The sequence below is a fragment of the Somniosus microcephalus genome, chromosome 3 (genome assembly GCF_052327205.1).
Source record: "Somniosus microcephalus isolate GS21.2 chromosome 3, FLI_Smic_1.0, whole genome shotgun sequence".
NCBI lineage: Eukaryota > Metazoa > Chordata > Chondrichthyes > Squaliformes > Somniosidae > Somniosus > Somniosus microcephalus.
Genome location: NC_140989.1, coordinates 360248555 through 360379127, shown reverse-complemented (window position 1 = coordinate 360379127; position 130573 = coordinate 360248555). Strand labels below are relative to the sequence as shown.

Sequence of the window (130573 nt, the reverse complement as noted above, 5' to 3'; positions counted from 1 at the left end):
AATGTTCTCACAGTAGGGCTGTAGGACCAGAATGTGCACACAGTAGGGCTGTAGGACCAGAATGTTCTCACAGTAGGGCTGTAGGACCAGAATGTTCTCACAGTAGGGCTGTAGGACCAGAATGTTCTCACAGTAGGACTGTAGGACCAGAATGTGCACACAGTAGGGCTGCAGGACCAGAATGTGCACACAGTAGGGCTGTAGGACCAGAATGTTCTCACAGTAGGACTGTAGGACCAGAATGTGCACACAGCAGGGCAGTAGGACCAGAATGTGCACACAGTAGGGCTGTAGGACCAGAATGTGCACACAGTAGGACTGTAGGACCAGAATGTGCACACAGTAGGGCTGTAGGACCAGAATGTGCACACAGTAGGGCTGTAGGACCAGAATGTGCTCACAGTAGGACTGTAGCACCAGAATGTGCTCACAGTAGGGCTGCAGGACCAGAATGTGCACACAGTAGGGCTGTAGGACCAGAATGTGCACACAGTAGGGCTGCAGGACCAGAATGTGCACACAGTAGGGCTGTAGGACCAGAATGTGCACACAGTAGGGCTGTAGGACCAGAATTTGCACACAGTAGGACTGTAGGACCAGAATGTGCTCACAGTAGGGCTGTAGGACCAGAATGTGCACACAGTAGGGCTGTAGGACCAGAATGTGCACACAGTAGGGCTGTAGGACCAGAATGTGCACACAGTAAGGCTGTAGGACCAGAATGTGCTCACAGTAGGGCTGTAGGACCAGAATGTGCACACAGTAGGGCTGTAGGACCAGAATGTGCTCACAGTAGGGCGGTAGGACCAGAATGTGCACACAGTAGGGCTGTAGGACCAGAATGTACACACAGTAGGGTTGTAGGACCAGAATGTGCTCACAGTAGGACTGTAGGACCAGAATGTGCACACAGTAGGACTGTACGACCAGAATGTACACACAGTTGCGCTGTAGGACCAGAATGTGCACACAGTAGGGCTGTAGGACCAGAATGTGCACACAGTAGGGCTGTAGGACCAGAATGTGCTCACAGTAGGGCTGTAGGACCAGAATGTGCTCACAGTAGGGCGGTAGGACCAGAATGTGCACACAGTAGGGCTGTAGGACCAGAATGTGTACACAGTAGGGCTGTAGGACCAGAATGTGCACACAGTAGGGCTGTAGGACCAGAATGTTCTCACAGTAGGGCTGTAGGACCAGAATGTGCACACAGTAGGGCTGTAGGACCAGAATGTTCTCACAGTAGGGCTGTAGGACCAGAATGTTCTCACAGTAGGGCTGTAGGACCAGAATGTTCTCACAGTAGGACTGTAGGACCAGAATGTGCACACAGTAGGGCTGCAGGACCAGAATGTGCTCACAGTAGGGCTGTAGGACCAGAATGTGCTCACAGTAGGGCTGTAGGTCCAGAATGTGCTCACAGTAGGGCTGTAGGACCAGAATGTGCACACAGTAGGGCTGTCGGACCAGAATGTTCTCACAGTAGGACTGTAGGACCAGAATGTGCACACAGCAGGGCAGTAGGACCAGAATGTGCACACAGTAGGGCTGTAGGACCAGAATGTGCACACAGTAGGACTGTAGGACCAGAATGTGCACACAGCAGGGCTGCAGGACCAGAATGTGCACACAGTAGGGCTGTAGGACCAGAATGTGCACACAGTAGGGCTGTAGGACCAGAATGTGCTCACAGTAGGACTGTAGGACCAGAATGTGCTCACAGTAGGGCTGCAGGACCAGAATGTGCACACAGTAGGGCTGTAGGACCAGAATGTGCACACAGTAGGGCTGTAGGACCAGAATGTGCACACAGTAGGACTGTAGGACCAGAATGTGCACACAGTAGGGCTGCAGGACCAGAATGTGCACACAGTAGGGCTGTAGGACCAGAATGTGCACACAGTAGGGCTGTAGGACCAGAATGTGCACACAGTAGGACTGTAGGACCAGAATGTGCTCACAGTAGGGCTGTAGGACCAGAATGTGCACACAGTAGGGCTGTAGGACCAGAATGTGCACACAGTAGGGCTGTAGGACCAGAATGTGCACACAGTAAGGCTGTAGGACCAGAATGTGCTCACAGTAGGGCTGTAGGACCAGAATGTGCACACAGTAGGGCTGTAGGACCAGAATGTGCTCACAGTAGGGCGGTAGGACCAGAATGTGCACACAGTAGGGCTGTAGGACCAGAATGTGTACACAGTAGGGCTGTAGGACCAGAATGTGCACACAGTAGGGCTGTAGGACCAGAATGTTCTCACAGTAGGGCTGTAGGACCAGAATGTGCACACAGTAGGGCTGTAGGACCAGAATGTGCACACAGTAGGGCTGTAGGACCAGAATGTTCTCACAGTAGGACTGTAGGACCAGAATGTGCACACAGTAGGGCTGCAGGACCAGAATGTGCTCACAGTAGGGCTGTAGGACCAGAATGTTCTCACAGTAGGGCTGTAGGACCAGAATGTGCACACAGTAGGGCTGTAGAACCAGAATGTGCTCACAGTAGGGCTGTAGGACCAGCATGTTCTCACAGTAGGACTGTAGGACCAGAATGTGCACACAGTAGGGCTGTAGGACCAGAATGTGCTCACAGTAGGGCTGTAGGACCAGAATGTGCTCACAATAGGGCTGTAGGACCAGAATGTGCACACAGTAGGGCTGTAGGACCAGCATGTTCTCACAGTAGGGCTGTAGGACCAGAATGTGCACACAGTAGGGCTGTAGGACCAGAATGTGCTCACAGTAGGGCTGTAGGACCAGAATGTGCACACAATAGGACTGTAGGACCAGAATGTGCTCACAGCAGTGCAGTAGGGCCAGAATGTGCTCACAGTAGGGCTGTAGGACCAGAATGTGCTCACAGTAGGGCTGTAGAGCCAGGAGTTTAGTGAAAAGCAACTCACGAACGGACTGCTCTGTGCTGTAAATACTATGTTTTGGTGGCAACCTCCAGCGGCCCCTTTAAACGACTGTTGGTTCGGTCGCATTTAGGCCAAGTACTGCTGAGGGGAGCAGGCCCTGCTCAGCCCTGCCCAATTTCTGGAAGGGCCCTTAAACAGTGGTCAGGCACCTCATTAACATATGAAAGGGAGCCAACACTCAGCTGTATCTCCCCCACCATCTCTTTGGACCCCTCCGCTGTCTCTGATTGGTCACACTGCTTGTCCACCATCCCAATGTAGGATGAGCAGAAATTTTCTCCAACTAAATATTGGGAAAACTGAAGCCATTGTCTTTGGTCCCCGCCACAAACTCCGTTCCCTGACCACCGTTTCCACCCCTGGCAACTGTCTGAAGCTGAGCCAGACCATTCACAACCTTGGTGTTGTTTGACCCCGAGATCAGTTTCAGACCACATATCCGCTCCATCACCAAGACCGCCTACTTCCACCTCCGTAACATCGCCCGTCTCCGACCCTGCCTCAGCTCATTTGCTGCTGAAACCCTCGTCCATGCCTTTGTCACCTCTAGACTTGACTATTCCAAAGCTCTCCTGGCCGACCTCCCATTTTCCACCCTATATAAACTTGTGCTCATCCAAAACTCTGCTGCCCGTATCTTAACTCACTCCGAATCTTGTTTACCCATCACCCCTCTGCTCAATGACCTTCATTAGCTCCCGTTCCGTCAATGCATAAACTTTAAAATCCTCATCCTTGTTTTCAAATCTCCCCATGGCCTCACCCCTCCCTATCTCTGTAACCTCCTACAAGCCTTCGAGATCTCTAGGCTCCTCCGATTCTGGCCTCTTGCGCATCCCTGATTTTAATAGTAGCCTTCAAAAGGGAATTGGATAAATACTTGAAGGAGAAAAAAATTGCAGGGATATGGGGAAAGAGCGGGAGGAGAGGGACTAGCTAGATTGCTCTTCAAAAGAGCCAGCGCAGACTCGATGGGCCGAATGGCCTTCTTCTGTGCTGCATTATTCTATGATTCTATTTCGGAGGGTTGTAAGGCTGGAGGAGATTACAGAGATAGGGAGGGGCGAGGTCATGGGGGAATTTGAAAACAAGGATGAGAATTTTAAAATCGAGGCGTTGACGGACCGCGAGCCAAGGTAGGTCAGCGAGCACAGGGGGTGATGGGTGAACGGGACTTGGTGCGAGTTCGGCAGCAGAGTTTTGGATGATAATAGTATCAATTACTTGGAAACCCTTTCCGAATTAGTGGCTCGGAAGTAGGTATCAGACACAGGCTGCCCTCAGCTCAAGGTCGTGGCAAACCCTGTTCTGCAAACTGCTGACCCTTTTCAGGACAATGTTCTTGGTGAAAGGGTGGTGATTATTCAAAGCATCTGCTCCCTGCACAGTTGGTTAGTCTTGCTTCATACCAGGAGTAGGTTAAACAAAATGGGAATTCCTAACTTTCCTTTAGTGTGCTGACATGGCACAAAACTGGAAGGACACAAGCTCAATTCACCACATCGGGAGTGTCCGATATCCAGGCAGGGCGTTTGGGGGAAAGTCATCAAATGAAGGCCAAGCCCTTCTGCCAGGAGGAGGTAGGAAATAGTCAGCGGGTGCTTATATACTTTCTAGCCATGAGTCACAAATTAGAACTGGTAATACAAGAAAGGGAAAAAAAACAAGGACAAGTAAAGGCTACTTTGCCCACTAAAGCCTGTCCCCCTTGTATTCCAGCTGTGATATAAATGGTCCTACTGTCTGAGTACTTTGTCTGGCGCGTTACTCCAGGCATTTATCATCCTCGGTTAAAGCCGACAAGCCGATCACTGAGCCACTCCTGTCAAGTAAGGAGCCGTTTGTGGTGTGACGGGACCAGATACAACCAGTAAAACTATGCATTGTAAAAAATAAAAATGGAACAAAGTTGTGTCCCATTAATTAAACAAGTGTTAATGTGTATAAAAAAAATAGAATGAAATACCAGAGTGTTGCATCAATCGCGAGCACATTGTGGAAGGCGCCCACTGTATTCAACATCTGGCCTTGGTCACCAGAGCTGTGCATTGTGCAACATCCAATTAACAAACCTGGCTCCTGAGGTAAATGCCGGGAAGTTAATGAGACCTTTGCAGCCCTTCCACTTTTGGTTTAATTCATTCCTTCAGCAAAGTGCTTACAGCGTAAATTGACTTAAGTCAGAACATCTGGGTCAGAACTAGGGTATGGTCCATAATTGTAAAACCAGCGACAACTCCTCACCTCTTGCACATTATTTTCCACGGTGTTATTAGCTCAGTACCGCCAAGCTGCAAGAAGGTCACGGTGGTTAATCACCAGAAATGCATCAAGTCCTATTCGGCCCAATAAGGGAATCAAATTCAAACTGTCTTTAGATCACAATTTCATCTTGTTCTGGTGATATAATTGCAGCAAGGTTTTTATACGTAGAAGTTACATCTCAGAAAAAGATCACTGTTAGCTGTGGCTGTTGCCTCTGAGTCATGAAGGTTGTGGGTTCAAATCCCACTTCAGGGACTTGAACACATAAAGCTAAGCTTGCAGTGCAGTGCTGAGGGAGTGCTGCATTGTCGGAGGTGCCGTCTTTCAGATGAGACGTTAAACCAAGGCCCCATCTGCTCTCTCAGGTGGATGTGAAAGATCTCATGGCACTATTTTGTACAAGAGCAGGGGAGTTATTCCCCAGTGTCCTGGCCAATATTTATCCCTCAACCAACATAACAAAAACAGGTTATCTGGTCATTATCACATTGCTGTTTGTGGGAGCTTGCTGGGCGCAATTGGCTGCCGCGTTTCCCACATTACAACAGTGACTCCACTTCAAAAAGTACTTCATTGGCTGTAAAGCACTTTGGGACGTCCGGTGGTCGTGAAAGGCGCTATATAAATGCAAAGCTTTATTTCTTTCTTTCATTCGGCCCAACCGGTCCGTGTGGGCGTTTACCCTCCAGCCCACACAAGCAAACAGTTCTAATCTCATTTTCCTGCCCTGTTCCAAAATTTGCTTCAGACCCTTTTCCTTCATCCCCCTCTTCAATCTAATCTTGGACGTTGACATAGTTCCTGCCTCAGCCACTACACCCTGGAAGTGAATTCCACAGCCTCGCAACTCTGTGTCAAGAGGTTTCTCCTGCCCTCTGTTCTAAATCGTTTACATTTAATCTTGCATTGAATGGCCCTTCGTTCGTGGCCCACAAGTTACAGGAAACCATCTGCTTCTACCTACCCTGTCCCATCCTATCATAGTTTTAAGCACTTCTATCATATCACCACATAATCTGCACTGTTCTTATGAAAATAAGACCCAATACCTGAGAGTCTTTCTTCAAATTTGTAGTTCCTCAAACCAGATCCTCGTGAATCTGCAATGGCCCTGCCTTCTGTTGCCTAGGCCCTAAGCTCTGGAATTCCCTCCCGAAACCTCTCCGCCTCTCCACCTCTCCCTCCTCCTTTAAGACGCTCCTTAAAACCTACCTCTTTGACCGAGCTTTTGGCCACCTGCCCTAATTTCTCCTTATGTGGCTCGGTGTCAAATTTTTTTTTGTATTTTAACACTCCTGTGAAGCGCCATGGGACGTTTTACTACGTTAAAGGCACTATATAAATTACAAGTTGTTGTTGTTGTTGTAGTTTACACCTTGTGAAAGCTTGATACTAAACTGCAGCCTTTTCTGATTTTCCAGACCTGTAACATAAACCAGACAGATGGACATGTTTTTTTTTAAAGCTGCGGATCGTTGAATGTCTTCATTGTTAATTTGGACGTTGCACTGTTTTGACAACCCGAAGCCTGTACCATACAATGCACAATGGGCCAGAAATTCGGGTCCCCACGGCTGAGTACGCGCCGTGTACTCACCCGTAAGGCCAATGGAAGTGCCGGTTTCGTGCATGCACTGCGCATGCGCTGGAAACCGGAATTTCCGTTCCCTTGAAGGAAGGGATTCACAGGTCAAACGCATGCGCCGGAGAGGCAGCGCGTGTGCCTGGAACTTCTGATTTTTTTTACAGGTTTCTCGGTGCGCATAAGTCCCTAGCAGCTGTGCGTGAAAAAAGCAGGCGCAAGGTAAGAGGTTAATTAAGTAAAATTAAAACATTTTTTCCACAGGTTTATCATTTTAAAATAATTTAAAGAAAGGTAAGTATATTTTTAGCCCCATTAAAAACTTTAATTAATTTTTTCAAAAAATTAAATTTTTGTTTTAAATAGTTAATTTATGTAATTTATAGTTCTTTTAAAAAGGTGATTAAAAAAAAAATTATTTGAAGTTTTACTTATGTTTTGGGGCCGATCTCTGTTCATAGATTTGACAGGTCTTCCTGTCAAATCTATGATTGGAGATTCCCTGCTCCGATTGGCTCGCCATGGCCCACGTGATCCCAGGGGACGCTGCAACCTAACTTTGCCGCTGGGATAAGCGAGCACTGCGCGCCGGCAGCTGGAGGAGGCCCAGGATCGGAATCCCACGCGGGCCCACGGCACAACGGCAGGCGTGCTATGTAAGTGCAGGTCGGGGGCTTGCGCCCGCGGGAAGCCTCCAACCCGAATTTCTGGCCCAATGTATTTGGCAACTGCTAAAGTGGCACTGTGTTTAAAATTGTCTTGTTGCTTTCAGATCAGTTTACTTGTAAATAAAGAGTAAAAGCTTGAGAACACTTGGAGTTTGAATTTCTGTTATCCATGTGTAGTGCTGAGAGAGAAACCACAACACAGGAATGGCCGAGAGAGGGCGAAAGTAATGGTCGGAAATCCTGGATCATAGAAACATAGAAGATAGGAGCAGGAGTAGGCCATTCGGCCCTTCGAGCCTGCTCCGCCATTCAATGAGATCATGGCTGATCATCCAAATTCAGTACCCTGTCCCTGCCTTCTCCCCATATCCCTTGATCCCTTTAGCCTTAAGAAATATATCCAACTCTTTCTTGAATACACTTAATGAACTGGCCTCCACCGCCATCTGTGGCAGAGAATTCCACAGGTTCACCACTCTCTGGGTGAAGAAATTCCTCCTCATTTCAGTCCTAAATGGCTTACCCCTTATCCTTAGACTATGACCCCTGGTTCTGGACTCCCCGGCCATCAGAAACATCCTTCCTGCATCTAGTCTGTCCAGGCCTGACAGAATTTTATAGGTTTCGATGAGATCCCCTCTCAATCTTCTAAACTCCAGTGAGTATAAGCCCAATCGACACAATCTCTCCTCATACGTCATTCCTGCCATCCCAGGTATCAGCCTGGTGAATCTTCGCTGCACTCCTTCCATGGCAAGAACGTCCTTCTTCAGGTAAGGCGACCAAAACTGCACACAATACTCAAGGTGCGGTCTCACCAAGGCCCTGTACAACTGCAGCAAGACATCCTTGTTCTTGTACTCGAACCCTCTTGCTACGAAGGCCAACATACCATTTACCTTCTTAACTGCCTGCTGCACCTGCATGCTTACCTTCAGCGACTGGTGCACAAGAACACCCTGGTCTCTTTGCACTTCCCCTTCTCCCAATCTATTGCCATTCAAATAATAATCTGCCTTCCTGTTTTTGCCACCAAAGTGGATAACCTCACATTTATCCACATTATAGTGCATTTGCCATGTTTCTGCCCAATCACCCAACCTGTCCAAATCGTGCTGGATTTTCACGACATCCTCCTCACAGCTTACCCTCCCACCCAGCTTTGTGTCGTCTGCAAATTTGGAGGTATTACATCCAATTCCCTCGTCCAGATCATTAATATATATTGTGAACAGCTGGGGTCCTAGGACCGATCCTTGCGGTACACCACTAGTCACTGCCTGCCACTCGGAAAACGACCCGTTTATTCCAACTCTTTGCTTTCTGTCCGCCAACCAGTTCTCTATCCAAGTCAATACCTTGCCCCCAATCCCATGTGCCTTAATTTTGCATGCTAATCTCTTATGCGGGACCTTACCGAAAGCCTTCTGAAAGTCCAAATTGATCATCATTCAAGTATGGAGGGGAAGTTTGCCTCAGATGCGACATGGTGCAGAAACAGAAGCTCTTTAGCACCAGTAAGTCATGTCCTAGAAATGTTCGTGAAGAAGGAAAGGTGACAGTTATTTTAATATTTTCTTGAGTTTTAAGTTATTGATTTTCAGTATAACCTACCCTCCAGCCCAGTGTTTTATGGGTATGACCTAAATTTACTCATTCTCTCTGGAAGATATTATGCAATTTGCATTAACTTTGTTTGGAGCATTATATTTTGTAGCGTTAAACATGTAGGCAGCATGGAAATAATTTTAAGTTAGCTTATTTAATATCTGTGATTGATGGTTTGCTGAGAAAATGCCCATTTCCGCAGAGTCTGTTGGTTCAATTTTTTAAGTGGGATTTACTCGATGAAATCACGTTAATGAACATTTTTTGCACCTGCACACAACTGAATTCTGTGCTAATGGAGGGAGAAAGGGAGAGAAAAAAAGAGAAAGAGAAAAATGAGTGAAGAAAAAGAGAGACAGAGAAAGAAAACAAGAGAAAAATAGAGAATAGGCGAGAAGAAAAAAGAGAGTGTGGAGAAAGAGAAAGGAAGAGAGAGAAAAAAAAATAGAGCAGATAAAGAGGAAGAGAGACATTTAAAGAGAAAGAGTAAAATAGAGAGTGGGAGAAAGAGAGAAAGTGAGAGATTGAAAGAGAGAGAAAGATAAAAATAGAGAGAGCAAGGATGAGAGAGAAAGAGAGAAGTGTGAAAAAAGAGAGGAAAGAAGAGAAAGAGAAAAATGGAAAAAGAGAGATTGAAAGAGAGAGAGATTGAAGGAGTGAAAGAGAGAGAGAGAAAGGAGAGAAAGAGAGAAAATGAGATTGATAGAGAGAAAAAAAAGAGATGAAAGAAAGAAAAAGAGAAAAAGAGAGAAAGAAATAGCATGTGCGCACACGCATGGATGAACAACAGATGCACATTTGAGGGAGGAAGGTAATAAATGCGGAAACACAATAAGGTAGCTTTTTGAAGAACACGGCCCAAGGCCCCGAATACGTCAAATCATTCTGGGAGGTGGTTAAATAAAAATCTCTCAGTCGCCTGTAAATGTCGTCACCTACACTCTCTCCAGTGCGTGAGGGTCCACGGGCAGCATCTTCAGCCACCCCTCCACTGGTGAGCCTGACGTGTAACATAGAAGATAGGAGCAGGAGTAGGCCATTCGGCCCCTTGAGCCTGCTCCGCCATTCAATGAGATCATGGCTGATCATCCAAATTCAGTACCCTGTCCCTGCTTTCTCCACATATCCTTTGATCCCTTTAGCCTTAAGAAATATATCTAACTCCTTCTTGAATATATTTAATGAATTGGCCTCAACTGCCTTCTGTGGTAGAGAATTCCACAGGTTCACCACTCTCTGGGTGAAGAAATTCCTCGTCTCTGTCCTAAATGGCTTACCCCTTATCCTTAGACTGTGACCCCTGGTTCTGGACTCCCCCGCCATCAGGAACATCCTTCCTGCATCTAGTCTGTCCAGTCCTGTTAGAATTTTATAAGTTTCAATGAGATCCCCTCTCATTCTACTAAACTCCAGTGAGTATAAGCCCAATCGACCCAATCTCTCCTCATACGTCATTCCTGCCATCCCAGGTATCAGTCTGGTGAATCTTCGCTGTACTCCCTCCATGGCAAGAACATCCTTCCTCAGTATAGAGTGAGAGAGAGAGGGGGAAATTAGGTGGGAGCCTGTGAATACACCTTGCATTACTTAAAGGAGGCAAATGTTTACCACAGCCACAGGTACAATGATGTCAACTGTGGAATCCCCAGGACTTCCAGAAAGCTGACGTCGAGTCTCTCCACCCCTTCTTCCTTTTCTGTGTGGAATGCCGGATCCCCGGGCGCAGGGATGAGGAAAATGCATTAGAAGCCCCAGCTCGGTACTGGAACGTCAATCTCCAACCCACTCTTTGCTGTGACACTCAAGTTAGCAGAGGACATCTTCGCTCCACAATATTTATTAACGTGATAATTGGTTCTCCTCACAGTTTTTGATGGGCCGTCATCAAAAAAAAAGCTTCTGTTAACAAAAGTAACTACTGCACCATGCATAAGAGGCATGTTCTTCAAACTGCTGTCTGTCGGAGATGTAAGTAATATGCAAACACTTCATTCCTATCAACTTGTGCGCGTCTGACCATATCACTCTATTGCAATGTGGATTTCTTTAAAAAAAATATCTGGTTACATATTACTTACAACGTGGACCACTTTCCATACATCAGGAGCCTACTGTCAACAAGGGCAGACGTCGACGATGAAGTCCAACACCGCCTTCAGTGTGCCAGTGCAGCCTTCGGTCGCCTGAGGAAGAGAGTGTTTGAAGATCAGGTCCTCAAACCCGGCACTAAGCTCATGGTCTACAGAGCAGCAGTGATATCTGCCCTGCTGTATGCTTCAGAGACATGGACAATGTACAGCAGGCACCTCAAAGCACCGGAGAGGTACCACCAATGCTGCCTCTGCAAGATCCTGCAAATCCATTGGCAGGATAGGCGCACCAACATCAGTGTTCTTGCTCAGGCCAACATCCCCAGCATCGAAGCTTTGACCACGCTCAATCAGCTCCGATGGACGGGTCACATTGTCCACATGCCCGATACGAGACTCCCAAAACAAGCGCTCTACTCGGAGCTCCGGCACGGCAAGAGAGCCCCAGGTGGGCAGAGGAAATGCTTCAAGGACACCTTCAAAGCCTCCTTGAAAAAGTGTAACATCCCCATCGACACCTGGGAATCCCTGGCCCAAGACCGCACAAAGTGGGGGAGAAGCATCCGGGAAGGCGCCAAACACCTCGAGTTTCTTCGCCGGGAGCAAGCGGAAGCCATGCGCAGGCAGCGCAAGGAGCGCACGTCAACCCAAGCACCCCACCCACCCGTCCCTTCAACCACCGTCTGCCCCACCTGTGACAGAGACTATAGGTCCCACATTGGACTCATCAGTCACCTGCGAACTCATTTTTAATGTGGAAGCAAGTCATCCTCGGCTCCGAGGGACTGCCGAAGAAGAAGAAGAAGAAGACTGCAATCAATGTGCAAATCCAGCAAGTTCTTAAAATTAACAGTGAGGCTAAGGGCGAGATGCCCTTAGTGTGAAACAAAGAGCGGAGTGGCGTAAATCGACCAGCAAGCTCTGGCGATTCGCAATTCACGCCGTATCTCCTCATCCCCCTCACTCGCTGGCCAATTTGCGCATTAATAACAGCGTGCATCGTTAACGCGCCGTTATTTTTCCAGCAAGATTCGGCCCATTGTTTGAATCATGCGATACACACGAAGCCTGAAAGGAAATGAAAATAGTAAATTCTGGAAATACAGAGCTGGCTAGCCAGCAGTTGAAAATGAAATTAATTGTTAATGTTTTGGGTGGAGTCAGTTGAGATGAAGAATCCCATCAGAAACATCAAACCGCCTTTCTCTTTTTCAGATGTATAAAATGGGTTCAGACGAAGGTGGCCCTTTGCCCAATTTAATCTCATAATTCCAGAATACTTGGCTGCTGTTTCCTCATTGCATATCAAGCTCTTTCTTAAACGAGCCTGTTGTCTTAGCCTCAACTACCTGTCCGTGTATTCTGTTCTAGCTGTTTCCACTCTGTTTCCTGGTCTCGGTCCTAAATGTGCCCCTCACATGTCCGAAGCTGTCCCTTCTTGTCCTGTTACCTCGGTGGACAAGGTTCATCACTATGTCCTTGCCTTGTTGACTGGCTGGCCCTGCAGGCCCTTCATTATCTGCTGTTATTTTCCATTTCCAAAATTAGCAATTTTCTCCCAATCTCAATAAAATATAACCCCCCAAAATTATAATATACCAAGGACTTGGTTGGGCCTATACTCATTGGAGTTTAGAAGAATGAGAGGTGATCTTATCGAAACATATAAGATACTGAGGGGGCTCAACAAGGTAGATGCAGAGAGGATGTTTCCCCTCATGGGGGAATCTAGAACTCGGGGCATAATTTCAGAATAAAAGGTCGCCCTTTTAGAACTGAGATGAGGAGGAATTTCTTCTCTCAGAGGGTCGTAAATCTGTGGAATGCTCTGCCCCAGAGAGCCGTGGAGGCTGGGTCATTGAATATATTTAAGGTGGAGATAGATTTTTGCAAGGTAAGGGAGTGAAAGGTTATGGGGAGCGGGCAAAGAAGTGGCTTTGAGCCCAAGATCAGCCATGATCTTATTGAATGACGGAGCAGGCTCGAGGGGCCAAGTGGCCTATTCCTGCTCCTGTTTCTTATGTTCTTATGATCTTATTAGCCAATAATGTGTTGCCAAAAATTCTTCCTTGTACTATTACTCCAATCACGTAATGCAATTTGCTTCCAAGTCAAATATCATTACTGGCTTGAAACTTGATCACCTCTGTGCACCGTCTTTACCACATAAAGTAGACATAGACCATTCAGGCCAATTGATCCACCATGACTCATCCATCCAGAAAGAATCTACGGCCAACGTCACAGCATCCAACTGTTTCCTAAATGATTTTAGGGTAGTCGTCTCCACTCCTGTACCCCCCAAAATGTCATTCCACACGTTGATCACCATAGAACTACAATCATCTGATTGCTCGTTCAAGTGGTCAAGTGTGAGCTCAGAAAGTAAGTGTTGGGGACAATTATTCAGCCATAGGTATTTTTTGCAGCTGCAGCAACTCACCAAGGCTTCTTCGGCAGCACCTCCCAAACCTGCGACTTCTACCACCTAGAAGGACAAGGGCAGCAGGTGCATAGGAACACCATCATCTTCACGTTTCCCTTCAAGTCACACACTATCCTGACTTGGAAATATATCGCCGTTCCTTCATCGTCGCTGGGTCAAAATCCTGGTACTCCCTCCCTAACAACACGGACTGCAGCGGTTTAAGAAGGTGGCTCACCAACACCTTCGCAAGGGCCATTAGGGATGGTCAATAAATGCTGGCCTTGCCAGCAATGCTCATATCCCATGAACGAATATTTAAAAAAAAGCCAGAGCCTGCCCTCACCTGATGTTCAGTAGGGGTCCCTGAGAGTGAACTCTCATTGATGTCCCGCCCCCAACCTCAATAGCCCAGAGGCATCCACACAGCCAACTTTGGCAACGATCATGAACTCAGGAGAAACTGAATAATGAATTTCAATATGGCAAGTTAATTTCAACATAAATAACTGTGTGGTGGTGCACTTTCATAGGAAGATTAAGGAGGCAACATACTGCTTTGATAATAAGAGTCTGAATGAGGTAGAGGAGCAAAGGGATCTAGGAGTGCAGATACACAAATCACTAAAAGTAGCGACACAGGTGAATAAAACCATATAAAAAGCAAACAAAGCACTAGGTTTCATTTCTAGAGGGATAGAATTGAAAAGCACAGAAGTCATGTTAAACTTGTATCGAACCTTGGTAAGACCACACTTGAAGTACAGGAAACTTTGTGCTATCCGGCACCGACAGGACCGAGCTGTTGCCGTCCCATCAAAACTGCCGGACAAACCAGCGCTAATGTTGAAACATACGGAGATTTTGAGCTCCATATCTGGCAACAAACCCTGTTGCAACAGCTTCTAAACAGTCGGCCGTACCTTGCAAGCATCTCTGTAGCGTCTCTGTAGCTTAGCAACAGCTTCAGCGAGACCTTGCAGAGCTTGACTGTTGAGAAAAAAGCAACGAAAAGAAAAAAAAACTAACGAAATGGCTCCTGATTTTTGCCGGTGGCTCGAGCTTGCCGGACATTTAGCCTCTAGATAACACAAAGGCCTAGAAACATAGAAGATAGGAGCAGGAGTAGGCCATTCGGCCCTTCGAGCCTGCTCCGCCATTCAATGTGATCATGGCTAATCATCCAAATTCAGTACCCCGTCCCTGCCTTTTCCCCATATCCCTTGATCCCTTTAGCCTCAAGAAATATATCCAACTCTTTCTTGAATATATTTAATGAACGAGCCTCCACCGCCCTCTGTGGCAGAGAATTCCACAGGTTCACCACTCTCTGGGTGAAGAAATTCCTCCTCATTTCAGTCCTAAATGGCTTACCCCTTATCCTTAGACTATGACCCCTGGTTCTGGACTCCCCGGCCATCAGAAACATCCTTCCTGCATCTAGTCTGTCCAGACCTGACAGAATGTTATAGGTTTCGATGAGATCCCCTCTCAATCTTCTAAACTCCAGCGAGTATAAGCCCAATCGACACAATCTCTCCTCATACGTCATTCCTGCCATCCCAGGTATCAGCCTGGTGAATCTTCGCTGCACTCCCTCCATGGCAAGAACGTCCTTCCTCAGGTAAGGTGACCAAAACTGCACACAATACTCAAGGTGCAGTCTCACCAAGGCCCTGTACAACTGTAGCAAGACATCCTTGTTCCTGTACTCGAACCCTCTTGCTACGAAGGCCAACATACCATTTGCCTTCTTAACCGCCTGCTGCACCTGCATGCTTACCTTCAGCGACTGGTGCACAAGGACACCCAGGTCTCTTTGCACTTCCCCTTCTCCCAATCTAGAAATTGGGTTGAGGCGCCAAACTGGCGCCAAGTTCGCCTGAGCGCAGGATTTAGCGCAGCGTTCGAGTCTTCAGCGATCGTCCGATATTCAGTTTCAGCGCCCCTAGAGTGAGACGGGGCAAGGCTTGAGGCACTCCGCGTCCCTCTTCGGGCGCTGAAACTGAATATCGTAGCGCAACGTGCCACAGCGCCACACGCTGCGGCACGGCACGCTGCGGTACTGCAGGCCTTCCTCCCATTGTTAAGGGGGAGGGGCCTGCAACAGCGCGATCCCCGATTGCGAATGCCGGCAAAAGAGCCCGGCACCGAGGAGAAGTGCCGGGCTCTCGGGAAACAGCCGGCAATGCCGTGGGGGGGGTTGTCAGGAGGCCGGGGACGGAGGTGCTGGCAGGCGGCCGCCGAAAAAGGCGGCCGCCCCGCACCTCCACCTTAACTTGCGCCGCTGCCGGCACAGTAAGGCCCCATGAACCGGGCGCGGGTAGCGAACGGCGCAACTGTAGCGTTCGCAACCAAATATCGTGAACGGGGCGCAAATGGGGCACTGTGCACACCGATGATGTCATCGGTGGCAGCGCAGCACAAAAGGCTAACACCACCATTCTCGCCCCAACTCAATATCGTGGGAGGCGCAGCCAGTGGTGCTACAACCACTGCCTGCCTCTTTAGGCGCTAACAAGTGGCGCTACTCACCCAATTTCTCCCTCAAAGTTTCCTGTAATGTGCAGAATTCTGGTCTCCATATTATAAAAAGAATATAGAGGCATCGATGAAGGTGCAAAAAAGATTCACAAGAATGATACCAGAATTGAGAGGATATACTTATCAGGAAAGGCTGAACAGACTGGGGCTATGTTCTCTTGGAAAGAGAAGGTTGAGGGGTGACCTGATCGAGGTCTTTAAGATTATGAAGGGGTTTGATAGGGTAGATGTAGAAAAAAAAATTTCACTTGTGGGGGAGACCAAAACTAAAAGTCATAAATCTAAGATAGTCATTAATAAATCCAATAGGGAATTCAGGAGAAACTTCTTTACTAAGAGAGTGGTGAGAATGTGGAACTCGCTACCACAGAGAGTGGTTGAGGCGAATAGTATAGATGCATTTAAGGGGCAGCTAGATAAGCTCATGCGGGAGAAAGGAATAGAAGGTTATGTTGATCGGGTTAGATGAAGAGAGGTGGGAGGAGGCTCTTGTGGAGTATAATCACCGGCACGGACCAGTTGGGCCGAATGGCCTGTTTCTGTGCTGTAGTAAGAAGTCACACAACACCAGGTTATAGTCCAACAGTTTTATTTGAAATCACAAGCTTTCAGAGCGCTGCTCCTTAGTCAGGTGAAGTGGAGAGATGCATAAAGACACAACTTATATAGTCAGAGAATAATGCCAGATGATTACAGGTAATCTTTCTGACTGCCATTTATCACACCTCGGCAGAGAGATAATCACAGCAATCAAAGGTGTGAATGGTGTCCAAACAGGTCAGTCAGGAAAACATTACATCAAAGAACAATGAGGTGGGGTCACAAGCGGTCAAATGTTGCAGATGCTGGGGCCTGTATGAAAAGCAAAAAACAGACTAAAAAACTTTTTTTTGCTGGAAATCACAGCAGGTCCGGCCACATCTGTGTAGAGAGAACAAGCCAACGACGACTCGAGTCTGGATGACCCTACGTCAGGTGGGGTTACATGTAGCGTGACATGAACCCATGATCCTGGTTGAGGCCGTCCTCATGAGTGCGGAACTTGGCTATCAGTTTCTGCTCTATTTGTCTGTCTCTTTTTTGTTTTTCATACAGACCCCAGCATCTGCAACATTTGACCCCTTGTGACCCCACCTCATTGTTCTTTGATGTAATGTTTTCCTGACTGACCTGTTTGGACACCATTCACACCTTTGATTGCTGTGATTATCTCTCTGCCGAGGTGTGATAAATGGCAGTTAGAAAGATTACCTGTAATCATCTGGCATTATTCTCTGATTATTCTCTGACTATATAAGTTGTGTCTTTATGCATCTCTCCACTTCACCTGACTAAGGAGCAGTGCTCCGAAAGCTTGTGATTTCAAATAAAACTGTTGGACTATAACCTGGTGTTGTGTGACTTCTTACATTTGTCCACCCCAGTCCAACACCGGCATCTCCACACCATCTGTGCTGTAGAATCGATGTAACTCAATGCAAGAAACCAGGGGAGAAGCCAGGGGTCTTCTTGTATGAGGCAGTACCACAACAGATAGCACATTTATTCACTACGTCATTCGGGGAGCTAAAATAACATTAGGTGTAAAGTATTATGGATAATAAAACAGCTGTGGCAAACCTAAGGCAGGAATCCAGTTCTGCTGACATTTATAAAGGAGTCAAATTTCACTGCCATGGCTTTGACTATCAGAGCCCTCAATTGGATTGTAGTCTTGTAACTCATTGGCAGCTACTCTCCCTCATTCATTAGATGAATCTGAATTCCAATTTCACTGGCCACAGGACCAATATTGCACACTCATAGCCAAAACACACAAGTGTGATATAGAAAAAAAACATAATACCGCAGCAGGTTCCTCCACAATTCCCCAACACAGGGACTGGGATCACAAAATGGATGCACATCTGGTGAGCACAAGGACTGAATCATATGGTAACATAGTGGTTATGCTACTGGACTAGCAAACCAGAGGCCTTGGACGAATAATTGTAGATGCGAGCTGGGGAATTTAAATTCAGGGGGCGATTTTGCCAGCCCTGAGGAGGCAGGACTGCTGGGAAAATGGCCCGCCTCCATGCCATCTTCCCGCGCCGGGTCCCGCCTCCAAGGAGATGGGAAGGGATTAAAGCCTGTTAACAGGTAGGTAACAGGCAGAAAATAGGATTACCTCATTTTTACCCTCACATGTGCGGGCTTCCCAAAGGCTCCAAAACCTGCCAGGGTCACCGAGGTGAGTACTGGGTCTGCGGAGTGCAAAAGTGTGGTGTGAAGGTAAGTGATGGGTGCAAGAGTGTAGAGGTGAGTACCTGAGGTAAGTCCTAAGGGGGAAAAATTCGGTTGATTAGCACCTCCCGTTAGCGCCCTAAGAGGGCGCTAATGGGGCGCAAAGCAACTAGTGCCCGGGCGCGGCAATGTTTGCGTTGCTCGTGAAATTGACCAGACATTTTGCGGCGGCGCTAAACACTACCACCACGATCTCCTGCGCCTGCAGATTGTGACATCAGTCGCGCGTGCAACACCCCGGTAGTGTCCCAGACCGGATATTGAGTGGCGCCCCCTGCCTTTCCACCTGTCGCTAGCAATGACAGGTAGAGGGGAACGTTTTGCAGTCGGGAAGGGACTGGGGGAGCGCTATTTAAAGGCGGCCGCTTCCTGCCTTTTTCTGCCGGCGACATTTTTGCACCACGCATTCTGAGAGAGAGAGAGAAAGAGACTTCTCGAGAGATTCAATGCTGTGTGAAGGAGTTTTGGGTACTGAGCAGCACTTTGCAGGTTCATTTTGATTTGACCTGCCTTGCATCGATTTAGAAGAGACCATGGGGGCTGCACTCTGAGCTCTTTCCCTGGGTCTCTCCATTGTTCTTTCCAGCAGATTTGATGTACAGGTCTCTCCAGGCCGAGATTCAAGGCTGCAATGAGCAGGGTGTGGATGGAGAGCAAGATCGACCCTCCCCTTTAAGAACTGGCCGGCGCCAGTGTGTCTGTGTTCCATTGCTGACTGACATCACCTGAGCTTCGTCAGCGCTCTGAGGTAACGCCTCACTCCTCGGCGTTAGCGCCTTGAGAGGTGTGTAGCGCCTGATTTAGCACTCAAATCACCTCTATGGGCAATAGAGGCCAAGTTTGCAGTCGGAGGTGATAATTAGCGCCAGGCGCTAAACTTTGCGCCCGGCCGATAATTGCACCCCAAATGGGACAATACCGAATTTCTCCCCCGAAGTGTTTTTAAAAGTGTACTTACCTTTGTTTCTTCCTGCAGGCTTCAGTCGGTTTCTATACGGAGAGACTCGTGCCTCCGTGTTGCAGATGAGAGATGTCCGTTGCATTCTCATATGCAACAAACATCTCATTTCTGTAAAAGAAAGAAGGTTGATGAGATCTTGTATGCAAGACCTCATCAAACTACACAGAATGTCAGCGTTTGACAGCTTCACGGAGCTGTCAAACGATGACATGCCTTCTTTCAAAAATTCTTGACAGATGACACGTCATACGTTGATGTGCTCTGCAACTGGCTTTGCCCTAATTGGCCTGCTAAGCCCGTCGGGCGGGCTTAATAAGGCCAATCAGGGGAAAATCCCGCTGGTTGGCCAGAAGCTGATGGAGGCGGGACTGAAACCCGACAAGTGGGAGTCCCGCCTCCAAAAGCTTCCCATTGAGAAAATCTTTGTTTTTTAAATAAATGTGGAATAAAAAGCTAGTATCAGTAATGGTGACCATGAAACTACTGGATAGTCATAAAAGCCTATCTGGTTCACTAATGTCCTTCAGGGAAGGAAATCTGCTGTCCTTACTTGGTCTGGCCAATAACTCCAGACCCACAGCAATGTTGACTCTTAACTACCCTCTTCAATGGCCTAGCAGGCCACTCAGTTGTACCAAACTGCTATAAAAACATGAATAAGAATAGAACCAGACAGACCACCCGGCATCGACCTAGGCACCAGCTTCGGCACCACACGGACTGCAGCACTTCAAGAAGGTGGCTCACCACCAGCTTCTCAAGGGCAATTAGGGATGGCCAATAAATGTTGGCCTTGCCAGCGATGCCCACATCCTGGGATCAATTAAAAAACTTTTTTTTTGGGGGGGGGGGGGCGGAGGGCGGGTGCGTGGTCAGTGAATGAAGGTTTGAAAAATCCCCTCTGGTTGTATTAGATTTGTAATATTGTAAACACTGCGAATTAGAGCCAGGCCTTTCAGGAGTGAAGTTAGGAAACACGTTGATGTAAGAAAAAGGAGTCTTACCATCAAGTAACTTTAAAGTAAGCTTTAAGTAACTTATAAACACACTATATACAAGAGAGGTCTTTACCATGCCTCTGGTAGAAGCCTCTTACAATACTGAACAGACCAGTATTTATACCAGTCCAACAGGAAGTGACATATGACAGGAAGTGAGGTATGTACACAGTTCATAGTTCATAGTTCACAGTTCACAGGAAGTGATGACATAACTTCCCGGAAGTTATTATTATTATCACACACGTCTGCACATAAAAGGTGGTAGAAGTTTGGAACTCTCATCCGCAAATGCAGTTGATGTTGTGTCAATTGTAAATTTTAAATCTGAGATTGATAGATTTTTGTTAACCAAAGTATTCAGGGATATGGGGCAAAGGCGGGTATGTGGAGTTTGGCCACAGATCAGCCATGACCTCACTGAATGGTGGAACAGGCTCGAAGGGCTCAATGGCCTCCTCCTGTTCCTATGTTCCTATGAAGATTAGTTATGATCTGGCAAGATGGAGGGATATTGAGGGCAGGGGGTTTCAAAGATTTCCTACTGTGTGTTAGTGACATTCTAAACATTGTGGGGCAAGTCCTTTTGTTTGCTATTATAAGCAAAATTGTGTAGAACTGCTAAAGGAACTACCGTACACTGGCGCACAGAATAGATTGGCAGATGGACACAGCCTTGGGCAGCAACACAACTTGAGCGGCCTGGGCTGTTGGTTTCCTGCAGTCGGTTGCTAAATAAATAAAACAAAAAGAATTACAGCAATTGCTTATTCTCATAGTGAATTGTTCTGTTTATCCAACAGAAAATGTATTGTAGGAGAACGAAAGAAAGAAGAAAGAACTTGTATTTACATAATCCCTTTCTTGACTGCAGGATGTCCCAGAGTGCTTTACAGCCAATTAAGTACTTTCAAATAACAACAGAAGACGCTGGAAAAACTCAGCAGGCCAGGCAACATCCGTGGAGGGAGAAAGAGAGTCAACGTTTCGGGTCGAAACCCTTCGTCAGAACTGAGAGAAAAGGCAGGAAATGAAACAAAAGGCAGTTTGGGGGCTGGGAAATGGGAGAGTGGATGAAAGAAGAGACATTGAGAGATATTCAAGGCGAGACGAGATGGTAATAGGACAGGTAAAGAAACAAACAATGGCTCTAGATGAAGTGTGAAATGCGCTGGCAGAGTGAGAGACAGCTGCCGTGTGGGAGAGAGAGAGAAACAAGGAAAAGTCACAAACCAAAAGTGTGGATAAAAAATATAAAAATATAATAGGGGCCGAGGTTATGATCTGAAGTTGTTGAACTCGATATTGAGTCCGGAAGGCTGTAAAGTGCCTAATCGGAAGATGAGGTGCTGTTCCTCGAGTTTACGGTGAGCTTCCAAATGGTAGTCACTGTTGTAATGTAGGAAACACAGCAGATAATTTGTGCACAGCAAGGTCTCGCAAATAGCAATGAAATAATTGATCAAACAATCTGCTTTGGCAATGATGGTTGAGTGATAAATATTGGCAAGGACTCCAGGAAGAACTCCCTTGCTCTTCTTTGAATAGTGCCGTGGACTCTTTTAGCTCCACCTGATGGCACATCGGTTTAATGCCTCATCTGGCACTTCCGACAGTGCAGCACTTCGTTCCTGGGAGGTGGATGTCGCTGGCAAGGCGAGCGTTTATTACCCATCCCTGCAGTGGTGTACCAGTCTAGATTTTGTGCTCAAGTCTCTGGAGTCGGGGCTTGAATCCTCCAACCTTCTGACTCAGAGGCAAGAATGCTACCCACTGAGCCAAGGTCTAACACTGGTTTCAATATAAAATGTTTGATAATGGGGTCCGTTTTCTGCAATTAGTGACAGTCTCATGCAAGTCAGAAGGTTGAGTCCACTCCAGGACTTCAGCATTTTACCTCGGCTGGCACTCGAGTATGGAGGTTTCATTTTGCATTGTTGGAGGTGCTGTCCTTTCAGAAGAGGTATTAAACTGAGGCCTTATCGCCTGTTCAGGTTAAATATTAAAAATCCCATGGCACTATTTGAAGACGAGCAGAGACACCTCCCATTGGTCGGGCCAAGATTCCTCTCTCAACCCATACCAGATGAACTGGCCATTCAGCTACTGTTTGTGGATAACGCTGTGTGCAAAATGGCACCAGAATTTACCTACAAAAGAACAGTAACTGCACTTCATAGTAATTCATTGTATGTGACAGGTGCAATATAAATGCAAGTTTTTTTTTATTACTCAGGTTACTATAAACTTCTATAAAATGCATGCTGTATTCTACAGCATGGGAGATAATTGTACAGAGATATATAGGCGAACAGGCCAAGAATCTATATCTTATTGAGTTACCATCTCAAATGTAACAAATAAACCTACACCTTTCTAGCAATAAAGTGATGTGGTACATTATAGTAGCATTCATTTCTTCAGGTTGCAAAAGCTTGTAATACGCACTCACTGACATCAATCACTGTTTCAGAGCACAAAGGACTCAGCCATCTCTGAAAGCAGTAATACTAGGTTCAGTGTCTCTGACTGAGCATTTAAAGTGAGCTGGAAAATGTACGAGCCCAATTGTGTTCTAGGTGGTTGCGTTCACAGATTGCTTTTTGCAGCAAGCCAATCCTCCCTGGAGTTTGTTTTATTCGTTCATGGGATGTGGGCGTCGCCGGCAAGGCCGGCATTTACTGCCCATCCCTAACCGCCCTCGAGAAGGTGGTGGTGAGCCGCCTTCTTGAACCGCAGCAGTCCGTTTGGTGAAGGTGCTCCCACAGTGCTGTTAGGGAGGAAGTTCCAGGATTTTGACCCGGCGACGAAGAAGGAACAAAAGGAGTCAGGATGGTGTGTGTGACTTGGAGGGGAACTTCAAGGTGATGGTGTTCCCATGTGCCTGCTGCCCTTGTCCTTCTAGGTAGTAGAGGTCACGGGTTTGGGAAGTGCTGCCGAAGAAGCCTCGGCCAGTTGCATCTTGTAGATGGTACACACTGCAGCCACGGTACGCCGGTGGTGGAGGGAGTGAATGTTTAAGGTGGTGGATGGGGTGCCAATCAAGCGGGCTGCTTTGTCCTGGGTGGAGTCGAGCTTGTGGAGGGTTGTTGGAGATGCACTCATCCAGGCAAGTGGACAGAATGCCAAAACACTCCTGACTTGTGCCTTGTAGATGGTGGAGCTGGTGGTAGATTGTGCTGGAAAAGGAACATGGACATGAAGGTCACCTGGACTGAGAAAAGGCCAGTTGACCAACCAAGTTGATTTTACCCAATGTACTATTGGCAACCACCCCCGCACTCCCCATCCCCTCCCCCCAATCCATTGCTAACCTCCTTTTCTCTCATCTCTCAAAATATCAACCTATCTATATACACTCTTGCACCACGGGTCTGTCCAGTACCTCTTTGAAAGGATCAATTAACTCAGCCTTACCTAGAATACAGATGGTTTCATAAGTCGACCCCATTGGTGAGAAATTCTTTCCAACTATTCATTTAGTTAGTTCTCACAATTTGACAACACTTCAATTAATTTACTAGCCTTACTTCATCTGCTGATCACTTTAAAGCACCTTCCAACTCAAATGTTTTTCAGTAGTAACGGCCATGATTTAAAAAAAAATACATGGCGTTACAAATTTGGGTCCACCCTAGATACCTTCTCAATGTTCCGTGGCATCGCTTGTTCCCACGAATGGTCTGAGCATCTTACTTTTATGGGAGTTGACTCACACGGCTCCATAGCTACCTATACATTAGCACGACCTGAGGATATAACAATAGCCTTGTGATCTGCATTGGGTATTCATGCCCGTCGTGTATCTCTTCCATGTCTCCATAAGTGGGCTGAGTTCACTTGATGAGGCGAAGTTTGCTTTGAATCGTACACTACTTTTCTTCACAGTAAGGACAAACACAGAGTGCCGTAGTCATGAACAGAGTCATAAATTTATTGGTACAATTTATATTCACAAAATGATACAAAAGAAAGGACACACAAGGCTGCCCCACTTCGTCTTACTTAAACAGAATAATTTCTTTGCATCGTGTTCATCAGCCCAAGGCAGAATCACTCTCTCCACAGTCTCCTCTCTCCGCAGTCTCCTGTCTTTCACAGCTCTTTTCCCTAACTGCTTGTCAAGCACCCTGCTTCCAAAAACCTGACTGCCTTTCTTGGCATCTATTTTCTGTTCTTAAAAGCATCTCACTGTGTCAAGGAGCCTGTGCCTCTCGCAGGCCTGAGATCAAAGGGTTTTCCAACACAATGGTGCGGCGTATCTTGCAGAATACATAAACGAACAAACCACTTATTGTTCAGTCTCTGGGAGAAGCAAATTCTGATTAATCTTTCATCTGGTGCCTCCTAAAACAAAAATACATCCTCCTTTCCAGTTATTTTTCCGAATCCCTTTTTGTGTGGAAAAAAATGGTCAAAACATCCAGAAATGTGGCACTTGGTTCAGTAGAAACTCATTAAATTGAACGCTTGGGGACGCGAACAATTTTCTATCATCGCCAATTGTTTTCCATTACAAGTGGCCATTTCTTTATTGCACAGCCAGGTTGAAGAGTTGAAATGCCACAGGCAATAGCTCAAGACATCAGCTAGATTGTAGATAGTGGACACAGTTGATGGTTACAGTCATTGCAGTGATGAGTTTAGAAGGAAACGAAGACTGAGGGAGGCAAGGAGTCTCACAGATTTGAAGTAACAGGCAAAGATACTGCTAAAATAAGAGATGACGACCCTTACATTTATGGCCCGTAATTTCCGATAGGAGGCTTCCTGCGAGCAGATGCCTCCGATCGGGAAAAAAAATCTACGCCCTTACCTGAGGTGCTCCCGAGGTCCGGACACTTCCGCTCCTGGGCCTCTCCACAGTTGAAATGCGCAGGGCCCATGTGTTCCAGGGGCGCAGGCGGTTCGTAAGCGTCCCTGGGATCACGTGGGCCAGGCGAGTCAATGAAAGAAGGGAATCTCCCTTCATACTTTTGACAGAAATACCTGTCAAATATATGAATGGAGATCGCTCCAAAAAGATACTAAAGCATTAAATAATTTTTTTTGAATCACCTTTTTAAAATGAGTTAAGATTACATTAAATTTAATGTTTTAAACAAAAATTTAATTTTTTGAAAAAAATATTTAAAGTTTTTTACGGGGCTAAAAATAAACTTACCTTTTTTAAAAGTATTTTAAAATTATAAATGAGTGAAAAAAATTTTTTTTTTACTTTTTTAAACTCTTGTGCTGGTAAAAGGAGTAAGGCCTGCTTTTACCAGGCGTACGATTTTTAAAGGTTTTCAGTGAGCGGAGGTTCTGCAGAAAGCGGAACTCTCCCCCCCCCCCGCAGAGGCCCTTCTCTAGAATCCTCTTGACAGATCGGAAATGCCAGTTTTCAGCGCATGCTCCTACGGGTGTGTACGCAGCCCGTACACATCGGAAAATATGGGCCTATATTTTTTTTATTCATTCACTTGATGTGGATTTTTATTGCTTGTCACTAATTGCCCTTGAGAAGGTGGTGGTGAGCTGTCTTCTTGACAACTGAATGACGTGCTCAGCCAGATAAGAGTCAACCACATTGCTGTAGGTCTGGAGTCAAATATAGGCCAGACCAGGTAAGGACAGCAGATTTCCTTCCTTAAAGGACATTAGTGAAACAGATGGGTTTTTACAACGATCCGGTAGTTTCATGGTCATCATTACAGACACTAGCTTTTTATTCCAGATTAATAATTTAATTAATTGAACTTAAACTCCCCAGCTGCCATGGTGGGATTTGAACTCATAACTCTAAATCAGTCCAGGACCTTCCAGGATTATTAAAAGAAAAAGGGTGGCTAAAGTGAACGTTGGTCCCTTAGAGGATAAGACCGGGAAACTAGTGGTGGGGAACATGGAGATGGCAAAGACGCTGAACAAATATTTTGTATCAGTCTTTACAGTAGAGGACACTAAAAATATCCCAACACTGGACAAACAGGGGGCAATGGGGGGGGGTGGGAGGAGCTAAACACGATTAAAATCACTAAGGAGATGGTACTCGGTAAAATAATGGGACTTAAGGCGGATAAATCCCCCGGACCTGATGGCCTACATCCTAGGGTCTTGAGAGAAGTGGCAGTAGGGATTGTGGATGCATTGGTGATTATTTTCCAAAACTCCCTGGACGCAGGAAAGGGAAGTAGACAAAAAGCTGGAAACTATAGACCAGTTAGCCTAACATCTGTGGTTGGCAAAATGTTGGAGTCCATTATTAAGGAAACAGTAACAGAGCATTTGGATAAACATAATTTAATAGGACAGAGTCAGCATGGTTTTATGAAGGGGAAGTCATGTTTGACAAATTTGCTCGAATTCTTTGAGGACGTAACATACAGGGTGGATAAAGGGGAACCAGTGGATGTAGTGTATCTGGACTTCCAAAAGGCATTTGACAAGGTTCCACACAAAAGATTACTGATCAAGATAAAAAAAATCACGGGATTTGGGGTCATATACTGGCATGGGTGGAAGATTGGCTATCTAACAGAAAACAAAGAGTTGTGATAAATGGTTCATTCTCAGGATGGCAATCAATAACTAGTGGTGTTCTGCAGGGGTCAGTGCTGGGACCCCAACTCTTTACAATCTATATTAACGATTTGGAGGAAGGGACCGAGTGCAACGTATCCAAGTTTGCCGACGATACAAAGATGGGAGGGAAAGCAGTGAGTGAGGAGGACATAAAAAACCTGCAAAAGGACATAGACAGGCTAAGTGAGTGGGCAGAGATTTGGCAGATGGAATATAATATTGGAAAGTGTGAGGTTATGCACTTTGGCAGAAAAAATCAAAGAGCAAGTTATTATCTAAATGGAGAGAAACTGCAAAGTGCTACATTACAAAGGGATCTGGGGGTCCTGGTGCATGAAACACAAAAAGTTAGTATGCAGGTGCAGCAGGTGATCAGGAAGGCCAATGGAATCTTGGCTTTTATTGCAAGGGGGATGGAGTATAAAAACAGGGAGGTCTTGCTGCAGTTATACAGGGTATTGGTGAGGCCATACCTGGACTACTGCGTGCAGTTTTGGTTTCCATATTTATGAAAAGATATACTTGCTCTCGAGGCGGTTCAGAGAAGGTTCACTTGGTTGATTCCAGAGATGAGGGGGTTGACGTATGAGGAAAGGTTCAGTAGGCTGGGCCTCTACTCATTGGAGTTCAGAAGAATGAGAGGCGATCTTATCGAAACATATAAGATTGTGAGGGATCTTGATCGGGTGGATGCGGTGAGGATGTTTCTGTTATGTATTGTATGTTCTATTGTGTGTTCTCCTCCCACCTGTGGTGGCGCTGTCACAGGAGATAAATGGTTGGGTGTTCTCTGTTAAGTTTAGCTCTCTTTGTTCGGAACTTTCCAGAACTTCCTTTCCTTCCAATAAAGCACTTCATGTTTCAATCTCTGAGTTCTGAGTCCTAAATTGTGTCTAGGTAGAAAGGTACCGACACAACAAGTGATAACGAGGAGCGGATGAATCTGCGTACGTTACGGGTGCAGTGAGTAAACAGAAAATGTAATTTAAAACGTGAGATGGCTACTATATTAGGAAACATCGGTGATTTTGATGAAAATGTGGAGCAATGGAATGCATATACGGAACGTTTTGACTATTTTGTATTGGTGAATGCAGTGGCAAATGAAAATGTCGTGCCTACCTTTTTGAGTGTAATCGGGCTGAAGACATTCAATTTACTTCGCAGCCTCGTGCAGCCAGATAAGCCAGGAACTAAAACATATAAGCAACTAGTGGAAATTCTTGTAGCACATTTTTCACCAAAACCTCTGGTTATTGCTGAGAGATTTAGATTTCACAAACGGAATCAAGAGGAGGGGGAATCAGTGACGATGTTTATTGCTGTTTTAAAAAGGTTGTCGGAACACTGCCAGTTCAAGGAGGTGCTGAATGACACCATTAGAGACAGACTTGTGTGTGGTCTGCAAAATGCAGCCACACAGAAGCGCCTTCTTACTGAGGACAACCTTACTCTTGAAAAGGCCATTGAAGTTAGTGTCTCCATGGAGATGGCGGAAAAGGAGGCTCACCAGTTGAGTTCAACAGGGAGAGTTCACAAGGTGTCGTCTGAGCCTAAAGGTGCGCAGAACGGCACATGTTACCGTTGTGGGAAAACGGGCCATCACGCTAATGACTGCTGGTGTACGGAGCTGGAATGCAGAAATTGTGGCAAAAAGGGTCACATTGAACACGCCTGTAGAGGTAAAAAAAGAACAGACAGAGCTGGGAAGCATGGAAGCAAAATGTCTGTATTTGGACAAGAGAGGAAAAAGAGTGTTCATTCAGTGCAGTATGATGGAACAAGCAAAACAGAGGGGAGCGACACCTCTGAGGAGGAAGAGGTGCACATACTGACAGTTGCAGGTGATTCAAATGGCTACTGGGTGTCACCACTGGTGGAGGGACAATCAGTGCGGATGGAGGTGGACACAGGCGCGGCTGTGTCCCTTGTTTCAGACACTGTCTACAACAAAATGCTAAAGCATCTTACCCTTCAGCCAACAAACATTGTGCTAAAGACGTATACCGGCGAACCTGTGGCCATGAGAGGCGCCATTGAGGTGACAGTTAAATTGAACGGACAGACTGCAAAACTGCCACTATATGTGGTAAAGGGAAATTACCCATCACTACTGGGACGCGCGTGGCTAGAGAAAATCACGCTGGACTGACCTGCAGTCCGCATGATGTCAAAAGGGGAGTCAGGTCTAACTGCAGTGTTAAACAAACATGCAGAACTCTTCAATGGGGAACTTGGGAGCATGAAAAAGATTAGCGTGAGACTGGACATTAAACCTGACAGCAAGCCGAAGTTTCACAAAGCCCGACCTGTACCCTATGCAATTAGGCCAAAAGTTGAGGCTAACTTGGAGGCCTTAGTCGAGAATGGAGTCCTGGAGCCTGTGAGCGTGAGCAAATGGGCCACACCCATTGTTCCTGTCCTGAAAAAGGATGGATCTGTTCGAATCTGCGGGGATTTTAAAGTGACTATTAACCCGGTGCTGTCTGCGGAACAGTACCCTCTTCCCCTCATTGAGGATCTTTTTACGGGCCTGGCCGGAGGGCAAAAGTTCAGCAAAATAGACTTATGCCAGGCTTATCTACAAATGCATGTCGATGACAAATCAAAGGAGCTGCTGACAATTGTGACACACAAGGGGCTATACAGGTACTGCCGCCTTCCGTTTGGAATTACGTCGGCCCCTGCTCTATTCCAAAGGGCAATGGATCAGATTTTGAGTGGACTGCCAGGAGTCCAGTGCTACCTGGACGACATCCTTGTCACTGGGAGAAATGAGGAGGATCATCTTCTGAACTTGGATGCGACACTACAACGACTGGAAGAGTACGGACTCAGAGTTCATAAAGACAAATGTGAATTCTTTCAGTCTTCAGTTGAGTACCTGGGGCATGTGATTGATGCTACTGGCCTGCATAAGGCGCCATCAAAGGTCAAGGTGATCGTGGAGGCCCCAGCACCCCAGAATGTGAGCCAGTTACGTTCATTTCTGGGACTACCTAACTACTATGGGAAGTTTATTCCAGACTTAGCAACATTGCTGAAGCCGTTATATCAGTTGCTATGTCAAGGCAAAACATGGAAATGGACTGAACTGTGCAATGAAGCTTTCGCCCAAGCAAAGAAAGCATTGCTGAAATCGGAGGTCCTGACACACTTCGACCCAAAGCTACCCGTGCAGCTAGCATGTGATGCATCACCATATGGTGTGGGAGCAGTCATATCCCACATCATGTCTTCGGGTGAAGAGAAACCTATCGCCTTCGCATCACGCACCTTGAACAAGGCCGAGAGTAACTATTCGCAGACCGAGCACGAGGCCTTGGGAATCGTTTTTGGAATTCGAAAATTTCATCAGCACCTGTTTGGGAGAAGGTTCACACTCTTGATGAACCACCATCCATTGACTTCAATCTTCGGGCCCCACACCGGAATTCCGTCTCTCGCTGCAAGCAGGATGCAAAGGTGGGCTTTACTGTTGTCAGGACACACATACGACATCAAATATCGCAAATCAGACTTGCACGGCAACGCAGACGGTCTCTCGAGGCTACCCTTGCCTGTTACTCCCCCAGAGCCTCGTCAGATAGACATCTTCTACTTTAGACAAGTGGAGGGAGCACCTGTCACTGCAGTTCAGGTGCGAAGGTACACCCGCAACGATCCAGTCCTGTCTGAGGTGATGGACGATGTCATTCGAGGGAGAGCTATAGGAGATTCTCCTAGTTTGAAACCTTACGTTTCAAAAAGAAATGAGCTCTCCGTCCAGGCAGGTTGTCTTCTTTGGGGACGCCGTGTCATCATTCCGCCACCTCTGAGGGAACCTATACTGCAACAACTTCATACAGGCCACAGTTGGATGGTTCGGATGAAGGAAATGGCAAGAAGCTACTTCTGGTGGCCAGGTCTCGATGGGAATATTGAGGAGAAAGCCAAAACATGTTCCCCATGTCAAAGGGTCCGGAATGTTCCACAGCTGGCAACCCTACACACCTGGGATTGGCCTGCAGAAGTGTGGCAGCGAGTACATGTGGACTTCGCCAGTTCTTTCAAAGAGAAGATGTTTATGGTGGTTGTGGACGCTCGTAGCAAGTGGCCGGAGGTCGCTGTGATGAGGTCTACCACGGCAGAGAAAACAATTCAGAAACTTGGTGAGATGTTCAGCCATTATGGCTCACCGGAACAACTCGTAAGTGACAACGATCCACAATTTTTATCACAGGAGTTTGCAACCTTCCTGCATGTGAATGGTGCCCAACACATCAGGTCTGCGCCCTATCATCCCTCTACTAACGGCCAGGCAGAAAGGTTTGTGCAAACTTTGAAGCACACCTTGAAGGCATCGCAAGGTCAGGGCTCAATCCACCAACGTCTGAACAGCTTCCTGTTGTCCTACAGGAACGAGCCGCATGCCACAACCAAAATTTCCCCCGCTTCGCTCATGATGAAGAGGTTGTTGCGGACAAGTTTTGGCTTCCTCAAACCTCCAAGGGCAGAACAGGTTGTCCATTGTCAACAACAAGCTCAAGTTGAAAAGAGAGAGGAAAGAGCCAAGGAGAGGCGGTTTCACCCTGGAGAGCACGTCCTAGCTCGAAACTACAACACTGGACCGAAATGGGTTCCTGCTACGGTGATCGCGCAGACGGGCCCTGTGTCTTACACAGTTGAGACTGCTGAGGACGTCGTCTGGAGAAGACACACAGATCAACTGTTGCTAGGAGCAGAGACAGCCACAGAGGCTCCAACGGCTGGTTGGCCTGAACTGTTTCCGGATGATACCGCAAACCAGCATCCTTTGCCACAGTGCTCTTCTCCAACACAGGAAGTCAAAGAGACTGTTCCACCTGTGCAAACTCCTGACTTTCGACTGACACAGGCACCTTCTCCATCCAGGCCTGTGTCAATGCCTGCTGCTGTGGAAGCCAGCGATGACCGCCGGTATCCTGTCAGAGAGTGGCGGCCTCCAAGACACTTGGATCTGTAGGCTTAGTGACTTACCCACAAGACTGGGGCAGAATAAACCCCAGGGTAAAGTCAGGGGTTGAGGCAGTCTACCTCTACCCTAGGTTCGTTGAGTGCATTGAAAGTAACTTACCTGTTGAGGAATACTGTGGACCTTCCATTTAAGAGGGGAGGAAATGTTATGTATTTTGTGTTCTATTGTGTGTTCTCCTCCCACCTGTGGTGGCGCTGTCACAGGAGATAAATGGTTGGGTGTTCTCTGTTAAGTTTAGCTCTCTTTGTTCGGAACTTTCCAGAACTTCCTTTCCTTCCAATAAAGCACTTCATGTTTGAATCTCTGAGTTCTGAGTCCTAAATTGTGTCTAGGTAGAAAAGTACCGACACAACAGTTTCCACTGATGGGTGAGACTAGAACTAGGGGGCATAATCTTAGAATAAGGGGCTGCCCTTTCAAAACTGAGATGAGGAGAAACTTCTTTACTCAGGAGGGTAGTAAATCTATGGAATTTGCTACCCCAGGGAGCTGTGGAAGCTGCAACATTAAATAAATTTAAAACAGAGATAGACAGTTTCCTAGCAGACAAGGGAATTAGGGGTTACGGGGAGAGGGCAGGGAAGTGGACGTGAGTCTAGGTTCGGATCAGCCATGATCCTATTGAATGGTGGAGCAGGCCCGAGGGGCCGTATGGCCTACTCCTGCTCCTACTTCTTATGTTCTTATGTGAATAGCGCCAGTAACATAACCACTACGCTACCGTTATATAGTATTTTTAACAGCGAAAAATGTCTTCAGGTGCTTCTCAGAGATGTAAGGATTTTGAGGAAAAGAAGATTTTAAGAGGAGGGAACAAAAACGTGGTCAAATAGTTGGGTTTTACCAACCATCTTAAAAAGGACAAAAGGTGGAGAGACGGAAGGGTTTAGGGAGGGAATTCCAGAGCATGGGGCCTAGACAGCTGTAGGCATGGCTGCCAATGCCGGGGCAAAGGGAGAAATGTCAAAAGAAGGGAGGAGGGGAAATACACAAGAGGTCAGAGTCAGAGGAACAGATGGATTGGGTGGGGAGGGATGTGAGATGGGAAGAGCCTGCAGAGAGAGGGAGGAGTCAGGCCATGAATGGATGTAAAACAGAAGGATTAGAATTTGAAATTTGAAACTTTTGGGACTGGGAGCTAATGTAGGGCAGGTCAGTGATGAACAAGCAGGATTTGGTGTGGAATAGGATATGGGCTGCAGAATTTAGGATGAGCTGAAATTTACAGAGGGTAGAGGATGGGAAGCCGATGAAGAGAGCATTTTTTTTTTGCTCGTTCATGGGGTGTGGGTGTCGCTGGGCCAGCATTTATTGCCCATCCCTAGTTACCCTTGAGAAGGTGGTGGTGAGCCGTCTTCTTGAACCGCTGCAGTCTGTGTGGTGAAGGTACTCCCACAGTGCTGTTCGGGAGGGAGTTCCAGGACTTTGACCCAGTGACGATGAAGGATTGGCGATATACTTCTAAGTCAGGATAGTGTGTGACTTGGAGGGGAACTTGGAGGTGGTGGTGTTCCCATGTGCCTGCTGCCCTTGTCCTTCTAGGTGGAAGAGGTCGTGGGTTTGGGAGGTGCTGCCGAAGAAGCCTTGGCAAGTTGCTGCAGTGCATCTTGTAGATGGTACACACTGCAGCCACGGTACGCCGTGGTGGAGGGAGTGAATGTTTAAGGTGGTAGATGGGGTGCCAATCAAGCGGGCTGCTTTGTCCTGGATGGTTTCGAGTTTCTTGAGTGTTGCTGAAGCTGCACTCATCCAGGCAAGTGGAGAGTATTCCATCACACTCCTGACTTGTGCCTTGTAGATGGTGGAAAGGCTTTGGGCAGTCAGGAGGTGAGACTCGCCGCAGAATACCTAACCTCTGACCTGCTCTTTTTGCCACAGTATTTTTGTGGCTGGTCCAGTTAAGTTTCTGGTCAATGGTGACTCCCAGAATGTTGATGGTGGGGGATTTGGCGATGTAATGCCGTTGAATATCAAGGGGTATTGGAGTAGTTGAGTCTGGAGGTGATCAAGGCATGGATGAGTATTTTAGCATTAGATGGACTGAGATGGGGTGGAGACGGATGATGTGACAGAGGTGGTCAATCTAATGGAGATGATGTGGAGTCGGAAGTTCAGCGCAGGGTCAAACAAGCGCTCAGATTGCAATAAAAACAGAAAATGCTGGAAATACTTAGCAGGTCAGGCAACATTTGTGGAGAGAGAAACAGTCAGAACTGGAAAAAGTTAGAGATGTAACAGATTTTAAGCAAGTGCAGTGGCAGGGAAAGGGGGCGGGGAGGAAAGAACAAAAGGGAAGGTCTGTGATAGATTTTTGAATATTAAGGGAATCAAGGGATATGGGGATAGTGCAGGAAAGTGGAGATGAGGTAGAAGGTCAGCCATGGTCTTATTGAATGGCGGAGCAGGCTCGAAGGGCCAACTGGCCGACTCCTGCTCCTATTTCTTATGTTCTTATGATAGGGTGGAAGGCAGGAGTGATCAAATGACAAAAGGTATGATTGTACAAAGCAAAAGGAGATGGTAATGGGACAGGTACCTGATCAAGGGAACCAGTAAGCAATGAAGGTGAACAAGGTAAAAGAGACAAATGGAAATCCCGTCGGAGAGAAGAGCTGGACTTCGTCAAGGTGGGCGTCCCTAGAAGAGAAGTGGCCATGGCTGAGATTGCAAAGTCTGGTTCGGCTAGAGACAGAGGACAGAAACCTGATTGGAGGGATTTGTGGGACAGATGAACAGGGATCTAGGAGGCGACTACACGTTCAAGAACTTTGGCGGGAAAAGGAAGTTTGGAAAACGGGCTTTAATTTTTAAGAAGAGGGGTTCAGGTTAGAAGATCTGAAAACATTCTCTGCTCTGATAATTTTAGTCTACTGTACATCCTTAACTTCCTTCAGTCTATCATCAGTGGCAGGATATTCAGCTACAGTACGTCTGAAACACTCACCCTACAGCACTTTGTCTTGCTATCTCTCTCTCCTCCTACGAAAGCCTCTTTGAAGCTCACCTCTTTTTACTTCAAGGCCATCTGCTCTACCTTCGCTCCTACTTCCGTCTCAGTGTCCGCCACTCCTCCTTAAGTGCCTTGAACGATTGGTCATCAGAAAATGCATTATAAACACTAATTAGATCTCCTCTCGCTCTTTTTGCTGGATTGAATAATTTTTCCCACTTAGCCTGCTTCCATTGTGTAGTGATCAAAGCTGGCCATTTCCTTTCGTTACGCTGGCTCTTGCTGGCTCTTGAATGTTGCTATTACTGTATATCATTTTGGAAATGGGATGACTAAATTTTAAATGCAAGGCTTGACGTGTGAGCTCACCAATGTTTTATGTAGAATTACTAATCCCTCAACTTGAATTCTGAGCTGTTGTTAAATAATACTTGATCAAGTGCTACAGTTGTTACATAGAAGTAGATATTATTTTTTTCCAGTCCCCAATGGTTGACATGAGTATAAAAAAAGGGACTGCCTTGTGTCAGCAACTAGAGAAACATGAACTCCGCCGTGTTGTATTGAGTTTGAAGTGATGCCTCAGAGGGAATTTTATTTAATGGGATGGCTCTCCTTGCTATCACCTTGTAGCTTCCAAAGACTTGAGCTCATTCAAAACTCGGCTGCCCGTGCCCTAACACACACTGAGGCCCGTTCACCCATCACCCCTGTGCTCGCTGACATGCATTGGCTCCCGGTTAAGCAACGCCTCGATTTTAAAATTATCATCCTTTGTTTTCAAAGCCCACTGTGGCCTCGCCCCCACCCCCCCCCCCCATCTCTGTAACCTCCTCCAGCCCTACAACCCGCTCCGCGCTCCTCCAATTCTGGCCTCTTTGCGCATCCCCAATTTTCTTTGCTCCACCATTGGTGGCCGTGCCTTCAGCTGCCGAGGCCCTAAGCTCTGGAATTCCTTCCCTAAACCTCTCCGCCTCTCCGCCTCTCTCTCCTCCATTCGGACGCTCCTTAAAACCTACCTCTTTGACCAAGCTGGGGACGTTTTAGTACGTTAAAGGCGCTATATAAATGCAAATTGCTGTTGTAGTGCAAGTAAACCAGGAAAATATATACTAGGGCAGTGAAAGAAGAGAGCATGGGTCCAGGATTAGGAGGAGCAAATTTAGGGCAGACTGCAAGAAATATTTCTTTATTTTGGAAGATAGCCAACAGCTGGAACTAGTTGCCATGAGGGGCAGTTGGCGCCAGGACAACATCTCATTTAAGAAGCAGCTATGTCCATCCTGTGGCTCTCCTGGGCCACATGTCGCCTCGCTGCCCTGGCATTCTGTTCCTCGAGGCCCAGGCAATCCAAGTCTAACTTGCATTTACGTTTCTCATTTGGTAACATGCCCTGTTTGAATGTTGTGGGCCCGCAGGTTTGGAAAGGGCTGTTGCCTCAATGATGGATAAATCCCAAATCAGGACACCATGATTGGTTAGTATCGACCACTTCAGATATATGCACGTTAATGGGATCGTGAGTTAAGCTATATAACGACTGATTTTTCCTCTTCCCTGCTCTCGATTAGCACCTGAGAAATGGGTGAAAAAAAGAAAGAGAAAGAAATTGCATTTATATAGCACCTTTCACGACCTCAGGACATCCCAAAGCGCTTTACAGCCAATGAAGTAATTTTGAAGAGTTGTAATGTAGGAACCGTGGCAGCTAATTTGGGCACAGCAAGATCCCACAAACAGCAACGTGACAATGACCAGATCATCTGCTTTTTAATGATGTTGCTTGAGGGGTAAATATTGGCCAGGACATGAAGGTACAATGCAAAGGAATAATAGGAGCGAACCAATGTTCCCTCTAAGCATTGCGGTCACACAGTAAGGGTAACAAGGAGGGTCGATGAGGGTAGTGCGTCTGATGTAGTCTATATGGATTTTAACAAGGCTTTTGATAAGGTCCCGCATGGCAGACTGGTCATGAAAATAAAAGCCCATGGGATCCAAGGCAAAGTGGCAAGTTGGATCCAAAATTGTCTCAGAGGCAGGAAACAAAGGGTAATGGTCGAAGGGTGTTTTTGTGACTGGAAGGTTGTTTCCAGTGGGGGTCCGCAGGGCTCAGTACTGGGTTCTTTGCTTTCTGTGGTATATATCAATGGTTTGGACTTGAATGTAGGAAGTATGATTAAGAAGTTTGCAGATGATACAAAAAATGGCCGTGTGGTTGATACTGAAGAAGAAAGCTGCAGACTGCAGGAAGATATCACTGGACTGGTCAGGTGGGCAGAACAGTGGCAAATGGAATTCAATCCGGAGAAGTGTGAGGTAATGCATTTGGGGAGGGCTAACAAAACAAGGGAATACACAATAAATGGTAGGATGCTGAGAAGTGCAGAGGATCAGAGGGACCTTGGAGTGCATGTCCACAGATCCCTGAAGGTAGCAGGACAGGTAGATAAGGTGGTTAAGAAGACATACGGAATGCTTCCCTTCATTAGCCGAGGCATAGAATATAAGAACAGGAAGGTTATGCTTGAACTGTATAAAACACTAGTTAGGCCACAGCTAGAATACTGCGGCAGTTCTGGTCACCATATTACAGGAAGGATGTGATTGCACTAGAGGGGGTGCAGAGGAGATTTACTAGGTTGTTGCCTGGACTGGGGAATTTTAGCTATGAGGAAAGATTGGATAGGCTGGGGTTGTTTTCTTTGGAACAGAGGAGGCTCAGGGGAGACATAATTGAGATGCATAAAATTATGAGGGACCTAGATAGAGTGGATAGGAAGGACCTATTTCCCTTAGCAGAAGGTTCAAAAACCAGGGGGCACAGATTTAAAGTAACTGGTCAGAGGTTTAGAGGGGATTTGAGGAGAAATGTTTTCACCCAGAGGGTGGTGGGGTGTCTGGAACTCCCTGCCTGAAAGGGTGGTAGAGGCAGAGACCCTCATCACATTTAAAAAGTACTTGGATATGTACTTGAAGTGCTGTAGCCTACAGGGCTACGGACCAAGAGTGGAAAGTGGGATTAGGGTGGATAGCTCTTTGTCGGCTGGCACGGACGCGATGGGCCGAATGGCCTCCTTCTGTGCTGTAAATTTCTGTGATTCTATGATACTCTGAAAGGTCCCGCGCAGGCCGCTCACCAGCTTCTCCGTTGCAAATACCGCGCAAGCACAGAAATGTAAAGGGATCGTGAGCTAAAAGAAACAGACCGCGCAGAACAAAGCTCAACTTACAGGGAACATTGGCACTAACCGTTGCTCCCGTTCCACTCCTGAATACCACTGCACTCACAATGTTTCTCTGATGTTTACACATGCAGAAATCACATGGAAACAATGCCAGAGGGCTTTGCGCCATGATTTTCTGGATTAGCACTGGGAGCAGTCCAGGGGACAACTGACCCAGAAAAACTGATTCTTCAGCTGGTTACGTGCTACTGGTCTTAAGGAACTGGCTGCTATCATCAAGCTCGGCCTCTATAGAATCATAAACCTCAGAAGGAGGCCATAGAAACATAGAAACATAGAAGATAGGAGCAGGAATAGGCCATTCGGCTCTTCGAGCCTGCTCCGCCATTCAATGAGATCATGGCTGATCATCCAAGTTCAGTACCCTGTCCCTGCCTTCTCCCCATATCCCTTGATCCCTTTAGCCTTAAGAAATATATCCAACTCTTTCTTGAATATATTTAATGAACTGGCCTCCACCGCCCTCTGTGGCAGAGAATTCCACAGGTTCACCACTCTCTGGGTAAAGAAATTCCTCCTCATTTCAGTCCTAAATGGCTTACCCCTTATCCTTAGACTATGTCCCCTGGTTCTGGACTCCCCGGCCATCAGAAACATCCTTCCTGCATCTAGTCTGTCCAGGCCTGACAAAATTTTATAGGTTTCGATGAGATCCCCTCTCAATCTTCTAAACTCCAGTGAGTATAAGCCCAATCGACACAATCTCTCCTCATACGTCATTCCTGCCATCCCAGGTATCAACCTGGTGAATCTTCGCTGCACTCCTTCCATGGCAAGAACGTCCTTCCTCAGGTAAGGCGACCAAAACTACACATAGTACTCAAGGTGCGGTCTCACCAAGGCCCTGTACAACTGTAGCAAGACATCCTTGTTCCTGTACTCGAACCCTCTTGCTACGAAGGCCCATCATGCCTATGCCAGCTCTTTGAAAGAGCTATCCATTTAGTCCTGCCCCTGTAAGGCTCGCAAAATTACACAACTTCCCCCAAACTGAAGACCCAACGCAGGTGCAGTCTTCCACCACGTCCGGGATATGGAAGGCCCCAACCGCCACAACTAAGGAGAACCCCGAAATCGCGAAAATCTACAATCTGTCAAGAAAGTCGTTTGGTTAGCATTTCCTGGCCCTCTGGATTTCAACCTAGTTAGGATAGTGGGGTTGGGAGGGTAAGGGATTTTTGTCTATTGTAATTCTCCTTCACATATTCCGAGTGTTCCCCACCTTTGTAGAGTATAAGTTTTATTGTATTGTATATTTTCCTGTCTCAAAATAAAAAGACCTCAGTTCTTTTGACCAACCCAGGTGTCTGTTGCACTTTCATTACAACCCCGAAATAAGTCCAAAGTCTGGAACAAAAGGGAGTGGGAGCGATTCGAACCGCTCAAGGGAGTCAGAGGTGAAGCTGACCAACCCACACACACCACCCCTTACACTCCTCATACTCAGTTCTCCTTTTCAAGTATTTATTCAATTGCCGTTTGGAAAGTTACTATTGAATCTGCTTCCACCACCCTTTCAGGCAGCGCATTCCAGATCACAACAGCTCGCTGTGTAACAAAATGTCTCCTCATCTCTCCCACTGCTTTTTTTGCCAATTATCTTCAAATCTGTGCCCTCTGGTTACCGTCCCTTCTGCCAGTGGAAACAGTTTCTCCCTACCCGCTCTATTAAAACCTCTCATAAATTTAAACACCTCTACTAAACCTCCCCTTAACCTTTTCTGCTGAAAGGAGAACACTAGCATTTGACACTTACTTCAGCACTGTGCCCCCCTAACTCTTTTGCGATATGGTTTATTTGAAGGCAGATGAGGGGCTTTGATAAAGTAGATCGGGAGGAAACTGTTTCCACTGGCTGGCGGGTCGGCAACCAGAGGAAACAGGTTGAAGATAATTGGCAAAGATTTCAAGGGGGGGAGGAGATGAGAATTTGTTTTACTCAGCGAATTGTTATGATCTGGAATCTCTACAGATTTTATACCTAAAATTTTAACCCGTCCTTTTTTTCTTCATATGCTGATGGACCTGCTGTATAGTTCAGAAATTCATCGACTCATAGAAGCCGTTCGGCTATCCAATTAGTCCCACTGCCCTGCTTTTTCCCCACAGCCCTGCAATCTTTCCCCCCTTTCGAAAGTTACTATTGAATCTGCTTCCACCATCCTTTCAGGCAGCGCGTTCCAGATCACAACAACTCGCTGTGTGAAAAAAAAAATTCTCCTCATCTCCCCCTCTGGTTCTTTTGCCAATTTTTGCCAATCTGTGTCCTCTGATTACATAGAAACATAGAAGATAGGAGCAGGAGTAGGCCATTCGGCCCCTTGAGCCTGCTCCGCCATTCAATGAGATCATGGCTGATCATCCAAACTCAGTACCCTGTCCCTGCCTTCTCCCCATATCCCTTGATCCCTTTAGCCTTAAGAAGTATATCTAACTCCTTCTTGAATATATTTAATGAATTGGCCTCTACTGCCTTCTGTGGTAGAGAATTCCACAGGTTCACCACTCTCTGGGTGAAGAAATTCCTCCTCATCTCTGTCCTAAATGTCTTACCCCGTATCCTTAGACTGTGACCCCTGGTTCTGGACGCCCCCGCCATCGGGAACATCCTTCCTGCATCTAGTCTGTCTAGTCCTGTTAGAATTTCATAAGTTTCAATGAGATCCCCTCTCATTCCTCTAAACTCCAGCGAGTATAAGCTCAACCGACCCTCCTGCCAGTGGAAACAGTTTCTCCCGATCTACTCTAATTTTGAACACCTCTATTAAATTCCTCCCCCCTTAACCTTCTTTGCTCTAAGGAGAACAATTCCAGCTTCTCCAGTCTCTCCACATAACTGAAGTCCCTCATCCCTGATACCATTCTCGTAAATCTCCTCTGCACCCTCTCCAAGGCCCTGACATCCTTTCTAAAGTCTGGTGCCCAGATTTGGACACAGTACCCCTGCTGGGGCCTAACCAGTGATTTATAAAGGTTCATCCTTTATTTTCTCTCACTAGATTTCGCTGTGTTTGGTGATTATCATATTTTGTTCAGCACACAGTAATTCAATAGGCATTTAACAGATCAAGCGATTTTAAGCGTACATATTTTGTGTGAGAAACAAACAAATTGCTTCAGAATAAATCGTCCCACAAAGGAATGCAAATTACTATAATTAATTACCGTGTAACTGCCGTATAAGTACAGTAGTGGTATTTAATTCTCAGCCCACGCTGAATCCACTTGCTGCAGCCAACGCACTCTAACCTTTATATAAAAAAAAAATCAGCCTTCTCGTTAGAGATGCTTCCTGTCTTCCAGGTCTGAACCTGAGATGAGAAGAGTTAATAACAACAGAAAACGTTGGAAACACTCAGCAGGCCAGGGCAGCATCCGTGGAGAGAGAAACAGAGTTAACGTTTCAGGTCGATGACCCTTCGTCCGAACTGGAAAAAAAGCAGGAAAAGGGGATAGATTTTAAAGCAAGTGGGGGCTGGGAAAAGGGGGAGGGAATGAAAGAACAAAAGGGAAGGTCAGAGATAGGATAGAAAGCAGGAGAGATTAAGAGACGTTGAGAGATATTCAAGGAACAAAGGATGGCTCTGGATGAAGTGTGAAAGCCCTGGCAGAATGAGGGACAGCTGCCATGTGGGAGGGAAGAAAAAAGCTCAGACGAAAGTGTGGATTAAAAATAAGAAAGGGAATATATATATATATATAAATATATATATATATGTGATAGGGGCCGAGGTTATGATCTGAAATTGTTGAACTCTATGTTGAGTCCAGAGGGCTGTAGAGTGCCTAATCGAAAGATGAGGTGCTGTTCCTCGAGTTTACGCTGAGAGTTAGGTCACTTACCCATCAATGTTCCCTGTAACTTTTTTTGGTGCCGTGTGGCCCCTTCAAAATATTGCGCACGTGCGTTTTTTGCATTGAAAAGCCGGCAAGCCAGCTGCGCGGGATCCTTGGAGCACTGTGCAGCCGCACAGCTTAAAGGGATCACTGGTCCCCATTATACTCCAGGGTTACCTCAGCCAGATAGGTTTTCACTCCTCTATACTGTATTGTCAGCTGTGGCTCAGTTGGTAGCACTCCAGAGGTTCGTGGGATCTTGCTGTGCGCAAATTGGCTGTCACGTTTCCCACATTACAACAGTGACTCCATTTCCAAAGTACTTCATTGGCTGTAAAGCGCTTTGGGAGCATCGTGAGTTCATGAAAGGCGCTGTAGAAATGTAAGCCTTTCTTTACAGAGTTGCCTCTGAAGAACGTGTTTTCATTCCCCGACTCCAAGGGAAAGTGTCGGTGCAACATCACCAGTCGGTGGCACTTTAAAATCGGGTCCTCGAGCAAGACTTTGGCATTGGCAAGAACAGTGGGCGCACAACTACATATTCTGAGTAGCTGTAGGGTCAGCGGAGAGGGGGGGAAAATCAGTGCCAATGCGAACCGACGCACTCACTGAATGAAACATGACAGTAGATAGGGGAGTAGCTCATTCGCAATAGAATAACTGTTTCTGTTAGTGGTTAGCACACTAGACTGGCAACCCAGAGGTTTGGAGTTTAAATCCCACCGTGGCCAGTTGTGAAATTTAATTTGCAGTAATTTGCAGACTGGCAGCAGTGGAATCAGAAATGAATATGAAAGCTGCTGGCTTGTTGTAAAATCCCAAACTGGTTTGTTGATATCTTTCAGTTTAGAGAACCTGATCCATTCTGGCCTACTTGTGACTCAAAGAGTTGTACCAACAAACACAATTAGAAGGCCCTCTACCACCCTCTGAGGAAGACTAAAGAATAATGGGCAATAAATGTGGCCTTGCTACATCCTGACAGCAAATCCTTGGTTATTTTAAACCCATAGAATTAAAAAAAAAGTACTAACTTATTAGTAACGAGCTTTTGGAGTAATATTACGCAAGCTGGCCCCAGCCACCACATTCAAAGCAATGGTGGCGGTGTGGCTCTCATCACCAAATCACACCCGGGTCTGTCCCCCTACTCCTCTGACACTTTCTCCTCCTTTGAGCATCTCACCTTTTTCCATTCCTCTCACCTCTCATTTAAAATTGTCTTTCTCTATCGCCCACCCAACTACGATAAAAATGCTGTCACCGAGATATCTTCACTGCTTTCCTCCCTCAGCCTCTGCACCGAGCGACTTCTCGCCCTCAGTGATTTCAACCACCATCTCAATTCATCATGCTCTGAGTTCACTAGCCTCCTATCCTCCCTTAATCTCTCCCTCCATGTGAACTCCCCAACCCGTATTCATGGCCACCCCCTCGACCTTGCCATCTCTCGTGGCCTCGCTACTCCCACCGTGTCAATCGAAGATAAGATCATCTCTGACAACTTCCTTGTATCATTTTCCACCCACATCCCCCCTTTCCCCACCCAACTCTACTTCCTTCTGTGTCTGCCCCTGGAAAAAACTCTCTACCATCTCCCTTACAACTGCACTTACGAAATCCCAACTGCCCAGCCTTTGGCTCTCCATTCACCATGACATTTCTACAGCTACTGATCTCCTCAACCACACCCTCACCACCACCTTTGATGCCCTAGTCTCTATTAAAACAATTAGGCCTAGAAATTGAGTTTGCCTCCGCCAGGGCTGTAGCGCCCGAAATTTAGCGCCAGCGTTAATTGCCGCTGCGCCCGCCAAAAATTCAGCTGCGCCGCGCCCAGACGGCTGCGGGCGCTAATGGAGGGTGTCAGCGCCTCGCAATGGGCGCTGAATGCAGGATTGCGGCGCTAATCCCCCGCTGCGGCACCCGATGCGGTGCGGCAGGCTGGGGTACTGCAGGCCTCCTCCTTCTGTTAAGGAGGAGCTGCCTGCAGCCGACCGCTGGCCGGTGGAATCGCACGAAAAATGAGCCCGGCACCTCGGAGAAGTGCCGGGCTCGAGGCCCACACACATCTGTGCCGCGGGGGGGTGGTGGAGGAGTCCGGGGAGGGAGGTGCGGGCAGGCGGCCGCCGGGAAAGCGGCTGGCCGCCGCGCCACCTTAATGCGCCGGCGCTAAGTCCAGCAAGAAACTTTTGAAAAATCGTTGGTTGCGGCTGCCACGGGCGAGGCGGCCGCAACTGAATTTCGGCGTCCGGCCGCGTTACCACGGCAACCGGGACGCTGCGCACACCGATGACGTCATCGGTGCCGGCACAGCGCTACCGGCTAACGCCGATGGTAGGGCCCAAATCAATTTCCGAAGCGGCTATAATTCCGGCGCAAGGCCCTCTAGCGCCTCTAATTGGGCGCTAACCCCACTCAATTTCTAGGCCTTACTCTCTCTCACCCTGGCCGCTCCCCCGGTACAGCCCTGATCTTCGCTCCCTCAAGTCCTAGGGACGCAGACTTGAACAGATATGGCGGACAACTGGTTTAGCCATTCACCGCCAGATCTGGCTGGACCACATAAAGCATTATCGGGTCCTACTCTTGTCTGCCAAAACTGCTCACTATTCCAGGATCATTCTGGAATGCAAAGATAACCCCCGGCTACTATTTTCTACTGCTTACTGTCTTCTTAAACCCCTCTCCCCTGTCTCCTCCACAATCACCTCTGACAACCAGTGCGAGGAGCTCATGGACTTCTTTGTCTCTAAGATTGAGACCATCTGATCAGCTGCCTCTGCCACTTCCCTTCCTTCCCCTAGCCCACCAGGCCAAACTTCCTCTAAGATTTACCCCTGCCCTAGCCCTGAACTCGCATCTTTCACCAGTTTCTCTCCAATCTCCCCTCTTGACCTCTCCGCACTCATCCTGTCCATGGGACCCACTTCCTGCTCCCTCGACCCTATTCCAACTAAATTGCTGACCATCCAACTTCCTTTTCTGGCTCCCATGTTAGCTGACATTGTTAACGGTTCTCTCTCCTTAGGTACTGTCCCTCTCTCCTTCAAATCTGCCGTCATCACCCCTCTCCTCAAATAAACAACCCTTGACCCCTCTGTCCTTGCAAACTACCACCCCATCTCCAACCTCCCTTTCCTCTGCAAAGTCATTGAACGCGTTGTCGCCTCCCAAATCCGTGCCCATCTTTCCCGCAACTCCATGTTTGAATCCCTCCAATCCAGTTTCTGCCCTGCCACAGTACCGAAACGGCTCTTATCAAAGTCACAAATGACATCCTTTGTGACTGTGACAAAAGTAAACTATCCCTCCTCGTCCTTCTTGACTTGTCTGCAGCTTTTGACATGGTTGACCACTCCATCCTTCTCCAACACCTCTCCACCGTCATCCAGCTGGGTGGGACTCCACTCACCTGGTTCCATTCTTATCTATCTAATCATAGCCAGAAAATCACCTGCAACAGCTTTTCCTCCCGCTCCCACATCGTTACCTCTGGTGTCCCCCAAGGATCTATCCTTGGCCCCCTCTTATTTCTCATCTATGTGCTGCCTCTTGGTGACATCATCCGAAAACACAGCGCCAGTTTCCACATGTACGCTGACGACACCCAGCTCTACCTCACTACCTCTTCTCTCGACCCCTCCACGGTCTCTAAATTGTCAGACTGCTCATCCGACATCCAGTTCTGGATGAGTAGAAAGTTTCTCCAATTAAATACAGGAAACTCTCTTTTTACTGGCACCTAACCGGAAATCTCTCTTAACCGGCAAAATTCAGGAGTAGGTTCAGGTAAGTTTTACTTCATATTAGTGGCCGTGTAACTGGGTTTCCTGGATCTGTGGCCATGTAACCGGGGTTCCTGCACCTGTTGCCATGCAACAGGGATGCCTGGATCTGTGGCCGTGTAACTGGGGTTCCTGCACCTGTTGCCATGCAACAGGGAGGCCTGGATCTGTGGCCATGTAACCGGGGTTCCTGCACCTGTTGCCATGCAACAGGGAGGCCTGGATCTGTGGTCATGTAACTGGGGTTCCTGCACCTGTTGCCATGCAACAGGGACACCTGGATTTGTGGCCGTGTACGGGGCTCTCGTACCTTAGTAAGTATACCTCTCTGTAATCCGGACTTTTTGATCAACCGGCAGCACGCCGGTCCCGTCGGTGCCGGATAAAAAAGAGTTTCCTGTATTGGGAAGACCGAAGCCATTGTTTTCGGTCCCCACCACAAACTCCGTTCCCTAGCCACAGACTCCATCCCTCTCCCTAACATCTGTCTGAGGCTGAACCACATTGTTTGCAACCTTGGTGTCATATTTGACCCTGAAATGAGCTTCCGACCACATATCTGTGGCATAGCTAAGACCGCCTATTTCCACCTCCATAACATTGCCCATCTCTGCCCTTGCCTCAGCTCATCTGCTGCTGAAACACTCATCATTGCCTTCATTACCTCTAGACTTGACTATTCCAATGCACTCCCTGTCCTCCCACATTCTACCCTAAGTAAATTTGAGGTCATCCAAAAATCGTCTGCCCATGTCCTAACTCGCACCAAGTCCCGCTCACCCATTACCCCTTTGCTCACAGACCTACATTGGCTCCCGGTTAATCAACTCCTTTATTTCAAAATTCTCATCCTTGTTTTCAAATCCCTCCATGACCTCGCCCCTCCCTATCTCTGTAATAGAAACATAATAAAATAGGAGCAGGAGTAGGCCATTCAGCCCTTCGAGCCTGCTCCACCATTCAACATGATCATGGCTGATCCTCTATCTCAATACCATATTCCCGCTCTCTCCCCATACCCCTTCAGCCCTACAACCTCCCGAGATATCTGTGCTTCTCAAATTCTGCCCTCTTGACTAGAGAGTGTGATGAAATACTCTCTACTTGCCTGGATGAGTGCAGCTCCAACAACACTGAAGAAACTCGACACCATCCAGGACAAAGCAGCCCGCTTGATGGGCACCCCATCCACCAGCTTAAAAATTCACTCCCCCCACCATCGGCGCACCGTGGCTGCAGTGTGTACCATCCACAAGATGCACTGCAGCAACTCGCCAAGGCTTCTTCGGCAGTACCTCCCAAATCCGCGACCTCTTCCACCTAGAGGGATAAGGGCAGCAGGCGCATTGGAACACCACCACCTCCAATTTCCCCTCCAAGTCACACACCATCCTGACTTGGAAGTATATCACCGATACTTCATCGTCGCTGGGTCAAAATCCTGGAACTCCCTCCCTAATAGCACTGTGGGAGTACCTTCACCATACGGACTGCAGCAGTTCAAGAAGGTGGCTCACCACCACCTTCTCAAGGGCAATTAGGGCCTTGCCAGAGACACCCACATCCCATGAAGGAATAAAAAAAAAGATTAAAATCTTTAGCTTCAGTAACAGTGACTACACTTGAAAAGTACTTCTTTGGCTGCCAAGTGCTTTGGGACATCCTGAAAGGTGCTATAGAAATGCAAGTCTTTCTTTTCTTTTTTTTAACTTATGTCTCTTCTAAAGATAGTAGAGACCCAAGATGGAGCTAAAGCTGGGGCAGGAAACATTAACTAATGACTCATAGGGCCTTCTCCTGTATTTCCATCTCACTTTTATCATTTATATATTTGTTCTCAGGATTGTCAAGGATGGATTCTTTGCCCATCCCTTCTTGCCTTGAGAAGGCAGTGGTAAAGTATCATTAGTTTTACACTTCAGAGAGTATAAAGAATCAATCGCACAGTGCAGGACTGGAATCAAGTGTAGGCCAAGCCACGTAGGGACGGTAGGTTCCCTTCCCGGAAGGGCATTCAGGAACCTGTGGATTCTTTCAACAATCTGGCAGTCGTATGGTCATTCTCACTGGTACTAGCCCACAATTTACCAAATTTATTATACTCGGATATGAACTCATGACCTCTGGGGTGCTGGTCCAGTACCATAACCATTACACTACTGCACTCTTCTTTGAAGCAGTCATGTCGCATTGGATCTCAACTCCATCCCAATGTTCTTCCTTATACTGGGGTACAGTTCCACAGGCAATAGCATCCTTCCAGTACCTCACCCAATTTTTCACATGAGCTAAGACAGTGGAGTACTGGCAGGCTATGTAACTCTACTGGGCATCACAGGCCTTGCCAGACAACTACACAAGCACAGGTATTGTTCAATAGCACTCTCTGGAGGGCAGATAAAGGGCAGGAGAAAGAAAAAGAACGTTGGAACTCAACATAATCCCTCAGTGATACCTATTAACAACAACAACTTGCATTTATATCGTGCCTGTGACATACAAGTAAAACATAATCAGACAAATTTTGACACCGAGCTACATAAGGAGATATTAGGACAAGTGACCAAAAGCTTGGTAAAAGAGGTCGGTTTTAAGAAGCATCTTAAAGGAGAAGAGAGAGAGGAGAGAGAGGTGGAGAGGTTTATGGAGGAAAGTCCAGAGCTTAGGGCCAAGGCAGCTGAAGGCACGGCCACCAATGTTGGAGCGATTAAAATCAGGGATGCATTAGAGGCCAGAATTAGAGGAGTGCAGAGATGTTGGAGTATTGTAGGGCTGGAGGAGGTTACAGAGATAGGGAGGAGCAAGGCCATGGAGTTATTTCAAAACAAGGTGTTGCCGGATCGGGAGCCAATGTAGGTCAGCGAGCACAGGGGTGATGGGTGAATGGGGACTTGGTGCGAGTTGGGATACAGGCAGCCGAGTTTTGGATGAGCTCCGGTTTACGGAAGGTGCAAGTTGGGAAGTGGGAGGTGGGAGGAGAGCATTGGAATAGTCGAGGCTAGAGGTAACAAAAGCATGGATGAGGGTTTCCGCAGCAGATGAACTGAGGCAAGGGCGGAGACGGGCGATGTTACAGAGATGGAAGCAAGCAGTCTTGGTGATGGGGAGAATACGGGGTCGGAAACTCAGCTCAGGGTCAAAAAAGACGCCAAGGTTGCGAATGGTCTGGTTCAGCTTCAGACAGTGGCCTGGGAGAGGGACGGAGTCAGTGTCTGGAGAACAGAGTGGGGTCCGATCAATCATTTGCACTTGAATGCTACAGCTTATATCAATAGCAACCCCTAAAGCGATGCTAAATCAAAACTAGTGCCAAAACAATAACCAATATTGAAAATTGCCAAAATTCATAAAGCACTCTTCTGTAGTGTCTGATGATTGCCACCACATAAACTAATAAAGAGTGAACCTACATGACATTTCATACGTCTCATTCAATACTCTGTCACTTTGCTACTGATATTTCAGTTCTAAAATGCAACTACCTGCCCTTCAGATGAGATGTTACATGATATCCCATTTTTCTTTTCTAAAGTTTCAGTTGAATGTTATACTTCCCATGACCTTATTTAAAGAAGACCAGGTCGTTTTTCCAGTGACCTGGCCAATGTTGTTCCCTCAAACCACCAAAAGCAGAAGTCATTTACCTTCGGACTATGTGACATTGCTGCTGCATCAATCTATATGACAGTCACTGCACCATTATATAGTGCAAAACAACTCTGTGAAGTGCTTTGAGGTCACAACGAGCGGTGATATAGATGCAAGATCAAGATCTCCTACCCTGCTGCATGTTTCTGACATTGGACATGAGCAATGTGTCTATAGTGTCATCCTGGCACATCAAGCACCATGCTCTAAGAGGATACGATAGCAAAATACTGCGGATGCTGGAAATCCGAAATAACAACAGGAAAATGCTGGAAAAACTCAGCAGGCCAGGCAACATCCGTGGAGAGAGAAATAGAGTCGACGTTTCGGGTCGAAACCCTTCGTCAGGACTGAAGAAACACAGGAAATGAAACAGATTAAAAGGCCAGTTTGGGGGCTGGGGAATGGGGATGAGAGAACAAAAGAGAAGTGAAGAGACATTAAGAGGTATTCAAAACCAGACGAGATGGTGATAGGACTAGTGGAGACAAAAGACGGCTCAGATGAGGTGTGAAATGCGCTGGCAGAATGAGAGACAGCTGCCATGTGGGAGAGAGAAAAAGGTGGGGAAGGGCACAAAACAAAGGTGTGGATAAAAAATATATATAAAAATGTAATAGGGGCCGAGGTTATGATCTGAAATTGTTGAACTCGATATTGAGTCCGGAAGGCTGTAAAGTGCCTAATCGGAAGATGAGGTGCTGTTCCTCGAGTTTACGCTGGGTTTCTGTGGAACAATGCAAGAGGCCGAGGACGGTGAGGTCTGAGTGGGAATGTGGCGGTGAATTAAAATGACAGGCGACCTGAAGCTCGGGGTCATCCTTACGGACTGAACGGAGGTGTTCCGCAAAGTGGTCACCCAATCTGCGTTTGGTCTCCCCAATGTAGAGGAGACCACATTGTGAGTAGCGAATACAGTATACTAGATTGCAAGAAGTACAAGTAAATCGCTGTTTCACCTGGAAGGGGTGTTTGGGGCCCTGGACAGTGGGAAGGGGGGAGGTATAAGGGCAGGTGTTGCATTTCCTGCGCTTGCATGGGAAGGTGCCGGGTGAAGGGGAAGGGGTGCTGGGGGTGATAGAGGAGTGGACTAGGGTGTCTCGGAGGCAGCGGTCCCTACGGCATGCTGAAAGGGGAGGGGAAGATGCGTTTGGTGGTGGGATCACGTTGGAGGTGGCAGAAATGGCGGAGGATGATCCGTTGAATGTGGAGGCTGGTGTGGTGAAAGGTGAGGACAAGGGGAACCAAGCTCTAAAAGGTTGATCTCACCCAATAAAGAGAGTCCAAACGCAGATTGAGTGATCGCTTTGTGGAACACCTTCACTCAGTCCGCAAGCGGGACCCTGAGCTTCCGGTCGCTTGCCATTTTAATTCTCCATCCCACTCCCACTCTGACCTCTCTGTCCTTGGCTTCCTACACTATACTAATGAAGCTCAATGGAAGCTCAAAAAACAGCACCTCATCTTTCAATTAGGCACTTTACAACTTTCCGGACTTAACATTGCGTTCAAGAATTTCAGATCATAATCACCACTCTCATTTTTTCGGGCAGCAGGTGCTGGTAATGGTTCTGCTGTTTCCATTTACAGCTCCTCTAGACCCATCTTTTGTTTCTTTACTGGTCCTATTACCGCCCTCTTTTACCTCGCACCATCATCTCTTTTGTCATTTAATCACGCCTGCCTTCCATCCTATCACAGACTGGAATTTACTTAATTTTCGTGTCGAAAGCCCATTCAGCGAACAATCTTTGGAGGTCCTACTGAAAGAGCTTCTGCAGCGAAGGACAGCTCTATTGTTAGGTGGACCTTGCCACCAAATAAACCGTGCAGCTTGATCAGCATGGATGGAGGTGACAGGAATCTGAGTGGCCGAACTTGGGAGCAGGTGGGAAGTAATCTTTTGGCTTACGCAAGGTAACTATACAGATGTTTGACAACATTCCAGTTGGATATCTTACTGATCTTTATTGCTCTTCACTGTAAACTTGGCACACCATCACAGAGGGAAATATAGGGCATTTTGCCAACTTTTGGTTCTTTGTAAATGCACAGACATGCTCATGTTCTTCTATTTCTCTGTGCCATGTTGGCATTCACAGTAGAATCATAGAATCATAGAATGGTGACAGCACAGAAAAGGAGGCCATTTGGCCCGTCGAGCCCGTGCCAGCTCTCTGCAAGAGCACCTCAGCTAGTCCCACTCCCCCGCCCTTTCCCCGTAGCCCTGCAAATCTTTTTCTTTCAGGTACTTATCCAACTCCCTTTTGAAAGCTGTGATTGAGTCTGCCTCCACCACCCTTTCGGGCAGTGCATTCCAGATCCTAACCACTCGCTGCGTAAAAAGGTTTTCCTCATGTCACCTTTGTTTCTTTTGCCAATCACCTTAAATCTGTGTCCTCTGGTTCTCGACCCTTCCGCCAATGGGAACAGGTTCTCTCTATCTACTCTGTCCAGACCCCTCATGATTTTGAACACCTCCATCAAATCTCCTCTCAACCTTCTCTGCTCCAAGGAGAACAACCCCAGCTTCTCCAGTCTATCCAAGTAACTGAAGTACCTCATCCCTGGAAATATTCTCGTAAATCTTTTCTGCACACTCTTCACATCCTTCCTAAAGTGCAGTGGCCAGAATTGGACACAATACTCCAGTTGAGGCCGAACCAGTGTTTTATACAGGTTCATCATAATTTCCACGCTTTTGTACTCTATACCTCTAGTCATGAAGCCCAGGATCCCGTATGCTTTTTAACTGCTTTCTCAACCTGCCTTGCCACCTTCAATGAATTGGGCACACATAACCCCAGATGTCAGAGTCAGGGGAATTTATAATGGGGAACAAAGAAACGGCACACCAATTAAATACATACTTTGGTTCTGTCTTCACAAAGGAGGACACAAATAACCAAATAATGTTGGGGAACATAGGGTCTAATGAGAGGGAGGAATTGAATGAAATCAGTATTTGTAGGGAAATGGTGTTAGGGAAATTGATGGGATTGAAGGCCGATACATCCCCAGGGTACTTAAGGAAGTGGCCCTAGAAATAGTAGATGCATTGCTGGCATCTTCCAAAATTCTATAGACTCTGGAACAGTTCCCATGGATTGGAGGTTAGCTAATGTAACCCCACTATTTAAAAAAGGTAGTGGGGAAAATGCTAGAGTCCATTATAAAAGACGTAATAGCAGAGCATTTGGGAAACAGTGACAGGATCGGACAAAGTTAACATGGATTTACATCAGGTAAATCATGCTTGACTAATCTACTGGAATTTTTTGAGGATGTAACTGGTAGAATAGATAAGGGAGAACCAGTGGATGTGGTGTATTTGGACTTTCAGAAGGCTTTCGACAAGGTTCCGCATAAGAGATTAGCATGCAAAGTTAAAGCACATGGGATTGGGGGTAAGGTACTGTCTTGGATAGAGAACTGGTTGGCAGACAGGAAGCAAAGAGTTGGAATAAACGGGTCCTTTTCCGAGTGGCAGGCAGTGAATAGTGGGGTACCGCAGGGATCGGTGCTAGGACCCCAGCTACTCACAATATATATAAAAGATCTAGACGAGGGAACTAGATGTAATATCTCCAAGTTTGCAGATGACACAAAGCTGGGTGGGCGTGTGTGCTGTGAGGAGGATGCAGAGAAACTCCAGTATGATTTGGACAGGTTGGGTGATTGGGCAGATGCATGGCAAATGCAGTATAATGTGGATAAATGCGAGGTTATCCACTTCGGTGGCAAAAAACAGGAAGACAGATTATTATCTGAACAGCAATAGATTGGGAAAAGGGGAAGTGCAACGAGAACTGGGTGTCCTTGTGCACCAGTCACTGAATGTAAGCATGCAGGTGCAGCAGGCGGTTAAGAAGGCAAATGGTATGTTGGCCTTCATAGCGAGAGGATTCGAGTACAGGAGCAAGGATGTCTTGCTGCAGTTGCACAGGGCCTTGGTGAGACCATACACCTTGGGTATTGTGTGCAGTTTTGGTCGCCTTATCTGAGGAAGGATGTTCTTGCCATGGAGAGAGTGCAGCGAAGATTCACCAGACTGATACCTGGAATGGCAGGAATGACGTATGAGGAGAGATTGGATCGATTAGGCTTATATTCGCAATAGTTTAGAAGAATGAAAGGGGATCTGTTGAAACTTATAAAATTCTGACAGGACTAGACAGACTAGATGCAGGAAGGATGTTCCCGATGGCGGGGGAGTCCAGAACCAGGGGTCACAGTCTAAGGATAAGGGGTAAGCCATTTAGGACTGAGATGAGGAGGAATTTCTTCATCCAGAGAATGGTGAACCTGTGGAATTCTCTACCACAGAAGGCAGTTGAGGCCAATTCATTAAATATATTCAAGAAGGAGTTAGATATATTTCTTAAGGCTAAAGGGATCAAGAGATATGGGGAGAAAGCAGGGACAGGGTACTGAATTTGGATGATCAGCCATGATCTCATTAAATGACGTAACAGGCTTGAGGGGCAGAATAGCCTACTCCTGCTCCTATCTTCTATGTGTCTCTGTTCATGCACCTCGGAAGCCTACTGTCAACAAGGGCAGACGCGACGACGAAGTCCAACACCGCCTTTAGTGTGCCAGTGCAGCCTTTGGTCGCCTGAGGAAGAGAGTGTTTGAAGACCAGGACCTCAAACCCAGCACTAAGCTCATGGTCTACAGAGCAGCAGTGATACCAGCCCTGCTGTATGCCTCAGAGACATGGACCATGTACAGCAGGCACCTCAAAGCACTGGAGAGGTACCACCAACGCTGCCTCGGCAAGATCCTGCAAGTCCATTGGCAGGATAGGTGCACCAACGTCAGTGTTCTCGCTCACACCAACATCCCCAGCATCGAAGCTTTGACCACGCTCAATCAGCTCCGATGGACGGGTCACATTGTCCGTATGCCCGATACGAGGCTCCCAAAACAAGCGCTCTACTTGGAGCTCCAGCATGGCAAGACAGCCCCAGGTGGGCAGAGGAAATGCTTCAAGGACACCCTCAAAGCCTCCTTGAAAAAGTGCAACATCCCCACTGACACCTGGGAATCCCTGGCCAAAGACCGCACAAAGTGAAGGAGAAGCATCCGGGAAGGCGCCGAACACCTCGAGTCTCTTCGCCGGGAGCAAGCGGAAGCCAAGTGCAGGCAGCGCAAGGAGTGCACGTCAACCCAAGCACTCCACCCAGCCGCCCCTTCAACCACCGTCTGCCCCACCTGTGACAGAGAGTGTAGGTCCCGTATTGGACTCATCAGTCACCTGCAAACTCATTTTTAATGTGGAAGCAAGTCATCCTCGGTTCGGAGGGACTGCCTAAGAAGAAGAAGAAGAAGACCCCCTTTAGGATTGTACCCTTTAGTTTATATGTCCTCTCTTCATTCTTTCTACCAAAATGTATCACTTCACATTTTTCTGCGTTAATTTCATCTACCCCGTGTCCGCCCATTCCATCAGCCTGTCTATGTCTTCTTGAAGTCTATCACTATTCTCCTCACTGTTCACTATACTTCCAAGTTTTGTGTCACCTACACATTTTGAAATTGTGCCCTGTACAACCAAGTCCAAGTCATTAATATATATTAAGAAAAGCAGTGGTCCTAGTACCGACCCCTGGGGAACACCATTGTATACCTTCCTCCAGTCCGATAAACGACTGTTGACCACTACCCTCTGTTTCCTGTCACTTAGCCAATGCTGCCCGGGTTGGCCAGTAAATGGGTCATGTATCAAGGATCGTGCTATACCTCTATAAAACACTGGTTAGGCCCCAGCTGGAGTATTGTGGCCAATTCTTGGCACCGCACTTTAGGAAGGATTTCAAGGTCGTGGAGAGGATGCAGAGGAGGTTTACTAGAATAGTGCAATGGATGAAAGACTTCAGTTACGTGGAGAGGCTAGCGAAACTGGGGTTGTTCTCCTTAGAGCAGAGAAGGTTAAGGGAGACTTGGTAGAGGTGTTCAAGACTTTGAAGGTTTTTGATATAATAAATAAGGAGAAACTGTTTCCAGAGGCAGAAGGACCGGTAACTAGAGGACACAGATTTAAGGTAATTGGTAAAAGAACCAGAGGTGACAGGAGGAAAAAAAATTTACACAGTGAGTTGTTATGATCTAGAATGCACTGCCTGAAAGGGCGGTGGAAGCAGATTCAATAATAACTTTCAAAAGGGAATTGGATAAATACTTGAAAAGCAAAAATATACTGGGCTACCAGGAAAGAGCAGGGGAGTGCGTCTCATTGGATGGCTCTTTCAAAGACCCGACACAGGCACGTTGGGCCGAATGGCCTCCTTCTGTGCAGCATGATTCTATGATCATGTGCTGTGTCTGTTATATGTTCACATACAGACCCACATCTTGTGCAATTTGGTAGAATGCATCATCTCTCATAACCCTCTTTCGTACAGGTGTGCCTTAACATAAATGTGGACAGGAGGGATGGGAACCACCAAAAGTGTCGGCCTTGGCTCAATGGTACCAGCCTCACCTCTCGAGTCAGAAGGTCACGGGTTCAAGCTCTCACTCCAGACACTTGAGCACATAATCTAGGCTGACACTTCAGTGCAGTACTGAGGGAGCGCTGCACTGTTGGAGTTGCCGTCTTTCGGATGCGACGTTAAGGTCCCGTCTGCACTCTCAGGTGGATGTAAAAGATACCATGGCTCCATTCAAAAAGCAGGTTAGCTCGCCCGGTGTCCTGACCAACACATCTCTCACAGCCAACATCATTAAAGCAGATTATCTGGTCATTTATCTCATTGCTGTTTGTGGGACCTTGCTGTGTACAAACTGGCTGCCACATTACAACGGTAACTACATTTAGAAACTACTTTATTGGCTGCGAAGCACTTTGGGATGTCCTGAGGATGAGAAAGGTGCTATATAAATGCACGCTCTTTCTTTTTTTCAAGCTCCTACTTGTGGCTTCTTATAAGCAGAGAGCCATCAAGCTTGTGGGCATAAGGGCAATAGACAGAGTGGTGGAAGGTGAATTCGGAGGCTGAGAGAGTGCCAGCAGCAGGGCAGTGCCAGGAGTTGGCATCAACAATGGAGATGTCTCTCAGGGCAATGCCACATCTTAACCTCCTTACCACTCGCCCTCAAATGACAGTAGCTGATTGGCTAATTGTACAGGCCAAAGCAGCCACTTCCTTACTTGCAATAGCATTTTGACTTGCAGGTCCATCGTTGGACCCAGCAGGAGTGAGCAGGGGTAAATATGCCCAGGAGAGAGCACCAACAGGCAGCATCCATCCACCTTGTATCCTCCTCCCACTGGGGGAACATTTAGAAGGAGCACAATGTTGAAAAGTAGAAGTTGGCCTTCGTAGCGAGAGGGTTTGAGTACAGGAACAAGGATGTCTTGCTGCAGTTGTACAGGGCCTTGGTGAGACCACATCTTGAGTATTGTGTGCAGTTTTGGTCGCCTTATCTGAGGAAGGATGTTCTTGCCATGGAAGGAGTGCAGCGAAGATTCACCAGGCTGATACCTGGGATGGCAGGAATGACGTATGAAGAGAGATTGGGTGATTGGGCTTGTACTCGCTGGAGTTTAGAAGAATGAGAGGGGATCTCATTGAAACTTATAAAATTCTGACAGGACTGGACAGACTAGATGCAGGGAGGATGTTCCCGATGGTCAGGGAGTCCAGAACCAGGGGTCACAGTCTAAGGATAAGGGATAGGCCATTTAGGACAGAAATGAGGAGGAATTTCTTCACCCAGAGAGTGGTGAGCCTGTGGAATTCTCTACCACTGAAGGCAGTAGAGGCCAATTCATTAAATATATTCAAGAAGGAGTTGGATATATTTCTTAAGGCTAAAGGGATCAAGGGGTATGGGGAGAAAGCAGGGACCGGGTACTGAAATTTGGATGATCAGCCATGATCGCATTGAATGGCGGAGCAGGCTCGAGGGGCCGAATGGCCTACTCCTGCTCCTATCTTCTATGTTATGTTTCATACACCATACACTGAGACTAAAGGGAAGTACCAGGATGAAAGACACCAAACGCAGCAACACCATATATTGCAAGGGTTAATAAAAGCATCATTGCCTGAGATTAGAAAGTGCTTTTGACAGGTCTTTGGTTGTAAGGCTGATTTAAATTGATGGGTAGAAGTGACATTACATTCGAGCCTGTGTTAATGCACAGCTGGCTCCAATGGAGGGAAAAGCTTTATTTGGCTTGGGTACTGGGGACATGTAATGTGCACTGCTGTGCATTGGTAGGAAGAGGCTATTAACGAGAGGTTTAGACTATTAGATCCTTTCTGCAGACTGGAGCAGCTCATTAAGCAGGCAATTCTTCCTCCTAGTGACTGACCTCCTTTGCTTGCTGCCGCACTTCTCCTGGCTTTGTCGTTAGGGCCCTTTATGGGTCAAAATTGCGAAGGACGCAGCAGGTAACAGTACAGCCACAGGCCTTGATTGGGCTATGGTGTAGAACAGCCTAAGCAACAGAATTGCTGTTTGAGGATGAAGGAGGTGTATTCACTAGGCCTCTGGTGGATGTGTGAGCCTCATTGTACCTCTCCCGAACTCATGTCCTCAGGTAGCGTACTGGTATCCGAGATCGTTAGGTTTTTGCTAGCCAAGGGTGTTAAGGGATATGGAGCCAAGGCAGGTGGATGGAGTTAGGATACAGATCCGCTGTGATCTCATTGAATAGCGGAACAGGCTCGAGGGGCTGAATGGCCTACTCCTGTTCCTATGTGTCATGAGCCATGGCTACAGGGCTTACCCTTGCTCCCCTAAATACCATCTCTGAAGTCTTCTTGGCCTTCAAATTGGCCTCTGGCTCCATTGACTGCTACAGGATGAAGCAGCCAGGGAACATAGGAACAGGAGCAGGCCATTCAACCTCTTGAGCCTGTCCCACCATTCAATTAGATCATAGCTGATCTGTACCTCAAATCCATTTTCCCGTCTTTTCTCCATATCCCTTGATACCCTTAGCTAACATAAATGTATCGATCTCAGTCTTGAAAGTTCCAATTGTCCCCCAGCACCCACAGCCCTTTGGGGGAAAGAGTTCCAGAATTCTACGACCCTTTGTGTGAAGAAGTGCTTCCTGATTTCCCCCCTAAATGACCCAGCTCTAATTTTAATATTACGCTTCCTTGCGCTGGATTCCCCACCAGAGTTTCTCTGTGTCAAACTAATTGAATCCTTTTATTATTTGAAACACAATTCATGCGCAAGATTCTGCTCCTGTGACCACAGACCAGCTGCATATTGATGGACCTAAACGGTGAAAGATTGAGGAATGCAGATGCTCAAAGGGACCTGGGTGTCCTTGTACATGAGTCACTGAAAGTGAATGTGCAGGTGCAGCAAGCCATTAGGAAGGCAAATGGTACGCTGGCCTTCATTACAAGAGGATTTGAGTACAGGAGTAAAGGGGGGGAAAATTGGGTGAGTAGCGCCACCTCTTAGCGCCTAAAGAGGCAGTCAGTGGCTGTAGCGCCACTGGCTGCGCCTCCCGCGATATTCAGCAGGGGCGCTAATGGTGGCGTTAGCCATTTGCGCTGCGCCGCCACCGATGACGTCATCGGTGTGCGCAGTGCCCCATTTGCGCCCCGTTCGCGATATTTGGTAGCGAACGGCGCAGTTGCGCCGTTCGCTACCCGCGCCCGGTTCACGTGGCCTTACTGTGCCGGCAGCGGCGCAAGTTAAGGTGGAGGTACGGGTCGGCCGCCTCCCAGCACCTCCGTCCCCGGCCTCCTAACCCCCCCCCCCTCCGCGGCATTGCCGGCTGTTTCCCGAGAGCCCGGCACTTCTCCTTGGTGCCGGGCTCGTTTGCCGGCACTCGCGAGCGGGGATCGCGCTGTTGCAGGCCCCTCCCCCTTAACAGTGGGAGGAAGGCATGCAGTACCGCAGCGTGCCGTGCCGCAGCGTGTGGCGCTGCGGCATGTTGCACTGCGATATTCAGTTTCAGCGGCCTAAGAGGGACGCGGAGCGCCTCGAGCCTCGCCCCGTCTCCCTCTAGGGGCACTGAAACTGAATTTGCAGCGATCGCTAATGTGGCGATCGCGGCGTAAATTCCAGCGCGCAAGCGAACTTTGCGCCGCTTGGGCGCCTCAGGCCAATTTCTAGGCCAAGAAGTCTTACTCCAATTATGTTGGGCCTTGGTGAGACCACACCTGGAGTACTGTGTACAATTTTGGTCTCCTTACCTAAGGAACGATATACTTGCCATAGAGGGAGTGCAACGAAGGTTCAGGTGATTGATTCCTGGGATGGCGGGACTGTTGTATGAGAAGAGATTGAGTAAACTAGGCCTGTATTCTCTTGAATTCAGAAGAATGAGAGGGGATCTCATTGAAGCATACAAAATTATTACAGGGCTTGATTGGGTGGATGCTGGGAGAATGTTTCCCTTGGCTGGGGCGTCTAGAACCAGGGGCCACAGCCTCAGGATAAAGGGTAGGCCATTCAGGACTGAGATGAGGAGAAATTTCTTCACACAGAGGGTGGTGAATCTTTGGAATTCTCTACCCCAGAGGGCTGTGGACGCTCAGTCATTGGGTATATTCAAAACAGAAGTCGATAGATTTCTGACTAGTAAGGGCATCAAGGGATATGGCGATAGGGCCGGTGAATGGAGTTGAGGCAGAAGATCAGCCATGATCTCATTGAATGGCGGAGCAGGCTCGAGGGGCCAAATGGCCGACTCCTGCTCCTATTTTTTATGCTCTTATGATTGCTCGCTCTTTGTGTATTTATCAATAGTGTTATTTTCAGGTAGCAGCACATGAGTGCAGTGAATTGGGCTCTGCATTTGTGGGAATGCTGTCACATTGTGGAAGTATAAGGATAGTTCTTATTCACAGAATCACAGAATCACAGAAACCCCACAGTGCAGATAGAGGCCATTTCGGCCCATCGAGCCTGCACCGACACATATCCCACCCGATTGCTGGCTGCTTTCCACAGGAACGGTAATGAAATCCAGCTCCAGGCCAAGGCTGAGTCTCACAGTCCGTTGTTCCGACTGCCACCCCCACCCCAATCACTTTTTTCCGTGAGTTCGAAAGCAGAAGGATGGTGCCTCCGATACCTTCCCACGCAGAGATTTGACAGCAAACCTGGGCTGAATCCCTCCGAGACCTCGCCCCTGTGTGTAACCTCCTCCATCCCTAAAGCCCCTCGCCCACCCTGCCAAACCGTCCGTTCCTATGTCTTTCAGCCACCAAAGCCTCACAGTCTGAAATCCCCTCTCTATCACCTCCACCTCGCCACCTCCCTCTCCTTTAAGACCATCCTGAAAATCGACTGGTGAAGAAGCTTTCGGCCTTCCCTACTAATCTCTCCTTCTGCTCGGCATCTGGTTTCCTCACACCTTTGTGAAGTGCCTTGGGTTGTTTTTTCTGCATTAAAGGCTCTACCAGAGACTCAGACACCACAGAAGGAGGCCATCGTGCCTGTGCCGGCTCTTTGAAAGAGCTGTCCAATTAGTCCCGCTCCCCCTGCTCTTTCCCCACAGCTCTGCAATTTTTTTCCCTTCAAGTATTTATCCGATTCCCTTTTGAAAGTTACTATTGCATTTTCTTCCACCGCCCTTTCAGGCAGTGCATTCCAGATCACAACAACTCGCTGTGGAAAAAAAACTCCCCTCTGGTTCCGTGGCCAATTATCTTAAATCTGTGTCCTCTGGTTCTCAATCCACCTGCCAGTTGAAACAGTTTCTCCTTATTTACTCTATCAACACCCCTCATAAGTTTGAACAGCTCTGTCAAATCTCCCCTTAACCTTCTCTGCTCGAAGGAGAACAATCCCAAACTTATATATCTATACAAGTGTGAGTTGCTGTTCCTCCCATTGAACTAAAGGGTTGGACATTTCTCCAGATTGCCAACTGGCTTGGCTTCTCTCTTTGAAGGGTGAAGAGGTTATCTCACAGTCAGAACAACCAGCAGAAAATTACTGGCTCTCTTTATCTTTTCACACATACTTTTTTTTTAAAAAAAAGAAGGCGGTATAAAACACCAACAAGTGAAAACTGAATGAAGTATGACATCTGGAGCATGACAGATGCACCAAGTGAAAGATGTTTTATGTATTTAGGTTTCCTTCTCAAAAATTCTCCGTCAACCCAAGCACAGTTCATTCTACAATTCATGAAAAGTGGGTCTGGAAGAAAGCAGCTTACTTGAGAGCTGGCACCATTGAATGACAAAGACTTTTAACATCTATGAATACTCAAGAAAAATAAATCCATAGCAGTACTTCAATCTGAAGTAGTTTCTAGCTGAACAGCGCTCACAAAACGGGGAGTCCCCTGTGACTTCACCTATGCAACATTACAGTACGCAGGCTTGGGAAATTGAAGTTGAAACCCATCAAACGAAAATTGTGGAAATAAATCTATGCTATTAGTGTTATTTAAGTCTCCGATTTTATACAGAAATGCAGTCTTATTGCCTGTTGTAAATCATATGACTATTGACTGCTATTTTATTTCGAGCTCCACTTATGGTCTACTTTAATCATATTCAGATTGCCACTCATATTCTTCTCATTAAGTTTACATTAAGTCCAAATTCCTGCGCTCGTTTCACTCTCTTTCCACCCCTACTTTGTGTCTCAATTACTGGGGGCTCTCCTGTAACATTAGGAATTAGTCTGATGGTTTTATAATGGTGCCTCCTTTCTTTGGAAAGGCTTCTCGGCTGCTGCAGCAAGCAACTCGCCTCGTCTCCCCACCAGCCCTGTGTTTACTGATTCAGCAGAGACCTAATGGCACTGGAGCATCGAGAGGACAAGCGTCCTCATCTGTAGTGTAACTCATCGACCGGTTAAAAATCCCCCTCCCCCCGCCACCCACCGCCCCTCCTGCCTTCTGAGTGCATTCTCCTCATGCAATGACCCTGGCAGTGAACTGAAAGGTGCTGTGGGAAGAAAATGCGAGTTGTTTGATTCAGACTGGGCGACTGCGTGACCCAAAGAGTCTATTTTTCTTTTGAGGAAGCTCTTTGGGTGATTGCGATCCAGGATGCCATATGCAAACAAGCTTCATGTAGCCTTAGCAAAAAAATAAAAAGGAAGAGGAATAATCACACAGCAAGGCCTCGGTATGTGCTGCACCCACTTGTGAACAAGTCGGACCTGCACACAGATCCGGACCAAAGCCTCCTCGAGTCAAGAATACTTTGACTTCCCTGAAAACGATTCTGACACACTACTTTTTTTACCGTCTTTCGGTGCATTGCAAGGGGCAAAAAGGAGAATGCGGAACCCTCTGCCACCCTTTCCCATCCATTCTTCTTCTTCTTATGCAGTCCCTCGGAACCGAGGATGACTTGCTTCCACATTAAAAATGAGTTCGCAGGTGACTGATGAGTCCAATGCGGGACCTACAGTCTCTGTCACAGGTGGGGCAGACGGTGGTTGAAGGGGCGGGTGGGTGGGGTGTTTGGGTTGACGTGCGCTCCTTGCGCTGCCTGCGCTTGGCTTCCGCTTGCTCCCGGCGAAGAGACTCGAGGTGTTTGGCGCCTTCCCGGATGCTTCTCCTCCACTTTGTGCGGTCTTGGGCCAGGGATTCCCAGGTGTCGGTGGGGATGTTGCAGTTTTTCATTGCCTGTTGGAGCACAGCGGTTACAGGAAGGCAGGCCTTGGTTTTAACCCCTTGCCCCGCGAGAATGGTGTGGTGGGGAAGGGGTTAAGATCAGGCCGAGTCCACTCACACCGGCCTGGGGCTGCACCGATCCCGCCCGGTGGTATCTTATCTTCACTCATGTTGAAGCCGGTCGAGGCTCCCGCTGCAGGCAGGTGGCAGGCTGAATTTAAATGATGACCAAAGGGGGAAGGCCCGCCCGGTGTCAAACCCACCACAGAAGGCTGGAGGATGGTACCGAATGGCCAGAAGAGCCCAAGGAAAGTTAAAAAAAATTACATTGCTGCAAAACTCTTGTAGGCCAAAAGGAGCAGGAGTGCTCCGCCCCTTCTCCCCCACTCCCCCACAAACCGCCAACAACCCCCCGACTCCAGGCCCCACAACGAATCCTTGGGCCTCCCCAGATCCTTCTAGCCTCTCCCACTCGGCGCTGGCATTGGTCGTGAGGTCATGCCGAGGACCGTTCCTTTGCGTGCCCATTGGCCTGAGGCTCCCGACCCGATTTCCCCGGTGGTGGAGGGAGTGAATGTTTAAGGTGGTGGATGGGGTGCCAATCAAGCGGGCTGCTTTGTCCTGAATGGCGTCGAGCTTCTTGAGAGTTGTTGGAGCTGCACTCATCCAGGCAAGTGGAGAGTATTCCACCGCACTCCCGACGGCCGCCAGCTCCAATGTCAGTTTTGGGAGGGAGACAGTCCTTTGGATTATTTAAAGTCAGGCCCGGGAATTAAAACAACCCGAGACTCTTGTTGAGATCCCCGGGGGTGGGAGGGATTTCCCTCCCTGGCCAGCACCCACCCCATGCGTCCCCACCCCCATTAAAACCGAGGCCACAGAAGAAGGAGGCCATTCAGCCCATCGTGTCTATGCCGGCTCTTTGAAAGAGCTGTCCAATTAGTCCCACTCTCCCCGCTCTTTCCCCCATAGCCCTGCAGATGTTTCTGTTTTAAGTATTTATCCAAATCCCTTTTGAAAGTTACTATTGAATTTGCTTCCTCCACCCTTTCAGGCAGCGCATTCCAGATCATAACAACTCACTGAGTAAAAAAATGTCTCCTCATCTCCCCCCTGGCTTTTTTGCCAATTATCTTAAATCTGTGTCCTCTGGTTACTGACCCCCCTAAGCAAAAAAAAAGCCAACTCTCCTGGATTTGGAAATATTTGTAAATCTGACGTGACTAATTAATCTCCTGTAGTGGTGCCCAAGGACAAAAAAAAATGAAAACTACTGTCTGTCGCCCAGTCTTTAATTCTTTTTCTTTGTCTCCGACTTTCACTGTCGCCTTCTCCCTCAGTACGGCTTTCATATGCACAATGGTGGGGGAGGAGGGAAGGTGGACATGCGCATCCCCCAATTTTTTTATACTTGGTTTATGTCCTTTGTTTCCCTGCCCTCTCTAAATTCCATAATGATCTTTGGCACCACCTCCAATACTCTATATGTGGTTGTGCCACTGATGGTTCTCATACTATCTGTTAACTCTGCATCGCTGACTGCATTTCCTGCACTCTTTTTGAGAGAGAGAGAGACAGACAGACAGACAGAAATAGAGAGACACACACACAAACAGACAGAAACACAGAGAGATATAGAGACACACACACACACAAACAGAGAAAGAGAGAGCGACAGAAACAGTGACAGAGACACAGAGTGAGAGAGAGAGACAGACAGAGAGAGACAGACACTGAGATAAACAGAGAGGGGCAGACACGGAGACTGTTTCATCGACTTCAAGAAAGCCTTTGACTCTATATGGCACGAAGGGCTCTATTATAAACTTCTTCAGTGTGGAATAGGGGGCAAAGTCTATGACCTTATTAAATCAATGTATCTGAAAAACAAATGCGGGGTCAAAATTGGAGACAAACGCACCGATTTCTTCACCCAGAGAAGAGGCGTCCGGCAGGGCTGCAATTTGAGCCCGACCCTGTTCAACATATACATAAATGAATTAGCAGACATGCTGGAGCAAAGCGAGTCACCAGGTCTCCGTCTCCTGGATGGAGAAGTGAAGTCCCTGTTCTATGCGGACGACCTGGTTCTGCTGTCTCCCACAGAACAGGGATTACAGCAACAACTAGACCTACTCGACAAATACTGCCAAAATTGGGCTCTAACAGTAAATCTAAAGAAAACCAACATCATGATTTTTCAGAAAAGACCCAGATGTCAGGAAAACAAATACCAGTTTACCCTCAGTGATACCACTATAGGACACACTATGAGCTACACCTACCTTGGTCTAACTATTACAGCATCAGGGAGCTTCAGCATAGCAGTGAATGCACTAAAAGAAAAAGCCCGAAGAGCCCTATATGCAATAAAAAGAAAATTCTACAACATCCAAATCCCAATCAAAATCTGGCTCAAAATTTTTGACAGCATAATCCTGCCCATTGCACTGTACGGTAGTGAAGTATGGGGCCCGCTAAATCACCAAAGCTACACTAAATGGGAAAAACACACAATAGAAGCCCTACATGCAGAATTCTGCCGAAGCATCCTTCGCACCCAAAGAAAAACGCCAACAAATGCATGCAGAGCCGAACTAGGCAGATACCCACTGATAATAAACATCCAAAAACGAGCACTAAACTTCCTAAATCACCTCAAATCTAGCTCCCCAGACACCCTTCATTTCAAAGCCTTTCAGACCCAAGAGCTAAACCCAGAAAAGAGTCCCCTGAGTCAGCTGCTACTGAAACTAAGTACTCAGCCGGACCCTGACCAGCCCCAGACCAACACAGCCGTCCAAACACCAATCCGAGTGAACCAAATCATTAAAAAATGCAAAGAAACCTACCTGGAACATTGGAACAAAATAACCGAAAGCCAAAGCAGATTAGAATGTTACCGGGCCCTAAAAAGAGAATATAAACTGGCAGACTACCTCACGACCATCAGAGACACAAAACAGAGACAGACCCTCACCAGGTACAGACTAAGCGACCACCAACTGGAAATTGAAAAAGGCAGATACAAGAAATCCTGGCAGCCTAGAGAGAATAGAATATGCGATCAATGTCTGGCTGGCGAGGTTGAAACAGAAATGCATTTCCTCCTAAAATGCGAAAAATTCAACACATCAAGAAACATATTATTCAACAAGCTAAGCCAAACAACCCCAGATTTCAAGGAATTGGATGATCTGTCAAAATTGAGATTAGTCCTAGGAGAAGGAGACAGACCATACCTTGGGGCTAAATATGTAACAACATGTCACAACCTGAGGACTGTTTAAAAGTAAGACTGTTTAAAATTAATATTGAACGTACCAAATGAAGTAGAAAGACTGTTTAAAATTAATATTGTTTAAAAGTAATATTGTATATACCCAACAAATGTCAAATCGATTGACACCTACAGAATGTTGGAAAACTGTACCTTTTTGCAATGTAAGCTTTGGCAATATGGTTCTCTGTAAACTTTCATGCCAATAAAGCATTTGAACTGAACTGAACTGAACTGAAAGACAGAGAAACATGGAGAGACAGACACTGAGATAAACAGAGAGGGGCAAATACAGTGACAGACAGAGAAAGACACAGAAACATGGAGAGACAGACAGAGAGAGACAAAGAAGGAAGGAGAGAGACAGACAGAGGCAGAGAAAAAACACAGAACTATATGAAAGCAAAGTCTAGGCATATTTGTCTGTTGAAAAATACATAACAAAGCAGATTGATACAAAATCTGTATAAGAATGAGTAGACCATCCCATCCCACCAACTAATGTCGCTCTAGTTTCAGATTCGAAGAGCCTCAAATGGTGAAATGACTAGACCGTATCATCAGAAAACCGGCATCACATAAACTTCAACAAATAAATTGAAGCATCTGTCTACAAATACTGCCGGTGTGGCGACCCCCAGACTATGTAGTCAGCCTGCCCTGCCGGAGTTTTTATTGCGAAAATGATGCATTGATCGAAGGCCCTGAATGCAGGGGACACCCAAGGTCGAGAAGAGTGAAAGAGAAGACAAGCTGAATCTAATAACAGGGAATCAGGTGGCCCCAAGCTTCTGTTTGAAAAGTTGAAGGTTGGAGGAGGGAAGGAATGGTTGAGGGGGGTTAAGAGTTTCAGTACTGGAAAGAATGAATTAGAGCAGGAGACAGGGTGATGAATCGTGCCTCATTGTTATCTCTAGATTCGACTATTCCAACCCTCTCCTGGCCGGCCTCCCATCTTCTACTCTCCATGAACGTGAGCTCATCCAAAACTCTGCTGCTCCTATCCTAACTCGCAGCAAGTCCCGTTCACCCGACACTCCTGTGCTCGCTGACCTACACTGGTTCCTGGTCTGGTCCGGCAACTCCTCGATTTTAAAATTCTCATCCTTGTTTTCAAATCCCTCCATGGCCTCTGCCCTCCCTATCTCTGTAACATCCTCCAGCTCTACAACCCCCCCGGAGATTTCTGCGCTCCTCCAATTCTGGCATCATGCTCATCCCCGATTTTAATCGCTCCACATTTGGCGGCCGTGCCTTCAGTCTGTCGAGGCCCCAAGTTCTGGAAATCCCTCCCTAAACCTCTCCGCCTCTCTGCCTCTCTTTTCTCCTTTAAGACGCTCCTTAAAACCTACCTCTTTGACCAAGCTGCCCCAATACCACCTTATGTGGCTCGGTGTCACGTTTTGTCTGATTTACGCTCCTGTGAAGCGCCTTGGGACGTTTTACTATGTTAAAGGTGCGATATAAATGCAATTTGTTGTTGTTGTTGTTGATTCCAACACAGTGAGGAGATAGGGAAGGAATAATAAAGGGTGAAGAATGCCTTATTTGGAGCTTAGAAGCAATGAGAGGGGAAAGTTCACAGGAGAACTGACCATAGTAGTGACAAGAGAGTGGAGAGAGTCACAAAGCAATGGTGCGTTGAAGAGAGGTTGGAGGCTAAAGGCAGGAACGCTGCCTCAACAGACAACAAGCTTGACTGTACCCAGTCATGTGACATTTGTTCATTAATGCGAAGACGGCTGTATTGATGAACGGCGAGATCTCACACACCCGATTCCCCGTTCACTCCTCTGCTGTTAAAAAGTCGGTGGCATAGTGGCATAGTGGCAGCACGGTGGCATAGTGGTTAGCACTGTTGCCTCACAGCGCCAGAGACCCAGGTTCGAATCCGGCCTCGGGCGACTGTCTGTGTGGAGTTTGCACATTCTCCCCGTGTTTGCGTGGGTTTTCTCCGGGTGCTCCGGTTTCCTCCCACAGTCCAAAGATGTGCGGGTTAGGTTGATTGGCTATGATAAATTGACCCTTAGTGTTAGGGGGATTAAATACGTGGGGTTACAGGGATAGGGTGTGATATGTGTTGGTGTAGGGGTTACAGGGATCGGGTGGGATATGTGTCGGTGTAGGCTCGATGGGCCGAAATGGCCTCTATCTGCACTGTGGGGTTTCTGTGATTCTGTGAAAATGGAATCCAACAGCAAGGATAACTAAAAGTTACCAAGAACAGTTGCCCCACACTGGTACACAGAGAAATCCAAACTGTTTATTCAGCGCAACAAAAGAAGGGTCTTGATCACTGTTTTCCGCTTTGATGGTGCTGGTTTGCATGTTCTGTGCACAGCGTTATAAATCATTCTGATGAGACAAACGCAATGAAACCACGTCCAAAATAAACTTCCCATTGAACTAATCTCGCTCCAAATGAAACATCTCGTTCCAATAGTACATATTAAACGTTCATGTTACTTTTGGTCATGGGTAAGGGAATGCCACCTTTTGCCAAGCCCCAAACTAGATATGGGCCAGGACTGAGCCAGAGCAAGATGTGGGAGCAGGACTTCATATCCATTTCATTTGTAACCGATTAAAATTTATTAAAAATACTTAATCAGCTCTCCTGTTGCCTCAGTTGGTAATAGAGCCCGTGTAACCGAGCCATGTTGACTCGAACGTCTTGGGTTTAGTTCCCAGTCTGTGCTGAGGCAGCCAGGATGGCATTAGGGGGCTTAAACTAGACCTCAATAATGAAGGAGTGAGAAAGAGAGAAAGCGAGAGAGAGAGAGGGAGAGAGAGAGAGACAGAAAGAAAGAGAAAGCAAGAGAAAGAGAGAAAGCATGAGAGAGAGAGAAAGAGAAAGCAAGAGAAAGAGACAGAAAAAAGGAGAAAGAGAGAAAGCAAGAGAGAGACAGAAAAAGAGAGAGAGACAGAAAAAGAGAGAGACAGAAAAAAGAGAGACAGAAAAAAGAGAGAGAGAAAGAACGAGAGAGAGACAGAACAAAGAGAGAAAGAGAGACAGAAAAAAGAGAGAGAAAGCAAGAGAAAAAGTGAGAGAGAAAGAAAAAGCGAGAGAGAGAGAGATTTTTTTTACTTCAAATGATTGTTCGCCAAGTGCTGGAAATGTATTTATTGATGGGTGGTGTGCAAGAACAGCACCAAGTTTGGATATCAAGAATGGCAACTGGTGCCCATGGACATAATGCAAACGCAGCAACTTCAGGAGAGGAAAGGGAGAATAATCATCAAAAGGAAAAGGGGAACGGCTTCTGTGACTGGAGGCCATATCGCAGGTCACACAATGGACTTTGGCTTTTCAATTTTTAAGAAAGTCCCACACAGCTCACTGCAAAGGCAAACTGTCTGGTTCAGAATAGGGCAGTCGGCAACCTGCGGATAAGCTGCATCGGTTCCACTGCCCTCAATCAGCTCCCTGGTGGCTCAGCGGAATGAGTCAAAAGTTGCTCAGCCACTCTGACTAGGACGGTCCCAGGTTTTAGCCGCTGGTCTGTGCTGACTTAGCCAATGTCAGGTGGGACAGCAGCACGGGTACTAGTCAGTCTCAGTGCCTTGACTAAGGTGGGGCGGGGCGGGGGGGGGGGATTAGAAAATCAGCCAAGATTCGCACGCTTGACTGTTACCTGGAAGTTTTTACCTAGTGTTTTTAAAGAGTGTTGACTGGAAGTGCACAGGTGTGGACGTCAGGTGAGCACAAGACTAATTGAGGTGTTTAAGATGATTAAAATATTGGCCAGGACACCGGGGAGAACTCCTCTGCGCTTTTTCAAAATAGTGCCATGGGATCTTTTACATGCACCCGAGAGGGCAGCCGTGGCCTTTGATGTAATAAAACTCACGACGCACTTGGTTTGAGTATAAAGCAAGGCTTTAATCAACTTGTTTCAGAACATGGAAGTCTAGTTGTATTTCACTAGTTCCTTGTCTTTACAAAATGTCCCTGGAAGGCTGGGGCCAACGCCCGAGTATTTATACTCCTTGGACGGCGCCACCAGCTGGCCGTCCAGTGTTATTTCATAGGTAGTTTCTCGATGATGAGATTTATGACAGCCTTGCTTTAACATCTCATCCGAAAGACGCCACCTCCGATAGTGCTTTACTCCCACAGCACTGCACTGGCGAGCCAGCCTAGATTTTGTGCTCAAGTCTCTGGCGCGGGTCCTGAACCCCACAACCTTCTGACTCTGAGACGAGGGTTCTACCCACTGGTAACCACGGTGAGCGGCTGGCCCTGTTCTCCAGCCCGTTCTCATGGCTGGTGAGGCCCTGTGCTGGGAGTGCAGCCTCACACAATCCCTGTTATATATTATCTCAGTAAAATCACACCTGAAGCGTTCCAAGGCTGTTAAAACCAGATTGGATTCCGATGTCGTTCATTAAGCGTTTGATCTCACGCTTACGACATGTAACCAGCTGAACCCAAAAGTGTGACACAGCCTTGTAAGGCAGCACTCTTAAAATATCTGGACCACAACTTTATTACCATGTTGCAGCGGCTAAATAGCATTCGCGCGGTGACGTGCAACACCAACACAATTTAAGCAGCCAACAAGGCTTCATATTTAATCCCCCTTATTTGTGGAGCGACAGAGTTTCTGTGATGTTATCAGTGGGATCAGAGACCAATAAATCACCATTAATGGGCACAGCGATTGGCACCAATGTTACTTTTAAGCTGATGGTACCAATAAAACCATCTTCCAGGCAATACCACGGATTATAGGCGATTGTGTTTTTAAAGCGTGCTGCCTGATTTGGGGCTGCTCGCCTCAGTTTCAGCACATGCCGGGAGAGGACATTTAAAAAATCAAATCAGGATTTAAATACTTCTCTGGCAGCAATGTTCCCTGCAATTTTCTTGGCGCCGCGCGGATCCTTTCAGGGGCTGCGCAGCCCGTTCGAAATACCGCACGTGTGCGGTTTTTGCTTTGAAAAGCCGGCAAGCTGGCTGTGTGGAGCATTGTGCAGCAATGCAGTTTAAGGGGAACATTGTCTGGCAGTGTTAAAATCCACATCTCACCCCTAAATAAAATACCCTTTTAGCACCACAGAGCTGAATAATACTGGGCCACGCACTCATATCAAAACACAACGGGGGTGAAATTCGACTTGGTTGGGGACGCAAAACGGGCCGTATCACCCGTTACACGATCCTGTCCAATAAGAACATAAGAACATAAGAAATAGGAGCAGGAGTAGGCCAATCGGCCCCTCGAGCCTGCTCCGCCATTCAATAAGATCATGGCTGATCTGATCCTAACCGCCAATCTACTATCACAGAACTATCTCCTGAATCTAACAGAATTAGACACACGAAATAGGAGCAGGATCAAGCTACACGGCCCCTGGGCCCGCTCCGCTACCCACAGGGCCATGACCGATCCGAACCTAGACTCATGTCCAAATTCCTGCCCGCTCCCCATAACCCTTTATTCCCTTTACTTCAATATTTAGTTCCATTGACCTGCATAAAACTGACTATCAGGTGGGGCGGTATAACGGGCGACAGATGCGATACTGCCCCTTTTGCATCCACAGCCAAATCGAATTTATACCCCAGAGCTCCTTGCCCCTGTAAAAAGAAAGGGGGTAAAATTCGGTTTAGATCAGTTTGGGCCGCTAACATCACATGGACGCTAATTTTAGGGCCCGGTGCTAATTAGCGCCGCTGACCACGACGGTCGTAGCACCCAAAGTGGGAAGTGGAGCGCTAAATCAAGTGCTACACACTCCTCCGAGGGCGCTAACGTCGGAGTGCGGGGCGCAACCGCAGAACATTAATCAATGATTTGGACTTGAATGTAGGAAGTATGATTAAGAAGTTTGCAGATGATACTAAAATTGGCCGTGTGGTTGGTAATGGAGAAGAAAGCTGTAGACTGCAGGAAGATATTGTGGCGTTGTCACATTGGTGAAGCACTGTGTGTATGTAGATAAGCCTGTATAATCCCCTTTTAACTGCTGTATTCCCCTCCCCCCGCAAGACAGTTGCAAGCTGAGAGGAATAAGGCATGTTCAGACTTGCCTGCTGCTGAGAGAAGGAAAACCAATCAGGTTCCAGCAGGTGACCAATCCGTGAGTCATCACAGGTTCGCGGGCTTTACGAATTCAGTACTGTATTGTGAGAGTTGGAGTAAAGACCTATTTCTTGTAGCTCGCTGTGTTGCCTATTTCTTTACGCGGGAGACCGTAGTCCCCCACATTGGTGACCCCGAATGTCGGCGGCCGAAGCTCCCGACTCACGCAGCCCTACAGAGGCCAGCAACGACCCGACGGCAACCAGCAGCAGTCCGATGTCGGCCGGCGCCGCGTCCTTGAAGCTCCCCACCTTCTGGGAACACCAAGCACCAGCTTGGTTCGCGCACTCGGAGGCCCAATTCACCCTTCGCAGGGTTCAAGACGATGAAGAAAGGTACCTCCACGTAGTCTCAGCACTAGCAAGCTCCACCGCCGCCGAAATTCTCGACCTGCTGGGGAACCCACCACAGACCGGTAAGTACTCAACCATTAAGGGCCGCTTGCTGCAGGCTTACGGCCTGTCCGGGGAGGAGAGGGCCCGCAGGCTTCTCTCACTACCAGGCCTCGGCGACTCTACCCCGACCCAGTTGATGAGCCGGATGCTTGCGCTCCTGGGCTCTGAACTGCAGTGCTTCTTGTTTTGGGCCCTTTTCCTCAGCCTGCTTCCTCAGCAGGTACAGACTGCCCTCGCAGGGTCCCCGATCACGGACTGCGTACAACTGGCAGCCACCGCAGACAAAGTCTTCGCCGTCGCCCAACTCGGCTGTGCAGCCGCGAGGCTCCCCGACACCACCGAGCGCGCGCCGCCACGCCAGGCCGCAGAACTATGCTACTACCACGTGCGTTTCGGCCACAAGGCCCAACGCTGCAGAGCACCCTGCTCTTTCGATCAAACTAAGATGGCTGCCCGGCCCAATGCACCAGCCCCGCGCCGCCGCCTAGGCCTGCTCGACCGCACCCCCGCCGCCACGATGGCCATCGGCACCGCAGGTAAACTGCTGTACATAACCGACTCCCTTTCAGGGCGCAGATTCCTTTGCGACACCGGAGCCCAATGCAGCATAATTCCTGCCTCCCAGCTCGACATCCAGGCAGGCCGCAGCGGCCCACCCGTCGTGGCGACAAATGGCGCAGCCATCGCTACTTTCGGAAAGCGACGGGCCGAGGTTTGTTTCAACGGCCAGCGATTTACGTGGGATTTCATGACGGCCTCGGTGGCGCATCCCTTGCTGGGCGCCGATTTTCTTTGCGCCCACGGACTCCTGGTCGACGCCCGCGACAGGCGCCTGATCGACGCAGCAACTTTCGCGTCACTGGCCTGCCAGCAGTGCAACAGCCCGGCCCTCGTCGGGTCCTGCTCCGCCCCGGCGCATGATGACTACGCCCGCCTACTCGCAGATTTCCCGAGGCTCACACAACCGACCTTCTCAGCCGCGGCAGCCAAGCATGGTGTCGAGCACCACATCGCCACTACAGGACCACCAGTGTTCGCCCGAGCCAGACGCCTGGACCCAGCCAAGATGGCGGTGGCCAAGGAAGAATTCGCCACGATGGAGAAACTGGGCATCATCCGCCGCTCGAACAGCCCCTGGTCGTCCCCCCTCCACACTGTGCCCAAGCCGGGCGGTGGCTGGCGCCCCTGCGGCGACTACAGATGGCTCAACAATGCCACCATGCCCGATAGATACCCCATTCCGCACATCCAAGACTTCTCGGTACACCTAGCAGGAAAGTCCGTCTTTTCCAAGGTCGACCTGATTCGCGGCTACCATCAGGTCCCCGTCCACCACGCAGACGTCCAGAAGATGGCGGTCATCACCCCCTTCGGACTGTTCGAGTTCCTGCGCATGCCCTTCGGGCTCAAAAACGCCGCACAGGCCTTCCAACGGCTCATGGACTCCATCCTACGGGACCTGAACTTCCTGTTCGTCTATCTGGATGATATCCTCGTGGCCAGCACCAGCAAGGCCGAGCACATCGTGCATTTGCGCTCTCTTTTCCAGCGCCTCAGCCAACACGGGCTAATCGTCAACCCGGCCAAATGCCAGTTCGGAGCAGCCCAAATTGACTTTCTCGGCCACAGAATCTCGCCAAGGGGAGCCATTCCCCTACCTTCCAAGGTGCAGGCGGTGGCGGACTTTCCCCAGCCCACCTCGGTCAAGGCGTGCAGGAATTTTTGGGGATGGTCAATTTCTATCACCGTTTCATGCCCAAGGCCGCCTCACTCATGCGCCCCCTCCACGAAGCCACCAGGGGCAAAACGGGCAAAGAGCAACTCACCTGGTCCAGCGAGATGGCGACAGCCTTCCACCAGACCAAAAGCGCCTTGGCCAACGCCACACTACTGGCCCACCCCATCCCGGGCGCCAAGACCACCCTCACCACGGATGCCTCGGATTATGCCGTCGGCGCCGTCCAGCAACAATGGGTCGAAGGCGCGTGGCAGCCACTGGCATTTTTCAGCCGACAGCTGCGCAAGAACGAGCAGGCCTAGAGCACGTTCGACAGAGAGCTCCTGGCCCTGTTCCTGGCAATCCGGCACTTCCGTTTCCTCCTGGAAGGCCGGCCGTTCACCGCATTCGTGGACCACAAGCCGCTCACTTTCACCATGGCCAAAGTAACCGAACCCTGGGCCGCGCGCCAACTGCGCCAACTCAACTTCATCTCGGAGTTCACCACGGACATCCGCCACATCGCCGGCAAGGACAATTTGGTGGCCGACTGCCTCTCAAGACCCTCGCTCCACGCAGTGCACCTGGGCGTCGACTACGCCAGCATGGCGAGAGACCAGGCCGCCGACGCGGAGATCCAGGCCCTCAGGACGTCAACCACCAGCCTCACCCTGGCCGACATCCACTTCCACGCAGCCGGCACAACCCTCCTGTGCGACGTCTCAGTCCCCTCGCCTAGGCTGGTCGTCCCATCCGCCTGGCGCAAGCGAGTTTTTGACATCATCCACGGCCTCTCACATCCAGGGATGCGTGCGTCTCAGAAACTCATGTCCGCCAAGTTCGTCTGGCCTGGACTCCACAAGGATGTGAGAGACTGGACCAACACATGCGTGGCGTGTCAGCGCGCTAAGGTCCAGCAGCATACCAAGGTGCCATTGGAGTGTTTCCCGGTGCCCGAGAGGCGTTTCGACCACATCCACGTCGATCTGGTAGGCCCCTTGCCGCCGTCGCACGGTTTCACACACCTGCTCACGATCGTCGACCGCACCACCAGATGGCCCGAGGCGGTTCCCCTCGCCTCCACCACCACGACCGACGTCGCGCGAGCATTCGTCTCAACATGGGTGGCCCGGTTCGGCGTGCCGACCGACATATCCTCGGACAGAGGCCCCCAGTTCACCTCCCACTTGTGGAATGCCATCACCGCTGGCCTCGGCACCAAGTTGCACAGGACAACAGCCTACCACCCGCAGGCCAACGGGCTCTGCGAGCGCTTTCATCGTTCCTTGAAAGCCTCCCTCCGCGCCAGCCTGGCCGACACCAGCTGGATCGACAAACTACCCTGGGTCCTCCTGGGATTGCGCACCGCGCCCAAAGAGGAGCTCCGCGTCTCCGCGGCCGAGATGGTCTACGGCCAACCGCTCAGAGTACCAGGCGACTTCCTCCCCCTGACAACGGAGCCGTGGTCGGCCGCCAGACAGCTTTCCCTGCACCAGGACGCGGCCCAGAAATTCCGTCCAGTGCCCACTTCGCAACACGGCCCACAGCCGTCCTATGTGCCTCGAGACTTACGACATGCGGAGTTCGTCTTCGTGCGCCGGGACGCACACAGAGGCCCGCTGCAGGCACCATACACCGGCCCTTTCTCAGTATTGGAGACGGGGGACAAAGCTTTTCTTATCGACGTCGGCGGGAAGCCGGACCTTATTTCAGTAGACCGCCTCAAACCGGCGCACCTGGACCTCAGCTTCCTGTTTCGGCCGGCTCTTCCCCCACGGCGGGGCAGACCTCCCGCGTTGGCGCCGGCCCCACAAGAGGACCAAGACACGCCAGAACCTTACTTCCCGGCCGCCGCCCCACCTTCGCCGGCAGCCTGTCCAGCCAGCCCACCGGCAGACCAGCCGCCAGACCAGCCGACGAACCAACCGGCCGACCTCCCAGATAGCCCTCCTCACATGCCAGATGGCTACTACAGCCGCTATGGCCGCTTGGTCAAACCTCCGCAGAGACTGACTTTTACAGTTAACGAGGATTCTGGGGGGGCGTATGTGGCGTTGCCACATTGGGGAAACACTGTGTGTATGTAGATAAACCTGTATAATCCCCTTTTAACTGCTGTATTCCCCTCCCCCCGCAAGACAGTTGCAAGCTGAGAGGAATAAGGCATGTTCAGACTTGCCTGCTGCTGAGAGAAGGAAAACCAATCAGGTTCCAGCAGGTGACCAATCCGTGAGTCATCACAGGCTCGCGGGCTTTACGAATTCAGTACTGTATTGTGAGAGTTGGAGTAAAGACCTATTTCTTGTAGCTCGCTGTGTTGCCTATTTCTTTACGCGGGAGACCGTAGTCCCCCACAATATCAATCGACTGGTCAGGTGGGCAGAACAGTGGCAAATGGAATTCAATCCGGAGACGTGTGAGATAATGCATTTGGGGTGGGCTAACAAGGCAAGGGGATACACAATAAATGGTAGGACACTGAGAAGTGCAGAGGAACAAAGGGACCTTGGAGTGCATGTCCACAGATTCCTGAAGGTAGCAGGACAGGTAGATAAGGTGGTTAAGAAGGCATACGGGATACTTGTCTTTATTAGCTGAGGCATAGAATATAAGAGCAGGGAGGTTATGCTTAAACTGTATAAAACACTAGTTAATCCACAGCTAGAGTACTGCGTGCAGTTCTGGTCACCACATTACAGGAAGGATATGATTGCACTAGAGAGGGTGCAGAGGAGATTTACGAGGATGTGGATAGGAAGGACCTATTTCCCTTAGCAGAAGGGTCAATAACCAGGGAGCTTAGATTTAAAGTAATTGGTCGGAGGTTTAGAGGGGATTTGAGGTGAACTTTTTTCACCCAGAGGGTGGTGGGGGTCTGGAACTCACTGCCTGAAAGGGCGGTAGAGGCAGAAACCCTCATCACATTTAAAAAGTACTTGGATATGCACCTGAAGTGCCGTAACCTACAAGGCTACGGACCAAGTGCTGGAAAGTTGGATTAGGGTGGTTCCTCTTTGTTGGCCGGCATGGACAAGATGGGCCGAATGGCTTCTGTCTGTGCTGTAAATTTCTATGATTCTATGATTGTATGAAGTTCCAGCGCTGTCAATTACCCAGTACTCAGACAGACTGGTGCCTTCCAGTTCCTAAAGGGAAAGTTCAATGATGCTGCGCAGCCTCACCCTGACCATTGCTGCTTGTGACCCGGACCTGCAAGCAGCTGCAAACCATCGTTCACAAATCCCATGGCTGATCAGAGGCCCAGGGAGAGAGCTCGCCAGTTCAGCGACCAGGCTTTGGAGGCTCTGGTTGTGGCCGCAGAACGCCGACTGGCAGGAGGCCATTGCCACATGACTTCAGGAGGATGTGGAGGGAGGTCACCCCATATGTCTCAGCCAGAGGTGTGGTCCACAGGACTCCCACCCAGTGCCACAAGAAGTTCAACGACCTCACTCGGGTGGTCAGGGTGAGTTGGTGCTTCAAAAACCTCTACATGTCATCATCTCAACCTCACTCTGTGCACACACTGTATAAACCGCCACATCCCCAACACTCACCCACCAAATATGCCCACCTACTAAAAGTGACATGCACATCTCACACCTTGCATACATTAACAGCCATTCAACTATGGTAGGTACACCTGCCAAACACATGGCTGCACACTCACTCACACTCCTTTTTCTTGCAGGCCAAGCATGCTAACAACAGGAGGGAGCAGCAACACACGGGAGGAGGTGAGGTGGACCTGCACCCCCTTACAGATCTGGAGAAGTGAGTGGGCCGCATCATTGGGGCCCAGGTTGTGGGCGCTGTGGCAGTCGGAGGCATCGACTCCCTCGGGGACAACAATGGTATGTTAATCACCGCTCCCTCTTCTCTCATACCACCTCCCCCTCACAATACAAGCCCTTCCCACTTTCCATCTAAGTATACTGTCTCCATTCCTTGCTCCCTTCCTGCCCCCCTCCCCTGAACTTAACCCCACTCTTGTGCCTTTATGCTTTCAGATAATCAGCCACCATCTGACCAGCCTGTCCCTCAGCCTCCCAGTGGCAGCGACACGGGAGAGGAGGAGGACGAACAAGCCAGAGCCTCACTGCCTGTGTCTCCCGAAGGCACTGGGTCCAATAATGGGGTGATGCGGTCGCTGGAGGGGAGCCTAGTACATGGGTCTGATGTGGGTGAAGCCCCGGGACCCAGCGGGCTGCAGCAACGGCACGGGGAAAGGGAAGCTCGGGGGCCATCTCCCCGGAGGGTGAGTGCGCGCACGAGTTCTGCTGCACAAGACTCAGATGAGGACCTCGATGTGGAGGCGTTGACCACACAGGCGATGGGCATGCACACTGAGCTCATGGATGCAATAGCAAGGGTGCCCAAGAGCATGGATACACTGGTTAGGAGCTTGGAGGAGTCCGCCTCCAGCATTGCACTCATCTCTGTGCACACCATCGAACCCATCCTTGGCAGTTTTCAAAGGATGGTCGACTCGCAGAGAGACCGTGCGGACCCAGACCTCATGCCACGTGTCATGGGTGAGGTGGCAGCATCTATTGCAGCCCAGGCCGAAGCAACGCAATGGCTTAGTGCTGGAATGGAGTCAGTGGTTGCTGGCATGCAATCTCAGACTGCTCTCATGCAGTCTCAGACTGATGCCACGCAAGCGCTGACTGCTGCCATCCTCGCTGGGTCGCCCACAGTCCACCGGGGACCTCACGGTGCCGCAGCAGGCCAACAATCTGTGCTTGAGCAGATTGCTCCGGATGCTGAGATTCTGCCCCGGGGAAGTGGCAGTGTGTCAGTCGAGCAGGAAGGTGCTGTCCTCTCTCAGGATGACAGCATTCCTGCTCCCACCACTGCCACTCCACCATTGCACTTGTCGCAGCCTGCAACCCAGCCATCCCAGACTGCTGCCGCCCATGCTGAACCGGTGCAGTCTGTAGCCAGACCCTCCAGGCCCAGAGCTGGTCGAGGGCGTCCTGCAAGGCCATCTGCAGTCTCTGGCTCCCAGACTCAGCAGCCTTCCACATGCCTTGCTGCAGCCACTGGGGCCACATTACGGAGGAGCGGTAGGGTTGGGAGGGGGGAAGTGCGAAGGGGAGGGAGATCATTGAGGAAGGGGGAGTAAATAATATGTTATTAGCAAATCGGGGGAGTGTGTGTAAATAATTTGGTGTGTTTGGAAATATAGTGTTGAGTTTGGTAACAAATAGATCAGTTTGCTAAGAGTTGTGTTTGTTTATAAATTGTTGTGTTTGTTTATTATTGGTTGTGTTTCATAAGAGAGTTGTGCACGATAATAAATGTTTAATTCAATGTAGCACATTTTAGGATGTTTCTCATTTGGCCTTTGCCTGGTGATAGGGCTGCGAGCTGGCTGTAATGATGTGGTTGTTCTGCGCAAAGGCCATGTGCTAACGCATTTATTGGAAGCGCTGTTTAATGAGGCGATCACGAACGGCACTTGCAGAAGCAAGATTGAGTGGCTCCCTCCTCCGTTGCTGCTGCTCGTCCTCCTCTTCATCCTCCTCCTCCTGAGGTGGACCTGCAATCCCTGGTGGCAATGGCTGGGCCCTCGGAATGGCCAGATTGTGCAGCATGCAGCACACAATGACGAAAAGGGAGACTCGATCAGGGGAGTACTGCAGGGCTCCTCCAGAGTGATCAAGGCAGCGGAACCATTGCTTTAGCACCCCGATAGCCTGTTCGATCGGGTTCCTGGTGGCGCTATGGCTGTCATTGTATGAGTGCTGAGCAGGAGTGTTGGGGTTGCGGAGGGGTGTCATCAGCCAGGTGGTAAGTGGATAATCCTTGTCTCCGAGCAGCCAGCCGCGAGCTTCATGTGGTGGGTGGAACAGTGCTGGGACTCCGGTCTCACGCAGGATGAATGCATCGTGGCCGCTGCCAGGATAGCGGGCATTGACGGCGAGGATGAGCTGTCTGTGGTCGCACACCAACTGAATGTTCAGAGAGCGGTAGCCTCTGTGGTTGCGGAACATCTCTGCATTGTGATGAGGTGCCCGCAATGCCATGTGGGTGTAGTCAATGGCGCCCTGAACCATGGGGCAGCCCGCTATCCTTGCAAAGCCACATGAGCGTTCATCCTGTTTCTCTCTGGTGATGTGAAATGAGATGTACTCCCTTCTCCTTCTGTTGAGAGCATCTGTTACCTCCCGGATGCAGCAATCGACGGCGAACTACGAAATGTTTGCAATATCCCTTGTTGAAGCCTGGAAGGAGCCGCTGGCGTAGAAATTGAGAAAAACTGTGACCTTGACTGTCACTGAGAGAGGCGTCCGGAGCTGAGGCTGGAGGTCTGGCTGCAGGAGGTGGCAGAGCTCTGTGACCACCTCCTTGCTGAAGCGGAGCCTACTAAGGCACTGCTCCTCGGACAGATGAATGTAGGAGAACTGCTCCCGGAATACCCTGGGAGAGTAAGGTCTCCTGTTGAGAGCCCGGTTGGCCCTCCTCCCTCTGGTCACGTTTTCCAATCTTTCTCTCTGCCTCCGACAGTGACACTGCAGGGCGAGCTCCAGTGCCAGTACAGCCCCCATTAAGTGTTGGAAATGTTGCACTATCAAACGTAACCCAAATTAAAGTGATTTTTCTCAGGAGCAAAACTCCTTCAAGTAGAAAAAGCTCAAACGGGTCAAATCGCCTGTCCGCTTCTGTCAAGCTGACAAGGCAGCGTTGTTTGCCGACTATAAATAAAAATCGGAAGTTTACGCCTTTAAATATCGCTCCTCCAGCTCTCAACCAACTGCAAACCGCCTCCTCTACCTGTTGTTCCTAACGGCAGGTGCTGAGGCAGGGGGTGAGAATTAATTTCCGGTCCGGGGCGTTACGAGGGCGATGCGTGGCTGGATGACGTCACGATCTCTGGCCGCAAGCGGGCGTGGCGATAGTGGCTAGCGCCACCACAAACTGCCAGGTGAATTTCGCCGGCAGCGCTAACATCGCTGCGCCCCGGCGGTAAGTCATTAGCGTCCCGTTAGTGCCCCCCCAGAGGTGCTAACGGGAGGCGCGAAGGTACCCATTTTCTAGCCCAAAGACTTGCATTTATAAAGCATCTTTCATGATCTCAGGACATTCAAAGAAGCTGATGAGACAGTGTCGAGACTTTGTACAATCACATCGCTGACAATTTCCATCTTATAATTTGTGGGTCAGTCAGCTCTTATTGTAAACTTTGAAATTCAACCTCTAAGAATTTCCAACTCTTATTTAAATAGTGCTCTTCGCATGCAGACAGTAACTTACATTTATATAGTGCTTTCCACGTCTCCAGGATGTCCCAAGGCATTTCACTGTCAATGAATTAAAGTGCAGTCACCGTTATGTAGACAAACACAGTGCCCTGGATCACCCCTAGCAAGATCCCACAAACAGCAATGAGATAAATGACCAGTTAATCTGCTTTGGTGCTGTTGGATAAGAGATAAATTTTGACCAGGAAACCAAGAGAACTCCCCACTCTTCCTCGAGTAAAGCCACGGAAGCTTTTTATGTCCACCTGAACAGGCAAACAGACAGGGGCCTTGGTTTAACAGCTCATCCCAAAGATGGCACCTGCAACAAGGCAGCGCTCCCTCAGGACGGCACCGAAGAGCCAGCCTCGATTGTGTGCTCAAGTCCTGGAGTGGGACTTGAACTCCCAACCTTCTGATTCAGAAGCGAGAGTGCTCCTACTGAGCTGAGGAAAACACAGAAGACTTTACAATAAAAAGGAAAGGGATATGGTCCAAATTCAAAAAGAACATTGTTTGGTGGCAGAGGGAGAAGAGTGGAAGCAAACTATAGATTGGTGTCTTCCAATTTGTTTTACCCTTCCTGCTCTCCTGAGGTCATTGACCTATTGGGTTATAGTTCTATACATCCCAATTGGCCTGTGACACCCAAGTGGGTGTTATTCGTGTTTGTAAGGCTAAACGGGGTATCTCCCACAGGCTGTTTGACTGCGGAAGGCATCACAGCCAAGCCCAAGCAGAAGTAGTCCCAGGAAATGTTACGGGTGCGCTCAGGTACGGGAACGATGGATGATCCCTCCCCTCCCTCTCCTCACCTCCCTCTATTCCATAGACACGGGGAGCAGTTGCGTCCCCCAATTGCTGCTTCCCCCCTCTCCAACCGACCACTCCCCTCCGCCCCGAGATCGGCTACTTGAGCATCGTCTGAGCAGTAGTCCTCTGTGGCTCAGTGCTACGATGAGATGACCATTGGTCACCAAAGCACTTGGATACTAATCAAAAAAAAACTATCCAATTGAATACTTCGCCCCCTGCATTTTATTTCAGTGGTTCATCAAAAGAAAACAAATCAGTTTATTTTATGTCTGTTCTGTAATGGTTTGGATTTATCTGCTTTTGTCAGCAAAAACATTCAATTATTCCTAACTGGCAATTATCTGGATTAATTAAAACAGGTAGACATAACAATTGATGAACTATTTGAACACATTCAGGGTCAGGGTGGGCACATGGGAATGGAGGAACTCCACACTGGACATGGGTGCACAAGAGTGGTTGCCACCATTGTTCGTCTGGCCTCAACCCGCCTGTTCAGCTCCATTGGTATGTTGTGGGGTTTGAGAGAGAGGGCACTTGTTGCATGGGTCTCCAGGAAGAGGGTGCAGAAGAGTGCTTGGTAGTTGCGCAGTTTTAGGCCATACATCACAGAAACATAGAAACATAGAAGATAGGAGCAGGAGTGGGCCATTCGGCCCTTCGAGCCTGCTCCGCCAAGCTTGTGGTTGGAAGGGGAGTGTGTCTCCATAATTTAGAAACTTAGAAACTGAGAAGATAGGAACAGGAGTAGGCCATTCGGCCCTTCGAGCCTGCTCCGCCATTCAACGAGATCATGGCTGATCATCCAAAGCCTAGCACCCGGTCCCTACACCGACAGCCATCCCACACAAGCCCTATCCCCGTAACCCCGTAACCCCACGTATTTAATCCCCCCTAACACTAAAGGCCAATTTTTATCATGGCCAATCAACCTAACCCGCACACATTTGGACTGTGGGAGGAAACCGGAGCACCCGGAGAAAACCCACGCAAACACGGGGAGAATGTGCAAACTCCACACAGACAGTCACCCGAGGCCGGATTTGAACCCGGGTCCCTGGCGCTGTGAGGCAACAGTGCTAACCACTATGCCACCGTGCTGCGGATGCATCTTCTAGCCACTAACAGTGGGAGTCGTGTTACTCTTGTGCACCTCAAATGGACCTCACACTCTCAGGGACAGGTGTAGAAGTCAAGGAGTGGTTCCATATCTAGGCTGGTCCTAGTCTGTGTGGTATCCTGGATTCCTTCCCAAAATGTTTGAATTCAGGGGTGTATACAAGTGTCTCTATTACATATTGGAGTTTTTACACTTGATATTTAGGAAAGCCCAAGCTCTCTACGATCTGGAGTGTGTCTTTACTCGGGAAATGTAGCGAGCCCAGGGGTTGACCTGGTCACTGTATCCCAGCTGTACAGTGTGTTGCCATTTGACCTTCTTTACTTCGGAAAGGCAGAAGAAGAATAAACACTATCAGACATTGCCTAATCATGTAAACTGCTTATTTAACAGTAAATAGTTCCATAAACAGTATTAAAAGCAAACAGTAGATTTACAGCCATTATAAAGTTGACTACACTGCTTAGGATTTTGGCAACAACAAAGATGCTTCTGCTAGGATAACATTTCATCCACATAAGACCAACACTTGAAACATGGCCCCTTACATCTTAGATGAAAGACGACTACACAGAGTCTCTGGCTCGGCTTCAGAAACACTGCTGAATTGGAGGGAGTCGGCTTCTGACCTAGCAGTCAAAATCCACCAGACCAAGGGGCATTGAAAGAGAGGTCCATCTCACAGCTACACTGTGGTTAACAATGCAAATGTTCACCCACACAAGTACAGTTGCATTTTACAGTAGGATTCCAAAGACCTCTCGACCCGCCTGGACCCAACTGAGGAGTTAAGCTTGCCAACATTTAACGAATGGCACCGGAGCAGATAGCTGCCAGGAAATGTTTCTTCGGGAATGTAGGGAGGACGTTTCTGCAGGGGGTTCGTCTAACACTTGGCCGTAACTTGAGAGGAATAGCGTCGGATGCCTCTGAAAATGGCGTTTTAAACATAGAAACATAGAAGATAGGAGCAGGAGTAGGCCATTCGGCCCCTCGAGCCTGTTCCGCCATTCAATGAGATCATGGCTGATCATCCAAATTCAATACCCTGTCCCTGCTTTCTCCCCATATCCCTTGATCCCTTTAGTCTTAATAAATATATCCAACTCCTTCTTGAATATATTTAATGAATTGGCCTCCACTGCCTTCTGTGGTAGAGAATTCCACAGATTCACCACTCTCTGGGTGAAGAAATTCCTCCTCATCTCTGTCCTAAATGGCTTACCCCTTATCCTTAGACTGTGACCCCGGTTCTGGACTCCCCGACCATTGGGAACATCCTTCCTGCATCTAGTCTGTCCAGTCCTGTCAGAATTTTATAAGTTTCAATGAGATCCCCTCTCATTCTTCTAAACTCCAGCGAGTATAAGCCCAATCGACCCAATCTCTCCTCATACATCATTCCTGCCATCCCAGGCATCAGCCTGGTGAATCTTCGCTGCACTCCCTCCATGGCAAGAACATCCTTCCTCAGATAAGGCGACCAAAACTTCACACAGTACTCAAGATGTAGTCTCACCAAGGCCCTGTACAACTGCAGCAAGACATCCTTGTTCCTGTACTCAAACCCTCTCGCTACGAAGGCCAACATACCATTTGCCTTCTTAACCGCCTGCTGCACCTGCATGCTTACCTTCAGCGACTAGTGCACAAGGATCACCTCTTCTATTCACTCGCGCGTGCCTCATCCACCATGGTGTACACTTGGACACCACACACTCAATGATTGTAGAAGGGGCAACGTCAGTGAATTGCCAGACACTTCTTTGCATACCACAATACTGACCAAAAAACCCCCCACCTGGTTTACATTAAATACCACCCACCCTACAAAATAAAAACTTAAATTGATTCATGATGCAAACAAACCTCATGTTGGTGAATGACTCAATCAAGGCCACTGCTCTATGGTGACTGAATAAGTCAAATTCCATCTGTGGGATTCTAGTGCTCTGGGGAAACTGCATTCGCATATCCAGTTTGTTATTTTTGGTGGGTGGATGAAAGGATCACCATCAGCCTGGATTTGAGGCGATAGCTTAGCTTAGGCTCAAATAATGGCACCATTGGAGAAGCAGAGACTTCTAACACTGCCAAAAACAGATTAATTGGCCATTTATCTCATTGCTGTTTGCAAAGTCCTTGCTGTGGGCAAAATAACTGCTGCACTTAACTACAAAATAATAGTCACTATACTTCAAGTGATTCATTGATTCTGAAGGACGTTGGGATGTCCCGAGGATGTGAAAGGTGAATTATAATGCAATTTCTTTTTTTGTCTATGATTATCTGAATTCAACAGCAATGCGCACTCAATTTCAGAGCAAACCTCCTGCTCTTGCCACGTATTCAAGCAAAATGCTAACAATCTGAAATAAAAACAGAAAATGCTGGAGACACTCAGCAGGTCAGGCACCGCCTGTGGCAAGAGAGACAGGGTTAATGTTTCAGGCCAAGGAGCTTGCATCAGAAGTGGAAGATGTTAGAGATGAACAGCTTTTAAACAAGTGTGGAGCCAGGGGTGGGGGGGTCCCCGGGTGGGGGGGTCCCCTATTGGTGCATACGTCCCGGATCATGGGACACTTCTTCTCCTTGTCAGATTTTACATAGAAACATAGAAGATAGGAGCAGGAGTAGGCCATTCGGCCCCTCGAGCCTGCTCCGCCATTCGATGAGATCATGGCTGATCATCCAAATTCAGTACCCCGTCCCTGCCTTCTCCCCATATCCCTTGATCTCTTTAGCCTTAAGAAATATATCCACTTCTTTCTTGAATATATTTAATGAACTGGCCTCCACCGCCCTCTGTGGCAGAGAATTCCACAGGTTCACCACTCTCTGGGTGAAGAAATTCCTCCTCATTTCAGTCCTAAATGGCTTACCCCTTATCCTTAGACTATGACCCCTGGTTCTGGACTCCCCGGCCATCAGAAACATCCTTCCTGCATCTAGTCTGTCCAGGCCTGACAGAATTTTATAGGTTTCGATGAGATCCCCTCTCAATCTTCTAAACTCCAGTGAGTATAATCCCAATCGACCCAATCTCTCCTCATACGTCATTCCTGCCATCCCAGGTATCAGCCTGGTGAATCTTTGCTTCCCTCCCCCTCGCACGATTCTGCTGTAACCATTTGCTTCTGGACCTCCTCTAGGCCCATCTTTTGCTTCTTTATTTGCCCCATTACCACCTCCTGTTCCCTCGCACCATCGTCCCTTTGGTCATTTAATCACTCCCGTCTTCCACCCGATCACAGGCCTTCCCTTTTGCTCATCCCGCCCTCCCCTCCCTTTTCCCTGGCTCTCTAGTCACTTAAAAAACTGTTCGACCAAGAAATCAGTCTTGGGCAGTGGCGCAAAATGGACGGTATCTCTTAACGTAGAATCATGGAAGTAATCAGCAGAGAAAGAGTCCATTTGGCCCATCGTGCCTCTTTGAAAGAGCTCTCCAATTAGTCCCACTCCCCCCGCTCTCTCCCCCGTAGCCGTATATGTTTTTTTCCTTCAAGTACATGTCGAATTCCCTTTTGAAAGTTACTATCGAATCTGCTTCCATCCCTCCTTTCGGACATTGCGTTCCAGATCACAACAACTCGCTACGTCAAAAAAAAATGCCCTCATGGCTGCTTCTAGTTCTTTTGCCCATCACACCTTCCAGTTCTGATGAAAGGTCGTCGACCTGAATAGTTGATGACTCTCTCTCTCTCTCCACAGATGCGGCCTGACCTGCTGAGTGTTTTTCAGCACTTTCGGTTTTTAAATTCTATAAAGAAAATCAGCCAATTTGGGCCGGTGGATTTTCCAACAACAGAAATAAAAGGTCGCCTGAACAAATCTCTCGATTCCAGGGGAGAGATTTCCCTTGGGTGCGGAGGGCTGCATGCGTGCAGGCGAGGCTGCTTGATTTTCCCTCCATTTGAATTAACGGGGAGAAGTTTGGGTGGTTTCTGTTTTGGTCGGGGGGGGGGGCGGGGGTGAGGGGGGGGGGAGTTTTAATCTCCCTCCCTCCTCCCAATTTTTCTTCATGTCAGATCATTTACACCCAAGCACGATCTGCCCTGTGAGTCCTCCCCACAGGTAGCTGGTCCATGCCTTTGTATATCGGGGGATGGGGGGAAAGAGGGAGAATGATCTTCGGATGTGCACGGTACAATCTTATTTCTTTTCCAACAAAGAATATTTTATTAGCGCGCTGACAGACACATTAGCTAGATCAGATCCATAACTGTATATGTTATTTAAGCGAGATGGCTGATCAACGCAATTTCAGCTTTAATGAATTGGCCATAAATACATTCAGAGGCATTTGTTACGTGATTACGGGTCATTAATGTTTGATTAATGGGGCAGAGTTACAGGACGGGAGAGCAGAATGCCACCATAGATCACCAGGGTTGCAGTGCAGCTGGAAAATAAACTTTCCTTACAAAAAGTCTGCCTTTCATATGGAATGAACTGCCATGGGAGACTATGGTCCTATCTGGCCTGAACTTTGCAAGTCACACTGGCTCCCTGGGTCCAGCAAATTTACTTCTAAGCTTCTCATCTTCAAAGCCCTCCATGGCCTCATTCCACTGTGTTTGAATAATCTTCTCATAAGAACATAAGAACATAAGAAATAGGAGCAGGAGTAGGCCAATCGGCCCCTCGAGCCTGCTCCGCCATTCAATAAGATCATGGCTGATCTGATCCTAACCGCCAATCCACTATCACAGAACTATCTCCTGAATCTAACAGAATTAGACACACAAAATAGGAGCAGGATCAGGCTACACGGCCCCTGGGCCCGCTCCGCTACCCACAGGGCCATGACCGATCCGAACCTAAACTCATGTCCAAATTCCTGCTCGCTCCCCGTAACCCTTAATTCCCTTTACTTCTAGGAAACTGTCTATTTCTGTTTTAAATTTATGGAATGATGTAGCTTCTACAGCTTTTTGGGGCAGCATATTCCATGGACCTACCACCCTCTGAGTGAAGTAGTTCCTCCTCATCTCAGTTTTGAAAGAGCAGCCCCTTATTCTAAGACTATGCCCCCTAGTTCTAGTTTCACCCATCATCGGGAACATCCTCCCCGCATCCACCCGATCCAACCCCTTCTCCAGCCGTGTGTCCCCAGACTGTAGGCCCTGCCTCCCGATTGTTACACATTCTCTAGTCCCTCCATTCACCTGACGAAGGAGCAGCGCTCCGAAAGCTTGTGATTTCAAATAAAGCTGTTGGACCCTCCATTCCACCATTGAAGGCCGTTTACTCCACTTACTATGCATCTGTCCACTGCTATTCTCACCCAAATCTGCTTTGCCCCAGCCAGCTCCTCAAAAAGCACCTTTCTTGGGGCATGTTTTTTTCCCTTTCTTTCTTCGTTCTAACTCTATGTCCACCTTTCTTCTCCTCGTCGAGCACAGAGCATTGTTGTTACTTTACTCAGGAAAAATGTAACAGACCAATGAAAAAAAGTTGTCTTGCAAGCTGGAAAGTTGCACTGCATCAGTTGGGAGGGACTAACATCTTCATAATTCAGCTTCACATCACAATTTCTTTTAAACGCACAGGAACCTTTCCCTTCCCTCTCCTGAAGGCGAAGACTCCTTGCTGGGGAATGGATACACAGGAGCTGAACACCCTCCGATAACTCGAGGAACAGCACCTCATCTTCCGATTAGGTACTTTACAGCCTTCCGGACTCAATATCGAGTTCAACAATTTCAGATCATAACCTCGGCCTCTATTATATTTTTATATTTTTTATCCACACTTTTGGTTTGTGACTTTTCCTTTTTTTCCTCTCTCTCCCACATGGCAGCTGTCTCTCACTCTGCCAGCGCATTTCACACTTCATCCACAGCCATTGTTTGTTTCTTTACCTGTCCTATTACCATCTCGTCTCACCTTGAATATCTCTTAATGTCTCTTCTTTCATCCCCTCCCCCATTTCCCAGCCCCCAAACTGCCTTTTAATCTTTTCATTTCCTGCCTTTTCTCTCAGTCCTGACGAAGGGGTTCGACCCGAAACGTTGACTCTGTTTCTCTCTCCACGGATGTTGCCGGGCCTGCTGAGTTTTTCCAGCGTTTTCTGTTGTTATCTCCGATAGCTTGTCCAACTGGCTATTCATCATGTGATAGACTGTAGAGAGAGAGTGCTGGCTGCCTCATCCCTGTCTCCACATGTGCATTTTCCAGTAGAGATTGAGTAGATGCTAAGTCAGGATCACAAGCAAGAACCCTGGCTAATTTCTTCCCCTCCAGCTCCCGTGGAGACCAATTGCAGCATTCCTACTGTTAACCTCGATCCAAAAGAAAAAAGAAGACAACAAAAAAAAAAAGAACTTGCATTTATATAGCACTTGATCATGCCCTTAGGACACCCTATGCATTACATTTGCAATGTAGCCAATATAGCAGTCAACTTGTGCACCGCAAGATCCGAAAGATCAATGGCTGCTAATCTATCTTTGGTGGTGTTGGCCGAGGAACTCCCTGATCTTGGACAAATTGTCACGTGATCTTTTACAACCATCTGAACAGGCGTACACGGCCGAGGTTTAGCATCTCTTCTGAAAAATGGCACCTACAACAATGCAATACTCCTATACTCCTTCAGTACAGCATTGAAGTGTCAGCCCAGATGAGGTATTCAAGTCCTGGCTGGGAAGCTTGGACCCACCACCTCCTAACTCAAAAGGCAAAGGGTGCTACTGAGCCAAACTGTCGAAGAATAGAGCATGAGGCCTCCCAGACTGTATGGCTGAGCTTCACAATTCCTTTACCAAGTGAGCCGCATCAATTATATATTTATTGATAGAAAAACTGGGATCCTGCCTTCCAGTGATGTGTGGAATTCTTGCAGGATATTCCAATCCAATGCCTTAAGTCTTTCTCAGTTTATTACTGGGTATCAATAAGAGTAACCAGGGGCTTGAACTGGATTTTACTGAAGCCCCTCAATCTCTACAAGACTTGAAGGCGGTGAGTTAAACCACACTGGAAGAATTTCCATACAGCGCGCAAGGCAGGAACTAGAAACACAATTCAGCATTTGGCTTCCCCTCCGTGAACAAACTCTTTTTCTGCACATATCAGTCTGTATAAGCGAGCCCTCCAAGGATCTGGGCAATAGCTCCAAATAATGTTCATGGTCAGTAAATTATTTTCCTCTTAAAAGCGATTGGTGTAAAATGTAGCAGCAGTCACATTTCAGTATCGATTCTGATGGCTCACAGTCATTTTTAACCTCGCTACTAAACATATGGTGAGCACTAGCAGCATCTGGACTTTCAGTGTGTGAATGACTGGTTCCTCTGATGAGCGGATTGTCCTATGAGGAGAGTTTGAGTCGACTAGGCCGATATTCCCTCGAGTTTAGAAGAATGAGAGGTGATCTTACAGGGCTTGACAAAATTCTTACAGGGCTCGACAGGGTAGAAGCTGGGAGGATGTTTCCCCTGGCTGGGGAGTCCAGAACCAGGGGTCACAGTCTCAGAATAAAGGGTCGGCTATTTAGGACCGAGATGAGGAGAAATTTCTTCACTCAGAGGGTTGTGATCCTTTGGAATTCTCTACCCCAGAGGGCTGTGGGGGCTCAGTCGTTGAGTATATTCAAGACAGAGATCGATAGATTGTTGGCTACTAAGGAAGCCAAGTGATAGGGCGATAAAGTAGATTTGAGGTCGAAGATCAGCCATGATCTTATTGAATGGCGGAGCAGGCTCGAGGGGCCATATGGCCGACTCCTGCTCCTATTTCTTATGTTCTTATGACCACAAGTGTGAGATATATAGGACAGAACCGAGAGACAACAGCAACATTACGGGTGCAAGAAATGCAAAGCCGTACACAGATAAAATGGAGAGAGAGAGAATGAAAGTTAAGCAATTAATGAAGAGAAATGCTGGAAATACTCAGCAGGTCAGGCAACAGCTGTGAAGAGAGAAACTGAGTAAACATGGCAGGTCAATGATCCTTCATCAGGACTGGCAAAAGGCAGAGTTGTAACAGGTTTTAAGCAAATACAGGGGTAGGGAAAGGGGAGAGGGGAGGAAAGAATGAAAGGAAAGGTCCGTGATAGGGTGGAAGGCAGGAGAGATTAAATGACAAAAGGGATGATGGTGCGAGGCAAAATGGAGTGGTAATGGGACAAGTAAAGAAACAAATGATCGGTCTAGAGGAGGTGTAAATGGCAATGGCAGAATCATTCCCAGCACCTGCTGTCTGAAAAAAGGAGAGCACTGAAATTGTTGCATACTCCATTGAGTGCTAAAGGTTGTAAAGTGGACAATCTAAAGAAAACTTAAAGAAAATGAAGTTGTTGGTTCGGTTGTTAAAGGCTGCATGCAGTTCTGCCATAAAAGCGGGTAGGACCCAGCCTCTGCACCGAGTTAGCAATCTCAGCCAGAGTGGCAGAAGAGGGCTCTACAATTGCCCGCAGTCCCCTGGGTTAAGTAGGGAGGGAAAAAAAAATTAGTCAAGGTTCACACTCTTGATGATCCCTGTTGGAAAGTGCATTTGTGCGGACGAAAGTGTGGTGTCCTCGATGGTGGAGGTTGCCTGCCAGCACTCACCACCTTGGCTGGCACAAAGAACGAGCTCTTGGGCAATGTACCAGAAGCCACCTGGTGTGTGTAGACTGGTACCCCAGTTGAAGTCAATGGGGGGGAATTTTAACCCCCGAAAAACAGACGGGTTGGGTTGTGTGGGAGAAATCCGAATCCTGACCCCCAACCCGCCCGCTTTCGGTTTCAACGCAAGCTGAGCGGGGGCGGGGGGGGGCGGGGCAACCTGCTCGCAGGAGGTGGGCTGGCAATTCAAATATTATAATGAGGCTGCGTGCCTCATTTTGAGTCTCCATTTTAAATTTATATCTGGGCGGCTGGGTTTCCTGGGTCTCGGGGAACCTGGCAGCTAAAGGAAAGCAAGGACTGCTGGATCCAGGAGCTAAGTGCCTTTATACTTACCTGCTGGATCCAGCGTCCCTGCCTCGCCACCACCCCCCACCCCTACCCGGCAATCGGACACCCCCCCGTCCCTCCGATCTCCCCACAACCTACCCCACGAGGCTTCTGATCTCCCTCATGAGGCCACCGATGGCCCCCCCCTCCCCCACCAACCCCCTCAATCTGCTTGGCTGCAGGCTGGAAACAGCAAAAAAAATGTGAATTCGGCAGGACCTGAGGGAAACCTGTACTCCCAGGTTTCCCGACCGCAATGCAGCACCCCCACCCCGACTTCCTACCTGCCTCCAAGTTAAAATCCTGCCCAATATCTCCAGGAAGGGGAAGAACATGGGCAGGATCCAGTTGCCGGAGGTAAGCAGCACCTGTGGAGTGCCAAGAAATAGAAGAGCAATTCAAAGAAAGAAGGGGAGAGTCGATTGACCAGATGCCAGACTGAAGGTTTTGGCTTTGACCTCTGAACTGTCGTCAATTAGCTGATCTCATACAGCATGGCTGTGAGCCGCTACTGTTAACCTTAATCTCGCTGGGTGGAAAGTGTAGAATTGGCTGGGTGAAGAAGAGAAAATTGGCTAGGTTCTCTACTGTGGCGTGCTGTCCAGTATAGCCGGCTGGAAACGCACACATAGACATCAGCCAAAGACAAACATTGGACTGTTCTGTCATTCCCTCTGTAGTCGAATAACCTGCCAACACTTTATGTTCAAGCTCGCCCCTGAAGGACATTGCATAATGCTTAATAAAATGGTCTCAGATTTATAAAATCTGGCTGTACATTAGATGGTCCAATGAACAGGTGATGTTCTAATCAGGCACTATGGAAAGGATCCAAGATGTTGAACTTCCTCTCACTATAATTACACACAGATTTGGGCAGGATTGAGGTTCTGCCAAGAAATTTCATCAGCACACGCAGTAAAACAACACAAGGGAGTTGGCGTTCTGTGGGGGTTCCCCTGATCGTCCAACGTAACTTCAGTAGGAGATCCATGGCAACCCTGGAAAAAAGTGGCGTTCGCCACTTCTCTGGAGATTTTGTGGAATTTCTGCCAAAGTTATGAACCCCCACACAAATTCGACCGCAAGGTGTCCAAAGCAAAGGCATCAGTGCTCCCCGCTTCCCAACTGTTGGCTCAGAATGGCCTTACCTATAGACCAGAACAGGCTCAGGTAGGGTCCCTGGGTGATCCCTGCTGGAATTGGAACGTATGGATGTTTGGTGAGGTTAGGATTGGGCTTGGTAGATGCGCGGGGGAGAGCAGCGGTGTAAGAACAGGCCATTGTATTTTTGCGAGGCCTCCTCCTCTAGGAGCCACATAAATTTGCCCACCCCAAAAAAATATTTCCCAGGCTGTTTTTTGGAGTGCCTCCAGCAGTCCTTCGAAGGACTGTTAATTAGTCTGGAAAAACTGGGCCTAGCGTGCATGGTGAACACTCCGCCCATTTGTAGATAAAAATGGTCATCGGAGGTCCTACATCCATTAACCCAAGCTGGGTGGGCGTGTGTGCTGTGAGGAGGATGCCGAGAAACTCCAGGATGATTTGGACAGGTTGGGTGATTGGGCAGAAACATGGCAGATGCAATATAACGTGGATAAATGTGAGGTTATCCACTTTGGTAGCAAAAACTGGAAGGCAGATTATTATCTGAATGGCAATAGATTGGGAGAAGGGGAAGTGCAACGAGACCTGGGTGTCCTTGTGCACCAGTCGCTGAAGGTAAGCATGCAGGTGCAGCAGGCGGTTAAGAAGGCAAATGGTATGTTGGCCCTCGTAGCGAGAGGGTTTGAGTACAGGAACAAGGATGTCTTGCTGCAGTTGTACAGGGCCTTGGTGAGACCACATCTTGAGTATTGTGTGCAGTTTTGGTCGCCTTATCTGAGGAAGGATGTTCTTGCCATGGAAGGAGTTCAGCGAAGATTCACCAGGCTGATACCTGGGATGGCAGGAATGACGTATGAGGAGAGATTGGGGCGATTGGGCTTGTACTCGCTGGAGTTTAGGAGAATGAGAGGGGATCTCATTGAAACTTATAAAATTCTGACAGGACTGGACAGACTAGGTGCAGGAAGGATGTTCCCGATGGTCCGGGAGACCAGAACCAGGGGTCACAGTCTAAAGATAAGGGGTAGGCAATTTAGGACAGAAATGAGGAGGAATTTCTTCACCCAGAGAGTGGTGAACCTGTGGAATTCTCTACCACAGAAGGCAGTAGAGGCCAATTCATTAAATATATTCAAGAAGGAGTTGGATATATTTCTTAAGGCTAAAGGGATGAAGGGATATGGAGAGAAGGCAGGGACAGGGTACTGAATTTGGATGATCAGCCATGATCGCATTGAATGGTGGAGCAGGCTTGAGGGGCCGAATGGCCTACTCCTGCTCCTATCTTCTATGTTTCTATGTCTATGTTTCTAACCGCCTCCTTTCTGTTACGGGGAGGTGTGCGGGACGTCCATTTAATTTTCATGTCTGAAAATTGAATCAAATGGGCCTTGGTTGCCAAAGAGTTGTCTGAGGTGTCCACTCAATTTCCCTCTGCTGGCCGCCCATCTTTTCAGGCAAGAAACAGTGGAGCGGGAGTTGAAAAATCACCCCCATAGTTTAAGGAGAAGCACTAGATACATAAAGCAGGGGAGATTAGAAAAAAACTTTTTTACATGTAAAATTATTGGAATGTGGGATTCTCTGTCACACACCATTGTTGCAGCAAAGTCCACCAATTTTTTAAAAAGGGAATTGGATAGTTGCATGAGAAACTGAGATTAGACTGGGCAGCTCATGTGGAGGACAGCAGGACAGGCTTGATGGGCGAAATGGCCTGCTTCGGTACTGTGATGTTCTGTAAGTGGCGATTGATGCCAAGTTAATTCGAGCATTCAAAACACTGTACTGGATCACTTAAAAAAGAATATGAAAGGGTACGGGGCGAAAGCAGGGAAAGGTGATTAGTTTGGACAGAAAGCATAAAATGGGACTGAAAGTCAGTACAGGAAAGAAAGCTCCAAATGGCCTCTGCCAGTGCTAACATTTCTATGCTAATCCTGCGCTGTACCAGACCAGCGAGTGGGCCTCAGCTTCGACATCTGGGATGGCAGGAATGACGTATGAGTAGAGATTGGGTCGATTGGGCTTATACTCGCTGGAGTTTAGAAGAATGAGAGGGGATCTCATCGAAACTTATAAAATTCTGACAGGTCTGGACAGACTAGATGCAGGAAGGATGTTCCTGATGGTCGGGGAGTCCAGAACCAGGGGTCACAGTCTAAGGATAAGGGGTAAGCCATTTAGGACAGAGATGAGGAGGAATTTCTTCACCCAGAGAGTGGTGAACCTGTGGAATTCTCTACCACAGAAGGCAGTGGAGGCCAATTCATTAAATATATTCAAGAAGGAGTTGGGTATATTTCTTAAGGCTAAAGGGGTCAAGGGATATGGGGAGAAAGCAGGAACAGGGTACTGAATTTGGATGATCAGCTATGATCTCGTTGAATGGCGGAGCAGGCTCGAGAGGCCGAATGGCCTACTCCTGCTCCTATCTTCTATGTTTCTATGATGCAAGTATTGCTCCAGCAGTAAAATGCAGGACGTGCAGACCTGTAAGCTCTTGGGGCATGCAAAGTGGCCGGTGTGGTGAGGCTGCCAGAGGGCAACCTGCGTTTGTGAATCTGTATGCCAAGTCGAGAATCTGACATGTTCGGAACATGAGAGAGAAGGGGGGGGGAGGAAACCATACGCTGAGAGTCAGGGATTTAAACAGGGTTGCAGCTCTCAATGGCCATGGGCAATAATCAAGGGATTAAAAAACATTCTCATCTTATTCCAAATGTAAAAAGGAAGGTTGGCGAGATAAGACATGGAAATCATTTGGGTCACCTCACTCACTTGGGTGATATAATTTGAAGTAATAGTTGACAAATTCTTGATTAATTAATCTGTTCATTTAATCATGTAGAACGGTCTTGTAAAATAATTGCAACTACAGTTTAGCTCTTCAGGGTGTACTTCAGTAATTTACTGAGCTCAGCTGCATGATCAGAATATTTAGCTCAGAATGCACGATAAGATCCTACATCAGAAGACAGAGGTGGATTAAGGCCAGCCTTTCTTCTCAGTGGAGCTAATTTGATTGTTGGACTTCAACCGTTTGTTCTCGGCCTCTTATTTTTTGCAATTCATTCACTGTTTTAAAAATAAAACAACGACGAAAGACAGAGAATGTGGCCGTTTGGCGCGTATCACAGCAAAACTGGGCGAGTTCGAGTGCCTGCACTCTGTCAGAAATAATTAACAGTTGCATGAAAGGTAAACATCGCTGGTTCCCTCCGATGGTGATGTATGAGACACCAGGTCAAGGTCACGGGGCTAGGCTAGCCCGGGGTTGAACCAGAGTATGCCAGGCTCGGGGTCACACAGGATCAGGAGACATGCATTGCAAAGAAGAGGTGATAATGTAGGAGATGAAAAGAAATTCACTACATGAGCACAAATTGTGATGCAAGGATTAGAATAAAATGTGCACTTGGGCCCTCTTGAATGCATCAGTCATCTCCTAACCTTTACATCAATCCCAGAAAAACACTAGCCACAGTTTGGTCCCCACCTATTGCAATTTATATGCAATTCCTTTTTCCCAGAATAATGGTTTCATTACGTGTGAGACAACTTGCAGCATTTTTTTTTTAAATCGGGGGATGTGAGCATCGCTGGCAAAGGCCGGCATTTATTGCCCATCCCTAGTTGGCCTCGAGAAGGTGCAGGTGGGCTAATTTCTCCAAATCGCTGATCTATCTATCTCTGACCAATCTTACTCGCTATCGGGATGATGGGCGCAAGTGCCTGTTCGTCGGGTTTGGCGAGATTTTCGGAATGTCTCCAGGAGTAGATTCTTCCAGCAAGCTTTTAAAGATAATCACCACCTTAAAGCCCTTTTCTACTGGGGGTTAGAGTCAGGAGAGCACAACGCACGTTGAAGCCCTTGACTTAAGCGTGCAATTTTCCTGGGTTTTCTTTACCAAGGTGACATGAATCAGTCATTCATGAAAGAAAGACTTATGAAATAATACTGAGCAGCCTGCAGGTGGCGCTGTCCAGGGAGAGTATAAATACTCGGGCACGGGCCCAGCTTGTGCAGGACATTCTTAACCGGAACTAGTGAAGGACACAACTAGACCTCTATGTTGTAAAACAGTTGATTAAAGCTTTGTTTAACGCTTAGACCAAGGGCCTAGTAGTTTTCTTACGTCACAAGGTGTCGCATGTGCCAATTAAACAAAAAAAAGAGACAGGCTTGCATTTACATAAGCGATTTATTGCATTCCAGAAACATCTCAAAGTGCTCTCATGCAATGAATGACTTGCATTTATATAGCGCCTTTCACGACCTTAGGATGTCCCAAAGTGCTTTACAGCCAATGGAGTATTTTTGAAGTGTAATCACTTCTTGTGATGTAGGAAACGTGGCAGCCAATCTGCGCACAACAAGGTACCAAAGATAGTAATGTGACAATGACGGATAATCTGTTTTTAGCGATGTTGGTAGAGGGATAAATGTTGACCAGGACACCAGGGAGAACTCCCTTGCTCTCCTTCGAACAGTGCCATGGGATCTTTTATATCTACCCGAGAGGGCAGACAGAGTCTCGGTTTAACCTCTGATCCAAAAACATGGCAATGCAGTACCCCCTCAGTACTGCATTGAAGAGCCAGCCTAGACTATGTGCTCAAGTCTCTGGAGTGGGACTTGAACCCACAATTTTCTGACCCAGCAAGTTAAAGTGCTACCACTGCGCTATAGCTGGCACTATTGTTGTGTAGACAAGCGTGGCAGCAATTTTGCACCCTGCAAGAGCCTCCACATGGCAAGATGAATGAATGACCTGTTGATTTGTTTTGGTGGGATTGGTTGAGGGAGGAAAGTTGGCCAAGACACTTGGAGAACTTGGTGTTCCTCTTTGTGTAATGCCATGGGATTCTTAATATCCATCTGAACAGGCAGGCAGGGCCTCAGTTTAACATCTCAATCACAAGCTAGAAGCTCTCAATGCAGTGCTTCCTCAGCACTGTACTGGAATTTGAACTAGATTATGGCTTCAACTCCCAGAGTGGGGCTCATACCCCCCCACAACTCGCTGAATGAGGAGGCAAGAGTGCAGCCAACCGAGACAAGCTGACAATTATTCGACCCATTGGAGGGCTACCGGAAGGACCTCGTATTTTGTATTGCCATTGATTATGCTTTTGGGATACAGCAAGAGTTGGGTCCCAGCTGCTGTCTAAGGGGCAGAGTTCACCTCCATCACATTGATAACCTGATGTGATAGCAGAAGCCCCACGCACCTGCTGCCGACGACAGGTTATCAATACAAGAACATCTGCAGAGGTGTGGAAAGATCATAGCCCTTATTCTCTGACATATTTGAATGGTAGCTTGCATATTAATGATCTAGACAAGGGAGCTAGATGTAATATCTCCAAATTTGCAGAGGACTCAAAAGCTGGGTGGGAGTGTGTGTTGTGAGGAGGATGCCGAGAAACTCCAGGATGATTTGGATAGGTTGGGTGATTGGGCAAAAACATGGTACTGTAGATGCAATATAACGTGGATAAATGTGAGGTTATCCACTTTGGTGGCAAAAACAGGAAGACAGATTATTATCTGAATGGCAATAGATTGGGAGAAGGGGAAGTGCAACGAGACCTGGGTGTTCTTGTGCACCAGTCGCTGAAGGTAAGCATGCAGGTGCAGCAGGCGGTTAAGAAGGCAAATGGTATGTTGGCCTTTGTAGCGAGAGGGTTTGAGTACAGGAACAAGGATGTCTTGTTGCAGTTGTACAGGGCCTTGGTGAGACCACATCTTGAGTATTGTGTGCAGTTTTGGTCGCCTTATCTGAGGAAGGATGTTCTTGCCATGGAAGGAGTTCAACGAAGATTCACCAGGCTGATATCTGGGATGGCAGGAATGACGTATGAGGAGAGATTGGGATGATTGGGCTTATACTCACTGGAGTTTAGAAGAATGAGAGGGGATCTTATTGAAACTTATAAAATTCTGACAGGACTGGACAGACTAGATGCATGAAGGATGTTCCCGATGGTCGGGGAGTCCAGAACCAGGGGTCACAGTCTAAAGATAAGGGGTAGGCCATTTAAGACAGAAATGAGGAGGAATTTCTTCACCCAGAGAGTGGTGAACCTGTGGAATTCTCTACCACAGAAGGCAGTAGAGGCCAATTCATTAAATATATTCAAGAAGGAGTTAGATATATTTCTTAAGGCTAAAGGGATTAAGGGATATGGGGAGAAGGCAGGAACAGGGTACTGAGTTTGGATGATCAGCCATGATCTCATTGAATGGCGGAACAGGCTCGAGGGGCCGAATGGCCTACTCCTGCTCCTATCTTCGATGTTTCTATGTTTCTATGTTGTGTTTCCCAAGGGACGGGCTGATTGGTATATACTTTTACAAGACTGTTGAGTAACTTTACATTCAAGCATATCATACTAACAGAATGAAGCAAATTAATCCAATCTACAAAAGTTAATGAATTGAACAACTTAGCCCTTTTCTCAATGCTTGTGTGTTAACTTTACCCATTGGGAGGTCCACTGACTGATGAATGCAGACTTTTCCAATATTGCGTTGATAGGAATCAGGGATGGCAAGGGTGGAGGCTTCTACTGCTCAATAATTCTAGAGAATCTCATGATTTCACGATAATGAGCAGCAAACTTTCTCTTATTTTTGGTGAGGTTGGAGGTGCGGTGGGGTGGGGGGGGTGGTGGGGGGATTGCCAAAATATACCCTTATGGGGGCATTAGCTTGAAGTTTTAATTTTGACAAGACACCTTCATGCATCAGAACAAATGGTGCCCAACACAATCACTATCATTTTCGAGATACTTTGGTTTTGAACAACATATGGAATACAATCGGTTAAAAAAATTTGGCAAAATTAAAGCAGGCTCTTAAAGACAAACAGCACGGAAGGGGAAATGGTGTTTTCAACCCATCAAGCTAAATTCTTCCGATAATTAGTACCATGATGGAGATTGTTCTATTTGATTAAAATCTTTGTTCTTGCGTTGTCTAAAAGGGCAATATTGTCAAGCAAGAGTGTTTCGCAAGACAAACAGTTCAATTGGATTTCTCCAACTCCTGTCTGTACTCTGTGGAAATCCACAGCCCATCTGTGACAATATCATTAGCAACTCTCGAGTCAGCCCAGTATTTGCTAGCAGTGTGAATAAGTGGAGGGATAAGGGACAGATGTCCCCTCAGTGCTGTGTTACCCAACCACCTGATAGTAGCCAAACATCATTCAGAAACAGAGACACATAGAAGATAGGAGCAGGAGTCGGCCATTCGGCCCCTCGAGCCTGCTCCGCCATTTAATGAGATCATGGTTGATCATCCAAATTCAGTATCCTGTCCCTGCTTTCTCCCCATATTTGAGTGATATCGGGAAGGATATTAGGTTGTACTTTTAATGGTGGTCCCCAAATAAACTCTCATTAACCTGTATTGGGTAGAAACGTCCTTCTAATATAGATACACTATGAAGGAATATGTGCTTACCAACTAACACCGCCCACCTCTAGCATATAGCCAGTGTCTTCCTTACAAATAATTTTGCATTGCATTGTTAGTGACATGACTAAGGTGGTTCTCCTTAGAGCAGAGAAGGCTAAGAGAAGGCTAAGGAAGTGTTTAAAATCAGGAAGGGTTTAGATAGAGTAAACAAAGGTAAACTATTTCCAATGGCTGAAGGGTCAATAAACAGAGGCCACAGATTTCGGGTGACTGATAAAAGAACCAGAGGCGACATGCGGAAAAAAACATATTTACGCACCGAGTGGTTAGGATTTGGAATGCGCTGCCTGACAGGGCGGTGGAAACAGATTCAACAGTAGCTTCCAAAAGGGAACTGGATAAATACTTGAAGGAGAAAAGTTGCAGGGATATGGGGAAAGAGCGGGGGAGTGGGACTGACTGGATTGCTCTTCGAAAGAGCCGGCGCAGACTCGATGGGCCGAATGGCCTCCTTCTGTGCTGTACTATTCTATGATTCTATGACTATCCGAGTACACTTGTCTAATCCCATTCTCCTGCTCACTCCCCATACAGGTTAATATTCCATTTTTTCAAGCAACTCCTTTTGAAAATAAGTTATGGCCTCTATTTCAACAATGGTTTGCGGCCTTTATATGAAGTAATGCTTCCCATCAATTTTTTTTAATGATATCTTATAGTTATGCCTTCTTGTTACCATCTTGCCAACCAGTGGAAAGGACCACTTACTATTTACCTCATCATAAGCCTCCATTACCTTAAAGACCTCCAAAAGCTCTAAGTCACTCTTCACAATGGCAACCGTGGTAATCTCCTCGTGAATTTACACTGCACCTTTTCCATTGCTTTTATATTCTTCCTATAATGGGGTGCCCAAACTCCACACATTTCAACTGTGGCCCAAGTAATGTCTGGTACACGTGTCAGCCATGGCTCAGTTGGTAGTCTGTGAGTAGGAAGTTTGTGGGTTGAAGTCCCATTCAAGGGACTTGAGCACAAAAATTTAGGCTGACACTCCACTGCAGTACCAAGGGAGTGCTGCATTGTCTGAGGTACCGACTTTTGGATAAGATGCTAAACCGAGATGCTGTTTGCTCTCTCAGGTGGACGTAAAAGATTTTATGGCGCTACTTTGAAGAAGAGCAGGGGATTTAGCCCCAGTGTCCTGGCAATTTTTATCCCTCAATCAACATCACTAAAACAGATTATCTAGTCATTATCACACTGCTGTTTGTGGGAGCTTGCTGTGCGCAAATTGGCTGTCGTGTTTCCTACATTACAACAGTACTTCAAAAGTGCTTCATTGGCAGTAAAGCGCTTTGGGACATTCTGAGGATGTGAAAGGCGCTAAATAAATGCAAGTCTTTCTTTTTTTCAAAATTACTTCCTTGTTTTTGTATTCTTAGCCTCTAGATATAAAACCAAGGACTTCCTACGCATTAAAAAAAATTCTGTTGATTAACTTGTGCTGTTACCTCTAATGATGCATGAATCTGCGTGACAAAATCTCTCCAGCTAAAATCTTACCTTTTAGTGTCTATTTTGCTTCCCTATTCTCACTCCCCCCATGTTTGACAAGCCAGCCTGGCTCATTAATGGGACTTGGAAAGAATGAACTAGTCACTGGGAGTCTTCTCACTGAGCTCCAGATAGCCCAGCAATTCAATACCAAAACAGGATGGGTGACCCTGGTCAGACAAGCAGCTCAAAGCTTAGTAGCACTCTGTGCTGGTGGACTGCACTCGGTGCTGACGGACTGCACTCTGTGCTGACGGACTGCACTCTGTGCTGGTGGACTAGCACTCTGTGCTGGCGGACTGCGTTCTCTGCTGGCGGACTGCGCTCTCTGCTGGCGGACTGCGCTCTGTATTAGTGGACTGCGCTCTGTGCTGGCGGACTGCACTCTGTGCTGGTGGATTGCACTCTGTGCTGGCGGACTAGCACTCTGTGCTGACGGACTGCACTCTGCGCTGACGGACTGCACTCTGCGCTGGCGGACTGCACTCTGCGCTGGCGGACTGCACTCTGCGCTGACGGACTGCACTCTGCGCTGACGGACTGCACTCTGTGCTGACGAACTGCACTCTGTGCTGGCGGGCTGCACTCTGTGCTGGTGGACTAGCACTCTGTGCTGGCGGACTGCGCTCTCTGCTGGCGGACTGCGCTCTCTGCTGGCGGACTGCGCTCTGTATTAGTGGACTGCGCTCTGTGCTGGCGGACTGCACTCTGCGCTGGCAGACTGCAATCTGTGCTGGCGGACTAGCACTCTGTGCTGGCGGACTGCACTCTGTACTGGTGGACTGCACTCTGTGCTGGTGGACAGCACTCTGTGCTGATGGACTGCACTCTTTGCTGGTGGACTGCACTCTGTGCTGGTGGACTGCACTCTGTGCTGGCGGACTGCACTCTGTACTGGTGGACTGCACTCTGTGCTGGTGGACAGCACTCTGTGCTGATGGACTGCACTCTTTGCTGGTGGACTGCACTCTGTGCTGGTGGACTGCACTCTGTGCTGGTGGACTGCACTCTGTGCTGGCGGACTGCACTCTGTGCTGGCGGACTGCACCGTTTCCTGCTGGTGGACTGCACTCTGTGCTGGTGGACTGCACTCTGTGCTGGCGGACTAGCACTCTGTGCTGGCGGACTGCGCTCTGTGCTGGCGGACTAGCACTCTGTGCTGGCGGACTGCACTCTGTGCTGGCGGACTGCACTCTGTGCTGGCGGACTGCACTCTGTGCTGGCGGACTGCACTCTTTGCTGGCGGACTGCATTCTTTGCTGGCGGACTGCACTCTGTGCTGGCGGACTGCACTCTGTGCTGGCGGACTGCACTCTGTGCTGGTGGACTAGCACTCTGTGCTGACGGACTGCACTCTGTGCTGACGGACTGCACTCTGTGCTGGTGGACTGCACTCTGTGCTGGCGGACTGCACTCTGTGCTGGCGGACTGCACCGTTTCCTGCTGGTGGACTGCACTCTGTGCTGGTGGACTGCACTCTGTCCTGGCGGACTAGCACTCTGTGCTGGTGGACTGCACTCTGTGCTGGTGGACTGCACCGTTTCCTGCTGTTGGACTGCACTCTGTGCTGGTGGACTGCACTCTGTGCTGGCGGACTAGCACTCTGTGCTGGCGGACTGCGCTCTGTGCTGGCGGACTAGCACTCTGTGCTGGCGGACTGCACTCTGTGCTGGCGGACTGCACTCTGTGCTGGCGGACTGCACTCTTTGCTGGCGGACTGCACTCTTTGCTGGCGGACTGCACTCTGTGCTGGCGGACTGCACTCTGTGCTGGCGGACTGCACTCTGTGCTGACGGACTGCACTCTGTGCTGGCGGACTGCACTCTGTGCTGGTGGACTAGCACTCTGTGCTGACGGACTGCGCTCTCTGCTGGCGGACTGCGCTCTCTGCTGGCGGACTGCGCTCTGTATTAGTGGACTGCGCTCTGTGCTGGCGGACTGCACTCTGCGCTGGCAGACTGCACTCTGTGCTGGTGGACTGCACTCTGTGCTGGTGGACTAGCACTCTGTGCTGACGGACTGCACTCTGTGCTGACGGACTGCACTCTGTGCTGGCGGACTGCACTCTGCGCTGGCGGACTGCACTCTGCGCTGGTGGACTAGCACTCTGTGCTGACGGACTGCACTCTGTGCTGACGGACTGCACTCTGTGCTGACGGACTGCACTCTGTGCTGGCGGACTGCACTCTGCGCTGGCGGACTGCACTCTGTGCTGGCGGACTAGCACTCTGTGCTGGCGGAATGCACTCTGCGCTGGCAGACTGCACTCTGTGCTGGCGGACTAGCACTCTGTGCTGGCGGACTGCGCTCTGTGCTGGCGGACTGCACTCTGTACTGGTGGACTGCACTCTGTGCTGGTGGACAGCACTCTGTGCTGACGGACTGCACTCTTTGCTGGCGGACTGCACTCTGTGCTGGTGGACTGCACTCTGTGCTGGCGGACTGCACTCTGTGCTGGCGGACTGCACCGTTTCCTGCTGGTGGACTGCACTCTGTGCTGGTGGACTGCACTCTGTCCTGGCGGACTAGCACTCTGTGCTGGTGGACTGCACTGTGTGCTGGTGGACTGCACCGTTTCCTGCTGTTGGACTGCACTCTGCGCTGGTGGACTGCACTCTGTGCTGGCGGACTAGCTCTCTGTGCTGGCGGACTGCGCTCTGTGCTGGCGGACTAGCACTCTGTGCTGGCGGACTGCACTCTGTGCTGGCGGACTGCACTCTGTGCTGGCGGACTGCACTCTTTGCTGGCGGACTGCACTCTGTGCTGGTGGACTAGCACTCTGTGCTGACGGACTGCACTCTGTGCTGACGGACTGCACTCTGCGCTGGTGGACTGCACTCTGCGCTGGTGGACTAGCACTCTGTGCTGACGGACTGCACTCTGTGCTGACGGACTGCACTCTGTGCTGACGGACTGCACTCTGTGCTGGTGGACTGCACTCTGTGCTGGTGGACTAGCACTCTGTGCTGACGGACTGCGCTCTCTGCTGGCGGACTGCGCTCTGTATTAGTGGACTGCGCTCTGTGCTGGCGGACTGCACTCTGCGCTGGCAGACTGCACTCTGTGCTGGTGGACTGCACTCTGTGCTGGTGGACTAGCACTCTGTGCTGACGGACTGCACTCTGTGCTGACGGACTGCACTCTGCGCTGGTGGACTGCACTCTGCGCTGGTGGACTAGCACTCTGTGCTCACGGACTGCACTCTGTGCTGACGGACTGCACTCTGTGCTGACGGACTGCACTCTGTGCTGGCGGACTGCACTCTGTGCTGGTGGACTAGCATTCTGTGCTGACGGACTGCACTCTCTGCTGGTGGACTGCGATCTCTGCTGGCGGACTGCGCTCTGTATTAGTGGTCTGCACTCTGTGCTGGCGGACTGCACTCTGCGCTGGCGGACTGCACTCTGTGCTGGTGGACTAGCACTCTGTGCTGGCGGACTGCGCTCTGTGCTGGCGGACTGCACTCTGTGCTGGTGGACTGCACTCTGTGCTGGTGGACAGCACTCTGTGCTGGCGGACTGCACTCTTTGCTGGCGGACTGCACTCTGTGCTGGTGGACTGCACTCTGTGCTGGTGGACTGCACTCTGTGCTGGCGGACTGTACTCTGTGCTGGTGGACTGCACTCTGTGCTGGTGGACTGCACCGTTTCCTGCTGGTGGACTGCACTCTGTGCTGGTGGACTGCACTCTGTGCTGGCGGACTAGCACTCTGTGCTGGTGGACTGCACTCTGTGCTGGCGGACTGCACCGTTTCCTGCTGTTGGACTGCACTCTGTGCTGGCGGACTGCACTCTGTGCTGGTGGACTGCACTCTGTGCTGGCGGACTGCACCGTTTCCTGCTGGTGGACTGCACTCTGTGCTGGTGGACTGCACTCTGTGCTGGTGGACTGCACCGTTTCCTGCTGTTGGACTGCACTCTGTGCTGGTGGACTGCACTCTGTGCTGGCGGACTAGCACTCTGTGCTGGCGGACTGCACTCTGTGCTGGCGGACTAGCACTCTGTGCTGGCGGACTGCACTCTGTGCTGGCGGACTGCACTCTGTGCTGGCGGACTGCACTCTGTGCTGGCGGACTGCACTCTTTGCTGGCGGACTGCACTCTGTGCTGGTGGACTGCACTCTGTGCTGGTGGACTGCACTCTGTGCTGGCGGGCTGCACTCTGTGCTGGCGGACTGCATTCTGTGCTGGCGGACTGCACTCTGCGCTGGCGGACTGCACTCTGCGCTGGCGGACTGCACACTGTGCTGGTGGACTGCACTCTGAGCTGGTGGACTGTGCTCTGAGCTGGTGGACTGCGCTCTGTGCTGGTGGACTGCACTCTGTGCTGGCGGACTGTGCTCTGTGCTGGCGGACTGCGCTCTGTGCTGGCGGACTGCACTCTGAGCTGGTGGACTGCACACTGTGCTGGTGGACTAGCACTCTGTGCTGGTGGACTGCACCGTTTCCTGCTGGTAAAACTCCAGCAAGCACCTCTAAATGCACTGGGCAGTTCCAAACCTTTGCTCATGCCAAGCTGTGCTTAAAGTTCTCCGGGGTTTGGCAAGTGGGGTAAGCATCGCTCCAGTGAGAGAACGTGTACTCCATAATCATAAACTCTCAAGTGGACTTCTCAACACTTTGGCACGGAAACTCTAAATCAAGGTGCCAGTCTAGAACTAGGGGTCATAGTCGCAGATTAAGGGGTTGGCCATTTAGGACAGAGGGCTGTGGAGGCTCAGTCATCGACTATATTCAAGACTGAGATCGATAGATTTTCGGGCACTAAGGGAATCGAGGGATATGGGGATAGGGTGGGAAAGTGGAGCCGAGGTCGAAGATCAGCCGTGATCATTATTGAATGGCGGAGCAGGCTCGAGGGGCCTCCTGTATGGCCTACTCCTGCTCCTATTTCTTATGTTCTTATGCCAGCTTTCCACTTACTTTAGCACCCGACTGACCAAATAAAAACCCATTAACCTCCAAAGGATGTGCCCTTCAGTGGCGGTTTATAATCACTACTCGCAGACGACATAATTCTGTGACTTGACGCGAGCCAAGATCATTAAGATTTATTTTTGATAAATCATTGCTCCTCATTTTCTATATGATCTCTATTCAAAGAGGAATGAATGACTTTCAATACATTACCTCTATTTCCAGTTAATTAATGCATTACTTTCTCGGTGGAATTGTCTGGCTGGACCATTTTACAATTACTTATTTGGACCTGGTTTGTCAATACCATTTTTTTATTATTAATACCAAGTAGATTAAGTATCAAATGAATTATGGAAATCTATTTTTCAGGAAGTTCAATTAGTGCTAACCTTAATTCCTAACCCTGTATGGTAATAGCCAAAAATTTTAATGTTATATTATAATAATCTGATGTACACTGGAGCGCAAAGGCGGACTGCCATTTAACAATAGAAGGGCTTAAAGTTCGCAGGAGAATGAAAATGATGAGGTGGGGCTAGAAGGAATTTTTTGATGCAAAGGTTAATTGGGACACGAAATGCTTTAAAGCCAAGTCATTTACAAAAATTAAGAGGAATGAGATAAGCACTTCAATAAGAAAAATATTGAAGAGTGGGTAGAACTAGAGGGAGTGGGTAGATCAGAATCGGGACCTGTTGTGAGGATAGTCACCATGTAAGCTCACACGGAAATAGTGACCACTTGTGAGACATATCAGAAGGTGCATGTTACCCTGGCCCCAGCAGGGGTCAGTGCTTTCATGAGGAGGAAGGGATGGAGGTGAGGAGAGGGGGGAAGGGAGAATTTAAACGGGGGCCCCAAGTCTCCATTTTCTCCCCTTAACTGCCCTGTATTCGTTGTCAGGCAATGAGAGAGAGAGAGTATGGAATGGAGCCTGGCGAACAGCAGTCGCACAACCTCCACGGTCAAATAGCCTGCAACCACTCACCATCAAGCCATCCACGGCAACGACGGAAATTCGGACAAGATAATGGAAGGCGACCCTTGCCCATGAAATCATGAAAGCAACAAAGCACCACCAGGAGAAGAGGAGGGGGAAGACAACAGAGGCCATCGACAATGCGTGGGAAACCCAATAACGGGACCAAACTGTGTCTCGGAGGGCTAACGAGGCACAAGCTGGACTTGAAACTTGAGTTTCATCCAAAACCCAGCTGCCCGCATCCTAACTCGCACCAAGTCCTGTTCACCCATCACCCCTGTGCTCGCTGACCTACATTGTCTCCCGGTCACACCCTGCCCCCCCGCCCCCCGCCCCCGCGACTCACCCTTAGAGTTACGAGCATTGTTGAAGCAGGAAGCATTTGCAGCAACATTCCTAGCTTATGGGGAAATCAGGTCAGAGTAAACAATGACCCAAGTGCAAGAAGAGTGCCTCATTCACATTATACGCACCGTGACGGGATCAGCACCTTAGCTATAGAGCGAACTGGAAGAATTGTGAGCATGAAGTTATGCACCCAGCTTGGGCTAGTGAGTGCATCAGCAGCATCTGTTACAATGTGGACAACAATGAATTGGTGCATTCTACATCCCCCTCCCCGCCACCCCACGCAGCATCCTTAAGAGCGACAGCGAGTTATCAAAACAGAATTGTTGCAAGTCTGATTATTCCAGGAGCAATCAAATGATTGAAAATACAAAAAGGTTCCTCCTGGTGTCTGCTCCCCAACTGTGAAGTGTTGGCAGACCCCTAGCAATCCTTTACTGCAGCCCCAGGGTAAAGCAAAGCTCAGCGAGACCAATTTGACAGCTACTGCATTCCACAAGCTACGGCAGCTTTGAAAATTAGGTCTAATGTCCCAAAGGTACAATAACATTTGTCTCCTTTTTCTTTTCAAATGCTCCTTCACTTCATGGCTCCCAGTGCTTCCTCCTGTCACTAAACCTCGAACGTCAGCTGGGAGGCCTAGTTGATTATGGGTTGCAGATGTCTCCATGATGTCACCATTCTGAACTTCCCCATCCCCCTAATTTTCTCCCCATGTCTCCCGAAGGCGCTTACTCTTGCCGGGATACAGTTTCACGTTGCAATACATTGTCTGGTTGTCCAGCGGAGAGTGCTGGCAGGTTTCGGATACTGTGATGTTGTGTGACTGCTGCTCTCTATGCTCAGACTGTTTGATAACTGGCAGAGAGGATGGTGTGGAGATGCCGGAGTTGGACTGGGGTGGACAAATGTAAGAAGTCACACAACACCAGGTTATAGTCCAGCAGCTTTATTTGAAATCACAAGCCTTCGGAGCGCTGCTCCTTCGTCAGGTGAAGTGGAGAAATGCATAAAGACACAGTTTATATAGTCAGAGAATAATGTCAGATGTTTACAGGTAATCTTGCCAACTGCCATTTATCACACCTCGGCAGCTCTCTTTATGCATTTCTCCACTTCACCTGACGAAGGAGCAGCGCTCTGAAAGCTTGTGATTTCAAATAAAGCTGTTGGACTATAACCTGGTGTTGTGTGACTTCTTACATTGGTAGAGAGGAGTTAGTGGTTGGAGGGGAGTTGAGGGGTGGTGGGGGATCCAAATGGAGCTCTTTGTCTCCCCTCCACCCCCATCCAGCCCCATCGAATGATGATGCTGGGATCTGGTACCTCGCACAAGTGGCTATTATTTTTGCGCATTCTGTATCTTGCCCATGCGCTGAGCCTAGACAGTGAGTGATTGCAATCTACTCAATCCTATCTCTTTAACTCAACCATCTCCCTTGACATTCATTGGCATTACCATTGCCGAATCCCCCAGCATCAACATCCCGGGGGTCACCATTGACCAGAAACTTAACTGGACCAGCCACATAAATACTGTGGCAACAAGAGCAGGTCAGAGGCTCGGTATTCTGCAGCGAGTGTCTCACCTCCTGAGTCCCCAAAGCCTTTCCACCATCTACAAGGCACAAGTCATGAGTGTGATGGAATACTCTCCACTTGCCTGGATGAGTGCAGCTCCAACAACACTCAAGAAGCTTGACACAATCCAGGATAAAGCAGTCCGTTTGACTGGCACCCCATCTACCACCATAAACATTCATTCCCTCCACCACCGGTGCACAGCAGCTGCAGTGTGTACCATCTACAAGATGCATGGCAGCAACTCGCCAAGGCTTCTACGACAGCACCTCCCAATCCCATGACCTCTTCCACCTAGAAGGACAAGGACAGCAGATGCATGGGAACACCACCACCTCCAGGTTCCGCTCCAAGTCACACACCATCCTGACTTGGAAATATGGGATACCTTCATCATTGCTGGGTCAAAATCCTGGAACTCCCTCCCTAACAGCACTGTGGGAGTACCTTCACCACACGGACCGCAGCGGTTCAAGGAGGCGGCTCACCACCACCTTCTCAAGAGCAATTAGGGATGGGCAATAAATGCTGGCCTTGCCAGCGACGTCCACATCCCATGAACGAATAAAAAAAAGACCCAAACTAACGTGAAGCAGGCAAAAATAAACTAAACACATGCTAGTTACTCTACACAGAGCACAGAAACAAATTGGATGGCATTCATATAATTTTCTTCTCTTCTTAGGCAGTCCCTTGGAACTGAGGATGATTTGCTTCCACACTAAAAATCAGTTCTCAGGTGACTGATGAGTCCAATGCGGGACCTACAGCCTCTGTCACAGGTGGGGCAGACGGTGGTTGAAGGGGCGGGTGGGTGGGGTGCTTGGGTTGACGTGCGCTCCTTGCGCTGCCTGCGCTTGGCTTCTGCTTGCGCCCGGCGAAGAGACTTGAGGTGTTCGGCGCCTTCCCGGATGCTTCTCCTCCACTTTATGCGGCCTTGGGCCAGGGATTCCCAGGTGTCGATGGGGATGTTGCATTTTTTCAAGGAGGCTTTGAGGGTGTCCTTGAAGCCCGCCAGGGGCTCTCTTGCCGTGCCGGAGCTCCGAGTAGAGCGCTTGTTTTGGGAATCTTGTATCGGGCATGCGGACGATGTGGCCCGTCCATCGGAGCTGATCGAGCGTGGTCAAAGCTTCGATGCTGGAGAGGCACCACCAACGCTGCCTCCGCAAGATCCTGCAAATCAATTGGCAGGATAGGTGCACCAACGTCAGTGTTCTCGCTCAGGCCAACCTCCCCAGCATCGAAGCTTTGACCACATTCGCTCATATAATTTTACATTACAGAAGGAGGCCATTTGGCCTGTTGCTCCTGTGCCAGCTCTCTGAAAGAGCTATCTATTTGGTCCCATTTCCCTGCCTTTTCCCCAATCCCTTTGTAAATTTTCTTTTTTTTCCAAATACTTATCCACTTCCCCTTTAAAAGCTACAATGGATTTTGCTTCCACTGCTGCTTCTGGTAGGGCATGCCACATCCTGGCAACCCTCGTGTAAAAAAAATTCTCCTCACCTTTCAACTTGGCGATGATCTTAAATTTTTGCCTTCTAGTTACTGACTCACTGAACCAGTGGAAATAGTTTCTCCATTTACCTCATTAAAATCACATCGATTTTGAATACCTCATCAGCTATCTTCATCAGAACACAGAGATCAAGAGGACAGTCTCAGTTTCTCTGCTCTCCCCTGGGTAGTGCAGTTGGTTGGCACACTGCTCACCCTCGAGAGCCTGGGTTGCAAACCTAGTGCCGACTGACGGGACAGACTAATGCACCAGTTCACAGGCTCACTTATAGCTTAAGGATATCTGGCGTGGGAAGTGGAAAAATCCTTGTGGTGAAGTCTTGGCTGAGTTTGGGCTTAAGGCATATCGTTCGGAGTTGCGTAGAGGGAGGTTTACTTCGCATCTAGCCACACCTGATCATAGAAATTTCAGCACAAAAGTAGCATATGCTAATTCTTACTTCACATTGGAGCCATTTACTGCAAATCCATTCTCCTGCTCTTTCCCCGCATTCTTCAATATTTTTCTTTTATAACCACTCATCAAATTCCCTCTTAAGTGCTGTGATTAACTTGGCTTCAATAGCCACTTGTGGTAACGCATTCCATATTTTAAACACTTTACATGAAAACATTTATTTCAACCACCTCCTTTAAGCTTTTTCTAAAGGTTACATCCTTTTGTTAGCAATTCGCCAATGAAAATAATGATTCATTATTTACCCTCTCAAAATTTTTGAAGACTGCCATTAAAATCGCCCCTTAACCTTCTCTCCTCCAGCCCTCGCTTTTAAGTCTCTCATCACAACTACGGCCCGGGATTTCATGAATCGCGCTCACACCGAAACTCATGCCGGTTTCTGCACCGATCGGAACTTGCGTCCAGGTTTCCTGCGGAACTCATTTGCCTACGCCGGAACGTAAAAAAGACAATGTTATGCAAGCGCAGACGCAGCACCGCCACTGGGGGTAACAGCGAGCAAACCTCTGCCATGTCTCCTCACACTCGGACCCTCTTGTCTCTGCTGCTCCTCTTCCATTATTGGGTATGTCCATTTCGAAAGTCGTTCCAGCTCCTTTGGAATTCTCTGCCCCAGAGGGCTTTGTGGAGGCTGAGTCTTTGAGTATATTCAAGGCTGCGATCGATAGATTATTGGACTCGAGGGGAATCAAGGGATATGGAGATCGGGCGGGAAAGTGGAGTTGAGGTCGATGATCAGCCATGATCTTATTGAATGGCGGAGCAGGCTCGAAGGGCCGTATGGCCTACTCCTGCTCCTATGTTCTTTGTCCTTCTGAATGTGTGGGGTGGGTGGGGGGGGAGGAGGATGGGGGTGCGGCGGGGGGTCAGGGGTCCGAAATATTATGGGTGCATGGAGACTGACAGCACTTTGGTTAGCAGTTCCGAAGCTGGGCACTAGCTACATCTTGCCAAAAGAGACATCTATTTATTCCTACTCTCTCTGCTTCCTATCCTTCAGTTATCTGTATCCATGCTCTCACTGCATCTTAACACTATGGGCCTTAATCTCCACAAGTCTCTTATGCGACTTTATCAAGACTTTTTCAAAGACGACATCCTTTGCATTCCCTTTGTCCATATGCTTGTCAATTTGCTCAAAGAATTCAATTAAATTAAACAAAGCATGACCTACTCTTTACAGATCCATGTTGATTGTCCGCGATTAGCTTGTACCCATCTAAGTGCTATCTCTTACTTTGGTCTCTAGTAGTTTGCCTACTAACATGAGGCTAACTGGCCTGTGATTATCTGGCTGGACTCTTCCCCTGCAACAATCTAATGTGTGTTGGCTGTATGTGCGGACTCATGGGTGCTGCTTGGCCTTGCAAAATTTATCCGATAGTACCATAAATGGGGAAAAAAGTGCAATCAAAAAAGTCAAATCTGGCACAGCTGACTTTTGTAAGGCCAATAAAAGGGTTAGGTTTAAGTCAGCGTTTATTTTCCAGCACTGAATCGTCGATAGTGGCAAATGGGAGCTAAATAATCCAGTGCTTATGCTTCCAAGGAAGCATAAAATTCCCTCTACCACGTCCCAACAATATGCCTCAACTTCAGAAGAACCGTCTCCTGCCATTCCAACTGGAACACTGAGGGCTGGACTTTAAACCCCCAATGGCCTTCCCGCTTGGGAGCCATCGTGGGAGTCCTGGGCCGATTTTAATGGCCGGGCCTCATCCCACCATCCAACTACCCGCCTGAAACTGGCAGGAAGAAAGAGAGTCAACTGGGCGGCTTCGGGTAAGTCAATATCACAGCTGGCACCAGGGAGGAGGGGGAGGGGGGGTTAAGAGCATGGGCAGCAGAGGCCCCAGCTTTCCTTCTGGCACCCGCGGTGGGTGCCCCACTCGCCATCGGGGTCCTCTGGATGTCATGGGACCCTGATTAGCATATATTTCGGAGTCAGGTGGGCGCATCAGCCGCCTAAAGAGAAGGGCCCTGTTAAGATGGCGGCAGACAGGAACTGAGCGGGAAAGGGACGGTATGGGCGGGTTAAAATGGCCCCTTCCCCAGTTTTGTTTTAATGTCCTACACCAGCAACTCCAATGAGCCCTGAAGGAGATTGCCAGATTTATGCTCTGGCCCCCATATCTATTAAGATCTTTGAAATAAAGAGTAGATTGCCTTTCAAAAGCTAGTCTTTATTAACCTTAAAAAACCAGCAAGTACATGTTGAGCACCCAGTCTCAACCAAACTGTAGAAAACTGAATTTAAGATGGCCACCACAGGTCACATGGAATCAACTAACCAATAAGTTTACAGCATATATCTCAAGGCAGGAAAACAGGCAACCAATTACAATGCTTCTTATAAAACAAGAATAATCACCACATTCACCCCTCCTTTTAAAATATACTTCAACCTAGGTAGCCTTTACAGTTTACAATTAGTTATTTATGACTAGAGCAATACATGTATAATGCCTTCAACCACAATAATCACCACAATCTTACACCATACAGCACACTTGCAATTGGAAAAGAGAGAGGGGGGGGTGGCGGGGTGGGGAGCGGGGTGGGAAAGAGAATGAGTAGATGACTTTCATCCGTATGCAGGTCCCAAAGGTGAAAGGACATCATACTAACACACTGTGGAACACATGGCGACTCCGGGATTACCGTCAACTGAAGTGCTATCATGCGTGTCCAAGATTACAGGTACACAGGCCCACTTGGAAGTATTAGAAATGGTAAGAGTCAAAGATTCAATTCATTTTGACAATTTAACAATTTCATAAATAAGATTTTGATCAAAACATTGGCGCTGAGTGTGGTAAACCACTGTTTGTATTCCACTGTGTACATGCCTGTACATGCCTCGGCTGACTCCTCCCACAAATCCAGGTATAAAGGTGACTGCTCCACAGCCCCTTTGTATTCTGGACCAGTCGACCACTCGAGGCACACCTTCATTCTCTTGTTAATAAAAGCCTGTTAATTACTCGCTTAATCTCAGTCTTTTGAGTTATTGATAGCGCATCAATTTTATTAACAAGATTTTTATAATGGAGAAGATCCTCACACCAGCATGCCTGGACTTAGATCATCGGGAGGCGGACTCATCCACCAAGTTTACTCACTGGCTTAGGTGTTTCAAAAAATTCCTGACCGCCTCCGCTGCAATCAAATCGGACGAGGACAAACTGGATGTCCTGACCTCCAAAGTGAACCACCGAGTGTACTCGGTCATCCAAGATGCGACCTCGTACGCGGATGCTATCAAGCTCCTCAAGGACCAGTACACGCGCCCAGTGAATGAAGTGTACGCCAGGCACCTTCTGGGGAGTCGTAAACAACAACCTGGGGAATCGACCGAGGAATACCTTCAGGCACTGTCGGTGCTTGGCCGGGCCTGTGGTTGTAAGGATGTAAAGGCCGCCGTGTACACAGAGGAACTTATCCGGGACGCTTTTGTAGCGGGCCACAGGTCCAATTATACCCGACAGCGACTGTTGGAGCAGAGTGACCTCGACCTCAACAAGGCCTCTGAACTCGCACTATCATTGGACGCAGCCTACCGGGGCATGGATGCCTACTCCTCTGCACCGTGGACACCGCGGGGAACGACAGCCTGGGACACGGTAGGACCGTCTCATAGCGCCGTGCCACCCCAGCCACATCCCAGCAACGGCCCAACTACTGCAGCAGTGTCCCAAGGCCAGACAGCAGTGCCCCAAGGCCAGAAATGCTACTTCTGTGGCCAGGCCAAACACCCCAGAGCGCGCTGCCCGGCGAAAAATGCGATCTGCTCGGGCTGCGGGAAGAAGGGACACTACGCCAGCATCTGCAGGGCCAAAGCCACCCCGAACCCCAGCAGCGCCGCATGTGGGCCGTGCGGGCCGCCATCTTGGGCCTCCCCAGCCATGTGCGAACCACCAGAACAGCAGCCATTTTGGACGCCTCCAGCCACATGGGGATCATGGACGCCGCCATCTTGGACGACAGCCGGGATGCAGCAGGCCCCCAACACCGCCTCATCTGATACCCGCAGCGACACACCGACCCCTACCCTGGCCTCCGTTACACTGGACCAAGCGAGACCGCACCAGCTGGCCAGTTCCACAATGGACATTAAGGTAAATGGTCATGAAACAATCTGCCTTTTTGACTCTGGGAGCATGGAGAGCGTCATCCACCCCGACACGGTGCGGTGTTGCTCTCTCCTAGTCCTGCCTGCGCACCAGCGGATTTCTATGGCCTCCGAGTCCCAGTCGGCGGACATTGGCGGCTACTGCGTGGTGACACTCGTAGTAGACGGGACTGTGTACGATAATTTAAAACTTCTGGTCCTGCCCAACCTCTGTGCTGCCGTTCTACTGGGGTTAGGTTTTCAGTGCCACCTTAAAAGTGTTACGATGGCGTACGGTGGACCCCTCCCCCCACTCACAGTCCGCAGCCAGCAGCTTCCAAATTGCCCGCCGCGCACCAGGTGCAACCTCTCCACACTCAGAGTCACCCCCCCCCGACTGTTTGCTAACCTCACCCCCGACTGTAAGCCCATCGCCACAAAGAGCAGGCGATACAATGCCGGGGACAGGGTTTTCATTAAAACCGAAGTGGAGCGGCTCCTGAAGGAAGGGATTATTGAGGGCAGCACCAGCCCCTGGCGAGCCCAGGTTGTGGTCGTTAAGACCGGCGAGAAGCAGTGCCTGGTCATCGACTACAGCCAGACAATAAATCGCTACACCCTGCTGGACGCTTACCCACTCCCCCGCATGGCTGATATGGTCAACCAGATCGCGCAGTACCGCGTCTTCTCGACCATTGACCTGAAATCAGCGTACCACCAGCTCCCTATCCGCCCTGAGGACCGCCAGTATACTGACTTTGAGGCAAACGGCCGCCTCTACCACTTCCTTAGGGTTCCCTTTGGCGTCACCAACGGGGTCTCCGTCTTCCAAAGGGAGATGGACCGGATGGTCAATCAAAATGCGTTGCAGGCCACTTTCCCATATCTGGACAATGTGACCATCTGCGGCCATGACTTGCAGGACCATGACGCAAACCTCGAAAAATTCCTCTGCACCGCCAAACTCCTCAACCTGACGTATAACAAGGAGAAGTGCATATTCCGCACAACCCGCCTCGCCATCCTTGGCTGTGTTGTGGAACACGGAGTCATCGGCCCCGACCCCGACCGGATGCGTCCCCTTATGGAACTCCCACTGCCCCACTGCCTCAAGGCCCTGAAGAGGTGCCTAGGGTTTTTCTCTTATTACGCCCAGTGGGTCCCCTACTATGTGGACAAGGCCCGTCCGCTGATCAAGTCCACCTCTTTTCCCGTGACGGCAGAGGCCTGCTTAGCCTTCCACCGTATCAAGGAAGACATTGCCAAAGCCACCATGCACGTAGTGGACGAATCCATCCCCTTCCAGGTGGAAAGCGACGCGTCCGACTTTGCCCTGGCCGCTACCCTCAATCAGGCGGGGAGACCCGTGGCCTTCTTTTCACGAACCCGCCAGGGCCCGGAGACCAGACACTCCGCTGTTGAGAAGGAGGCCCAGGCTATTGTGGAGGCTGTGCGTCATTGGAGGCACTACATGGCCGGAAAACGATTTACCCTGCTCACTGACCAGCATTCAGTTGCTTTCATGTTTAACAACAAGCAGAGGGGCAAAATCAAAAACGACAAGATCTTGAGGTGGAGAATCGAACTTTCCACCTACAATTACGAGATCTTGTACCGGCCCGGGAAGCTCAATGAACCCCCGGATGCTCTATCGCGTGGCACCTGCGCCAGCGCGCAGATCGATAGACTGCGGGCCCTCCACAATGACCTCTGCCACCTGGGGGTCACCAGGTTCTTCCACTTCATCAAGGCCCGCAACCTGCCTTACTCCATTGAGGAGGTCAGGACCATGACCAGGAACTGCCAAGTCTGCGCTGAGTGCAAACCGCACTTTTATAGACCAGACAGGGCTCACCTGATAAAAGCCACTCGCCCCTTCGAGCGCCTGAGCGTTGATTTTAAAGGGCCTCTCCCCTCCTCCGACCGCAATGTGTACTTCCTCAATATTATTGATGAGTACTCCCGTTTCCCGTTCGCCATCCCCTGCCCGGACATGACCAGTGCCACGGTCATTAAATGTCTGAACGACCTCTTCACCCTGTTCGGTTTCCCCAGCTATATCCATAGCGACCGGGGCTCATCGTTTATGAGCGACGAACTCCGTCAGTACCTGCTAGCTAGGGGTATTGCCACAAGCAGGACCACCAGTTACAACCCCCGGGGGAACGGACAGGTGGAAAGAGAGAATGCGACAGTTTGGAAGGCCGCCCTACTAGCCTTAAAGTCTAGGGGCCTTCCGACCTCCCGCTGGCAGGATGTGCTACCCGATGCGCTCCACTCTATTCGGTCACTGCTCTGCACTGCCACTAACGCCACCCCTCATGAGAAAATGTTTGTCTTCCCAAGGAAGTCCACATCGGGGACATCGCTACCGCCATGGCTGACGTCCCCAGGGCCGGTCCTACTGAGAAGACACGTGAGGACCCATAAAACGGACCCCCTGGTCGAGAGGGTCGACCTCCTCCACGCCAACCCCCAGTATGCTTACATTGCGTACCCGGACGGGCAGGAGGACACAGTCTCCATAAGAGACCTCGCACCCTCGGGGGCCGCAGTAACCCACTACCCACTACCACCCCCCCCCCACGATCCGATATCCAGCCCCAGCAGATGGCAGGCCTGGGCCCCGCTACCCGCTCGACATCTACGAGGACTACACACCAGTGCCCCAGCCTACGCGGGACTCGACGCCGGAAGCTTCACTACCCCTGCCGTCGCCACGTCGATCACAGCGGCAGACAAGACCTCCGGAGAGACTCCAATACACTAACTTTTAATACACGTCACCCTGCCGGACTCAATTTTAAACAAGGGTTGAATGTGGTAAACCACTGTTTGTATTCCACTGTGTACATGCCTGTACATGCCTCGGCTGACTCCTCCCACAAATCCAGGTATAAAGGTGACTGCTCCACAACCCCTTTGTATTCTGGACCGGTCGACCACTCGAGGCACACCTTCATTCTCTTGTTAATAAAAGCCTGTTAATTACTCACTTAATCTCAGTCTTTTGAGTTATTGATAGCGCATCAGTGAGCTCATGGTGGGCTCCATGATTACCGCCACATTGGATACTACTGGAATAGTCTGGAGTTTACAACAAAAACATAACTGAGGGCAGTTCCCAGGGACTCATCGTCTGGGCAAGCTTTTTTTTCTGCAACATAACATAGCTCTTTAAAGATATGGGCTGTGCTTTTGTCCATTTCCAAAGCTTTTTTTGAAATACACAACACTTGAAAATAGAGCGAAATCACTGGCAGATTATACGCAGTAGAAATCTTGTATATTTGGAACATAGGAACAGGGGTAAGCCATTCAGCCCCTCGAGCCTGCGCTGCCATTCTATTAGAGCATGCATCACTGACCTGTACCTCAACCCCAATTACCCGCCTTGGCTCCAGATCCCTTGATACCCCTTACCTAACAAAAACCTATCGATCTCCAGTCTTGAAAACGTCAATAGCCCCAGCAGCCACAGACTTTTTGGGGGAAGAGAGTTCCAGATTTCCACTACCCTTTCTGTGGAAAAGTGCTTCCTGCAAAGAGCTTTCAGTATCCAACAGGATTAACTGGGGAGTCTGTATCTACTGTATCCTGGTTTGCTCTCAGTTTAATACCTCATATTAAAATAGATAAAATGACCGGCGCGATCTTCAGATCAAGTTGGGACTTTGATCCAATTGTGTATGAGGAGCCCGACGCATTTTTTCCATTACGGTGTATTTACTTTTGAAACCTTTTAAAAGGTTAACTCATGGTTCAATTATTTTTAGTCCAATAAATTTCAGACTAAGCACTATTCCAACCCTGCCCAGACAAGGTCAACTCCTACCAACCTTATGAATCTCCTTGATCACAGTCAGTCAGATGACAATACTTCAAGCTTGCACTCCTGCACACTGCAAGTAAGTGGAGCCACTGATTTTGTTTTTAAAATGAAACGTGTGCTCCTCAGCAATCAGCTGTGCAAGTACTGCCCTGCCCAAGTATGAGACCCCTGCTCTTAGGCACTTATGCATCTACTTAAATTCAATAACTAGAAACATACATAGAGATATCATTCATTGAAGATTGAAACTTTGAATCATATTTTTGACATTTTACAGTTATTTGACTGGCATAGTTTATCAGTTTGTAGATCGGCACTGTAGATTGTTCCCGTCTCGGAGTCAGAAAGATTGGCTTTGGACCACATACCAGACAGTGCCAATAAGCAGAGATTGAAGCGCCGGCTATGAATGCTGGATTGACATCCAACAAGGGTGCCTGGCTCCGATGAGTGTGGGTGCCAAACCCACTCCCACTTCCCCCCCCATCCCAGTTGTAAGAGTAAGTGGAGCTCTTTAGCCTTGGTTGCAGCCCATTGAGGAGAAGGGGCTCTGAAGATAAAAACCGTAAGGAAGGTAACAGGAAGTCACTGTAATGATATCAGCAAATAGTGATGATATTTGTCTGTGTTTGATTACTTATGCCTTACAGCATATTTGTCTGTGTTTTTGATTACTTGTGCCTGACCAGCAGAGGTCATGTGAGAGACAAGCAGTCCAGAGGAGTTTTACTTTCAGTTTCATTCTAGATGCATCACAGCATAGTGTGTTCTGTAAAAAGCTGTAGAAAGTCTTGAACAAGACTTTAGATTAAACAACATTCTCTTTCAGAAATGAGTCTTTATTGAACCCAAAAAGAAATCAAAACAGTCACCTCAGCTACTCATCTCTAGTAAGCTGCAGAAGAATCTCTCGCGGGAGACTGGAGTTAGGACCTGCCCTAGGGCAGAATGCTACAGGCCGACTGTACATGGCCGACACTGGGGTAGAGCTCCTGTAGCCTTCTCCTGACATCCCGCCATAAGTTCGGCAGAATATTCGTGGAAACCCTGGAGAAATGGTGTAAATGGTAGCTGTCATCATTTCTCTGGGTTTCTGCTGAAGTTGCAGCGAGAGATTGGGAGAACCACCGTGGAAATGTTGCCCCCCAGTGACATAGATCACAGTTTAGAGGTGAAAGTGGGGGCAGGGTTGGTCTATGCACGAGTCATTGTGCTGACTATTAGTCTGAGATGGCACTCACCTAGTCTTGCCATGGTCCTTCTCTCCTCTTCATTCAGGGCTTTCCAATGACACTCACCTCTCTCTCCTCAGGCTCGCACTCTCCTTCCGTCAGGCTTGTGGCACAGCCAGTGTGCATTGAAATAAAAATGTCCGACTGTTCAGTACTTGAGGATGGGCCTTATGTGCAGGTCAGATTTCCTTCTCTCTCCCCAGATTTTATGGATAGAAGTAGGGATTGTCATATGCGAGCACATACAATATTTACAATTATTTACATTCATAATACCAAGACAACGCAAGTTTTCACAAACCTAGAAAAAAATAATCTATAAAACCTGCTTACAGATTTCCATGCATTATAAACGAATTAGCGACATATTCTTCAACTTTGTCACTTACCTCCATTACTGCATTATTTCGGCTTGCAAGAAGAAATTTTCCAGAATGTCGACTCAGCTGTCTTCATTCAGAACGAAGTCTCGTCTTTCAAAAGCTATGCTTGAAGTAGCCTGCCATAGAAACAGCAGTAATAAATAACTAAGACAATTAGGACAGTCCCTGACCAGATTCCGGTCATGACCCCAGTTTAGCTGGGGGATTTAATATGCAGTTACTAGCGATTCCAAAACAACATTAAGAGTCCCTCTGATTTTTGTGTTTCCCCTCTTCCACCTCTATGGCTTAATTATTCCCCTACAACAAACTGATCTTTTTCCCATTTGGCGTGTTGTCTGCAGATTCAAGGCAGGCGTTTCCACTGCAGCCTCCAATAGGATGAAGTTTGCAAACAATGTTCATTCTTTTCACCCAACTATATGCTAAAGGCCAATTTGGGGCTTTTGCCTTTGACCTGTTACTCTACTTGCAGGCTCTTCCATCAGTGTAATTCGGGATCCATTCGATCATGTTTAAATGGCTTGCACTGTCTACAGTGTCCCTACGGATAAACTCCCCAGGTTCCACAGACTACCAGATTTGATAAACTAAAGACGATCTGATTAACTTCAGCATCCAAGATTCCAATGGTGCAGCTGAAGCTGATGAAAGGCTCCCTCTTTAAAAAAAATGTCCAGTTGAGATTAACTGGGTCAAGGAGCCTGCATCTTTCTCTTTGCTACCTACTGGCTTTTTGTGTGTTTAACACATTTCAGCCGAGCTGCTATCAGCAGTCAGCAGTCAGGCGGTTCCAGCTCGGTTGGCTACAGCCATCGGCTGGCGTATTGGGGATGATTAAAAAAAAGGCAGTGAGCTGCCGTAGCTAACAAATGGCTCAATGGCGGCTCGTGTTCTCTGCCAGCCAACCACCGGTAAACAGTCAGCGCCGTAGAACCATGAACATGTAGGTTTATGAACGGCCAGTTTTAGAGTAACCGCATGAGAGCGTCCTGTACGTCCGCATCTAACTCACTCGCACATCCACTGCTTGACTACTCAGGCTGCCTGCAATTATTCACTTTGCTCTCATTACAACAGTGGCTATACTTCAAAAGTACTTCATTGGCTGTAAAGCACTCTGGGACGTCAAGTGGTCGTGAGAGGTGCTGTAGAAACATAATCTTTCTTTTATTACTGTTGGGTCTAAGTTTGTCGACTTTCATTTTCAATTCACCCTCGTATATATTACCAAAAATGTAAGGGAATGTCTGATTTAGAGCTAATTAAATTTAATATAAAATAAATATTTAATAAACCTGAAGAAAAGATTTTTTTTAAATCCCCGCAAGAGACATGAACACATTGGACAGACTCCCACAGAAAGCGATTGATTCTGGGTCGAGTGGTATCTTTTAAAAAGGAGCTGAATCGATGTCAGCTGAGGAGGAGGATTGGGGATTATAGAGATATTCGACCCGAAACGTCAACTCAAATTTCTCTCCACGGATGTTGCCTGACCTGCTGAGCTTTTCCAGCATTTTCTGTTGTTATTTTGGATTTCCAGCATCTGCAGTATTTTGCTATTGTACTTGCATTTATATAGCCCCTTGCACATCAACGTTCTTCACAACCAATGAATTACTTTTGAAGTGTAGTGACTTGTTTTTTAGGCAAATGCGACAATCACATGGTAAAATTGCAAAGAAGAGTAGGCACGTACTCCCCGGTGTCCGGGCCAATATTTATCACTCAACTAACGCCATTAAAAAAAACAGATTATCTGGTCATTATCACATTGCTGTTTGTGGGAGCTTGCTGTGCAGAAATTGGCTGCTGAGTTTCCTATGTTACAACAGTGACTACACTTCAAAAAATACTTCATTGGCTGTAAAGCGCTTTGGGATGCCCTGAAGTCACGAAAGGTGCTGTATAAATGCAAGACTTTCTTTTCATTATTTCTTTCATTCTGCAACGCTGGCACTGGACTTAGGATGAGGTATTCCTGACACGGGTTTCTCCAGCAGGGCTCTCAAGCATGACTTATTCTATCTCACTTTAACGGTCAGCGGGCGTCTGGCGGTAAACCATTGGGTTTCGGTTAGCTTCCCGCCTGCCCGCGGCAGTATGGGACTGCGGTGATTTTACCCACCAGGTGTCATTAACACACCGCCGCCGGTCCAATTCTTGCCGGAAAGCAGCTGCCAGCCTTTGAAAATCGGACGGCCCTGCGCTCAGGTACTTGGAGCCGGGCGGGGGGTGGGTGGGGGGGGCGGGGAAGAGGGTTCTGGGGATCTTGCCTTAGAAAAGGGGGTGGGGTGGGAGTCCAGTGCAGAGGAGGCCTAAACTTTCCTTGTGGGGCCCAGAGAAATGCTCCTGCTCCTTTAGGCCCAACAACAACAACTTGTATTAATATAGCACCTTTGATGTAGTAAAACGTCCCAAGGCGCTTCACAGGAGCGACTATCAAACAATATTTGACACCGAGCCACATAAGGAAAAATTAGGGCAGATGACTAAAAGCTTGGTCAAAGAGGTAGGTTTTAAGGAGCGTCTTAAAGGAGGAAAGAGAGGTAGCGAGGCGGAGAGGTGTAGGGAGGGAATTCCAGAGCTTAGGGCCCAGGCAACAGAAGGCACGGCCACCAATGGTTGAGCGATTATAATCAGGGATGCTCAAGAGGGCAGAATTAGAGGAGCGCAAATATCTCGGGGGGTTGTAGGTCTGGAGGAGATTACAGAGATAGGGAGGGGCGAGGCCATGGAGGGATTTGAAAACAAGGATGAGAATTTTAAAATCGAGGCGTTGCTTAACCGGGAACCAATGTAGGTCAGCGAGCACAGGGGTGATGGGCGAACGGGACTTGGACAAAGGGAAGTACATTTTAAAAATGACTTATTTGGAGGGCCTCTTCAGCTTCGTGATCCTCTTCACCTGGGAGGAAAGCCATCGCGGCTTCACTTTCCAGGCCGAATTTTAAATCGCTGTTCAGGCCCGATGACATTATTGGACCCCGCCTAGCATATGCGAATTAGGACCCCGCTAGCTTTGGGACGGCCGGCCTGGCCTCCTGTCTAGAGGCCCCACTTAGAATTGGAAACTTGCGCGATTCAGGTGGGTAAGTAGCCCGGGGCGTTTTAACTGACATGAGGAAAAATGTTTTTACGCAACGAGTGGTTAGGATTTGGAATGCACTGTCTGATAGGGTGGTGGGTACAGATTCAATAGTAGCCTTCAAAAGGGAATTGGATAAGGAGAAAAATTGCAGGGATATGGAGAAAGAGAGGGGGAGTGGGACTAAATGGATTGCTGTTCGAAAGAGCCGGCGCAGACTCGATGGGCCGAATGGCCTCCTTCTGTGCTGTACTATTCTATGATTCTATGATTCTATAATTAAAGAACATTTTAATGTCTGGACTTCATGTGCAGGGCAACTGATCTTTTCCAGCTGTCCCTGATATTATTGCAAGCAGCAACTTAAAATATTGATTGATACCCTGAGTTATAGCAAAAACAAAATCACATCTACAGCTGGAGTCATGTGACAACTACCCATCCAGTGATAGGCTGGAACACTCCCGGGTGAATCGTGGGAAAATTCATTGTCGAGCTTTTAAATCATAGCCCTTACAATATGTCCGCAATGCACAGTGAGGCATTATCCTTTCATTATGAAATAAAGACTAGAAAATGCTGGAAATACTCAGCACGTCAGGCAGCATGTGTGGAGAGAGAAGCAAAGTTATCATTTCAGGTCGATGGCCTTTCATTCGAACTGAGCCTTCTCTTCACCAGCGCATTCACTAAACTCTTCACCAGCACATTCACTAAACTCTTCACCAGCACATTCACTAAACTCTTCACCAGTGCATTCACTAAACTCTTCACCAGCACATTCACTAAACTCTTCACCAGTGCATTCACTAAACTCTTCACTGGTGCATTCACTATATTCTTCACTGATGCATTCACTATACTCTTCACCAGCGCATTAACTAAACTCTTCACCAGCACATTCACTAAACTCTTCACTGGTGCATTCACCAAATTCGTCACTGGTGCATTCACTAAACTCTTCACCAGCACATTCACTAAACTCTTCACCAGCACATTCACTAAATTCTTCACCAGCGCATTCACTAAACTCTTCACCAGCACATTCACTAAACTCTTCACCAGCACATTCACTAAACTCTTCACCAGCGCATTCACTAAACTCTTCACCAGCGCATTCACTAAACTCTTCACCAGCGCATTCACTAAACTCTTCACCAGCACATTCACTAAACTCTTCACCAGCACATTCACTAAACTCTTCACCAGCACATTCACTAAACTCTTCACCAGCACATTCACTAAACTCTTCACCAGCACATTCACTAAACTCTTCACCAGCACATTCACTAAACTCTTCACCAGCGCATTCACTAAACTCTTCACCAGCACATTCACTAAACTCTTCACCAGCACATTCACTAAACTCTTCACCAGCGCATTCACTAAACTCTTCACCAGCACATTCACTAAACTCTTCACCAGCACATTCACTAAACTCTTCACCAGCACATTCACTAAACTCTTCACCAGCACATTCACTAAACTCTTCACCAGCACATTCACTAAACTCTTCACCAGCACATTCACTAAACTCTTCACCAGCACATTCACTAAACTCTTCACCAGCACATTCACTAAACTCTTCACCAGCGCATTCACTAAACTCTTCACCAGCACATTCACTAAACTCTTCACCAGCACATTCACTAAACTCTTCACCAGCGCATTCACTAAACTCTTCACCAGCACATTCACTAAACTCTTCACCAGCACATTCACTAAACTCTTCACCAGCACATTCACTAAACTCTTCACCAGCACATTCACTAAACTCTTCACCAGCACATTCACTAAACTCTTCACCAGCACATTCACTAAATTCTTCACCAGCACATTCACTAAACTCTTCACCAGCGCATTCACTAAACTCTTCACCAGCGCATTCACTAAACTCTTCACCAGCGCATTCACTAAACTCTTCACCAGCGCATTCACTAAACTCTTCACCAGCGCATTCACTAAACTCTTCACTGGTGCATTCACTAAACTCTTCACTGGTGCATTCACTATATTCTTCACTGATGCATTCACTATATTCTTCACCAGTGCATTCACTAAACTCTTCACTGGTGCATTCACTATATTCTTCACTGATGCATTCACTATACTCTTCACCAGCGCATTAACTAAACTCTTCACCAGCACATTCACTAAACTCTTCACTGGTGCATTCACTAAACTCTTCACTGGTGCATTCACTATATTCTTCACTGATGCATTCACTATACTCTTCACCAGCGCATTAACTAAACTCTTCACCAGCACATTCACTAAACTCTTCACTGGTGCATTCACTAAACTCTTCACTGGTGCATTCACTATATTCTTCACTGATGCATTCACTAAACTCTTCACTGGTGCATTCACTATATTCTTCACTGATGCATTCACTATACTCTTCACCAGCACATTCACTAAACTCTTCACCAGCACATTCACTAAACTCTTCACCAGTGCATTTACTAAACTCTTCACTGGTGCATTCACTATATTCTTCACTGATGTATTCACTATATTCTTCACCAGCGCATTCACTAAACTCTTCACTGGTGCATTCACTAAACTCTTCACTGACGCATTCACTATACTCTTCACTGGAGCATTCACTATACTCTTCACTGACACATTCAATAAACTCTTCACCGGTGGATTCACTATACTATTCACTGACACATTCACTAAACTCTTCACTGGTGCATTCACTAAACTCTTAACTGGTGCATTCACTAAACTCTTCAATGGCACATTCACTAAACTCTTCACCGGCGCATTCACTAAACTCTTCACTGACGCATTCACTAAACTCTTCACTGGCGCATTCACTAAACTCTTCACTGGTGCATTCACTAAACTATTCACCGGTGCATTCAATATACTCTTCACTGGTGTATTCAGTATATTCTTCACTGGTGCATTCAATATAATCTTCACTGGTGCATTCACTATACCCTTCACTGGTGCATTCCCTATACTCTTCACTAGTGCATTCACTATACTATTCAGTGGCGCATTCACTATACTCTTCACTGGTGCATTCAATATACTCTTCATTGGTGCATTCACTATATTCTTCACTGGTGCATTCACTATACTCTTCACTGGTGCATTCACTATAATCTTCACTGGTGCATTCACTAAACTCTTCACCGGTGCATTCACTATATTCTTCACTGGTGCATTCACTATAATCTTCACTGGTGCATTCACTAAACTCTTCACCGGTGCATTCACTATACTCTTCACGGGTGCATTCACTATAATCTTCACTGGTGCAGTCACTAAACTCTTCACCGGTGCATTCACTATATTCTTCACTGGTGCATTCACTATATTCTTCACTGGTGCTTTCACTATACTCTTCACTGGTGCATTCACTATACTCTTCACTGGTGCAGTCCCTATAATCTTCACTGGTGCATTCACTATACTCTTCACTGGTGCATTCATATACTCTTCACTGACACATTCACTATACTCTTCACTGGTGCATTCACTATACTCTTCACTGGTGCATTCACTATATTCTTCACTGGTGCATTGGCTAAACTCTTCACTGGCGCATTCACTATACCCTTCACTGGTGCATTCACTATACTCTTCACTGGTGCATTCAGTATAGTCTTCACTGGCGCATTCACTATACTCTTCACTGGCACATTCACTATACGCTTCACTGGCGCATTCACTAAACTCTTCACTGGCGCATTCACTACTCCTCACTGGTGCATTCAATATACTCTTCACTGGCGCATTCACTATATTATTCACTGGCGCATTCACTAAACTCTGCACTGGTGCATTCACTATACTCTTCACTGGTGCATTCACTAAATTCTTCACTGGTGCATTCACTATACTCTTCACTGGCGCATTCACTATACTCTTCACTGGCACATTCACTATACGCTTCACTGGCGCATTCACTAAACTCTTCACTGGCGCATTCACTACTCCTCACTGGTGCATTCAATATACTCTTCACTGGCGCATTCACTATATTATTCACTGGCGCATTCACTAAACTCTGCACTGGTGCATTCACTATACTCTTCACTGGTGCATTCACTAAATTCTTCACTGGTGCATTCACTATACTCTTCACTGGAGTATTCACTATACTCTTCACTGGCGCATTCACTATATTCTTCACTGGTGCATTCACTATACTCTTCATGGGTGCATTCACTATAATCTTCACTGGTGCATTCACTAAACTCTTCACCGGTGCATTCACTATATTCTTCACTGGTGCATTCACTATATTCTTCACTGGTGCTTTCACTATACTCTTCACTGGTGCATTCACTATACTCTTCACTGGTGCAGTCCCTATAATCTTCACTGGTGCATTCACTATACTCTTCACTGGTGCAGTCCCTATAATCTTCACTGGTGCATTCACTATATTCTTCACTGATGCATTCCCTATACTCTTCACTGATGCATTCACTATACTCTTCAGTGGCGCATTCAGTATACTCTTCACTGGTGCATTCACTATACTCTTCACTGGTGCATTCATGTACTCTTCACTGACACATTCACTATACTCTTCACTGGTGCATTCACTATACTCTTCACTGGTGCATTCACTATATTCTTCACTGGTGCATTGGCTAAACTCTTCACTGGCGCATTCACTATACCCTTCACTGGTGCATTCAGTATACTCTTCACTGGTGCATTCAGTATAGTCTTCACTGGCGCATTCACTATACTCTTCACTGGCACATTCACTATACGCTTCACTGGCGCATTCACTAAACTCTTCACTGGCGCATTCACTACTCCTCACTGGTGCATTCAATATACTCTTCACTGGCGCATTCACTATATTATTCACTGGTGCATTCACTATACTCTTCACTGGTGCATTCACTAAATTCTTCACTGGTGCATTCACTATACTCTTCACTGGAGTATTCACTATACTCTTCACTGGCGCATTCACTATACTCTTCACTGGCGCATTCAATATACTCTTCACTGGTGCATTGACTAAACTCTTCACTGGTGCAGTCACTATACTATTCACTGGTGCATTCACTATAATCTTCACTGGAGCATTCACTATACTCTTCACCGGCGCATTCACTATACTCTTCACTTGTGCATTCACTATACTCTTCACTGGTGCATTCATTATACTCTTCACCGTCGCATTCACTATACTCTTCACTGGCGCATTCACTATACTCTTCACTGGTGCATTCACTAAACTCTTCACTGGCGCATTCACTATACTCTTCACTGGTGCATTCACTATACTCTTCACTGGTGCATTCACTATACTCTTCACTGGTGCATTCACTATACTCTTCACTGATGCATTCACTTTATTCTTCATGGGTGCATTCACTAAATTCTTCATCGGAGTACTCATTACTCTCTTCATCAGAGTACGCACCACTCTTCAAGTACATTCAGTGCCCTCTTCACTAGAGCATTCACTACATGCCCCAC

At 48.2% G+C, this 130573-nt stretch overlaps 1 protein-coding gene across 1 annotated transcript; it reads left to right on the top strand.

Moving 5' to 3' along the window:
• Positions 1-8922: 8922 nt before the first annotated feature.
• On the top strand, positions 8923-84858 carry LOC147122383 (uncharacterized). The gene is made up of 4 exons (XM_085978307.1): positions 8923-8953; positions 78720-79016; positions 82430-82459; positions 84557-84858. The coding sequence occupies exons 1-4, from the start codon at positions 8923-8925 to the stop codon at positions 84856-84858; spliced, it is 660 nt and encodes a 219-aa protein (XP_085834433.1).
• Positions 84859-130573: the final 45715 nt, after the last annotated feature.

Coding starts and splice junctions, on each gene's coding strand:
- LOC147122383 (XM_085978307.1), top strand. CDS start 8,923: ATGGTGCAGAAACAGAAGCTCTTTAGCACCA. Junction 79,017..82,429: donor CGAAGCAACGCAATGGCTTA/GTGCTGGAATGG, acceptor AAGTAGTCCCAG/GAAATGTTACGGGTGCGCTC. Junction 82,460..84,556: donor GGGTGCGCTCAGGTACGGGA/ACGATGGATGAT, acceptor GAAAATGGCGTT/TTAAACATAGAAACATAGAA.